This window comes from Centroberyx affinis, unplaced genomic scaffold (genome assembly GCF_046629955.1).
Source record: "Centroberyx affinis isolate AG114_WGS23_722 - 3 ecotype Tasmania unplaced genomic scaffold, CSIRO-AGI_Caff_v1 ptg002930l_1, whole genome shotgun sequence".
Classification (NCBI taxonomy): Eukaryota; Metazoa; Chordata; class Actinopteri; order Beryciformes; family Berycidae; genus Centroberyx; species Centroberyx affinis.
In genome coordinates this window covers 246,360-351,621 of record NW_027281049.1, presented here as the reverse complement: position 1 = coordinate 351,621, position 105,262 = coordinate 246,360, and the positions used below count along the sequence as shown (strand labels likewise).

The 105,262-nt window shown below is 41.1% G+C and overlaps 9 protein-coding genes and 1 pseudogene across 10 annotated transcripts; 8 read left to right on the top strand and 2 right to left on the bottom strand.

The window, feature by feature from the left end:
- The first annotated feature begins 751 nt into the window (after positions 1-751).
- LOC139658605 (choline O-acetyltransferase-like) lies at positions 752-11,110 on the top strand. Its single transcript, XM_071536737.1, has 14 exons — positions 752-799; positions 1,708-1,899; positions 2,743-2,861; positions 4,310-4,363; positions 4,585-4,765; positions 7,058-7,235; positions 7,319-7,488; positions 7,566-7,666; positions 7,796-7,924; positions 8,012-8,134; positions 8,689-8,830; positions 9,101-9,163; positions 9,347-9,484; positions 10,856-11,110. The coding sequence occupies exons 1-14, from the start codon at positions 752-754 to the stop codon at positions 11,108-11,110; spliced, it is 1,893 nt and encodes a 630-aa protein (XP_071392838.1).
- Positions 11,111-26,304: 15,194 nt separating this feature from the next.
- On the bottom strand, positions 26,305-51,427 carry LOC139658611 (poly(ADP-ribose) glycohydrolase-like). The gene is made up of 17 exons (XM_071536741.1): positions 50,904-51,427; positions 50,702-50,790; positions 49,840-50,570; positions 48,579-48,701; positions 48,317-48,403; positions 47,945-48,019; positions 43,451-43,543; positions 42,126-42,280; positions 39,153-39,232; positions 38,983-39,043; positions 38,728-38,803; positions 37,244-37,391; positions 32,714-32,792; positions 30,995-31,103; positions 29,084-29,189; positions 27,694-27,822; positions 26,305-27,488 (listed from the first exon to the last, which is right to left on the bottom strand). The coding sequence occupies exons 1-17, from the start codon at positions 51,017-51,019 to the stop codon at positions 27,313-27,315; spliced, it is 2,433 nt and encodes an 810-aa protein (XP_071392842.1). The 5' UTR covers positions 51,020-51,427; the 3' UTR covers positions 26,305-27,312.
- Positions 51,428-53,844: 2,417 nt separating this feature from the next.
- On the top strand, positions 53,845-62,837 carry adam9b (ADAM metallopeptidase domain 9b). Its single transcript, XM_071536713.1, has 22 exons — positions 53,845-54,067; positions 54,522-54,628; positions 54,721-54,797; positions 54,893-54,971; positions 55,080-55,156; positions 55,859-56,051; positions 56,156-56,218; positions 56,427-56,498; positions 56,636-56,805; positions 56,963-57,053; positions 57,980-58,110; positions 58,643-58,814; positions 59,137-59,226; positions 59,377-59,572; positions 60,022-60,130; positions 60,695-60,875; positions 61,066-61,152; positions 61,237-61,342; positions 61,490-61,631; positions 61,736-61,823; positions 62,086-62,123; positions 62,248-62,837. The coding sequence occupies exons 1-22, from the start codon at positions 54,001-54,003 to the stop codon at positions 62,369-62,371; spliced, it is 2,460 nt and encodes an 819-aa protein (XP_071392814.1). The 5' UTR covers positions 53,845-54,000; the 3' UTR covers positions 62,372-62,837.
- Positions 62,838-63,585: 748 nt separating this feature from the next.
- On the top strand, positions 63,586-71,846 carry LOC139658588 (L-seryl-tRNA(Sec) kinase). Its single transcript, XM_071536717.1, has 6 exons — positions 63,586-63,866; positions 69,788-70,028; positions 70,134-70,335; positions 70,455-70,530; positions 70,639-70,732; positions 70,868-71,846. The coding sequence occupies exons 1-6, from the start codon at positions 63,648-63,650 to the stop codon at positions 71,083-71,085; spliced, it is 1,050 nt and encodes a 349-aa protein (XP_071392818.1). The 5' UTR covers positions 63,586-63,647; the 3' UTR covers positions 71,086-71,846.
- Positions 64,552-66,774, top strand: LOC139658585 (poly(A) polymerase beta-like). The gene has a single exon (XM_071536714.1). The coding sequence runs from the start codon at positions 64,552-64,554 to the stop codon at positions 66,772-66,774; it is 2,223 nt and encodes a 740-aa protein (XP_071392815.1).
- Positions 71,847-74,155: 2,309 nt separating the features above from the next.
- Positions 74,156-75,829, top strand: LOC139658610 (poly(A) polymerase type 3-like; annotated as a pseudogene).
- A 6,220-nt stretch (positions 75,830-82,049) lies between these two features.
- LOC139658603 (zinc finger protein Pegasus-like) lies at positions 82,050-84,496 on the bottom strand. The gene is made up of 4 exons (XM_071536735.1): positions 84,399-84,496; positions 84,021-84,198; positions 83,745-83,933; positions 82,050-83,009 (listed from the first exon to the last, which is right to left on the bottom strand). Exons 1-4 carry the CDS (start codon positions 84,399-84,401, stop codon positions 82,078-82,080), a joined length of 1,302 nt encoding a protein of 433 aa, XP_071392836.1. The 5' UTR covers positions 84,402-84,496; the 3' UTR covers positions 82,050-82,077.
- A 618-nt stretch (positions 84,497-85,114) lies between these two features.
- acadsb (acyl-CoA dehydrogenase short/branched chain) lies at positions 85,115-90,096 on the top strand. Of its 2 annotated transcripts, none has more exons than XM_071536723.1 (11): positions 85,115-85,214; positions 85,679-85,844; positions 85,929-86,029; positions 86,139-86,345; positions 86,561-86,731; positions 87,159-87,284; positions 87,372-87,464; positions 87,604-87,693; positions 87,799-87,936; positions 88,598-88,697; positions 89,240-90,096. In XM_071536723.1, the coding sequence occupies exons 1-11, from the start codon at positions 85,182-85,184 to the stop codon at positions 89,314-89,316; spliced, it is 1,302 nt and encodes a 433-aa protein (XP_071392824.1). In that variant the 5' UTR covers positions 85,115-85,181; the 3' UTR covers positions 89,317-90,096. The 2 variants fall into 2 exon arrangements, with proteins under 2 accessions (XP_071392824.1, XP_071392825.1); XM_071536724.1 differs by having other exon boundaries at positions 85,178-85,221.
- A 3,756-nt stretch (positions 90,097-93,852) lies between these two features.
- On the top strand, positions 93,853-95,315 carry hmx3b (H6 family homeobox 3b). Its single transcript, XM_071536731.1, has 2 exons — positions 93,853-94,132; positions 94,729-95,315. Exons 1-2 carry the CDS (start codon positions 93,853-93,855, stop codon positions 95,313-95,315), a joined length of 867 nt encoding a protein of 288 aa, XP_071392832.1.
- Positions 95,316-98,108: 2,793 nt separating this feature from the next.
- On the top strand, positions 98,109-102,864 carry bub3 (BUB3 mitotic checkpoint protein). Its single transcript, XM_071536721.1, has 7 exons — positions 98,109-98,245; positions 99,328-99,522; positions 99,621-99,690; positions 99,799-99,950; positions 100,386-100,544; positions 100,726-100,903; positions 101,210-102,864. Exons 2-7 carry the CDS (start codon positions 99,328-99,330, stop codon positions 101,428-101,430), a joined length of 975 nt encoding a protein of 324 aa, XP_071392822.1. The 5' UTR covers positions 98,109-98,245; the 3' UTR covers positions 101,431-102,864.
- Positions 102,865-105,262: the final 2,398 nt, after the last annotated feature.

The window sequence follows — 105,262 nt, the reverse complement described above, 5'->3', positions numbered from 1 at the left end:
GTATTTTTTTTTCTCTCATATAAGAAATTAGAGAAATTCGGAGATTTGCTGGTTGTTAAAAACTTTCCTGTATGTTGCCCGTGCGCAAGTTTGGCGCACTGGAAGAAGAACATCAGTCTTGAAAAGTCATTTAGTTTCCCATTAACATATCGCCTTTTCCTTCAGAAAACAGATATTTAAAAGTGTGTTAATGGGATGAAATCATTTCACGTGTTTCCAATGGAAATCAACTTGTTTCAAGAAATTCCTTAAATCAAGTAACGTCTTGATACTAGGCTATTTCAGTGTCTTGTTCTTCCTTATTTCAAGATATTGACACTTGTTATGGACAATTTCTAAAACAAGTGAAACTGCACTGGAAACAAATTTAATATTCTCACCCCACTGGCAAAAATGTCACGTTTTAAGTAAAATAAGATTTTAAGAATGAATACGAGACTATGTGGCTTTACTTTTGCAGTGATGAGCGATGGGACGCCACTGCAAGACAGGCATATGCAGAAAATTACATTAGGCTGCAAGATAATGAAGAATGGAAGTCTGCTAGTTCAGTTTGATACACTACTACATAATTGGATTTCTCTGCAGGCCTATTTTTTTTTTTTTTTCCAGGCAGTTTTTATTTTCTTTATTCTATCTCAAATGTCTCTACATGCTTTGTGCAGGACAGGCTGAAGTCAAACCAACTCGAGAGGGTTTCCACATTATTTCCTCCTGACTGGACTGGACTGGACTGGACTGGGACGCAAGGATGCCCATCTTGGAGAAAGAGACACCCAAAGGCCGCGGGGACAGCAAAGTATGGAAAAAGTGACACCGTTTTCCCAGTGAACTTTTCTTTTTTTTTTTTTTTACATGAACATTTTCATTTTACATGTTAGATTTCCAGCCTACATTTTGTTTACTTTTTTTTTTAGAATGTTTTACTACCGTGCAGCGAATATTTCCTGAGTTTTGCCCACTGACCGCTAGGGGCAAAATGTATCTGTTTATCTGTTTATCATCCCTCAGGGGAAATGACATTGTAAACATTGTAATAACTTTGGTATTGACATAGCATAACTCACCTTTTGTGCATGAGATTTGTGGAATATATCAGAGTGGAGCCGGTTGTGGATGGCGTTATGTTGGAGGTTCATAATGTGGGTTGACTGGTTGGTATTGAGCTTCAACTCAGTTATTCTAACTGGGAATGTGGTTGGCCAATTAATTTAAACACCTTTTTTTCCTGTTGTATTTTTTTTTTTTTTTGTTACTGTTACTGTATTGATTAAATAACATTCCTGTAAAGTCCCCATAAAGTCTATGAACCCACAGCCAGACAACTTATTTTAACAATTCCAACATACTGGACAATATTAACAGCTTGGGTTGCAAACAGTACTTACTATGCAAATGATCCAATGTCAGACAGGGGAGATAATCAATTTGCATTTTCTTTCCTTAAAAGAAGAGCATTTGCAATTCCCACACGGCTGTGGAATTTATTCTCAAATGTATCTTGAAGCATTTCTAATGAATTATTAACTCTGGTTCTAATAATACAAGCATTAAAGAAAAGTTCTGGGGGGAAATTACCCCTTTAGCCCTCTAACTAATGAATAATCACTCTGAAACAGGGGGAAAATATTAAAATGCTGAATAGCTGCTGTCCTTTCCTGACTCCTCCTCAGTGTTTATAACAGTCTGTTGTTTTCATGACAGCAGGTCCTGCCGAAGGTCCCCGTGCCCCCGCTGAAGCAAACCCTGGACCTGTACCTGAAGTGTGTTCAACACCTGGTGAAGGAGGAGCAGTTTAAGAGGACAAAGGCCATCGTGGAGAAGTTTGGGGCTCCTGGAGGCGCGGGGGAGTTTCTCCAGAAGAAGCTGCAAGAGAGGAGGGACAAGACAACCAACTGGGTAAACACAAGACAAACAAAACTGCCACTACTTCACCTTACAACCAAGCTGCATGAACTAGGAAAAGGTAGAAAGGAAGAACATATCCAGCTGCTCTTGGAGGCCTTAAAAATGTCTTTATTGGTACAATCTGTATCAATAAAGGTGTGTTTTTTAGAACATCCATCCACCTCCAAGAGTAAAGTCTCAGAGCCAGTGAGTAAAGCTATTTGGGACTATATTTAAAGAGTTCATTTAGAAGACACTATACAGCCATTTAAAAAAAAAAAGGAAATCATTACCTAAAGTTCATCATTCAACATTTCTAAAATATCTAAAATATAGACAATCCAGTTTTTTAATGTGTCAGTTATGGACTTAAGCTACCTACTAACCTTGATAGACAACTGTAATTTGTTTTAATTTTGTGATAGTGATCATTGTGTAAGAATAGGTGTTTTATTTTTGGAATAAAACCCTTCATCTGCTCTATGAAGTACAAAAATGTGATGTTTCTAAAGTACTACATAACCCATTTCTAAAAGAGGTGATAAAAGTGAAACAAGTGGCGATACAGATTTATCTGAGCCTCCGCTTGTCATTTGTTGCTTCAGTCTCAATCTCTCAATCCCCAAGCACTTTGGTGATCGGTCTGTCCACAATTCATACAGTTCAGTGAAATCTATCACACTCCCACTCTCACATCGGCTCTCACCCACACTCCCTTTCATCTGGCAGTGATACACTGTAATGGTTTTTCACTCCGTTGCCCACAGGTCTCCACTCTGAAAGGGAGAATTTGAGTTCAAAAAGTTGTGGTAGCATCTCAACAATGTCATCCCTCTGTTTCCCTCTGTCTCCCAGGTCTACAACTACTGGCTTGAGGATATGTATTTGAACAACAGACTGGCTCTACCGGTCAACTCCAGTCCTGTCATGGTCTTTCCCAAACAGACATTCAGCGATCGTAAAGATGCCATCAGGTATGTGCTGTACATTTGGTTCTGCTTTAGTTCACACTGTAACTTTTGCATGTAAGAGTGTGCGAGCTTTATTCACACTCCTGGTGAGACTTGTAGGCTGTGACACAGCAGAAACACTGACGAGGGTTTGGTTCAATGCAATGAGGATGAAATCATTTCCAGAATCAGGAGCTATAAAACAACACAGTCCTGTATAGGTCAATGAGTAGAGCAAGGTATTAAATTAAAGTCCACCCTGAATCACTTTAACACTGTTTAAAAACAGCTATTGGGGATGTGTGTTGAATCACTGGTGCAATTTTGTTGTTTGGTGACATAGAAGACATTCAAAAATGATACAGGGAGAAATCTATCAGAGAGGAGACAGAGATAGTATTTCTCCATCAACAGCAGCCTCAATAGACCAGAATGCAATTCAGCCAGAATACATTTTTCAGTAAGGGGCGTGACACTTTATCAAAACATAACATAATAGCATTACAGATTGATGATAAATAACAGTTTAAGAGTATCCAAGGGTGGATTTTACCTTATACTCCCGGTTCAATTCTCCCTGCCACTGCTCTAATGCTAAAAATGTGCACAGTATCAGTTCTACAGGACACTTTCAATGAAAGCATCCACCAAATGGCAGCTGTTGCCACACCTAAATAATGCAAATTCTAGTTTTCAAACCACAACACTGCACCGCCATCACCAATCCAACGCAAAACGCACACTACAGCATTGTCCATCCTATAAATTCTGTAGCTGCTGAGAGGTTTATGCTCTTCTCAGCAGGCGAGGACTCAGATTAAGATCAGGATGACAGACATGGAGGAGAATCAGCGTCATCTCTGGGCTAAATCTCCGTCCGTTATTAAATGAGCTGTGGTTCCACCAGACATTACACCAGTCCGTGCAGCCCTGTAACTCACCATTAGCTTTTGTCAGCTCGCGGCGCACTAAGTGAATATTTCCAGAGCACCCCAAGCAGCTGGTAATCTACTGACAGGGCCACTTATTAGATTGGGAGTGACAGGTCCAAGCTCTCCATAGAGACTGCTAGTCAGGCCTTGTTTAGGGGTGTGGCGCGCTGAGGCCTCCGCCTCTCTATTGATCTGGGTTTGAACGTAATAACACCGAGACAAATGACATACAACATGAGACCTGACGGGGCTCTGTGTTTTGCCCACACCGCCCACTCACACACACACACACACACACACTCTGTCTCTCTCTCACATACACACAGACAGCTCGCCCACTGTATCCTCGTAATTTACCACAATGTGATTACCGCTGCTGCACTGAAAGATGAGAGTGCGTGTGATCATGATCCCTGACCAGTCCACTGTTTATATATGTTCATGTTCAAATTTATATTTAAGGAAAAAGGTTAAAAGAAAAGGTTTTACAGCAAATCCTGTGCCCCTCTTTTCTGAATTTGTCCTTTTTACTCTTTGAAGGTTTGCGGCTCACCTCATCACAGGAGTGCTGGAATATAAAGCTCTCATTGATGCGTAAGTTTAGTAGATGTAATGTCATTATCTACCACCCTGCTATCTGTATTTCTACGCCCCATCTCTTGATCATTTCACCTCCCTGGTCCTAAAAGTGTAAAGTCACTGAATTTGAGAAGACCGCTTTCTGAAACCCTATGAACTGCTGTCATAAAAAGGCACCGGATGAGAGTCCTCAGAGTTTCATTTGACATCTGTCACTGTATCTCCGCGGCTCTCAGGCGGGCGCTGCCGGTGGACTTCGCCCGGGGCCAGCTGGCTGGGACCCCTCTGTGCATGAAGCAGTACTACCGCCTCTTCACCTCCTACCGCTTGCCGGGACTGAAGAGAGACACGCTGAAGGTCCAGATGAATGCAGCGTCCTCGGAGCCGGAGCACATCATTGTGGCGTGCAAGAACCAGGTCAGCACGCTGGCCTCTGAGGAAGCTATTCATAGGCCGCCGCAGTTCTAACTCAAGAAAGGGTCCAGTGCATGTTGAGAGAAATTCCAAGTGAATGTAAAGGACATATTGATTAAAATACATCATTAGTTTAAACTGATAATATGTTTATAATAGTGTAGTTCAATTTTATAGGTGCAGTTTGAGTTTCTTATCCCAAGCAGTCAGTGCATCACATCTTTTCTAGGATTATGTCTTGTATTTGGGGTTTCTATGCAACCAGAAATCTGCCAGATACATCACTGGCTTCTAGTGCAGCTAAACTTCTCCTTCAGAAGAATGGATTTCAAAGCATAGGACTTTCTTCAGCATCTAAACTGGCTGCAAAAGGCAATTTCAGTATCTACTCTGACCTGAACTGCTATCTTTGAATATACTGTGTTACTAGTATTATCGTCATCACAGGGACATGGCCATTTGCATCCCAACTGGCATGACATGGTCTAATGATTGAAAAGGTTACCGGAACAAAGTGTCAGATATTCCATGCTCTTGAACCACATGGGTCCAGACTACAAAGCTGTTCCAAGTGACAGACAAAATCTAGTACATACATACAAAGGGGCCAGCTTTGTATACATACCATACATACAGACATACAGACATACAGACATACATACCATACATACATACATGAAGAAAGTATGACTTACTGTTAGTGGATGACGATTTGGATGACTTTAATATATAACTTACAAAATGACTGAAGGGATAAGAGCCAGGTCTGACTGTATTTCATGGTCTTGTTCGGAAAACGAAGTGTCTAGATGAAATTACAAAGCATAAAGCTATCTACAGCAGTTTAACGAAATGCTTATTTGAATATCTATGCCAAAAGCCTATTTGGTTATCTAAACTGACCGGAACATAATTTTTCACAGCTGAATTACTATTGTATTACACTGTACAGATAACAACGGGACCGTTTACGTAACAATTTGCATGACTTTTGGGGTGGATTGATACAAAAGTTATGTGAAGCTGTGGAGTGGTCATCTTTGTATTTCACAACATAAATACAAACCAGTTGTAGAGTACTAAAGCACCCTGCAGAACAGCATAATATAGGGTCCATGAAAATAGATTCCAGCATTAATGTTGGCTTTCCTTGAATGCACAGAATTACATGCCAACATCTTGACAAATACCTTCACTGGAACTAAATAATGCCTGGAAGTACTCTGACTTATTATTTAATAGAGGAAGATTTGTAAAGATAATCACCTTTCCAATTTTATAACTCGGTAGGGTCCCACCATGACACATGATAAGTTGGTTGTGCTGGTGTGCATAATGCTGGTGAATATGTCCCTTTAAAGATGAATTAAGATGTACTGCTTTATTATTATTTATGCAACATTACAACTGATTGCTCAGTAATCTTTTACAAATCTTTTGAAAAGAGAACTACAGACTCATTCTCTTTCACTCATCCAAGCAAGGTTTTGCTGAGTATCCATATGCCAGTGAGCAGCTCCACTAGAGCCTCTGAGGCTTAAGTGTCTCGCTCAAAGTCACCTCAGCAGCAGTGTCTGAGTCCTTCACAGTAGTCCTTCACTCTCCCCACCCAGACTTTCCCAGCTGCCCTGGGAATTTGAACTGGAATCATTCCTAACCATAATAGAAAACTTACACTCAAACACACTGGCAGATGAAAAGAATTAGATTGTCTAGTGTGACAAATCATCTGAACATAGTTGCTATTCTTTCTGACCAAATCAGAAAGAAAAATCTATCCATATATTAGTTATATGGCAAAACAAGGCAGAATAATCGGAATTCTGGCTGAAAAAAGGAACATTTTTGATCGTTGTTGTCGGACCTCTAAAATATGGACAAAGGCTGAAAGAGCATTGGAGGAGGGCTCACCTGGACGGGGTTCTGGGAACTATCAATCTGTGGCACGTAAGGGCCGGTCCCTATGGAGACACAGGCGGCTAACTAAATTACTGTTGATTGAATCTGCCACTTTGTCTGAGAGCCTCCTTGAGTCGCATGTTCAACTGATTGCAGCAGAGGAGCCATATTTAAGGTAGCCATTGGAATAAAGCCATGTTTAATCCCTGCCATTATTACTGGTGCTCTTGTTATCTCAGCTATATTGTACCTACATTGTGCCACAATTAGCAAGCAAGGACACAACTGAACATTTCCCTGTTGTTGTAGCATCATGTGCCTTTCAGGTCTTACATGATAGAACAGTTAAGAAATACATGACTACATGACTTTTCTAATCTATTTTTTTTTCACTAGTTTTTCGTGTTGGATGTTGTCGCAAAAAACAAGCAGCTCAACGAGATGGAGATCTTATCCCAGCTAGAGAAAATAGTGAAAATGGCAGAGAACGCTGAAGAGAGGCTCCCTCCTTTTGGCATCCTGACATCCGACGGGAGAACAGAATGGGCACAAGCCAGAGATGCACTAACAAAAGGTCTCATCTCAAACACCTTAATAATTAATTGATATCTCAACATATAACAGGGCTAAACTAGTCTCCCTCCCTCCCCTATCCAGATCCGACCAACAGGGCGTCTCTGGCTCTGATAGAGAGCTGTGTGTGTGTGTTGTGTCTGGATGAGCCCAGCGGGCTGGAGCCCAATGACACCAACCGGGCCCTGCTGATGCTGCACGGGGGCGGCCGTGAGAAGAACGGGGCAAACCGCTGGTATGACAAGCCAATGCAGGTAGGACCGAGCTACAGTCCTGCACTAATGGAACAAAATGGAGAGTTTGTTCCATTGGGTAATCCAGGCTCTCTCAGTTTGTTGTAGGAATGGATGGGGTGTGCGGAGTGGTGTGTGAGCATTCGCCGTTCGAGGGGATAGTTCTGGTGCAATGCTCGGAATACCTGATGAAATACATGTGAGTCAGCCCATTGCAACATCTCTGGAATGTAAAACTATACAGGACGCCCACACACCGATATCGTTTTGCAATCAATGCTGTTGAGACAAATAGTGAAGGTGACACAAGTGTTGTGTGTGTGAACAGAACAGGAAGCCCCTCCAGGTTGGTGAGGTCATCCAGCATCACAGAGCTTCCTCCACCCCGAAGACTGCTCTGGAAATGTAACCCGCACATCCAGGGACTCTTAGCAGCCTCCGCAGACAGGCTCCAGAGGCAAGACCAACACAACACCAAGTCATGTGCAGAGACATGTCACTAAATTTACAAAGTATCCTCATCCTCTGGCGCTTTCTCCCCCAGGCTGGTGCATAATCTCGACATGGATGCATACAAGTTCAAAGTCTATGGGAAAGAATTCATCAAAAAACAGAAGATGAGTCCAGATGCGTATATACAAGTTGCCTTACAACTTGCATTTTACAGGTACAGTGCATACATAAAGTCGTCTACACTACCAGTCAAACGTTTGGACACACCTGATTGAATGTACTATGTTTTTCATGATCTTAAAGCCATTTTGATCTACAGACTTATGCTTAAATGCTTGAAATGTGTTTCTTAGACAAAGTTGTTGAAGAAGAAGTTGATGCCTATGTATGAATTTCTTCCCAAAGCCTTTGCCTTTCCATCAAGGCAAAGGGCGGCTACTTTAAAAATATCCAAAATATAACATAGTTTTGATTTGTTTAAAACTTTTTAGTCACTGCGTAATTCCATTTGTGTTATTTCATAGTTTTGATGTCTTTACTATTATTCCAAAATGTGAAAAATAGTAAAAATAAAGAAAAATGTGTGTGTCCAAACTGTAGACTGGTAGTGTATATCTGTAAAAAGCTATAAAAAGCTCTTATCCATTAGTATGTCCTCTTTAAGTATTACACAATTTGTGAATAAAACACTGATTTCATGAAATTTGTATGTTATTCAGCCAAGCAGGTGAGTCCAAATGTGGTGGTCACTTTTTTCTGTATGCTCAGATGCACTGGAAGGCTCGTGTCCACTTACGAGAGCGCCTCCATTCGGCGTTTTGAAGAGGGTCGGGTAGACAACATCCGCTCAGCGACCCCCGAGGCCCTCGCCTTTGTGAAATCCATGACAGAGGAGAAGGCCGCTCTCACCGTGAGTCATTTTTCTCACTTTGGCCCCAATTTATTGAGCAACTCCCACATTACTGTTCATCACGCCTGCTCAAATGAAACAGGTGTCCGCCGGCCACCTCCTCACACCAAAACCCAGTCTCCCCTTTCCAATAAACAGATGATCTCCCAGCAGATTTAAAGCATCTCTAAAAAAAAAAAAAAAAAGGGGGGGGGGGGATTGGTGGCTGTGAAATGTTTAAAGCATAATGCAGTGTTTTCTCCTCTAAATTGTTCCTCACTTCTCTCACAGGATTCAGAAAAAATGAAAAGACTGTGGGATGCAATCAATGCCCAGACAAATTACACAATCGCAGTAAGTATCAGAATTTGAATGTGAACTAACAGAGATGTGATGGATCTGATGGGCAAACAGCCAGCTTGGCCATTGCTCAAAATCTGTAAATCCCATCCCTACTCATAGTCAGGCGCTTTGCTTAAAAGCAGAATTGGAGAGGCTTCATTAGCCCAGAGCAAAAAATAAAGATTTGTTTTTCAGGCTATTACAGGGATGGCGATAGACAATCATCTCCTCGGGCTTCGGGAGATCGCAAAGGAGCTCAACATGGACAAGCCAGAGATCTTCTGTGATGAGACGTATCTGGCCAGTAACCAGTTCATCCTTTCTACCAGTCAGGTAACCTACAATCCCATCATATTCATTATCATTTTATTCTAGAATATAAACATTTTATCTCTTCAATTTATTGTGTTAATGACATGTACCTACATCTCATTGCACCACTCAATAAGAAAGCTAGCGTCACCCCTGTAGGCAGAGTGATCGTCTCCTAAGATCCTGACCACCTGCTTCGTGTCAAGCAGAAAGTCCAGTATCCAATAGCATAAAGACTGGTTGACTCCCAGTGTGTGCAGCTAATCGAACAGCTTCAGAGGCAGGATTGTATTGAACGTTGAGCTGTAGTCAATAAAGAGAAGTGGCAGAGGACTCCTGGTGCTAAAGGATGGAAATAGAGCACCATCCTCTCCACACCTGTTAGATCTGTATGCAAACTGGATTGGGCCCTGCTGTACTTTTGACAGGTAACTGCTGACCAAGCTCTCAAAAAAAGCCGCTGGCCTCTAGTCATTGAAACAGTGGTTTTCTTAGGGACTGGGACAATAATGGTGCACTTAAAACACACTGGAGCTCAATAGAGAAATTCATAAATATCTGGAAACATTGCGGCGAGTTGGTAAGCACAATGCTTCAGAGTGGCTGAGGACAAATGATCTGGCCCTGCTGTCTTTCTGCTGTTCTGTTTGAGGACCAGGACTCTGACCTCATGGGTTTTTAAATCAAAAAGTGTGGATCTGTGGGCTCCAGCACCCTTGGCACACTCAGTGGATTGGCTGTCAGAATATCAAATCAGTTTATCAGGGAGTTTCATCGAGGGCTCTGTGCTTGGTCTTATAGTCTGTAATTAATTGGAGTCCCTGCCAGACTCTTCTGCTATCCGTAGCATTGAGTTTATTCTCCAGACCATCTCTGTATTTAGCTTTGGCTTTCCTGTCAGCCCTCTTAAATTCATATTTGGATGCCTAATACAGGTCTTTATCCCCAGAATTAAAAACAGCATTTTTATTTATACATAGGATTTTCACATCCTTGCAAAACTATGTCTTATTGTCTATGTCTTTTTGTTGCTAAAGAAAGTCACAGACTTAAATGGAGTATAAACATTCACAGACATGAATGCAGGATGTGACTGTAACAGTATAGGTTCTAGATTATGACAAGACTCTTTAAGGAGCAACTAAACCCCTAACCCAAATCTGTGTAAAGCCTGACATCTAATGGTAAAAAGCCTGCTACTGAAATTGCAATCTGCTATTGGCTGATCTTTGGTGCCAGGTGATGTCAGCACCTGTTGTACTCTATAGAAGGTGACATCATTCCCTAGGCAGAAAAACAAATGAATCTATTTCAAATACTAAGCCAAACACAACTCTTCTCATGCCCAGCTGAACCGATCTAACCCAGGCTGCGGCCCGCTCTCCTCTCCAGGTCCCGACCACAGTGGAGATGTTCTGCTGCTACGGCCCGGTGGTGCCCAACGGCTACGGCGCCTGCTACAACCCGCAGGCAGACCACATCCTCTTCTGCGTGTCCAGTTTCCGGGAGAGCACCGAGACGAGCTCGGCTGTGTTCGTCAAAGCCCTGGAGGAGGGCCTGCTGGAGATCAGGGACCTGTGCAATAGGAGCGGCGCTGCAGCTTCTAAACTGGCTGGGAGCGGCCAGCTTCATAAAGCAGGGAAGTAAGCCATACTGAGAGCGAGCGAGCGCCCACTCAGCTGCTCCTCTCAGCACTCTTAGACTTAGTTTTAGACTCACTAGCGGTGATGTCTCCATGTGTCTTTGTTGTCTGTGCAATAGCGAGTGGTCCTTTTAAAACACTTCAGTGAAAATACAAAGCCTTAAACTTCACATGTAACTATATGTATATATATATGTGTAAATTATGTATGGAAAATGGAAAACTGTGAAGGTTTTCAATTTCAGATCTATGTAGACATCAGAATGATCTGGGGTCCAACTCTGACCCTGCTCAACTCGGCAGACTGACATAACCGGTCTGCTGCCTTTAGGAAACTGAAGCCATGCCTGCTTTTCAGCACTGATGTGAAGGACAACTCCTCTGTCTGAGGACGATTGAACTGAATGATCTCAGTGTATATCTGACATACGTAGAGTAGCCTAGTGTATTAGACAGAAGAAGAATCAGCAAATAAAGTACCTATTATATTCAAGTGACTGATAAAAATCGTGGTATAAACCTCATCCTGCCAACCTGTCTCACTATGTGTGTGCCATTATAGTTGTATGGACTGGATCCATGGCACTACCAGATCCACTTTAGTTATTTTTACTGTTGTAGTGTTACAGTAGGTATATGTACAGTTTCCGACTCCATTGACACTAATCGGTCGCCAAAGACGTTGTAATATATGTGAAATCTGACTGATGAGGCACTTTAAAATATAAATATATGAAGAAATACGTGTAAAAGCTAAGGATAGGTTCATACAGTATTTATATGCACAGTAACACAATGTGTAATGGGAAAGTAGATATGTGATATGTGGTTGCATTGACATATGTGATGTTGTCGACCAGTATGTTTGTGTTCTGTGTGTAAAGCAATAGTTTATGTAATGAACAGTGCTACCTTATAAGCAAGATACAGTGGCAACTGTGTGAGGCAAACCACTGTGTTCATATGTTATACTAGTGCTTTTCATTAGCACTTAGAGGTAGAATAAGGGTAGTGTCGTACTGTAGGTACTTTGTGCAATAACAAAAAAGCTAGTACAGTAAGGGTATACGTGCAATCCATCTAAAATGAAATTAATTCATTAGATGCATGGAACTCATGTAAAATGAAATGAATTCATTATCATTGCTATTTTTGATATTCAGCAATATTGTAGTAACATTAGAATGTATTGTCCTCAGTACGGTTTCATAATATGGCAATCTGTGTCATGCATGCTGTTTGGGTCCAAAATGTCCATTCAAAATGTACTGTTACTTGGATTCCTCTGTACTGTGGGTCTTGTTTGAATCTGTGGTGGTTCATGTCACTGTAGTTTGGATCAATGTCAGCAGTGAAAACATGAGGATATTTGTTGTTTCGTGTTCAGACGACATTCCTGTTCATTATGTATGTTATGTATCAGTAGACAATGTGAATGTGAGCCATCAAGATGATTTCAAAAGCCATGCCAAGAAAAGATTATAAGCAAGTAGATTCTGTCCTAACAACAACCCCACACACACACGCATGCATATTCACACTAATTGTATTTTTATATGTAGACATGAAATCAGAAAATCAAAAGCATATATGCACATCATGTGTACACAAAATATAGCCAATCATGAGTTATTATTGAAATGCCGGGAATGGTTAAATAAAGAGTGATTAACATGTTGTTTAAGGGGTGCACATTAATAACTAAATTGCCTTAAACTCAAGTGATGCAAACTATTTTCCATAATTGCTGCCAGATATAATAATCTAGAATTGTTTGAAGCCATTTCATCTCCTATTGTAATGTGATGTGTTTCTACAGCAAGTTGTTGTTTGTTGTCTACTTTGTGTGTGTACATGCAAAAGCAAAAGAATGTATTAGTTTCCATGTGGTGTTGAGCTTTTCCTTCTCTCTCTTATAAATTATAGCCCAGTATTACAGTATCATAGTAGCCTAATGAGTTATGTTACACTCATCTCATGGTAACAGTCAGTGGCGATTAATGTTAAAGTCTTCATTGATAGGGAGAGTAGGTTGTGTTGTGTCAAGTCCATTTCATATCTGATGAATGTTAGTGGAAACTCTTAACTATGCTTGTCATGACGAAAAAGAAAAAAAGCGTATTTATTTTTATAGGCTATAACAGTATTTTGTTCATCAGAATCTATAAGACATTGCCAATTTGAAATGTTTTGTGTGTGAGAAATAATACATTGTAATGTAATTGTTCTGTAGAAAAAACTGATATAAATAATATCAAAGTCCACAAATAAAATGGACCCCAAACTATCTAAAAATGTCAGTGTTTTCTATTATTATCATTTTTGCAACCTTAAGTTGTAGGTTTAGGTTGTCGCCCAAAAAGGAATCAACTACAAACAAACTAAGTCCAAACCACTGACTTTTATTTTTTGTTTGTCATCCACAATTGCGTTTCATCAATCTGATTGCCACCAGGTTTCCTTTTTCAGCCCCATGGGCTTGAACCCCTAAACAACACAACTAAAAGGTTCCAGTCCTACGGGCTTGAACCCCTAATTGTGACCCATCCAATCAGCGATACACAACGCCAGCCTTCTCTGATGAACGGTAGTGTCAAGTACAACAGTAATTGCAGAAACAACTGGCCTGATTTGCATGAAGCTGTCTGTCTGCTGCAGGGCCACTCCACTAACCCACTCCCAACAGATGGCCTCGTTTCACTGGCATCTGATGAGGTCTTTGGGGAGAGACCCAAATTTAATTCTCCATTGGTTAAACCACTGAACCAGGTCGACCAAGTGCCCAGAAAACATTGAGCGTTTAGTCAAGCTTCCAAGAATTGGTCCAATTAAATTTGGAATACAAATTTGGATGAAAAAAAAAAAGATCAGTGCAGGCTCACATTGATTAAACAGGCAAAAGTGTTAAAAAGTGAAATCTACCTATCATGTAGTATAACTCAAAAGAGAAATATAATCAATCATTACAACTATTGCACTGAACAAAACCACTAATAAGGTAAAACGCTGTCTCAATTACATCCATTACACAAGTGCAATAGAGGATTTTATTAATTATATAGTGCTCAATGAAGAACAAAGTTGATTTGTACAAAATGTACTTTTCCCATAGCATGACAAGGTTTCATACACCCAGGTGTCTCACATCTGGGTCCCTGGCTGAATTTAGCTCTTGCAGACCATGGTGTGGGAAAAAAAAACCTCTCAAAGATGATCTGAAAACTACTGTGCAGTCACTTCACAGTTCCCGTGCCACTTGTCCGGCCACATGAGTCTATTGACAGAACATTAAGCGGGGCCGTCTAAGGCCGGTGCTGGCGGCGACCAGCGCTCTCGCTGCGTGAGGAGCAGCCGGTGACAAGCCCTGGCGTAGAGATCGATGGCGGAAGCCCACCTGGAGATGGATGATGCGAGAACATTAGCGCTAATAAGTGTCTGCCACGCTGCAGACGGAGACGGAGCCTCACCTGCTGGCTGCTATCGACTGGGAAGGGGAGCAGAGGGGAGCGGAGCTGTCCATCCCCATCGCCTCCTCCCTGCTTAGGGGACAGCCAGAATCCAAGAGAAATGACAGGCCATATGACTCGGTTTCTGCTTCAGCTGAGAATGACAAATTAAAAAGAAAGCAGGGACTGTATCTTTCTACTCAACACACCCCCAACTTTTCCCTCGATAGAAGCAACTACTGTGCCTGTGAGTGACAGAGATCCACTGCTGTACAATGGGACATTACCCTGAAGACAAGCTTAACCAGAACAGTAGATAGGATAGGAAATTAATACTAGCATTAATAAATACTAGAGGCAAATGGTGGGACATTCTGACTGTTTCTGGTAATTCTTTGTACTCTACTTGCTAGTTTGACAGATGTCCAACTATAATTCGGAGGTCCTATCATCCTAAATATCATGAAATAGGAAGAAAATAATAAAATAGTGAAAGTGGCTGTTAAACTTTAGAGTCCAGAGGCCACTGTGGTCAGATTCCTGTTCCAGCAGCACACCAGTGGACCATGAGCATGTGCAAATGATGACACCCTCAGCACTCCTTGTCATATGTACAGTCTCATACGTTGTAATCACTAATCACCTTGTGTTTCCAATCAGCCTCCGTAATTGAACATTAGCTCATGAATCAAAAATAACAGCGACAAGATTACCATCTGAATCCATTCAACAGCCAATTAGTCACACCGAACCTGTCATCCAAATGCGTTCACCACTTTATTAATATATTTATGTAATTCAGAAGCCACCAGTCATGACGCAGCCATCTTTGAAAATGAATTTGAGCGTGACATTTTCCCTCCAAAATGGAACAGGAAAAAACTGTTCCATCGTCTTGTGCTTCAGGTATTCAGTTGCTGACATTTAAAAAAAAATTCAAAGATAATACTGGCGCTTGCCATTGACTGCCATTCTTAAAATCTTTCAATTAAGGCAGAGTCTATGGCTGTCTGTTTTCCTTCACAAAGAGATTCTGATAATGGCCCTTCTGGCATTTATGAGAAAACTGCTCCCAGGGAAGAAGCTACACTTTACACACCATCTTGGAGCCTAATTGGGCAAGAAGTGAGGCCCCATTAACTAATAGCTCGCAATACAGTATATGCCAAGAGCTGAGACACAGTATTTCCACGGAACCAATCCCATTTAAAAGTTAGACTTATATTAAAGTAGTGATACTGACATGACAGTGTCTCTCTCAGTGTCCCTATATATTTCAATTCCATAAAGTGACTGACTGGCTTCACTGGGCCAACTGCTTCCATTATGGGTATGAATTTGAGCTGGGGGGCATTCCAAGAACTTGTTTCCATATCTTCAAAAACAAAATGCCAAGACACAGCATCAACTGTTTTTATATTCTAAAGGCCTGCAGTACATTATTAATAATCATTGGCACCGCAGTTAATCTCTGCACATGAATAAACATGTATTTGCACATCCTCTAATGAAAACAACATTGAAACTACAAAGATTGTTACAAAGACAGTCCTAAACCGCACATTGTTGCATATCACCACAGAAGAATGGCCAACTTAGAGCACTTCACTTCAATGACTGTCACCACACTGTCATCAGCTGCGTTGATGTGTTATAATGAGGCTGAGCTGGATGACAAGATGACACCTACTCATCTCGAGGCGGACTAATTCTAATTTCGTTTCCTATTACTCTCCATGCAGCCCAGGTGCCTCTTTTCTCACAGTTCCTAAACAATAATCCATCCCCAGGCTGCACATCAGCTGTAACACCAGCCGCGCTACTGTAGTAGGCTACCTAAACAGTGTTGGCAACGTATGATTCATTTTGTGATTGGAAGATCAATAACCAATTTGAAGATGACTTGGTGGAGGGGATCCAGATTGCGGGGCCCGCTCTTCGATGTGCAGTGTAAATCTCGGCCGGGTGGACGCGCCACGGCTCCTGCTCCGGGGGGGAATGATTTATGCCTCGGTCCGGAGACGTGTGCTGTAACGTTTAGGCTCTCATCGAACGGCCCGGGCTAATTTGAGTGGTCTCAGTGAAAGAGGCTGCCGGGCGAATAGTGGGGATGGTGAGGGAAGGGGTCAGGGTGCTACTGCTGGAGGAAGTGCGGCTAAGTAGTGATTGGTAAGGAGGGGAAAAAAAGGACTAATAAAGACATATCGCTCGTTAATCATCGGCTTTATCATCATAATCATCATCATGAGCGTGCTGAGCAGCTCACAGCAGTATAACATTCTTTTCATCGCCCTCTCTCTCTCTCCGTCTCTTTGCAAGATCCGGACAGAGATGACGAGAGAGAGAGACAAAGAGACCGAAAAGGAGAGATGAAGTTCATGACTAGATGCGAGTTGAGACTCTGGAAGGTAAATGGTTGTGCCAGGCCATCATCTTCAGACCAGAGTCAACCATCCACAAAAGCATTGCAAAGAGACAATCATTTAAATGTTCTCCTCGCATCAGAGTAGCAACGGCTCGGCCGCCTGCATGGTCTCCCAGTTCGGCGTGAGAGCTGGTTGCATAAGCGGCAAATATGAATGGATCCGAGGCGACAGGAGAGGGGAAAGTTAGATGGAGGGAACTCATTAGGAGCGCTGCACTCTCCTCACAAACCCCATCTCAGTAATGCAGAGAAATTTGTGAACTGGCCATGAGCTTTGAAGGATATCTCGTAATGCTTGACAAGCGAAAACCACCACCATGCAGCTAATAGCTATATTGTCACAGGGATAAATACAAAGGCATGAGTTCGCACGCATGTAGACTTTGTCACTCTGGTCATGTGAGACATACGCCGCGCGAAGGCAATTCCCCTCACTCCCCGAGTTCCCGCACAGATCTGTTCTGCTGCCAGGCCAGATGTGAGATGGAGGGATTGTGGGTGCGAGGCGAGGGGTTGAGTGAGGAGAAGAGGAGTGAAAAAGGTGTGCTTCATTAAGTGCTCAGCTCCCAGGTGGCCATTTGTCCCGGCAGTGTTGTCCCTGCGGAGCGGAGCAGCGCGGCGTGGCGAGGAGATCCAACACGGGCCCACGGCGAGCAGCGGTGGCAGCAGCGGCATCCTCGAGCCCGCAGCTGCCAGCGGCTCCATCAATCTCCAGACTCCAGTAACTAAACCGCACGCCATGGAGCAGCGCTCGCTTCCCGACTTGGCCAATTACAGTGATCCATTAAGAAGGAGGAGCGCAGCACCAACAGATGGGAGAACGGCGGTGTGTTCAATCGCTGGCCGTGTTTGTTGACAGAAGAGACAAAGCCTATTTTGCTGTTGATGTGCTTCTTGCCTCTGGTCTAAAGGAAAAAAATAGACCGATGAAGTCTAGGCTGGGCCTATTTATGTCAACTCTGCACCTTTTCAGTGTTTCCTTCTAGGATAATTCCTGTTTATATGGGACATTTCGGTGGTTATTTGGCCAGAGAGTGGTCTAAGACTCAGGTGAAAGTGGAATCCATGGTACGATACAACGATAATGAGAGGAGATTTGAAAATGTGAGACATGCTATTGCCCCTCTAACTCCCATTAAGCATTAGCAGTGTATAAATTTGCCTGATGTTTGACTTAACTAGAGAACCAAACCATACATTCCTGTTTCCCCTGGCTCCTACATTAGTCTTAGGCCAAAGAGCCACCTGGATATCACATGAAAAAACAGAATTACCCTCTTAATATTCAAAATCGACCCATACAGTCAAGTGCAATAGTGTTACGCAGTCTAGTCAATCAGAGAGCATTCAGATGGGCTTAAAAGCAACTCTCAGAGCATTTTTCATTTAAAAATGTGAACTGTCAGACAGATTTCTATTTCATTTCTATTTTATTTTCTGAACTTTTGTTCAATAAATTCACCCACTGTTACCCTGCCATGTCACCAACATCTACATGAAAACCAAAAACTTGCAGAAAGATTCAATCTGTTACAAAGCTCTTATTCAGGTGTTATGAATGTATTATAAGCCTTAGTTCATGTAAAATTGTAGACTGGAGCTCAGTGACGTACCCCCCCCCCCCCTACTGGTAAGGCAAACTACATGAGTGAAATACACACAACACCATGGGGAACTGCACACACGAGAGACTATGATCAAACGTGCACATTACGCAGCATAGTCCACTAGGGAGTTCCCTCTGAATTAAACTTAATCCTACCACACAGAGATATTATGAGAAATATGATCGGAGGCATTAGAAACTCAATGGACCGCACAGCGATGAAGCAACATGGGTGCTTTTCACAGCTTTAGCTCAAGTGCATTCTGTTCATTTTTTTAGCCCATTTGTGCTTATTTACTTCCAGGGGGCTATGAAGGTAGATGGAGGAGGAGCAGAGAGCAGCAAGACGGAGCTGTTAAAGTAATGGGTCCATCTTTAATGTGTGGCTGGGGACCGCAATGGCTGGTGACAGAGAGGGTCCCTCCGCTGAGTCTCCATCACAGTGGAGGGGTTCATCCTAAATCACGGTCTTATTGCTATGAGCAGCACACCAATATCCCTCCCCAGGGACACAACTTCAGCTTTTTATAGGGGCTTGGGTAATTGAACAGAAGGAGGTAAAAAGGTCTAATCCACCTATCTGTAAAGGAAGTGTAGACAAACTAAATGACTGGTGAATTGATATTGGTATTCTCTCTCTCTCCCTTTCCCTCGTAACAGTTTGTCACCGAGATATTTGTGCACCAATGGTGTTTGGCAGTGGAGCGATGGTATCATCTAGGGTACACGTGTCCTGGTGTAAATAAGCCTGTCACTTTAGCCACTAGTTCATATGGAATATGGGACAGGCTGAGGAACGGCCGCGGTGTCCCTTTATAGCCCCTCAAAGCAAACTTGTCAGGGAAACTAGCCCACGAGACAGCTCAGATTGGCACAACAAATAGGCGTTGTCTCCGTATTTTACAATTACCCAACACAGAGACAGACTATATAGCATTTTTAGTCTCCGAACTGACTAAGGAAATATCAATTGACACAAGCTCACTGTCGCTTTTGCCAGTGGGAAGGAACATATTACAGTGGGTCATAAAATAAAACAACCTCAAAAGCAGACTTCTACTTCCACAATCAAGATAAATGCTGACAAGGGTAAAGCAACAAAATAATATGAATTGTGAGAGAGCTCCTGATATGACTGCCATGATACTTGGGCCACAATGTGATACTACTGCCCATCTCACATTTTGCAAGGCACAAACTATTACAATTAGACACTGGATTTAGAATATATTACAATTTTCATTTGAATACAGTAAAACGCTAAATAATATCCCTCAGGGGTGACAAAATGTCAAAATCAAGTACTGCACACCTGTGAGTAAACAGCCATGAAGTCTAAAAGAAAATTATTTTGGACGTCAGAAATATTCATCTTTTGATAGTGTATCATTACTTGCTGATTCATTTATAGCTTTGGAACTTCTACACAAATATGTTCACTTTGGCATCATCTTATCAATACAGCATCCTACTGTAAAGCATTAAATACAGTCCCTAGCACTAAATCGGTGTTATTCTTCGAAGTCGCACCGCCATATATCTTCATAATCCCAAATTAAGTACTTGAACATGAATAAGATGTTAAGTAGAGTGCAAAGATAAAAGGATGTATCTGTGCATTTCTCATCTCAATTAGAAGTCATAAATCCCCCAGAGTTTAAGGGATACTTGCAATCATTTTAACATGTCTCATTTATGTTTTGATTAAAAGGGATGTCTCTGTTAGGACCGCAGGGCTTTTCACAGAAGAAATCCAATTAACATTCAGTAGGGAGGCCCAGCGGGGGACCACTTTTTAACCAGGAATCACTGAACCCACCGTGCAGCCTGGGTGGCAAATCAAGTCTGAAACTGCCTGCTTGAAAAACACTGCAATTATATACTTTGTCATACAGAAAAACTCAACCTGCTTAATTCTGAGGTGTTTATCTGCGATTTGGAGTCAAACATGCACATGTATGGAGGTCTTAACGGCATCCCTTCGCTTCGGCCATTCTCTTATACCCACCCAACCCCCCCCACACACACACGTACGCACACACACTTCCAGGACAAGAACTGCACAGGGGGACCGTTGCGTAGTGCGCTGCCACCCTAACAGTGACAGCTCCATAACAAGCTCTGTGCATGGGAGAGCCTAGAGGTCCATTCTGCCAATGCTACTCTGATAAGCACTCAAGGCACACACAGACAGCTCCCTCACACACACACACACACACACACACACACACACACACGCACGCACAGTCAACCTGCCACACGTGACAGGCCCTTGGCTCGGTCGCTCTGCTCCACTGCTATTCCCCACAGTCCAGTGTCACAGCCTCCTCACACAGATGTAACCCACAGCACAGCGAGCACTTTGAGACATTAGGAAATGCGCTAGTTGAGGTTCCCTTTCTCCAAATATGACCAGGAAACCGAGAGAAAGTCAAACACACTCAAACTTGTTCACTATACTTTGTTTTTCCCCAATCAACAACCCCTGCCATGTGTTGGAATCTAATCACATCCTAAAAATGATCAAGGCCAAAAGCCTGCAAAATGTCTCCTTTGAAATGTGTGGGAAACATCTGTCACTGGCAGCTTTGAAACCCAGAGAGAGACATCTGTCTGATGTGGTAACATGGCCAAAGTACCCCAAGATCCTCAAAACATAGCCAGGCGTCTGCACACCTCATCCTCCCACATGGCCCTTTGCAAGCCACGGCTCCAACATGTTACATTTTAAAACTGCAATACATCTCTTAAAGGAATAGTTCACCCAAAAATGAAAATCCTGTCATCATCTACTCACCCTCATGCCAGTTGAAACACAGGTGAAGTTTCAAGTTTCAAGTTTCAGTTTTCAAGTCAGTGGGGACCAGTTCTTCAGAGTTCCAAAAAGACCTACAGTATATTTACACCATAATTTAGTGCAAATCTTAACTACAGCTGATTGATTTGCAACAAATAATGGTGTATAGGTCTTTCTATTCACAGTGTGATTGTTTGGCTGTTTTTGTTTTTGAACTCTAAAGAACAGGTCCACATTGACTTCAGTTGTTTTGGAGAAGGCTGCTACCAAGTTGTGCTGGCAACCTCCCTGTGTGTTATATGGACTAACACATTTCACCTGTGTTTCATTTGGCATGAGGGTGAGTAGATGATGACAGAATTTTCATTTTTGGGTGAACTATTCCTTTAAAGCTAAAAATCACGTTTCATACTCCCCAATACGCTTCCTGTAAGCACTTTGAAATCTTTGCCAGGGAAGAGAATGTATTTTTCTCTTTTTGAAATTATGATTGGTCTTCTGCGGACATGGAACAGATGGTGTTATCTGCCTCATGGGTGGAAGGAGCAACAAGTGTGCAATTAAAGGCCTGAAGAGGTGTCGTCAGTTCAAAACAGATAAACTCAGGGAAGCAAACCAATTCAGTCATATACTGGAAAATTAATAGTTCCTAGTTGGTGCATTTGGCCAGTTAAATCTGACGTCTAGAATCCTGATATATGGTAAAATGTAATCAACGAGCAAACATAAACGCTAATGACCAATTTCCGCAATTTTAAGCGGTCAGCAATAGACATGTAGACTAACTTTGTGACAATTCAAAACTAACCATACTCACATACGCTACTGAAGCTAATTATGTACCCACACGACAACTATAAATTGCCTATCCAGCTGTTTTTACTAAACTATGCAGAAGTGTTGAGCATTATGTTGAAAAGGGTTTTTTTTTTAAATTCAGGATTTCAAATGAGTCTTGATGCAACGTAATCTAATTTCCACACAAAACCTGGAACCATGCAGCTCTAATAAATTCCCTGCAGTCCCTCCACAGACAGCAGAGCGCCTAACACTTACAGTAGCCTGCATAGGGTTGTGTGTTTGTGGTGATCAGGCCACTCCTCACTCTCTGGGGAATACATGTTGGGTGTGTTCAAGCAGCAAAGGCCTCCATGGTTAATATTGCCCCGCTCCATCTTTCATTCCAGCTGAGTCAGTATCAATCACATGACGCTCCAATGATAGATAGGCAATCTAATATCAACACTAGGAGGAAAAAATACTTCGCTCACTCAATCCTTGACCTTATGGAGCGAGCAGTCAGTTTGGTTAAAAGGTACGGCTATCACATAAAAATGGATTTTTCTTTTGGATCAATTGCGGGGGGGAAACATTTGAACTAAAAATGGCCATAGAAGGCTGTCACTAATAAAGAATTGCTGTTGTCTCGGATTTCCACACCTCCTCCGCCTCCTCTACAGCGGCCGGTATTTAAGAGGATTTTTAGACCAAAGTAAAAGACAATGCAAGCAGATTTTAGTGGCTGTGAAGGAACTGCCGTTGGACTAGGAACCGTCTCAGCATGTGTAGAGCCAGAGGAGAGACCAATTACCATCAAACGGCAGCGGCTATGCCACTGTTGAGGCGCCACACAGGACACAGAGGAAGTGGAGAAACATTTAGGTCACGCCGAGTTCAAACACGCTCACCGCTATAACTCCATGAGTTGAGGACATCGCAGCTGAGCCAAGATTCACGATGTAAGACGGCACAGAATCATATTAGGGTTTGAATGTCAAGAATATGAATGGTCTAAGAGATATTGTGGTCTAAACAACTACGCTACAATTCAGTGATTATTTATTAAACCTGTTAGCTGGAAAGTCTTGGGAGAAAATATTTTGCCATTGCTGAATAGAATATTGTCTTTTATCTCACTGGTTCTCTCAAGATAAGCTGTGGCACGCTGCAGGGAACGCAGGTGTGGTGGGAGATTTTGTGAAATGTAGGATAAATCAGTATCACTTCAGCATGTCGTCGCTGTCCGGTGAAAACCTTGTATCTCAAAAATGGCTACTTTTCATGAGCTAAGAAAAACTGTCTTGCTTTTAGCTTGATGACAAAGCATTTTGACCAACCCTAACCCTAACCCTAATCCAACAGGGTTTTGAAAGGGTTTCATACGCATTTTCTCAACCCATATAGGAGCATATAATCCTTCAATTGAAGATATAACATGAAAATCACCAAAATTAGAGTTACAAAGTTTTCACGGGATAACAGCAATATATCACTTCTAATGGGACTACATTTCAGCTAAATTAGCATAATTAGCATCACACTTGGGTCTTCAAACTTAATGCAGTTTGGACTTTGTCTTTGTTTTTCTTAACCCCACTTTTGCTTTAGCTATGTAACATTAACAATAAACTATTTGATGTGCTGTGGATTTGTCTGTACTTGCACCAAAAAGGTTGAAAACTACTATTTCTGCTTGTTGACTGTGACCCGCTCCAGTAAGCCAGCTACTGCAACAAGATGCACCTGTGCTGGGCAACTTGCCAAAGGACCATTTCTTAATAAATCCCTTGGAATACTGCATAGATTAATTAGAGTCGGCAAGGAACATGACCACCTGTACATTAGAGTGATCTCTTTGATGTCTAAAATTTCATTTTCAACAGGTGACTTCAGTATTTGCATGGTCATACATACTGTAAATGTACTGCGAAAAAAAATTCATTGAAGTTGGGCAAAAACGAGGATAAAAATATTAGAAGGGTACACACTCGTCCCCCACATATCAACTGTCTCTATTGGCAATAGACTGTAAAATGGTAGGAATTAATATCTGTAATTCATAATTAGTGTCTAGTAACAACTGCGAAATATCCTGATGTCCCATGTGTTGTCATACAATAAGATTTCTATTATGCGGAGGACAAAATATGAATAATTTCATGAGCAGAACAGGGCTCATGACAACAAATCCTATTTTTGTCTTATGTCTTCAGTCCAAACAAAGTAAGCCACAGCTCTCAGGGTTTCATCAAACATATCAAAATTCAGCCGATAACGCCTTTAATCTGCGGCCAAGAGAACCCTGCAGAACTCCTCTGAATACAACAGGGACTTGCCACTAAGGATCAAAAATAATATGCAAATATAAAGTAAATAGCTCATAATGAATTTAAATAGGCCTGCCCATTCATAATACAGTACCCTACAATATCAGAACTGACCTTTTGGAATAAGAGGATAGCAAAAGAGGAAGAATTATAAGGCTAAGTCCTTCCAACTTCAAAGAGAATCCAATGATAAAGTGCTTCATGATTTTTACTGTGTTCTCTGGGGGTCTATTGATGATTAATGCAATAGGCTAACTGCTAAGAAAAATTGGCATACATACAAGGCAGCATAAAACAGGATATGCTGTATTACTGTAGTACTTTGTGTGTCTGCTCACGTAAGTCCAAAATACTACTGTACCAATTTAGGATTTGCCGGATCCCCTTTCTCTGTGTCCTTTCCTTTCCCCCCGCTTCACACTCACCAGCGCAACGATGGAGAGCTGACTGTGGGACTTGTAAGATTCAACACAGTGTGAAGGGCTACAGATAAACTGAAAAAACAAAACAAATAAAACATAACTGTAAGCAAATTAGAGAAATATTGTTTGGGAAGGGCAAAAAGAATTTGCAAGCTCACAGTATTCATGATCTGTAGGAGCGAGTCACCATGCATGAAAATAGGATCCTTGGAGCACTTTTTGAAAAAAAGAAAGTAACGAGCTTTATCACTAGCTTTATCACTGCAAGTTTCCCAGTGTGACATAAATCATACAGCACAAAATAAAGAGTATTTCCTTAATTCATTATTGTTCCATCCCTCTCTTTGTGATTAGCTTAGAAATATGTTTTATGTACAAATTGCATCATTCAGTAATCTAACAAAAGGTAATTTCCCATCTCCAAACTGCAGTGCAGCCATGTGTCAACTTCTGATCCTGGATCTAAAAGAATGAACACTGTGTTCATTCACTGTGTGTGTTTTTATGCCAGATGGTAGCCGAAAGGTCAAACACACGTATGGGGCTCACTGCATAGGGATCAATCCAGTAGGATCCCCCTGTGTTTCTATGGTGGATCCCCTTGGGAGAGACGCCACCAAAGGATTTTTTGAAATCAGCAGGCTACAAAGAGGGACCCCCTACTTCAGGTCCTGATTCCATGAAGGCAGACAGTCCCAAGCTGAGTGGAGAGACAGCTACACCCCATTCATTCACTTCCAGGAGTCCATTCAATACTGCAAACTAATTGGATATTTAACTAAAAATATGTCATCAAACTCAAAAAAAAGTTATTTTTACACACTGCATTAGGCATGTAATTACATTATTACACAATACGAAAAAGTCACAAAGTATTTATATATATGATACCAAGCAAGATGTCGACCTTATTGCTTTAATTCCCCATTTTAGCCTATGTTAGTAGCTGAACATAAAATGTATTTTGTTATGGGGTAAATTAGTTTATATTTCAACTTCTTTTTAGATATTGTGAATCCAGTACCATATACCATACATGCCGAGCGTATTGTTACATGCTTAGGTATACCGCAAAACATGTACGTTGCCTAAGAAATTGTCAGCTGCATGTCATCAAACAAAGTGTCATGGCCCAACCTCTGAGACGAGCACCAAATAGCTTTCTCTTGACGCAAAGGAAGATGAGACTTGTCCAACAGGCAGAGGAATCACATAGGAGCCCCACCGCCTGACCCTCGCCTGTGACTGGATTCTCTCTGATCCACTCTTTACTTAATGAGGTGTCATGTACAGTTTATATAAAAGGTATGACCTTATTAAACCATGAGAGAAAGGGCGAAGCAATAGCTGGGGGAAGATAAATGGCGAGGCTGTGTAGGGACTCACTTTGACTTTAACATCCATGGGACAAGAAGCCTTCATTCAGACTGTTCAGAGAGGTATCCATGACATTTGGCTTCATTCATACTGTGCTTTCAAATAGAATGACTGAAGAAAAAAAGAAAAAATGACGCAAGATATTACAAATCAGATAATTATATTCATTGAAAACTGATACATTTTATTTATGTTGTTTGCAAAACATCTATAAGAAAAAATCTCAATTTTCACTCATGGAGAAGTATTCATCAATAACCAGCTTTTCAAACAAGTTTTTAAACTGAAATCATTTAAATTGCGGGTAAAAACAAAAGTGATCAAATTGGGAAAATGAAATCAACATTTTGAAGCGTGACTGGTTTAATGGCCAGATTGTGATACTTACAGCAAAGCAAAATATTGTGTGCTGCATGGGGCCATGATTTGAGCTGCAACATTACTGCCAATATACATTAAGTTTCAATACAATAGAGGGTAATGGACCATTTCCCTAAGAGCCGGAGTGCTCTTTAAATCAAACCCCCTTCCTGAGACTGCGCCAAGCTTTCTAAAGCTTATTCTTGTTATTCTTTTCCTTTAACTTGATTTCTGACAGCCAATTCAATTAGGCTGGATATGTGTGGGTGTAAAAAAGGCAGCATGACAAACTCAGAAGATGGATGGCAACCTTTGCTTCACCATTAAAATCACAATTGTGTCGTATCGGAGCTCAATCCATCGGAGTTTTACCAGAAGCAGGAAAATAAACACAAACTTCCACTGCAGCGGCAGACGGGGGCAAAGCTAATCACCTGCTGCACTGCAGTCGTTCTTGTAAAGCATCTGCATACTTTATAGGTTTTCATTTTGGGCCGCGAGTGGATGAGATGGCATTTCGTACATCCGCCACCGTTAATTAAAAGTTTGTCTGACAAAAAATCTTGAAATAAAAAAATAGAGCCAAAAGGCAGACTGAGAATGTTTTAGCTGGATAGCAGTTTGGTTTTCGGGAGGTAAGGCACGGTGACTCATGGGCCACCTGACCTTAATGGCGGTCCGCGGGGACGCTCTGTCTGGCCGAGCCGCCGTCCGAGTCATCGGGCGCCGAGGAGGAGCTGACCTGCTGGCGGATGAAGGAGTAGAGGCTGACGTCAGGGCGCCGCGCGAGGCAGCTCTTACACACCGAGCTGTAGTACTGCCCCAGGAGATCGTACACCTCCCCTGTGATGGAAACAACGAGTGTAAGCCGGCCATTCTGCACCCACACTGATGCCACAGACATGGAAAAAATCTCTCTGTTAAGTTATTAGAAAGCATAATTAATCACATCACCAAATCATGCAACGTGATCCTCTGAGAGAAAAAAAAAAATGCATACACAGTTTCAAGCGGGACTGGGAGCAGGCAGAGAGGCTGTTTCCCTTACCGACACTGATGTTCCTCCCGGTGAGGAGCGAGTGCATGTTGTGGACGTCTGTCATGAGCTGCCTGTCACCAAAGGTGAAATAGGCCACATCTCGGCCCGCCTCGGCAGCTGCCAGCATCTGGAGCAGAGCTGGAGGAACAGAAGCCCTGAGCGTGTTAAACCTCTCCGGAGAGTCACACAAAAGCCGTTTCCATACAGTACAGTGTCTTCACATTCATCCATACAGAAAATAAAAGTACAAATAACCTGATCATGGAGAATAAAACAAATAAAGGCTTTTAAGAGGGTTTTTATATAATTTGAAAATAAAAAGTAAGGAACAAACAAGACAACCAAATATATACAACTTGTTTGTCTCTTCTCCAGATCTGTTCACACATTGTCATTTTCTCACTTGTAAACATGCAACAAAAATTAAATAAAGACCACTTCAGGGAGATAAAAAGTCTCATCCAGTAGCCCATGCTAACATTCAATGTGAGTGGCACCAGTCTCGGTGGCTTGTAAAAGGTAAATAATCCAGGGGATAGGTCTCACCCCCGCTGACAACTCTGGATTAGTCACCGAGTTCCAAAGAGTGGCTAGGTCTGGCCCCGGAGAGTTGTGAATATTTAAAGAGGTTGGAAATAAGTCTGCTGATTAATGAAGGCTGGGACAGTGGCACGGTAACGAGCAGCCCTGAATAAACATCTGCACACGGGGGCTAAGCTGGGTAATTCTACAGTTCGGCAGTTTCTCTCTCCCCTGCTTTGTATCATCAGTTTTCTTTAAAAAAAAACATTCTCTGACAATTAAAAATAGGTGGCTATGTGAGGCCACAGAAGGTAAGCAGAGGGGAACAGCGTCTACATTAAGAGCCTCTTTCCCGGGAGGCATGTCATTAAGCAGACAGTGGGTGACTCTGCCAATGGAGGGCTGTAACTTGCTGCTGCTAATTAACAAATATGCACGGGTGTGTGTACGGTATGCAAGCGCTGCGGCTCCAGGTCAGGTGGAAAGTGACAATAATGTAGGGAAGGAAGCGGAGGAATATGAGCTTCTACTGGACGGGCTAGTGTAAACTCTCCTGAACCTCCCAGCTCACTGACAGTGATACAAGGCTCAGGCAGAGCGCTGTAACCGATTGATGGACCAGGGCAGGCGATCAATTTTGCTATTAATGAAAAATATTAACTTTGTCAGTTGATCAATAAGGGGAAGGCAGACGAATAGGCCTTAAGTAAATGAACGCATTCCCCCGGAAGACTAATGGATGGCCACACTGATCTGTTGGAGGCTTTCAGTCTGAAATGCATTCTGTGATATCCAGCAGCAGAGTCTACTGCACCAAGACTGTGTGAGTACATTCCTCCACAAAGCCCTATTCAGGATCTCTCTACCTGGAGCTTACCTTTAAGACGCGTGTCTCCGCCGAAAACCCCACAGCCCCAGTTCCCCGTGGCCACCGCCGAGAGATTTTGGCTTCTTTCCTCGGGGCGAGCGAAGCCACAGTAGGCCTAAATAAAGAGAGAGGAAAGACGAGATCGAAGTGTGCAAACTAAAAAGAAATGCAACTACAAAGAAAAACACATATGGGAGAAAAGAGCTCTGTAGCGGACACATCTCTGGAGATATCTATACTGTACAACATAGTCTGACAAAAATAAACTAAGCCGTCTGTCATCAAAAACCTGAATGAACCAGGGTTTCGTGAGGTGACGCCGCGTCAAGCCACATGTGGCAGGGCCGGTCACCGGTAAGTGGGGAGTGATATCTCATTTGGTATGTAAAGCCGGAAGCGGCTGCGATGTGCCTCGGGTCTTGGGATCACCGTACTGTTCCAGATCACTGGGACGTTTCATAATAACGAGGCCCACGTCCCCGCGCACTCGCACCCAAATGGAATATATAACGCAACAAAGTAATTCCATTTGCCTGCAGGCCAGCGCTTGCCACATTATTCAACGAATGCACACATAAAAGCTTTGAGAGATCCGGTTGGCCTGGCTAAACATACATTTTTAACGTCACACCATTTTGGGGCAACTTCACACCTAACGGCTCGATTTCATTGCCATTGGTGTTAAATCGGTGTCGGTTTTACATATTTATAATTGCCTATTACCTATTTAAAGCATGTCCATGAACAATAGCTTTTGACGCGAAAACAAGTCAGGTGGGTTGTATGTCACAGCAGAGATCAGTTACACAGGCAGGATAAATTAAATGAAGGATTTGAAGAGGCACTGGACATTAATTTTCGCCTAGGAAATGAAGTGAATAGTGAAAATGAATTGTAAGTACCCATCCTCCCTCTGACCAGTCATAAATTCTCCCTGTGAAAGGGCAGATGTGACAGTTAGCTGAACAATCTTCGAAACAGGATTGATCTCCATGTTGGTGCATTCTTCACACCCCTGTCAGAGCTGTCAAACTCCTCCATGCTTTCTGAAGGCAGACTTGACAACATCAACATCTTGATTTTCTGTTACGAATATCTATCTCTGCCTGGGAGGAATGACATAGATCTGGAAATAATACTGTTTAAAAGATTTGTGGTGTAATTTTCATAGTAATGATGAATGTAAAGTCCTGAAGTCACCAATAGTGCATTAAAATACAATTTGGACCTAATAGTACAGTGGAATGACTATAAAATTAAGATAATTCACTTCAAATATGATATTCCATCAATCTACATAACATGTTAACGATGCTTGCATAACTCAAATATTTACTCCCAGAACAGTAAACATGTTAATCAATTTCAGATCAGCATTTGCGTGTGATGGTGAGACTGCGTTTTCTAAGTCTAATATGAACTGAAATGCCAATTTAAGTGCAAATTGAAGGCATAACATTATTTGCAACATAAACCTTTTACTCTAATACTGAAGAGACACACAACTATGGAAGATCAAAGCGCTACATCAAAGAACAGTGGTAGACTGCCCCCCACACTTCCAATGGCATAAATAATACAAACTGTTCATATTTATGTCTACAATGGATTACAAATTACACTTACAGCAGTGCTGACCATACAGCTACTAAAATGTGTTTTGCAATGACCTGACATTAAGTTCTGTTTGTTTTCAATTTGTGTTTACATCCAAACCAACGCCAAACACAAGAGGAAAATGCGCAACACTTATTTTTCTCTAATGAAGGCAGACAGTGAAAATCAAAAAGGAGAAACAAAGTGAGGACAAAGAAAAGAGAAAGAAGAGAACGAAACACAGAAAGAGTAAAAGAAAGCAAGAAAGCAAACAAGAAAGCATGCAAGATATACAGAATGAAAAGAAAAGAAAAAAGGAGCAACCTTGTTGAGTTCTCGGTTGAGTCTGGCTGGGTGAAACTGTTCAAGGAAGCTCCTGAACTGCAGCGCATCAATGGCCACAATCTCTGTGCATTTCCTCTGCCAGCCGTCTCTGAAATTAATGAAAGGAAGACCGGTTTTGCACTGTTTCTTGAACAACAATATAACAAAATGTATTTATTTGGGAATTGTTGCCGGATTGCGAAAGCAAATAATATTTTTTTTTTTACAACAAAAAAAAATTATTTAAAAAACTGCTCACTTCTCAGACAGCACAACCAGCAATACTGCACATATTGTGGAGGTTTTTTGTGCCATCCTAATAATTATAGACTTGTTGACTAGTTTAGTGATTAATTAATAGCTAAAGCTAAACTGCTCTCATTGGTAAATTACCTCGGTGGGGAAATGCTTTGAGTGGATCACTCTACTTAAAGCAACAAAAAGTGGTTTATAAAGCTTTATAATGCACTACATGACCAAGCATCTCCCTTTACTTAAAGCAAAACCACATGAATAACTGTTCATGAAGCTCTATAATACACTAGACCAAGAAGTGTTACAAGACAAGTTTCTAGCAGGGGGCATTATGAAACATTACAAACATATTCTATAAGGGATTGTAACCAAATACTAAATATTATAAATGAGCTTTACAACCACTTATAAATCACTGTAGGTGCTTATAGTGTCATAAGACATATTAACATGCTTACAGTGTATTATAGCTGCACTTTAGTCCTATAACCACGTACTTCATAGTCTTACTCAAATGATCTAGGTGTACTGTATGTTTAAGATCTGTTGCAGCTCTTACTCCTCATAGAGATGCAATGAAAACCAAAGAGGCTAGAGAGAGAGAGAGAGAGAGAGAGAGAGAGAGAGAGAGAGAGAGAGAGAGAGAGAGAGAGAGAGAGAGAGAGAGAGAGAGAGAGAGAGAGAGAGAGAGAGAGAGAGAGAGAGAGAGAGAGAGAGAGAGAGAGAGAGAGAGAGAGCCTGGCACTGGTGCATGACTATCGTTTTAATCTTTCCAAATACTCTTGTCACCTGAGGGAACCAAAAGGGCTGCAGTTCGAAACTGTTTATATATCTGATATACCTGAAAATAACCTGAAATTAAAGGTCCCAATCTGAACTTCAGCCTCACACTTGTGTCTTTCATATCCACAATAATTAAATGTGGAGCCTAAATATCAAACTATGTGTTGCTATCATAAGTCCAAATACTTGCGTAGCTCACTCTACGATACAATATGCTGAACAATTTTGCGATGTTGTAATGTATACCAAATTACGGAAGGGTATAAAGAACTGCTTTGTTATTAGATTGTACAACTTAGAGGATGGCAGAGTGGCCCAGTGGTTAGAGCAAACATCCCATCACAGAAAAGCCACAGATTTGATCCCTACAGCAGCTATATCCTACCGAAGAGTCTTAGAGCAAGACACTGAACCCCTACCGGCTCACTCACTGTAGGCCGCATTGGATAAGAGCGTCTGACGAATGCCTTAAATGTAAATGCATAGGTTTCCCTTTGACAGAATATAATACTTTGCACTAAAAAGAAACAAAACATGGCAACAAGCAAAACCTCAGAGGGGTGAAGACTTTTTTTAAAGTCTGTATATTCGAAAGGAGATGCCAATAATTTATTACCTTTATCCATTTTTATTTAAATATTTAAATTGAACGTCACTAAAGCATCCACACAGAATAAATACCTGGGAGTTGTGTCCTGGTGGCTGCCACCCCATCTGTAGGTCTGTGCATAGCCTGTGTATTTACTGTACTGCTGCGTACCTGGTAATCACATGCAAGGACACAAATCATACACCAGTGCAAATATAAGTTAACATATTAACCCTTAATCTAAGACTTAGGGTGAAAAAAAACAAACATATGAGAATTAAAGGATATTTAAAGGATAATTCCTGTTCTATTTGTGGTAAATGACTTCATCTGGAAGGTAGGTGAAACAGAAATTCCTGGCTAGTTCTCATGGTAAAAGCCAAATAAACATCTACAGTTTCACCATCAGTAAGACTGAATGAATGAATGTCATATGGGCAGTTGCAAAGGGCAAAGGGGTCCAATTTTGGGTTAGATAATCCTCCTTCAGCACAAAGCAACATGTCTTTGATTTGACCAAAACTTATGAACCATGACGGTTACGCCTATGACTGCCATTGATTTACCATTAGTGGTGATAAATGATGCTAAATGATTGTGTGACAATTACCAGGAAACCAAAAACATGCATCCCAGTTTCATTTGGCTCTCAAGCAAAAGAACCATCTGAATATCATAATAAATAAATACATCAATAAAAAAAAACAATTTTAAAGCGATGACCACAGTCTCCTGAAATGTTCCAGTTTTTGATGAAAATTTTGCATAGAAATGCATTAATAGAAAAGGAAAGGTGACAAATTATGAAAACAACAGTAAAAAGTTTTCAGATGAGAGCTGACGACACGGAGCAGCTGTCTCCTGACAAGAGGAAGGTCAAGTTATTACCCCGCTTGAAAAGATGTGAGAGGCAGCGACCGACCGCCGGCCCACAGGGGAACGCTCAACACTCGTGAAAGGGTGGGGTGGGGGAGGGGGCGGAGGGTGGGGAGGCAACAGCACAGTCAAACAAATGAGGCCACAAATTAACTTCCCATTCATTAGCGCTCATTAGTACGTGGCTGTTGAGACCACTGGTTGAGGCTCTTGCCGCTGTGGGCTGAATAAACGAGCTGATTAGTAGCGGGGCCTTGGTCAGCGGGTATTAGGAGGTGCGCTCCTGTGAGAGGGAACCTCTAGAGCACGCTCCACTTGACAGACACGTCACTAATAATCAGCTCGCCTCTGATTTTTATTTTTCTAGTAACAAGCGCAATCACTGCCTCAGTAAGACATCGAAGTGCCTGTTCTAGTAGCCCTGTGTGCAGTTTCAACAATATAGCTGAGCAAAGAGCAGAATAGGCTATAAGTATTCTACAGTATATATACATTATATACACACACACCATGGAGACATACTGCATAAATCTAACATTTGAAAGAACCACTTAAGGAAAGAATCACTCAAGGAAACAGCCGATGTCAGCACTGCATTAGACGACGTCATGGCTATCAAGCGAAACACATATGACTGTGTTATCCATGTTTTATGATTTAAGATGTAGAAACACTTGAAATTATCATCTCTTTGCTTGACTTTGCACAAATCATTAAGAATTTCTTCAGTTTAACGTTGAGGAGCCAAATTCCCTTTCAAGTTAATGGATTTTAATGAGCAGACTTTACCCTGGATAAAACGTTTGCCATAAAGCTCGAGCTAGAGGCTATATATGGATTGTCAAGTCACTGAAAGATGGGCGGATGGCACTTGTAGCCTGACAGCATAAGACACCATAAGAGGAGTTGAAGGGCCTTATCCCATAATAGATTAGGCTTACTCCATTCATACTATTGGCAGCACATAGACGTCTCATAATGTGCACCCTCTTAGTACCTGCAGGTGCGTTTGCGTCTATACTAAACTCGAAGCCCTTACACTTCTATGCACGATTTATAGCGAAAGAAAAACATGTACACAGGTTTTTTAGTAGTGAGTCTATGCCAAGCTTCATACACTCCTGATCCATGAGACTCCTGGTCTAAATATGCGTACACCTAACCTTCACAAGTGGACCTTTTCCTCTTTCTTCAGTCACCGGTCCTCCACAAATATGAGACTCTATGATCAGACATATTTACACATGAAATGAACACCTTTCAGGAAGAATTATGGTTCTAAATTTTTATGCAACCCATTCGTTATTTAACAATGATTTCTAATGGGCAGACGGATCATTCGTTCCCGTGCAAAGATGTCTGCCCATCAGGAATTATTTCTGAATAACAAATAGGTTGCATAAAAATTTACAAACATAATTCAAGTTGCTCCTGGAGGCTTTTCCATTCATGTGTAAATATGTCAGATAGAGTCTCATATTTGTGGAGGACCAGCGACTGAAGAAAGAGGGAAAGGTCAGAAGCACATCTCATTGTCATCTCAAGGCAAAACTGGGCGAGTGGAAAAGATTTCCCACGAGATTCTATTGTCAAGGTCTGCATGTCAGTAAACCGCCAGAAACCTTGTTTCTCACCTTATAAAATAACATACACAGTTGTCTGCAATAAAGATACTATCACAAAAATAACAGAAAATAAAAAAGTGAAAAGATAAATCCACTGTGTAAGGCGAACATGTGTTTTTTGTAGGCTATTTGCAAGCTGCAAACATACAGAACCACCATCCAACCCCCTGAATCTATAGACGAAGCAGGATTTTGTGCAGAGTAGGGGGAACGTTCTCCAGGCCACTATCTCCTGCTCGCCTGCCTGCAGCTTGCGTCACATTTCCTGGTCAGGATTGCCATCGATGAATCATCTGCTTTCCCCTTGATCCTATTTATACATTTGACCGCCCCGATGGCAGCCAGAGATGTAGCAATCAGGGAAAATTCAATTAAGCCTGGGCACTTTTGCAAATTTCAATGCAGGGGTAAGATCCATTAGCCCCACTGCTGTGCGCCAAAACGTATCACAGAGGAATATGATTTACCACGTGGCCACAATGCAGCCAAGGCTCGGACTTTTAAAATGGGGGACAACAAATACGGGCGGGGTTTAATAAAGATGATGGAATGGAAGAGTCCATTAGCGGAGCAGGTCTTGGGCAGGTCCTCCCGCTATAATTAATTCTGGGCCGCGGTAATAAAGTTAAGTGGCGTAAGTGGAGGAGAGAGAGACGGCCGGCAAGAAGTCTGAAGGTGACTCCGCCAAAGTGAGGTGCTCTGACGCAGCCGTATGAATGCTGATTGGGAGGGCGGGGCTTCCTGGCAGATCCAACACTCTGCAGGCTTATGGATGCACTCTTATATAATCTTAGACAGTTCAACTATTTATGTGGGATGGGCATGTGCTCTATAACATAGTGAAGTCACTGAAGATGTTTCAGGGGCGGACAAAATAATATTTAATTTCAATATCATAATGGGAGAAACTATTTTTAGATCCTTGTTCAAATGTCTGTATATCTTGAAGTTGTCGTGGATGACATGGGAAATTCCCTAATCTACAAAGACTACACTACACCGTTTAAACTAATTCTTCTGAGACCTCAAAAGCAGTGGCAGCTAGGCTCACATTAGATAAAGAGGAGTCATTACTCTCACATTGGTGGAACTTACAGACTACAAACTGTTCCAAGACAGCCTACTGAGTGTGTGAGACACATAAATGAAGTGAGGCACTCAAGAGAAAAGTTTTTGAACATGGTGTGGTGTTTCACACACCGGCAAATTGATGGTCTAAAAAGTTGGATGATGTTACTAATATCAGCTATTCTGCATTTTTCCTGTTTTCGCTGTCAACAGACTGTATAATGGTACCAATTAATGCTTTTTGTAAATTCCAACAGATATACCTCTGCCGCCTTATACAGCAAACTACTGTCTGCGGGATAAATTTATATTTGCTACAGGGTGGTGTACATAGTTAAATTAATTACAGTTTTCCATTTCATGTTTCACACTATTCAATACTATTTTTTTTTCACCTCTCATTAGTGTGTGGACTCTCATTTGTTGCAAGTCCTGAGCCAGGTTTGTAACACTTGTTAAAACACTTGAGTCTAGACGGATAAATGAACGGTGTCTGTTTTGAAAGAGACAGGGCAGAAACAGGCAGGAGCTATCAGCCTCCTGCAGTGATTCTTTAAGTCTAGCTCCTGTTACTGGGTCTAGTGGGTCGCCACCACTTTGTTTGTCACAACCACTCTATACTTAAGTACAGTGATAAGTAATTACTTAACAGAAAGACCCAACAGAGCAATCAAGAAAGTCGAGTCTCCAACTCCCAAACAACTGATGGAGCTCTCCTGTGTAGCCAATCAAAGGGAAGACTGTGGCAGGGACAGATACAGTAAACAGGGCGATTGCCACAGCCATCCTGCCGCCTCTTGCTGTGCCAGGATGGGGTAAATTGAAGGGGTCTGCAATGTCTACTCCCTGCTGTGTGTGTGTGACTGGAGGTGCTCCTCTATGTTTGCTCTGTCAAATTATACTGTAGGTCACATGTCAGAAGAGTTGGTATTATTGATCTGACTTGGATCAGTGCACTAAAACATGAATTATTAGCGAGTAACATGATAAATAGGGTGTTTTTTTCCAATGGGCACTGTAGTGTAACAGGGCGGAGGAATTCTGATCGCTGACCTGTGATGATCAGACACTCGTTGTGGTCCAGGGCTTCGGTGAAGAGGCGAGAAACGATGAGCTCAGGGTTGATCAGAAAGCGGATTTCCTCTTGAACCAGACCGTAACTGGTGACGCCTCCTCCCACAAACTGATTGGCGAAATCCACCTGCAAATCAAAACGGATGACTGACAGCCAAGAGAACACTATCACAAAGTAGGGTGGAGGTTATGGATCCATTGGGGAACGTTGCCTTCAGTGGATCCACCCTTGCAGCACTTACTCTCTACTGTAACTGCACATCCATAATATCCATCTAGCAGGATAAAACGTTTACTCATATGTACTTGTTCTCAGCTTGGTAGACAACTCTTGGAAAACAAAACAGCAAGCAAGTTAATCTGAGTAAAAGTGACAGAATAGAATATTCTTCTTTGATTCCATGTAAGGTATATTGTCCTAAACTTGGACACCAGGAGGAAAACACGTCATAAAAGGGTCTAAGCCCTTTTTCTCCATTTTTGACAGAGCCCCTGACAGGCTGATTGGGATGACTGCCTGAGGTGCTAGTGTTACTCAGACATCTGTCCCCCGTGCCAAAATGAGCTCTCCCCAGGAGCAGCACTTAAGTGTGCTGCTGCTAGTGGCAAACATCAAAACAAGAGAACAGTCAGACGGTCCAAAGTAAACATCTCCCTCCAGTCGTGACAGGCTGTTAAACTGACTACCGACTGATGGTCCATGATATCCTTCACCACTTGTTTGTGTGCTTTCAGTTTTGTGCAGAGTTCTGTAGGTGACACTAATTTACCTGTTTATTTTCGTCTGTTTGCCAGTCGAAAGGAAAGAAGCATCTCATCATTTCAGCTCAGACACAGACATGAGAACCGCTAGTTTCGGTCTGATCGTATAATCCTCCATTTTGAGGACTGACAGTTGTGGCTCACTGGCCTACAGACAGCCCAGGCCAACCCCGGCAAGAGCTGGGAAGCGGCGAGCGGCAGTCTGATAGCAGATCTCCCTGAACTGGTCACTCAACTCTGGGACAGCCAGAGTCGGCCAGCCTCCCAAGTCCGCTTTGACAGGCTGTCAGCGCCCCCCGCCTCACCAGAGCGTCCATCAATCCTGGCTGCGGCGTGCCCCGGAGCTGGTCATGTGTGCACATCAGCTGTCAGCTTGTGGCAACTGGAGGCAAACAAAAGGTGAAAGGGAGAGGGGGCCGTCCTGACAGTGTATAGGAAGCACGGCCGACGCAGAGAGCAGAGGAGGCTCAGAGGCCTCGACCCCGGTCCCAGCACACACTCCCGCCGACATGTCACCCGCTCCCTCAAAGGCCTTTTCAGCAGTAGTAAGCATTCTGGGTGAAAGACTCCAGAATGTGGTGGCTCAGTGACTGACTACCGAAGGGGGAAAAGAGGCAGGGAAACCCAGTATAACACAGAGTAACCAGCATCTCTTAAACTAAGAGCTCCTTATGTATTTCTCCATGTCCACATCTTCTTACCTGAAGCATTCCATAGCCATCGTCCTCAATGGTGCCTTTACATGTAATGTGGAGCTTCGTGAGCTGAGACTGTGAGCTGAAAAACAAAGAATGCCCTTTCCAGTTAGCAACTACAACAATAAATATTTGGCTTGCTAGTGTTTGTGTTGCAACCAAACAATTCAACTATTAAATTTGTGGACTGCAGTGATTTTGCAGTGAAGTAAAATAACAAAAGCATAATACTTTCTTGATCACATTGTCAAAATGCTGCACCTTTTCCAATTCGGAGGTCTATCCAAACTTTTTCGTGTGAATGTTACAAGTCCAGTCGGCTCTGAAATGCAAAGGGGGAAAAAAACAATCTCAATATTGCATCTTATTTTGTAACAGAAAGTCTGCATTACTAAAGAGGCCAATGTTTCTAATATGATGTGAACACTTACTTTGCTCAGTGACACTTTCGAAATAGCACATCAGGGTTTTGAGCTTCTCAATCTTCTTTGGAGATGCCCCCTCAAACAGCCTAAAAGCAGAAGGGGACTAATACATTTAATTCAGTTCCTGTTGATATTACACTACATATGATGCTGCTCTTGCCAAAATGAAAAGCATTACTTTTTTAGCAAGCGGCTGGACATGACATCACAGCCAAGCACTGCATCTTTTATTCAAGAAACTATAGCCAAGACCCGGAAAAAAGACACTGTGTATAACCGGTACTGTAGAGACACAAGGCCTCCACTTTGGCCATGTGAGTTCAGTCATGCTTTAACTTTTGATCTGAATTAGTTCATCTCTCACTCAACTTCCCTTTCAGTCACTGCCCGATTATGTAGGAGCTTCTCCGCTGCTGCAACAATGGAGTTGCCCCAGGCCTGCCATCACAAAGTCACACTCATGTGCCACTTGACAGCACTCACACAAAAAGGAACAGAGAGGGAAACAGGGCTCCCTCCTCAGGGATACATTAAGAAGCCCTATGTCCCTTTTAAGGAGCACAGTCCTCAGGAGGCAAAATGTCAATCCCCCTGAAACACGCACACACACACACACACACACACACAAAAAAAAAGCTGCTAGCAGTGAGGTGCAGTGGGGGTGTTTGAATGCCCTCCCAGCATTAAGGCCACCACCGCCACCCTCTCCAGCCGACTCTAAAGAACTCCACTGCCCGCCCCACATGCCATAACAATGAGTGAGAAATTTCATGTGAGCAAAATGAAATAACGACAATGGCTTGATGCACTGAGAGCCCTTCAGGGGCAGGGAAACTCATTCATCTAAGTCGACTCCTGCTTTCATTTCTCTTTTCTGTCAGTGTGGCCGGTAGAAACAATCTTGCGTCATGTAGTCCTGAGGGCAACCTGTCTTTGACATGAGCTAGCCACTGGTGAGAGCAGGCTTTTAGTAATGGAGCACAATATGGTCTTTGGGGAACAGAGAATTAATACATGATTATATAATACCAATATATCCACCACAGGAGTGCAAAGAGTTATGATGTAACTTGAAAAGCTATAAGCAACTATGGTATGTATAGCAAATCTGGGTTTTCCATCATAAGAACAAGAAATCATTTCTCAAAAAAAATTTTGCAAATAAAATAAAACAAAATAAATAAATAAATAAACAACTTCTAGTATAGAACTTAGTTAACTACACTTAACAGTAAAAAATAAATCATAGCAAAAGAAAAACAGAACCAAACTTTGAAACTTTAAAGGAGGTTTCATCTGCTTATAAAAAAAAAGCTGTGATTTTATTTCCTCTGAGTATTCTTATGAAGTTCCAATCTAGAAAAGATAAAAGAGAGCTTGGATCCCACAGCTCTGTACCAAATCTAATAAGAAAATGGAAGCACAATATTCCAAAGGATTTAATACTTGACAGATGCCAATTTTGTGATTTAGGACAATTTTCAGGGATGTTGAAGCTACAGCATTGCTTTACTTTTCAAACACAGCAAAGCCCATATGTGAAATACTGATGGTAAAGACCATCGTCGCAGTCTTCCGCAAAACAGCCAATGGCCTTCTCCGTTATCGAAGCAGCCATCTGAGTCAATGTTAATCTAATTCCCTCCTCCATTTAGGTAATTACACTGTGATGCCGACAGAGATGGGGGACGCTACTGAGCAGTGATCTGTCAAAGCAAGACCGCTGATCCTGTTGCCTTTAAGGAATTACCAAGAGGCCTGCTGCATTACACCAACCCAATGATCTGTACAATGAAAGCTTTGCAGAAAAAAAAGTCTAACTGACCATCCCGTTTGCCATATTTGATGCTTTTGAAGGAAAAGGTTTGGCTGGGAATATCTTTCATGATGATATCAGAGGGACTGATCATTCTATCATGAGTAGAAATGATGAAAGGATAAAGAAAGATGATCTGGAGACACGTATAGGTAAATCTGACAGCTGCTAGAGTGAGACAGAATGACCAACGGTAGTTTCCCTGTCCATAAAGGTCAATGAATCAATGTGAAATATCGAGGAGAGTTATGAAATGTGAAGAGGCAGGGCTGCTAAACAGGCAGATCACAGTTAAAGCAACTGTTTTCCATTCCAAAGAAAATCAATTCAATTCATGATAAATGGACACAGTCAAGTACTGTGAATCCCTCTGCATCTGGAATCACAATGTACGCTGGCCTAGGGTTGAATCCCAAACCTTTTCTTCTGTGTCTCCTGTACTCTGTCTGATCCCTTCTTATCATTCCTATTATATCAGTAAACACTTTGGAAAGTGGAAAGTTCAGTCTCCTTTCAAAAACGGATACAAATTAAAAACAGTGAAATGTATCTGATCCCTTTGCCCTTTCCTCAATAAGCTGCGTACGTTACATAGGAGTACTCTCTGTGACAAGAGGCAGAATGCACAGCTCTGGTTAATAATTCAATCTGTAAATAATAATGCAGGGACTCAAAAAAATAAATTGAAACATCGTCACAGGCTGGTCCTGGTAGGCTTAAGGAAATGTCTGCACTGTGCTTGATAATGTGATTACACAATGAAAAACCCCACAGTGGCTCTTAAACATGCTCAATTGAATTGTAACTGATCTGCTCTATGTCTGTTTTTTGTGGAAGATAATATATTTTAGAGCACTGTGTAATTGAGGAAGTCAGACTGATCAATATCGTTACTCTCTATGCAACACAGTGATCGTTTATGGCCAGTCGTATAACTCTGTGTGTAGGCATTGCATCCGACTACATATAAATTGGCTGAATAAACGCCCAGCGAGCTGATTAGGGTAAAATGATTAGTGAGGAAAGCATATACAGTACTGCCCCCTCATGGAAATGAGACCAGTTGTCATAAAATGTCCCTTCAACGTGAGCAGTTTACAACAAGGTTATGGTATATAACTTAACAAAAGATAATGTGTCTAATTACCAAGTTCCTACAGTACCTGAAGAAGTTGATGTCTGGGTAGTTGGAGTACTCAGTCTTCCTGGAGTTGCGTCGGGGGAAGGTGCAGAAGAAGGCGTTGGCAAGCAGGCATGCCACCTGCTCCTGAGACATGGTGATAGAATGGTTCATCCCTCCCTTAAGGAGGGGTATCGGCTAGAGGGGGAACAGAGGTATAACTGAGGAAGGTCAAAATAATTTGTTTTGTCAATTTGCTAAACAAGACACTGAATTATGTTACATAAATGGACTAATTTAGCACCACTCTGGGCTTCTTGAATCAGCCATTATAATTACAATCAAGGTCCACCCATGCTCACAAGTGATCCATACTCACAATAAAAGGTACGAGTTTATAAATGAACGTTGCATTAGTATAAGCACTTCTGTGATGACAAAGTGGAGAGGTTGTTGCATAAAGGCAATAGAACAGCAGGAGAAATCTCTTATTTGCAGGGCTACAGGTTGCACTGCCATAACATTTCAAAAGTAAATTTAGGAAATTACCATTTGCAAACAACACAAAAATAATGACTGTACTCTATTGGTAACACTCACTTGAAGTTCTCCGCTGACCAATACAACACATAATTCAGTTAGCAAACTCGTTATCAATTTTGGAGACAGCAATAGACGAGCATGTGGGGAACCCATTCAATTTGATCTACTATTAATCTCTGCGTCTCCACCTCAAAGCAGGCATAGATTTCAATAGGCTCTGTGCAGCAGAAGTGGAATTTAAATCGATCTTAGACAAGCTGCTCAATTTTCTGTCTCATTATTGCCAAGTTACTTGAGACCTGGGGGCAGAAATCAACTCTTATGTGGCAACACAAAACATAACTTTCTGTTCCACTCTAGTGAAGACTGTTGTTTAACGTGATGGGCCACAACACTTAAATTGCCACATGCGTCAATCAACACCAATTTAAAAGCACAATTCTGCTGGCTTGAGTAAAGAAAGTACTTGTGTTTGAGTGCTAAAATTAATCAAACAAGGGATAAGTTTTAACACAGGAGTAAAATTAACAGACAGATGTTTTGCTGCTTGGCCGACTGATTACTCAAAACCTTCTTAATGAGCCTGTTCCTGCTGCAGACACACTGTCCTTCATCATCCACAGGTCAAAGCACCAGATGACCAATAGGGCTATAAAACATCTGATAAGTGACCGTCAATAGCTAGACGCCTTGACCTCACCAATTTTTCACTACCATTTCTTAAGATTATGTGTCATGTCGTGACCTTTGGGGTCAAGCTGCTGTGGTGATCTACTATGTCGCAGACCAGTGAGTCAGTGTCTATTGGCTAGTGATGGCTGTTACCTTGGTACACAGCTCGGATGCTCTCAGTGCTAATTGCACCATGTCTGGCAGCAGGGAACCAAACAGATGTTCAGTGGCATCAGGCTCCAGGACCTGAGAGAGGAAGAGATCATGTTTATGTTTGTTTTTCACCAGAAAACTCAGCTGTGACATTATTAGCCGTTTGGACTGATTAGTTGAGACAGATAACAGACTCAAACTAAACAGCTATGATCCATATCAAAATGTTTGGATGTGTACAATTTTGTCAAGGAACTTAAAGACACAAATCAAAGGGATATAAACTGTAGCCAAAATAAAACATAATAAGTCAATATACTCTATTGCCTTATTAATCATAGCTTATAAAAACTCACACTCCGAGGATGCAAACGAGCAAGCAATTTAAATTTAGCTTCCCAACATTATTTGCTATGCATGCAGGTATGAAACTGTTAGTGACAGATAACAGACTGTACAGTAGGCTGTTTCCTCATCTGGAACATTCAAAAAGGCATTTGGAAGATATGGCTATGTATTAATAAAAGACTTTTGGCCTTAGCTGGGCAGTTCATCTATAATAATATCACAAGATCCAAATGTTAGTGTAACATACCAACCATCCATGACTCCAAAATACTGCCTAAGTGCAGTAGTTTACAATAGACAATATATACCACCCTTATTTACAGCTGCATTGGCTACCAAATGTCAGAATGATCAATCACAGAGCAATTTCATCAAGGTTGCACGGCCATGCCAGCTGATTAAACAGGCTTCCTGGAAGAGATGCAAATGACCATGCGTGAGAGATAGATAGGACAGTGTGTTCCCTGGACAAGGAGCCTTGACTGGCGATTTAGCCTAGGACATTTATATTATGGCAAAGGAGGCCTGACTAAACACTGTCGTAAGTAATGACCTGGTCGACATCATAAACCGTTCCTATGGGTGTAATGAATGAAGGCGGCTGACAGGGCGAGATGGTGGATATAGCTGAGGTAGCATAGCCCCGGCTCTTTAAATCAGCAGAAGACAGTGCATCAAATCAACTGAACTAACACTCTGTATGACTTCAAACAGGTCTATACATCACACCAAACTGACAAAATAATCAAGCAAGATGTGGGGTGGGGGGAGCAACCAGAGCTCACATCCAGATTTACCACAACGCCTCATCCCCCTGTTCCTATTCCCCCCAGGTCTGAGCAATAAACCAATCCGCCTGCCTCTCTGGATATGTGACAGTGTCAAAATGAAACACTTGCGTGTTCATAACCATAAATACAGGGCTGGTCGGGCGAGAGAAAGAGAACCGAACAAATCTGATGCTGTCCGTCACCGGCTTTTCGACTATTCATAAGATGTGTCTGCTGAGATGAATATTCAGTGGAGGTGCTTGCCCTGTCATTCTATGCCATTCATGCCTACTTTTCTCTGACACTCAAAATCACCCTACTCTGACGTCTCCACTCCGCTCTGACGTCTCCAGGGAAATAAATAAATTAAAAAAACAGGGTGAAAAGTGGGTTACACTATGTTGCATTTTTTTTGTTAACATTGTATTTATGTGGGTTATTGACAGCTTTGTACCTAAGCGTCAAATTAATAACCCTAACATTTTTCCATCAATGCATAAATGAAGTCCCAAGTGTGTTTACTTGTGTTACACAGGGAATAAATTTAACATAACCCATGTAGGATTTTCTTTGATGCATTTTTGTCAAAATTAACTGCGATAACAACCATCAACGCTACATTCTGTGGGCCATATGAACTGCTTTCTATCAGTTTATTTCAGCTAAAATGAACTGTCACTGGCCCTTCAGCATATTAGGTTGTTAAACCACAGATCCATTACTCAGCCAAGCTTGAAATAAATCTAGGAGAGCCAGGAGCATTAAACCATCTTCCTAAAGGGGAAATGTGTGTGTCCACTCTACAATGATATAGAACATAAATAAAGCAAGTCTACCTTGTGTGAGCTACGGTGACATTTACAAGGCTTTAAAAAGTTCATTGCAGGTGTCCAAGATGAAGCCTAACATTTTTATTACGATTTTACTTCAGCTCTTTCAATGTCAATATATACACCCAAGGGTTTTACAATTTTTACTGAACAACCATTCATTGATGATACTGACTTATAGTTAAAATCAATACATTTATTGAGCCATCTGTTCTGATGATACAATAGTTCAGTACTGTCTGCACATTGCCTTACTTAACATTAATGAAATATAAAATTAAGTAAAAAATCTGTTTGGTTCTGATTCTGATATGTTTGATAGCATACTGAAAATTTTGCAGATTGCTAAAAGTAAAGTTTTGCCATTTTGGTAGAGTTCATGTAATCCAAATCCTACAGCGGCACCAAGAGCAACACAATTAAACTTCAGTCTGGGGCTAAAGCCTCTCAACACGTTATGGTTTTGTCCCACTAGAATTCCCACTCTAACATGATTTATGACATACATACTGCATGCAGTCGATTTGACGGCATAAGGGCGGAGTAATGCATTCTCTGGGATGTAATGTCAGACATTTTCATTTCTGACAAGCTACTAAACGTGACCTTTTGGCAGAAGATTAAATTACTTCTCTTGACTCCCACTTTCCCTCTGAAGGGCTGCAACAATCTCGAACATAAAATCCATTACCGTTCTTGTGCAAAATGACAGGAAAACATTTGACATACTGGCATCCAAGGAAAATGGGATACAAGTATCTTTTCCTGAGATGTGCGATATCAACAAAAAAACATGTAGTTGCTGTGCCCTAGATGATACCATGCAACACAGAGTGAGCCAATGAAACCTTGGAGAGCGCACTCCCTCACCAGAATGAGAATAAAGCCTGTTATTTATTTCCTCTGGAAGATTTTCTATATAAAACACTCATGTCACAACACGGCCCGTCTCTCAAAATGGAATATTCCCAGCGCTTCATGAGTCAGATAGTGGTACTGCACTCCCTGATTCTCTACACAGGACGACGCAGCGCCCATCAAGACTACACATGATGGATGGCCTCCAGACAAAGCAGGTGCAGAGACTGGCGACCGAGCCACGACCAATGAACCAACACTGCTCTGGCCATCATGACGCAACTCAGGTCAATTTTTCCCTTGGCTCGTAAATAAAAAGACTTACCAATAGCTGGGGACTGTAAATCATCCTGTGAACAGCACATGAACAACAGAACCCTGCTAATCTGAACCAAACTGGATGTCCAGACAGGGGGAGTAAATAAAATGACAAATGAACTGCATTCTATTGCAATCATTGCAGTTGTCTTTTATATGCAATCGAAATCTTTTAACACAAATTGCTATCCTTTTTACCGCCCAAGAGTTGTTAAAAGAGTTTGGTAGAAGGTTTAATATTTGTGTTTTACCAGTATACCTATCTAGGGTCATTCATCTACATCCCTAGCCTTAGGAGAGTTGGGAAGGCCAATTGTTTTTACTTTGCGGTAGAAGGACCGTTTTCCTTAGATTTTGGAGTTAGGAATTCAATGAAAGCATACGATATAATGCACTGACACTGAACTGTTGTCCAGTATTCGTCTTGGTCCTGTTTGTCACATCCACCGTTCCCTCTTGTTGTCAAGCTACTTTGTTAAATCACTACGGATTACTTAAGATTTCCATAGAGTTTAACTTCAGCCATTACTAAAAGTTTCAGTCCAAAAGAATCCAATCAAAACTGCCAGAGCTAGGATTGTCATTTTTAAGTACATTTTAAGTGAATTTGGTTGTTATTCTTGATCACTCTATACGATAGGCTCATATACTTACAATGAATTCATGCCTCTGTTTTCTTGTAGAAGTCACACAAACATCAGCAAAATTGAGCCACAATGAATGCTAAATAATAGGAAACATATGAGCTACCTCAGTATATTTCCCTTTCAATTTTTGAAAAGACAATCCTCATTTTGCATAAAACAAATGGTTGTTTAAGTTTAAGTTGAGTTAAGGTGTTTGACCTGGAATTATGAAACATGTTGCAGTTGCCCCTATGACTCCCATCCGTTTAGCAGTAATGTAAGTTCTGAATTTGGAGCTATCAAGAAGAGCTATCCAAAATGTAGGCCTACTATCTAGATTGATGCATATTTCAATTAAGACATATGCCAAGCTAAATCTAATTCAGGGTCAATGAGGAATCTGCATCACTGTGCCTGCCACAAGCTGCAGACAATATCATCACTGGCTAATGAGCCATCTGCGCTGTGCTTGAACCAAGTTCTGTGAGAAGCACCAACACTGGTTTATGATACCTTCTGTTGGGCAATCAAGTGTAGTGATTGGACACTTAATGTTTCATTAGTCTACAAGTAATCCTTAAACGTCATCAACATGTGTGTCCCTGTGTGTGTGCATGCCTGCATGTATGTGTTCATTCAATTCAGTCTTTCCTAGAGGGAAATTTTGACAAGTAAACAAAAGAGACTTAATTTTCCATTTCTGGGTCAATTAAAATAGTAATAGTAGATATGTATATTGTTTACCTTAGTGCAGTACAAATGTAATGCTGTGAAGTCCCATTTCTTGGCATGTGCAGCACTGTATTTCAATACTGTGTTCTGTAACAAAGCACATACATGATTATATTTCAATAACATGCAAAAGAAATCTGAATTATCCTTTTAAATCATAAATGCTATTTATATATAGTAAAAATCATTTTGGGAAAATATCAAGATTATGAATTATTCAGGGGGACTGTGTGCCTCTTGTAGTTTCTGGGATCATGACGCCATCTTATGGCATAGTCTTGTAACAACAAGCACAATGCACTGTGGTCTGCATTTTACTGAAACTAAATAGGTTTTAACAAGTTCTGAAACTTTAATTTACAAGGCAACAGATGTGAAACTCACCTTCAAATCATGTGAGCTTGTAAGTTTCTTGGTTAAAGTTTCTTTGATTAACTCCCACCGGCTCTCATTCTGCAGCTCCTCTGTTTCCTGTAAAAGCACCATGTTAGTCAGCCTTCTGCCCTAATCAATAACAAGGTTTACATGCACAACAAATATCTAAATCTTGCCATTATTTTGCAGGATATCTTCATAATTAGCTTGTGATTATAAGATTTATTTTATCCTAGTAGAAATTTGACTTTTGCTATGAACTGATCATTACCTCATTTACTACTGGAAACAAGTTCATCCCTGAACAGGGCATCTTGACATGGACATCGTCCCAGGCATCCATAAACTTGGTAGGATATGGAACAGGAACCTTACCATTCTGAAGAAGGTCTGTCTGTCAATGTGAGTAATCAGAGAAAACAAAATGCATTAGTAAATACAAAACCTGTGTGTGAAATACAAAGGCCTATTAACAAAAAAGTAGAATTGTGAGAAACTCAAAGAATAATCATATTAAAGGACCAAAGGACCCCCTGAATAAATAAAGGTGAAAAAAAAATAAAAAAATAAAAAAAAAAGATTCCTAAACACATGTGAAGACAGTTATGTGTTGGCATCTTTTACTACACAGACACTGGGGGCGTAGTTAGGGAGTTTGTGAGCATAGCAATCAGAATCTGTTACAAAGGCCTCGTTCTTTACAGTCAACACAGGGTGCGGTCAAAACAATTTATGACTCATCATGACTCCTATTTTTATCATTTGTTTGTGTTACTTCCACCCCTCATAGCCTTGTCTCATATCTGCTGATAATATAATACTGCCATTGAACCTGAAAGGATTTAGCCACATCCCCCTGATTCCATGGAAGTGATTCACCACTGTGACCAAGTTGCGTCACATTTTGCCTCTTGTGAAACCACGGCCTTGCCAGCCGCTCTTTAAATTGTGCTGCGTTTAGCAGAACAACTTTATCTTCACAGCGTTTGGTCAAGTATGGCTCAATCAAAAACAAAGCCAAACTCAAAGTCAAATTATTTCAATTCCAGATGATGGTCCAGATGATAAGAGAATTGTGATATGTCTTTTTTAACCATGCAGCAGTGTCTTTCTCATGGGAGACAATAAAAGTAAACCTGAACCTGAACCTGAACCTGAGCTGATATTTCATCACCAACAAAGTTTGTCTGGTTAAAAAACACTGCAAAACAACTATGAAGTAATTTAGTGGCTTTGTAATCTGCTATTGCCAAAACAATTCCGTGGCATATTTTTGGTCTACCCGTTCCTAATCTCTACTAATATAACTGTGGAAGATCACTTTCATCTCACAAAATATTTCTGTCCTGATGAAAAACCTATGGAGGTATTTATGCTTCAAGATTCTGAATTGGTGACCTAAGCATCATTTACCACTACCATCATGAAGATAGAGAGCCCAACACACTACCCACACAATTATAAACCCACAACAAGTAAGGCTTAATCAACTGAAGTACTGTCTAGATTTTAAAAAATAGAATTGCTCAAACCCTTATCAACACTGTGTGCTGGCCAGTAACATCTCTCAGCCGTGGAAGTGGTTGACCACAGTCAGGCATTCTCCTCAGCTCGCTGATCGGGGTTCCCAGCCACGTGACATCGGACTTGGCATCGGGTGGAGCGCTTCCCTTGTCCCCATCTTGTTTCTCTGGAGATTCTTCTGGACTGTCACATCTCAAAGGTAAGCCTGGCGACGAGGTTCCCGAAAAGAAGTCCGTTATTTTGGGGTTGGGTTTGGCAGAGCCCTTCGAGCCTCCTGAGCATCTCTCCGTTTCTTGTTTTTCTGATCCACCTGCAGAATCCTTGGAAGCTGGTGAGACTGGGTCGTCTTCCTCCTGGTCTTGTGGCTGGGTTTCTTCATCCAGGTCGATGACAGCAGGTTCTTCAGTGACGTGACAGGTGCGGCCCTGGCTCTCCGCGTCCAGAGACTGAACTGAGGTGCCTTGAAACCCACCCGCATCAGTCATTTCTACATCCTCTTGAGCTCGGCACACCTCAGCTGCGTTTACGTTTTTTTGGGGCTTCACCAGCCAGCGGTCAAGCGTACTTCTGAACTTCTGTTTCTGTCTGGGGCTGAGTCTGGGATGTGAAACTTTCATCTTGACGCCTCGCAATCTACCAGCTCCAGTCTTTGGCCGCATATCCATCTTCTTCTCTGTATTTTCTTTCTTTTCTTGATCCATTGTCACATTATCTATGCTCGGACTACATAAACTTGGGCCTGAAGGACAGAAATTAATTTGTGTTAAGAAGGGGAAGACACAAAGACAAAACAAAGCCAGTAACTTGTTTCTGTCATATCAACTAGACATAACATCACAGTCCAAAAAAAAAAATCTAACCACAGCTTACCTTTGAGAGAAGATGATGGGGATATCTGGGCACCAGTTTCAACCCTCAGTCTCTTTGCAATAGGCTCAAAGTCTGTCAGTGCAGCCATTCTACACAAGGAGAAGGCAACATGTGAGACCATTTATACCATGTTTACAGAGACAGAGAAACAATACTGCATCCTGGCAGCTTAAGCATGGTAAGTCCCTCAGTGCATACTCACAATACAACTTGAGTTAACACCACCGACGAGGCCTGGTTTTGAATTGTCCACAATTGTTTCTTTGGCAGTCCTTTCTTCAGCAGGCGAACGAATCTCAAAATACGGTCTGCAGCCATACATGACACAATCTACTTGAAGAAAGCACATATCAGTGCTTTAGTTAGGGGCATAACTACCTGGCTAGCTAGCTATATCATTAAATGGTGTAGGAAACTGCTATATAGTATAAAAGTAGTACTGACTTTTGCATGAAGTTGTCGTTTGCTGTCAAATTGCAGTAGTTCTTGACCTCATTCTATTGACTGGCAACAATGCTAGTCAGCCAACCATAGCTAGCCAGTACATGCTAGCTAGCTTTGAAATACATCGGGCTGTAAAAACTCAAGAAAGAGCGTAAAACACTTAAGCAAGTATTGTGCTGAGTGACAACTTTCTGATAGTATGAGCTCCAACCGACAGTATTTCAAAGGGTGGTGGTCTTTAGAATTTTCAAAGGGCGCGATGTTGACAGTGCCTATATACGATCTTTGATCCAACCAGGTACCAAACAAAAACACTTCCGTGCGTGACTGACGTCACGAGTATTAAAGTTACGCGATATTTCCGCATCTGCATGTCCCCTTGGTCCTCAGAGAAGCGAGATGTTCGTATGTCTATGGTTCTCCAGACATTACTGACGCTGCTCAAACAGGTTTTATATTAACGTGCTGCTATTTGTATTTGACTGTAGACTGTATAGGACTGAGGAATGACTGGATTAAAATCTTAAGTGTAGCCTTCCCGATACGTTCTGTTCTCTCTTACGTCACACCAAACTTCACAGAAAAATCTGGCAATTTAAAATGGTCTTGTTTATCGGCAAATGTCCACATCTACATGCCGTAAGATGAATTACGAATTGCTTGGGTCCACTTTTCAATTCGGCATACACCCAACAGACTAATGAGCACTTATTTCAATAAAATTCAAACTATATATACTATATACATCTATATATATACATATATATAGACGTAAAATACCGTTTGGTGGATCACTTAGATACCGAATGTACCAGATTTAACATGTCTTGAATCACAGTCTACAAGGTGCATATAGCCAGGCCTTATTTCTAGAGAGAAAGGAAAACAGTCCATACATCTTCTGCACATGATCCTATAGCCGTTTATCCTGTCCGAGCGCAGCATCAACCTTTATTTCTTTGTGTAGGCTATTTTACCCTACTGAAGCAATTTAAATAGGCCTATAATAAAACAACACAGCCAGTACAGTATAATATCACCGTAGTGCAGCTGAATAATTATTGGTATGATATTGGCCTACGTAATAAAATGTAATTGTGTGGTAGGAGCCTATACAACAAACTTTAAAAAAAAACGTCAAAACGATAACCAATGAATGATATAACGTAGCGCTAAATTATGACAATGGTTATTTTCATCAAATCACCACTGTTTTAATCAAATCGTCACTGGATTTAGCAAATTAGCCTACTTGACAATTTATCATTCAATTTTTCTGTTCACAAGCATTTTCATCATATTTGAATCATTTGTTTTTGTTACTTTCACCGCTCATAGCGTTTAGTCTGGTGATACCTGCTGATATCACTTCCATTGAACCTGAAAGGATTTAGCTACGTCCCCCTGATTCCATGGAAGTGTTGATTCACCACAATCCACTTGCACCACAGTCGCTTCACGCCTTGATTGCCTCTTGCCAGCCGCTCGTCATATTATGTCACGCTTAGCAGAACAACTTTATCTTCACAGCGTGTCATATGACTCACTCAAAAACAGAGCCAAACTCAAAGTCAAATTATTTAAGTTTCAGGTGATATTCCAGATGATAAGAGCTGATACGAAGTTTGTCTGGTTAAAAAAACACTGCAAAACAACTCTGATTTGCATATGTTATGTTTATGTTGGAAAACAGTGGAATAGCCCTTTAGGGATGATAGGCGTTCATGCATGTAAAAACCAAACCGGGGGAGGGATTTTAGCAGAAATTAAGTGGACGATAACCTCCTTGGTGGAAGGTGGGAGTAAAGAATATTCCTGTAAAGAGAAGCGTTGTGCATTTGTTTCACAAGTTAGTCATTAGTGGAAAAAATCCAATGTATTTTTGCTTGAATGTCTCAATCTGACACTATTAACCATAAAAAAATGAATAAAGACTTTTCCACCAAGTCTCAAACTAACTGCATTTTTTTTGAATGATTTGGTAAAAATTTCCAACTTTGATAAACTTTCATAAAAAATGTATTTTCAATAATAAGTTCAGAAATCAATCCTGGAGTTGATCCTTTTCAATACTCCTATTTCTGTGCCCAGGTGAGATCTGGAAACATGTTCCTGTCATTTTTAAGAAATTTGTAAGGCAATTGACAAAAATCACCCGAACCTATAAAATCACCCTAATGCTCAATATGCAAATTCACCATAGGCTATCCAAGAAGAGGACAGCCTGTCTTCCAATAATAATAAAAAATAGATAGTCCAGAAATTCAACAGATTCTTTTATACAGTTATGTGCACCTTAAACATTACTAAGTGATTTCACTGCAGTATTTTGGAGAATTTCACCAATGAAGTCCTGCCACCTGTGCACAGGACCCATAATTCCTAGCTACGCCGCCGTGCAAGTCTGATCCAATTGTCTTTTTAGTAAAAAATCATGGTTTGACTTTTCTGAACAGAGAATCTAAATCCCCACTGTGTTACAGTCTTCCACCCAACCCTGTAGACTATTTTCCTTGGCCAACTGTAAATGCCTCCCCCTTTCCAAATAGCCCCATTGTCAGCAAAAAAGAGACCTCCTGACATCCGGAGGTCATTAATCATAACGGGAAGTAGACTAAAGAACGTATCTTTGCGGTGAACCGTTTTTTACACGAGGTATAAGATACAATTGTTGCGTAAATAGACGCGCAGCACAGTGTATAAACCACGGTTCACGGTTCATATGAGCCGACATCACCTGCCTGACTGCAGTGACTCACCTGAGCGGCAGGAGGAAGCAATAGGCACGAGCTCCCATTCCCAATCCAGGAAATTAGTAGCAGCGGGCTGGATGGACTAATGTTTTAGCAAGGACCATGGTCAGAAAATACATCGTGTCTGCTGCACTTTTGCTCTGTTACATTTCTGCAATTGACAGCAAAGGTGAGGCGCTGAATTACTATTATCTCCAGAGGGGCGGTTATAGGCGGCGGACCTGTTTGTCTTGTGTAGTCCTTCAAAGGAAATGAGAATTGCGACTAGCTTCTTTTTCTTCTTTATACACACGCCGACTAGTCGCTGGTACATATGTAGACGCTATAAGGTGTGCTTGTGGCCTAAACGTGTTTGTTACTTTGTTTATTTTGTTATTTTAATGGGGGGGGGGGCAAAATTGGGAGAATGGAATCACCCCCAAAAGTGGTCGTTTTTGAGAACAGACAGAGTAAACATTACGTAAATGTATGTCTTTTCTCACTGTTTGTGTAGTCTAATTATTTGGTTGTGAGTCCTTTGTCTCATGAGAGGAATGGACATGTCAGACAACTACAACAACTGTCCAGCATTCACCTGTTCAGCATTCAGTTTCAGTGTGTACTCCCCACATTTTCTTTTCCAGGCATTTTCAATGGCTTTACATCAAAACTTTCCAAGTTCTCAGTAGTGAATCCTCAGGTTATTGACAGATGGAGCAGGAGTGTCAACAGACCACCAGAGTCAGAAAAGGTACCTACTCACCCTGATTACATGATCTTTTTTAATTGTTATTCTGAATTATGAATATCCTAATAATGCTTCCTTGGTTTTACTCATTTCAGAAATATGAAAAGGAGACAATTTCATATGCACTCAACATAAATAACAGAAAGCACTTCCTTCATCTAAAAAGGAACAGGTATGTTTCCAGTCAGCTATTTTTGTAATAGTAAACTCATGTCAATGCTTCTGACAAAGTAACACTTATTTTTTATGTTTATTTGTTTTTGTCAGAGACTTTTTAGCCCAAAACTTTGTTCAGTATTCTCATGACATCAATGGCAACCATGAGTCATCGTATCCAAAACCTGATGTAAGTAAAGTCAGTCAGTCATATCATTATTTAATGGCTTTTGATCATTCTGGGTGTTAGGCTGGTTTGAGCTGTAGACCTTTAACTCTATATATGTTCTTTTCTCAGGTGCATTGCTATTACCATGGAGAAGTGGAAGGATATGAAAACTCACTGGTAGCACTCAGCACATGCTCCGGCCTTAGGTTTGTCTTTCTCTCTTTCTTTCCCAGTTCCTCCTTTGAGTGGCTGAGCACAGCCTCACATCAGTTTGAGTTTCACATGACATATTTTCATCTCTTCGAACTGGAAAGCTATAATCTTTCCAGCTATAAGGAAGTGTAACAGGTGTCCTGGTTTAGAGGTTCCTGCTGAACAGGTTTGCTGCCCATTCCATCTGTAGTCCAGCTCAGTAAGTAGAGCATTTCAAATAGTGCTGAAACAATTCGTCGATCCATCGATTAGTCGATCGACAGAAATCAATTTCATGTGTCATGTTTCAAGTAAAAATACCAAACATTTGCTGGTTACAGCTTCACAAATGCCAAGATTTGCTTGGTTTTCTCCATTTCATATCATAAAATGAATTCTTTGGGTGTTTTTTGGCTGCTGTTCAGACTAAGTAATAATTTTAAGAATCACTTTAGGCTCTGGTAACTTCTGATGGGCATCTGTCATTATTTTTTGCTTTTATATAGACTAAACAATTAATTGATTATTCAAAAAAATAATCAATAGATTAATCTATAATGAAAATAATCGTCAGTTTCAGCCCTAACGTCAAACACTGCCCGGTTGGGGCATTCTAGTCCCACTAGTGCCACCCATACCCAAGATGCATCATCATAGAGCTGTAAGTTGTTTTGAGTGAAAGCGTTCATCTTCTGTTGTGCACTGCTTCTCCTCAGGGGCGTGATCCTCCTTGACAATGACACCTATGGACTTGAGCCAGTCCCAGAGTCTCCGGCCAATGAGCACCTTTTGTACCTGCTGAGAGACAGTCAGTCGGAGCCGTTCACCTGTGGGGTCACCAGTGAGACGGCATCAGCGGAAAGCCATTCACCCTTTGACCCTGACCATTCAGTGACATCACTGCTGCGGGTTAGGATGCTCTGAATTGATTTTTCCAGTGTGAATAGGTATTAAACTAGGAAACCAGGTTTAACTTATTCATTTCACTTATTTGCTGTTTGTCATTTCAACAGAGGAAGCGCAATTTACCTGAAACCAGTTATGTGGAGTTGGCGTTGGTTGTGGATAATCTCAGGGTGAGCGCATGTATCAGTTTCCATTTAAGAATTTGTTTTTGCCCACAAATATTGCAGTGCATATTTTGTCAGGTACCAGCAACACTTTGTTTTGCCCTTGCTGGGAACATTGTGCCCAACTACAGTGCCCAAAATTATTTACCAGTGTATCATAACCTTCAGGTTATCAACAAGTTTCTTTCTTGTGAATGTCTTCCTCCATTTACAGTACAGGTTTAAGGAACAAAATGAGACGGCAGTGCGGGTGGAGATGGTGGAAATGGCCAATCTACTTGATGGGGTGAGAGTTTCAATTACTCTGCAAACAAATTATGCCTGCTTCTAATAATGAGGAACTTATCAAGGTAAATTTGCTGTTGATAGTGTTATCTTTATTATGCTGCAGTTATCATTTTTGTTTGCCTTTGTTCATTGTAGTATTACAAGCAGCTGAATATCCGCGTGGTGCTAGTGGGCCTGGAGATCTTTACAGAGAGCAACCCCTTTGATGTGGAAGGCTCTGCAGGAGAGGTGCTGGGGAGGTTTGTCAAGTGGAGGAAGAGCACTCTGCTACCAAAGATCAGGCACGACATTGGCCAGCTCATTGTGTAAGTGCTGTGTCTAGTTATAGCTGTGGCCTTCATAATGTTTCATTCCGGTAATATGATGCCATCAGCTGATATAAAAACAAAGGAATAATCTGTTAGATGCATATCACATAGTCTGAAGTCCTCTCTGAAATGCAGTGTGACCTTTGTCTCTCAGTGGTCGGCCCAACCCATACGGGCAGGGAGTGCTGGGTATGGCCTTCGTGGGCACGGTCTGCTCCGTGGCGAGCTCCGGAGGAATCAACGTGGTTAGTTCAACTCCCTTTTAACTTCTAGCGCCAGCTGACACCGTGGTGCTTTGGCAGTGTGAGCTTTTGTTTAGAAACTGATACTCGTCTCTACATAATTCATGGCAAGTTCTGCTGTAAGTGCAGTTCATTTTCACAACCAGTGAATAAGGAGTCAAGCAGGTTAGACTTGAATACCAACTCATTAAGCTCCAAGGTAAAATTCTTATTTGGCTTGTAGGATTCCTTACATTCTTGTGTTGTATCAAGTCTCATGATGATCTTAAAATAGCCTTTAAAGTGGCCCTGGGTAGCACTTTACATTACTGTACACAAATGACTATAGCTGTATAATTACATAGAAACTATCAGAAAGTAACTGCTAATTTCTAGTAATAACAAGTAATTACTTGTAATTATAATGCATAATTTCTTGGTTACTTTCTACTTCGTATAAAGTATCTACAGAGTAAAATCTGTGTAATATTGAGGTATCAAGCCTGACTTTACTTGGTAGTACAGTACCCATGGTATTATCTGGTAATTTCATAATAGGTATGTATTGGTAACAATACTGTAAAAACCTCATCTATCTTGAACTAGAATATAGAAGTTCCATTTAAGAGAGAAGGAAAGGACCGGTAAGCCAATGTTTCCAAAGTGTTTCCATTAATGTACTGTTATCATGCTAATAATTACTCGTTATCACCAGAAATGTCCAGCATTTAACTGAGAAATTACACATTATAATTACAAATAGTTACTAATTATTAGTTACTTTCTGATCATGTCTATGTAATTACACAGTTATTTATTAATTTGTGTACTGTAATTTAAAGTGTTACCTCCAAAAACATATCAGTTATATGACAATGTTGCTTAATAACTTGAATTCTCAATTCAGGATTCCCAATTGAGCTCTGAATGTACTTGGATGTCTTTCACAGTTCCCGGATAACAATCTGGCCTATGTCTCCACTGTGGTGGCCCATGAGATGGGCCATAACCTGGGCATGAACCACGACAGTGACCAGTGCACATGTGATGGAGGAAGCTGCATCATGTCAGCTTCAGCTAGGTAAAACAACTTCCACAAAATGATGCCTTACTCTCTTCATATGAAATTGGAAAAGCTGCAGTTAAAGCCCACAGTGGGCATTTTCTTTTTATTTATTTTTTTTTGAGTAAAAAAAATGCATTGTCGTCAAACAAAAACAAGGCTGTTTTTCTTAGTAATTGAAAAGTCAAACTGGGTAATACACTACAGTAGAACATGATGAGATAACAAATAATTGTGTGTTGTTGAGATGTTTGTATGAAGGGTTTGATATATTTATAATTGATGATATAAATATTTACTACCTGAAGTTCATTTATATCATAAATATGAATGTATTGATCCTCTAAAGTGTTAGTATTCTATTGCCTAATGTCTTATGTTGGCTGATAACTTCAGTAATATTCCATAATGAGCTGAAATTGAATGCCACCGATCATTTTCTAAGACGCGGTGTCAGTTTTCAAAAGATGGATATCTCATTTTGGAATGGAAAAACGTATCACCTGAACACGTAGACGTTTCCATTAATGTTTGTCTTCTTACCCTGTAGCGGCTCCACCAAATTCAGCAGCTGCAGTGGAGACGACTTTGAGAGGCTGATCCGCCGTGGAGGAGGCGTGTGTCTGAAGAACCAGCCCTCCCTGTCCGACGTGGTGGGCATCGCTAAATGTGGCAATGGCTTGCTGGAGGAAGAAGAGCAGTGTGACTGTGGCACTCCAGAGGTAGAGTACTGCCCGTCAGACAAGACACACACACACAGGAGGTTACAGCACTGAACGGGTCATGTGTTTATTCATAAAAGTCACACTTTTTATGGTAATGCATGGTAGTTTTGAGGCTCTTATATGGGAATAAAAAAACTGCCAAAATAAGTTGTACTTGTATTGTAAGATGTGGATAAGGTTAACATGACTTGCAAACTTGTAATGCAAATATGTATTCCAATCCATAGAGTTCAAATGTGTGCGATTTACAGTTTGCAAATTTGTGATTGTAAACAGCTATTTGCAAACACAGTATTGTCTGTGTTTCCGTGTCATACAGGAATGCAAAGATCAATGCTGTGATGCGGCCACCTGCAAATTCACCCCCGGGTCTGCCTGTGCTCAAGGGAGCTGCTGCAACAACTGCCAGGTCAGTTTTCTGTTAGACTGGAGGCTGGCTTTATGTAGCTTACTACTGCGCTGAATGGAGTAAATACTTTGGGGGATAAATACTTCTTCACAGGTGTGTCATAAGCCACAGTAGCTCTGTTACCATTGTTGGTCATGTGTTGTGTTTCAGATCAGAGTGGCTGGAACCCCATGCAGAGAATCTGTCAATTCATGTGACCTCTCTGAATACTGCGATGGCAAGAGTGCGTTCTGTCCCAGTGACTTCTACATCATGGACGGACTGCCGTGTGAAAACAACGCAGCATACTGCTACGAGGGCCGCTGTCAGACTTATGATTTCCAGTGCAAACATCTCTTTGAGCCAGGTACATTCAATGGTGGATGCACAAATTTAGATTTCTGCAGCTAATTAAGCACCAAAATTGTTCTCCCAACCAAATGTACAAAGTTTGGAGAAGGCTCTTAGTCAAACTATTGCTGGATTTACATGGGGACAAGTTCGACATCATTTTCTGAAACTCACGAACGGCACTATAAACTTTTTTTTTTTTTTTTCTTTAAACATCAACTATAATCATTTCTAGGAGTCTAGTGTATGATATTTTCCCTGTGTAGATCTAAGTTACGATGTAGGATTTTGTAAATCTCTTAATTTTTTGTGCAACAGCCTAACAGCCTGGATTAACTATGGTTAATGCAGTCAAAAATGTGTCAGCCCATAGTATAACACGAAGCAGCATTCACTTGACAAGATTATCATTCTTTTTTCCTGTCATTCATATTTTACCTTGCATATTATTTTCTTCTCGGGCAGATGCAACAAAGGCAGCAGATGTTTGTTTCGTTCAAGCAAACACAAAGGGAACTTTGTTTGGAAACTGTGGAATCACCAGCACAGGAGTCCCTATCAAATGTAGTGTGGAGTAAGTATTCTGCTTGTCTGTTGTGTTTTGTTTTGGGGTTTTTTATCATGGAAAGATGATATGAATATCACACTGGATGGATTTAAAGAAAGATCTATATCTCTGGGAAAATCGGGATCAGTAGTCATATTGCGGTTAGGATAGATTTGCTAGGATCAAACCTCCTGAAGCTCCATTCACACACTTGTTAAAATTTTCAAGGGGTGATTGAGAAGTCTTTTGCGTGATTCTGATGATAAGCTGGCCAAATGCACTGGCAACAAATCATTTCATTTGTCCTTTCAGTAGCTGGGGGCTTGGCAATCTCGCATGGGTACAGTAGAATTACATATTTCTCAATGGCTAAGATCCTGGAAGATGGATCCGATCACAGTTAAATTCAATTTGCAGAGCACGCTCTATTTTTAGAAAGAATAATAAAGTGACACGTAATATAAACTCAGGCTGTGTGTCAGGCAAAGGATGGATTAACTGTACATTTCCTTCTGGCATTTTGCCTTGCTGTCACTATTGCACACTTGTTTCCAGTTGTGAAAAAACTGACTGTCCGCTCTTCCGCTGCAGTGACTCCATGTGTGGAAAGGTGCAGTGTACTAATGTGGACGTCAACAACCCCCCTACTGGTGCCCATGTCAGTATCCAAGTAATTGATGGGTCGAGTTGTGTTAACGCGGACTTCAACCTTGGTACCGATGTGCTGGACCCCGCTTATGTTAATCCAGGCAGCCTGTGTGCTGAGGGAAAGGTAAGCAGTGTTTTGAATAAACGGGTGTGTGCATGTGTACAGACTAGAACCTAGTTTGTACACACAAAGGAAATGGGAACAAATGTGATTTTGACATGCTCCAGGGCAGTACTGAAGAAAATGTCTCATCATGACTTGGCAGTGAAATCATTTCGGATTGCATTCATAGGAACTGAGTCTTCTCTTTCAGACCTGCCTGGACTTTAAGTGTGTGAACGCCTCCGCTCTGCTGCCCAACTTGGACTGTGATGCCCGGAGCACCTGCAATGGCCATGGGGTAGGATGACGTTTCCTTTACATGCATAGTATCAGCTAATGGCCTACAAGTCTTCTGACATTGCTGTTGTAATGTTTTCTTCAGGTATGTAATGACCAGGGACACTGCCACTGTGGCAATGGATGGGCTCCCCCCAACTGTGACCGCTCAGGGAGAGGAGGCAGCGTAGACAGCGGCCCTGCTCAGATAGGTGGGTTTTGATTGGTTGTTTCAAATTGGATTACTTCATGCACAGAAAGTCTGAATTATCGTAGGTATTCGGCGTACATGTTGACTGTGTGGTGTGACCAATGCAATTATATATTACATCTATTTACTTTCACCTGTCCCACCTCAGACTACTCCCTCAGGAATGGCCTGTTGATCTTCTTCCTGCTGGTGGTTCCTGTGCTGGTTCTGCTCATCCTGCTGCTGCTCTACATCTTCAGGAGAGACTCCCTGGACCCCTGCCTTAAAGGAAGCCTCGCCAGGCGTCACAGGTAAACTTCAACAGGCATTTTAGTAGTTTATAGTGTAATGTGACATCAATTACTAACTTCTTATCACAGAGATTGCATTTCATTATTTTGTTTAATATACACAGGTCACGTAATGCACAAAATGGCCAAACAAATGGCAATGTTCAGGCAAATACTACAACCCAGCCGCCAGTACATGTTCCTCCTGCTAAGGTAAACAATATGTATTTTTTTTTTTATTAGATTTTATTTTTTTCAAATCATCACTGTAGGGAAGGCAGTCAGATATTTATATTACAATAGGCAAGTCAGACATGCTTATTCACCTGTAAATATAAGCACAAAAGAGGAAACGGGTACTATAATCAAGACAATTTTGTTTGTTTTTTTCGCTGATTATAAATCACTGTTTGATCAAAATAGTAATCAGGGTGTTCTAACAGCAAAACTTGTTTCTTTTTCAAACCAATTCCAGCCTGGAAATCCACCAGCTACCTCAGCTCCACTTTCTGGGTAAGAATTTGAACCTTTTTTTTTTTTTTTTTTACTTCATTTGATCTATACTGTCCTCACACATACACAAAAACTTCTACTTGCAATGCACAAAGTCACCATTTTAATAGGCAGAATTTTTCAGTTTCAGGTATGGAGAACTGGATTATTGGAATACGGACACAAGCATTGCCACTACGCATGTACCAGTTCCCCAGCAGGGCCCTGGGGTCCCAAGACCAATTCCACCCAAGCAAATACCACAATGATGAGTTCTGTGTGGTTCCTATACTACTGTTACATATTTGCAATTTCATCCACTCTATAAAATGACATATTTGTAAAATCCTGTGATGATAATGGGTTCACTATAACTTGTTGCCAGCACCTTTTTTTTTAAGGTCGACTGTAGCAGCATGGTAGTGGATAAGGCTGGCAGGCCTATATTTATCTATTGGAATATATGTGTTTTATGAATTTCCTGTTCATATCACTCAAGGGAAATGAGACATTTGTTCACATGGTTACTTTCACATGGAATGGGGGAAAAAAGTCACAAAATATTTTGTATTATTTTATGCTGTTACATTGTTTAAAAAAACTATTTTATTAATCTTAATATTTTATATTAAGATTTTGATGTTGATGAATTCATGAATGGCTACTGATTGTAATAAAAAGTATCAAGCCTTTAGTTCTTTTATCTAATGGCTTTTTTAATGGAAAGATGGTGTCTTTTGGAACTGTAGTACTGTACTCATCACTGTAGGTGGCAGTAATAAACCATAATATATCAAAACGGCAGTAAAAAGGAAGTACAATATACAAAACCAGGCTAAAAGTGCAACTACAAGGTAGTTGCATGAAAAATGAGCTATAGATGTGACAGAAATGCAAAAATTGGGATATGAACATGTACATTTTTCGGCGTTTTCTGTCATGTATCATTCATTTTAGTATTTTAGACATATACAGCATTCATTCACAGATAGGTCTATTTCTTTTCCATTTACAAGTATGGGTGTGATATGTATCTAAGACGGATATGACATTAAGGTTAATGATGTCAGTGATGTTGACGTCCAATATAATGGATATACAAGATAATCAGTGTATGTGAGATGAGGTACATTACAGCATTTAGGAACAGTTATGCCACTGCTATGGTTAAGGTTAAAACTGACTTTCTAGATAATAGACATCCATCCAAGTTATCTGGTTTTGTGGGTGTTTGTGTAGCCCTTAATGCCGAATATAGGTATGGATATATGGCTGTGAATATATACTATGAAAAGGACATTGAAAAAAACAATCGAACAGTCGTATTTTCCCCTACTACAGATTCCTACTTGAGTCTTTATTTTTCCACTTTCGTGCTTTGTATCCGTGGCAACAAAACATGTTGTTGGGCTTTTATTTTGAAAGCTGCTAACCGGAAGTGCTGTTTGTTTATAGTTCGACGCTGGAAGATGCGGAAGTCCTCGCGAGCTGTCAAAGCTGCTACAACGTGGAAAGCTGGATTTGTAAACACCTCACTGGCAATAAATGGACGCAGACGATGCCGCTAGTCTTGGCCGTCCACCAGCCTGTCTGTGTGTCCTCTGTGGTTTACCTGCTGCAGGGAAGTCGACGCTGGCCCGGACGGTCAGCAAGCTCGCTGCTCAGCAGGGATGGAGATCCACTGTAGTGCCTTACGACGACCTGATCCCCGATCGTGCTTTTCAGCTCAAAGTGTTGGAGGATGATGGCGGGCTGCAGCAAACGGTAAAGAAAGTTAACTATTTTACGGCGACGTTATGATGAATGTGCATGTCTATGGTGAGTTTGCATGAATATTCCCCTTACGAAAAAGAACAGTGGGCTAATCCTATTTACTATAGGCTACAAATATCACAGCAAAACTAACTTTTTATAAGAATACAATAGGAATATTGCAGTGACAGCATGGGGATAAAAATGTAATTTGTGAGATGTGAGATCAGATTTTTTTTCTCAGCAGTGTGAACACAAAAATTTGACCTTTTCAAACCAGCTTCTGGCCACTTTCATATGTGGTGCTGAGACTGATCGGATCAGTGGCCATACAAGCGCAGTAAGAACTTTAATTATTTGTGTTTTTACGTTATACTCCATTGCGCAGGCGCAGATCTCTGTCAACAGCGGTTCACTTAAAAAAAAAAAAAAAAAAACTATGTTAAACAAACTTTAACATATTGGAAGTATGGAAGCCCTCTGTTGCGTCTCGCGCGTGACATCACAGAGGGCAATCGAACGCTGGCACAGGATAAAATACAAGCGGTTTCATTTAGTGGACATATGGGTACACACTTTGCTTGAGAGTGCAAGACTTAGCCTAAGCTACAATTTGAGAGAAAAGACGACAAGGATAGTTCGGAGAGGATAGACGACAAGGATAATACGTGGAGAACGGCGCGGTTGATTGGCCGCTATGCCATGTCAATTCACCAGCCAGCTTCCAGCAGCCCTGCAGATCCCCAAGCTGCATGGGGTCACATCTCCCATCAGCTTGGATCTGCCCAACGAGGCTGACCTGGGTTTGACCCAGAAGTTGGTTGAAACCCTGCAACAATATGGTGGGTTTGAAGAAGAGTTGGAGCTTAAGCACAGAACAATGGTGCTAGATAAATTAAAGTCACTGTTTAATAAGTGGATTAAAGAAATGGGTCAACAGAAAGATTTACCTACATCGTTAATAGAAGATGTTGGAGGCAAGATCTTACCATTTGGCTCCTATTGTATGGGTGTGCACACAAAAGGAGCTGATATTGATGCCCTCTGTTTAGCACCTCAACATGTAGAGAGAACTGACTTCTTCAGTTCTTTCTTTGAGAAGCTGAAAAACCAAGAGGAGGTTAAAGACCTGCGGTCTGTGGAAGAGGCATTCGTCCCGGTCATCAAACTACGCTTTGATGGAATTGACATCGACATGCTGTTTGCCCAGTTAGCACTGCCAATCGTTCCCAAAGATCTGGATCTTCAGGATGATGGGCTGCTGAAGGGCATGAATGTCCACTGCAGAAGGAGTATCAATGGCTACAGAGTTGCACAGGAGATTCTTAACCTGGTACCCAATGTAGAGCACTTCAGTCTCGCTTTGAGAACTATCAAGTTGTGGGCTAAACACCACAACATTTATTCTAACACCCTGGGCTTCCTGGGCGGGGTATCATGGGCCATACTGGTAGCAAGGATTTGCCAGCTCTACCCCAATGCTGTAGCATCCACTCTGGTACAGAAATTCTTTAAAGTTTTCTCCATGTGGGAATGGCCAATCCCAATACTGCTAAAGCAGGCTCAGGACTGCAAGCTAAACCTTCCAGTTTGGGACCCCAGGGTTAATCTAAGTGACCGTTCCCATCTGATGCCGATCATCACCCCGGCATACCCCCAGCAGAACTCCTCCTACAATGTGTCTGCCTCCACCCGAGCGGTCATGGCAGACGAGTTCAAACAGGGTCTTTCCATCACTACCAACATATCGGAGGACAAAGCAGAGTGGTCCAGTCTGTTTGAAGCACCAGACTTCTTTGAGAAATACAAGAACTACATTGTGTTGCTAGCAAGTGCACCAACAAAGCAGCAGCACCTCGAATGGGTTGGCCTGGTAGAGTCAAAGATCAGAATCCTGGTCGGACATCTAGAGAACAATGAGTACATTACTCTGGCCCATGTCAGCCCACAGTCCTTCCCTGGCCCCAAGGAAGTGAATGACAAAGAATTTAGCACAATGTGGTTCATTGGAATTGCCTTCAAGAAGTTGGAGAGGTCTGAAAACATGAACATAGACCTGAGTTTTGACTTGGGGTCTTTCGCTGACACTGTCTACAGCCAGGCAATCAGCAGTAATATGTTTGAGGAGGAGACGAAAATATCAGCCATGCACGTGAAGAGGAAACAGCTTCACCACCTGCTACCTGATCTCAAACACAAAATCTCACAGATCTCCTCCCCTACAACCATGCCCTCTTCCACCCCAAATAAGGGTGCCACACTGTATCCCACTTGCAGCTCTACTGGGGCCAGTTCTGGACCTGCCACTGTCCCTCACACAGAGGCCACAGGAGAAGCAGAGGGAGCAAAGCCCACAGTGAGCCGCCAGCGCTCCATCACTACCAGAGTACCACCTAGCCGGACCCCCCCTCCCACCATGGGCCCACCAGCTACAAAGAGACGAGGCTTTCTCCAGTCACCAGCCAAGAAGTTCAAAGCTGATAAAGAGTCAGCTTCAGAGATAAACGGCGCATGCACTGAAGGGTCCACCAGAGGTCTCCCACTCAGCAAGACCTCCCCTCCCAGCATGAGGACACCAGCCACCAAGAGGCCAGGCTCTCCCCAAACAGAGATGCCAGCCAAGACGTTCAAAGTTGATAAAATATCAGCTTCAGAGACAAACGGTAAATGCATTGACGGGTCCACCAAGGGTCTCGCACTCAGCAAGACCCCCCCTCCCAGCATGAACCCACCAGCCACAAAAAGGCCAGGCACTCCGCAGTCAGAGATGCCATCCAAGAGGTTCAAAGCTGGTAAGGATGATGACGCATCATCTAAGAGATTGCCCATTGCCGACCTGTCAGATGTGCCTGTCCTCCCTGTCAACCCCATTCCTGTGGTGAAGAACTCCATCAGGCTTCGCCTTAACAGGCAGAAGTAGACCATCACGTGAATAGAAATTAGTTTCACCTCCCCCTGCCTCCTTCCCTATTCTGCCCCCATTTTATGTTAAAAAAATAAAAATCTTAATGATTTTACAGACATACTTTTGTTGCTGTTGTGGGGTAACTTTACTGAAAGCGCTGTAACTGGAAGATAATGTTTTGCAATGATGTGGTGTTGCACAATGATGTTTTTTTGGATGAAGGGGACAGTAGTGAGTATAGCCAAGATTTTGGTGCACCGAAATGCACACAGTCTAACATCATTAGTGGAACTAGCTCATGTTTTAGTACACAGCTGACCAAAATGGTGCTCACATCTGTGGGGACAAAATAGCCCAGACTCTAGTGCCAGACAGCAAGGTGGACCTTGTGCATTAAAGTATCTGTACTGTCTAATTTTACATCATACAGTCCTCCAGATCTGTACCACAGTGTTGAATAGCATCATAAGAGGAAGGTAGATGACTATTTAGCAAGCAAGCAAGGTTGCTTTATATGTAGTTGTGAAATATCTTGCCAGCGTCAAGCATCTTCAAGCTATAGTTTGATATTTTCACTTGGTTTTGAGTAGATTTCTACCCTTATTATTGGCTTCATTACTTTTTTTTTTCGCCGAATACAACATTTTTGACACTCAGTAATCTAACGAACCAGTGAGCTAATCCCATCATGCACAGTAGTGAAAGGGCCGTCAGATTAGTAATATCAACCAGGCAGCAGCCATCTTTGATGCACCTGGCCTATTACAGGTTCCTCATCAACAGGAATTCTCATAAATGCTCTGATTCTGTCAAATGGTTGCTGAGTGCTGGCAGAAGAATGGGAATTAGATAGTAGAGTTGACCAATTAATGATCTTCCAAGTATACATCCATTGTACAGTAACTTCTTGTTTTAAGAATACTTTTGCATGGAATATAACATGAGAGCTTTTAGAAAATCAATTTTTGAATGGGGCATTAATGATGTGATTTGTATTACAAAACAAATGTGATATACAATTCTTTTTTTTTCTTTCATTCATTTGGTTGCTTGGTCACATGACATTTGGAACTGAAGGACTATTGAAGAGGTTAAGACTTTAGTTTTAGTTTTTTAGATTAGTTTTAGCAACACCAGCTTACTTTTGTTCACTGTATTGAAAGCGTAAAGGTGTATGAAATTGTCACTCAACATTTTTGACTTTGAATTGTTTGTGCTTAACCTGGAATATGTTACTCATCCTATGGTGCGTAAATCTACCTGTGTAGATCACTCTTTCTGTGAAGTACTCTCTTGTTCTTACAATGCTCCTTTTCTGATCAACTGTTTTTTAGGCTTATTTGTAAGCATGAGGTATTGTACTTTTTCACAAATAAAGGTCTATGGTATTGCAAAAAAGAAAGAAAACCTTTAAGGGCCTTTAAGAGGTCTGTTCACTAGTGTTGTAGTACTCGAGATCGGTCTTGGTCTCGAGACCGGTCTTAAGACCACATTGTGATGGTCTCGGTCTCGACTGCATTTTTACTCGGTCTTGACTCGGTCTCGGACAAAGAGGACTCGGAATTTTATTTCAAGACCAGTCGAGACCACAAGTGCAGTAACATCATTACCTGCCGGTGCATTGTCTTATTATTTATTTTTTACTGTGATTGGATATAAAACTTTCCCCTTCAAATTGCAACCGATAACTTGGCTTATTTTAAGTTTGAAAGTTTATTAACCATTAAACGCTGCCACCCTCACTCACCCCCCTCTGAGCTGAGGAGGAGAGAATGAGATAATACAATTTGCCTACAGAAAGAGTTTTACAAAACAGTTCTAAGAACAAGCACCGATTCTATACAGGCTCATGGCGCGTTCAATTCAACGCCTGCATTAAAGCATTGCGACACAGTTATTGGTTAAATTATAATTTCACTAATGTTAGGCTTAAATTCCACAAGGTAATAACGTTACCGTTAAAGTCTGTAGTGCAGCAGAAGACGTGTTATCAGGTTACTGTTTATACCGTTACTAACACAGGCGAGTAAATTGTGGAATTTTAAGTTTCACTTTCGTCTGCACAACGGCGCTCTGGCAGATTGAGTAGGGGAGAGCGGGGCAAGTTCTCACATTGGTCAAAGTCAAAACACTGTAACATAAAAACAATTTGTAGCCTATACATGACAGTAAGTTTATGTTTCTTCTCATTTCAGGAATCAAAATAATTATACATTGTGACATAAAAGCAAGGGTCAGCTATAACCTGATAATAATTTTGAATGTTTTAGTGAAGCTATCTGCTCAGGGTGTTTTAACACTTCTGTTTCATTCTGCCCACTGTCTTGAGCTTTTCCAAAGGTCAGTGAAATCGAATTGCAATGTTTCAAAGGATTGCCTTCTGTCACTGAGTACATACTGTACATCCATTTGTATTTTACTTAAATTCCTAAATAATGCTTTCTTTCTTTTTGAATTTTAGCAGAGAAATGGTGTAAATGTTGAGCCATCACTCTGATTACATGGTCTTGAAAATGGACTCGCATTGGTCTGGTCTCGGTCTTGACTCGGTCTCGCCCCCCTTCAGTCTTGGTCTTGACTCGGTCTCGCCCCCTCAAAGTCTTGGTCTTGACTTGGACTTGATACGCTCTGGTCTTGGTCTTGACTCGGTCTCGGTTTAGGTGGTCTCGACTACAACACTACTGTTCACACTGATGTCGGATCTGAGCAAAAAATAGGAATTGAGCAATATGGCCTGTAATGTGAAGGTTGATACCATAGGAGGTAAAAACATCAGAAACATCAGAACATCAGGTACAATAAGGTCACTAAACTTAATATTGTGGGCCACAAACACAAGTGTCACAATAGAAATAATAATTGAATATTCTAGTGATTTTTCTTTGTTAGAGTTCCCATGTTATGTACTAAATGTCCACAATAGTTTGGTGCCTAATCGACACAAATGTGCCTTCATATTGTCTACATGAGTTAAAGAGCCTCCCAAAAATAAGAATTCTTATTGACTAAAACATATTTTCCTTTCTAGCAAACTGAATGGAAGTTGCACAGACAAGCAGTGTTACAGTGCATCGAGCAGTTCTTGAGGAAACCTCAAGTGTTGGCAGAGCCACCGACCAGCTGCCACATCAACACTGCTGCCTGGGGACGATGCATCAGAGCTCTGCTGGAACCTAAGAGTCTGGACCGGTCACCACTTCTCATTCTACTGGATGACAACTTCTACTATCCAAGCATGAGATACGAAGTGTACCAACTTGCAAGAAAGTGTAAGCACTCTGCTCTGTCTGTGTGCAGGATAGGCTACTTATTGGAGTGCTCTCAGGTGGCGTTCCCTTGGTTGAATTGATTTGTTTGGTGACTGTTCACTGCAGGTTCGCTGGGGTTCTGCCAGGTGTATCTGCACTGTGCTGTGGAGTCGTGCATCAGCAGAAACCAGAACAGGTCCCAGTCCTTACCCACCGAGGTGATACTGGAGATGGCAAAGCGCTTGGAGTCTCCAAATCCACAGAAGAACTCGTGGGAGGAGAGCAGCATTGCACTTAACAGCACAGATAATTTGCAGAAAGGGGACATGTAAGGCAGTGCAATAATCAGTTATTAACATTTACTGGTGAAGTAGTCATGACTGCTTAAACCAGGTATTAATTTGTTGCCTCTGTGTCTATCTGTTTGCCTAAATGGCTTGCCTTCAGCCAGAGGTTGATGGAGTTGATCTCTTCTGCACTGAGCAACCCACTGAGTCCAGTCGATGACAACGTGGAACAAAAGGCATGTCAATGTTGCTTTCCTCAAACCTGTTCAAACATGCTAGTGGAATATAAATACGCAACTTTAGAAGTGGTATATTTATCTGTTCTGTTGTCCTGTACTCTGCAGGAGGCTGACCGCCTGAAATGTGCCACTAGTGTGGTTCACCAGGCTGACCAGGCCTGTCGCCGCTTGGTCTCTGAAGCCATGAAGAATGCCAGAGGTCAGTCGTGAGCTACGTTAATATTACAGATTTGACATTTTGCTAACACTATGTCATACGTGAGTGTCATTAAAATGATAAAATAAATGATTAAAAAAAAACAAATTGCATCCTTCTTTGTCACCCTGGGTTTAGAAAACAAAGTGCCCCCTGAACGGATGAGGTCTCTGGCAGCTGAGTTGAATGAATCCAAAACAAGATTTCTTCACAACCTGCGGAAGCAATTCCTTCAAGAAGTGCCCATCGCCAAAGAAGATGACACTGATGTGGAACATGTGGTGAAAACAGCTGTGGACGTTTTTGACCAAGAGAAAAAGAACATTTTAAGAATCTTCATAAATGACCATGCTTGAAGGAAGAAATATAATTACTTGTTCTTGTGTTTATTTAACAACAGCTGTGAATATTTTGTTGAATTTGCACAGATGTAGATTTTATATCACATTAAGAAGGCATGAATGAATGATAAACAATACATAGGTATTTAAATATAGTTTAAATGTACAAAAAACATAACTGTTTTCTAGTCATAGTTTTCGGTTGGATTTGCCCATTGTGGCACAGAGTAAAACGACGAAGACTTGAAAAAAATATATATATACATATATATATGTAAAACATTTCAAACCCAGCAGGGCCCTGGTATGCCAAGACCAATCCCACCCAAGCAAGCACCACAATGAGTTCTGTGTGGTTCCTATACTGCTGTTTTTTCACTACATATTTGCAGTTTCATCCACTGTATAAAATGACATATTTGTAAAATCCTGTGATAATAATGGGTTTACTATAACTTGTTGCCAGCACATTGTTTTTTGTTTTTTTCTGCCATAAGTAGCATGGAGGTGGAAAAGGCTGGTAGGCCTGTACTTATTTATTAGACTATACTTGTTTCATGAATTTCCTTTTTATATCACTGGAGGGAAATGAGACATTTGACCAGCATTAAACCTGTCAGCCCATTGCTTTGAATAGGTAATGTTAAAGCTACATTATAAAGTGTGTTTTTAAACTTGTAAACTAGCTCACGTTAGCCTAGATAGTGCTCGTTACATAACAACTGGGTGACAAGGCAGCAAGCCAAGCACAACAAGCTGGAATGGATCAGGAAGAAGACAACAATGGTTTTGTTTCACATCATTTTAAATCAACGCTGAATAAATTACACTGAAGCGCCATGATCAGTGATGTCTTCTTCATTTAGGACATTTAAGATTAATTCCATTGTTGATGATCTGTAAAACTAACATTTGTCTCATTTTCAGTTTTCTGGAGGATGACATGCAAGTAACTGAGTGGAAACCACAAGTCATGGTCAATAGGAGAAACCAGGGAGCACCTTGTTTATCTGTTAGCTACAAGATGTTATATACTGAGCCAATGACTTGGCTTTAGTAACAGGATTTGTAAACAGTAACTTGATAACTCGTCCTCTGCTATCCTAGAACCTTCAACGGTAGGTAACATTATTACCTTGTGGTATTTGAGTAACGTTAGTGGAATTAGCCACTTGAACCCAGGCCAAACATCTGGAAAAAATGCCTAAAATGACATACCCCAAATGAATCAGCTCCTCAACTATAATGCCTATGGTTCTGCGGGCCTCCATTGTCAATAAGCCTATAACTATTACTTAACTTTTAGCCATGTTATAAACAACAAAGAATGGAATGGAATGGAATTGAATAGATCCATCAATCCATTCAAATTCTGTGGGCAAGGCCTACAATAACATGTGACCCCTACTCTCAAAGCTCTCAGCCAATAGAATCGATTGGTGATTAGTACATTGATGTCAGTGCTCCGATGAAGCCAGCAGATGGGGACCTAGGCCCTGAATTCCGCATGTAGGATTTCTGTCTGGGTGTCTGGATGGGAATTGACGACAGGAGGGTCTTTTTTTTTTTCAGTTCATTTATCATACATTCATACCACATAACAATGTCATAGGAACACATCAGTCTGTCAACAATACATCAATGACTGCATAAAAAAGAGGAAAAAATAAAATACAAAATAAACTAGAAAAGCATTTCCTGAAGAAAATGCGTGTGATTGCTGTAAGCTGACGTGGTGACCATTTTGAAATTTGAATGGAGTTTCTACTGTATACAGTGGCTGAGTTATAAATATCATGGTAGCGGATGGAAGGTCATAGACACTTATGTATTTTATAACTCATAAACTATAAGTGCTATCATTATGACAGTATGCAGGTTTGATCAGTATGCCGTACTGAACATTTTGCAATTTGAATAGAGTTTCTACTGATTGATGAACTAAAGTGTACTAATAAAAGTAAAACATGCGAAATAAGACTAATAGAGGCTAGGCTAAATAGAGCAGAGTTTACAAAAAAATAAACTAAATATATTTAAGGCATTGTAAATAGCCAGAGTCTTAATGGCTTTCTGGTTTTTAACATCCTGTAGAGTTTCAAAGTAATGTTTTATTTCCATTTTAATTTGTAAACGACAGTTTGTTTTTTTCAGTTATAGCCAGTTACTGCCAGTTTGGTGTGCACAAACGCACAGAGGGTCGTGTACCATTTTTGTAAGAGCCTGGTGCTGGTTACACAATATTTAATCAAAATACCCACATTGGCTGAGGCGTACGTAATTGCGCAGCGCTTTGAATATGCGCAACACCTCCTTAATATTAGAGGCTGCAGGTGGAACACACATACCTGTCCTGCCGCCTTCAGGTGGCTGTAGGGACTTAATCAGCTGAAAGGGAAGGTCCTCATACATTCTACAAGTTGTGGATGATATTGGTAAGCCCTTAATTGAACCCAGTACAGACTCTCCGTACTGGTATTACCGTAACCACATTCAAATCGTATTGTTAATGTGCATGTAAACATGTCTACTGGCAAACACAGCTCATTGGCTGTGTTTGTCATTTGATTAGATTCACCTGTTAATTTATTACAATCACCTGTTATTTTCCTACCAAGATGGCCGTGTGGTGATACAACCGAATACTATGTATATGTTATGAAAGGCATAGCAGAAGTAAGTATTATTTTGCCAAATAAATCCAAGACTTTCATTAATTTAGTTTAGGCTATGGAAATCCTACTCCAAAATAAGTCGCCCCTGAAAAAAATAACTATTTTTCCCCCTTGCCGCTCAGGGCTTCCATAGAACTGGCATCTGGTTATCAGTCCATAATTTCAAATGAGAATTGGATCTCAATGGACTTGCTGGTTAAATCATAAAAAAAAGAAAGAAAAACAAACCCTTGAGGAATGGAAGCCCTCTGTGACAGAGTTGGCACTGTATGAAATACACACACTGTCTTTACTAGACACAAAGGTACAGACTTCGCTTGAGTGTGTATTACATGCTTAAGCTATATTTTGATAAGAGAAAAGATGACGAGGATGATACAGAGCAAACAGAGCGGTTGATTCTTGCCACAATGCCTTTTCGATTCACCAGCCAGGCTCCAGCAGCCCAGCAGATCCCCAAGCTGTATGGGATCACTTCTCCCATCAGCTTGGATCTGCCCGAGGAGGCTGACCTGATCCTGACCCAGAAGCTGACTGAAACCGTAATATATGGCATGTTTGAGGAAGAGATGGAGCTGTGGCACAGAGCAATGGTGTTGGGTAAATTAAATACACTGCTTAAGGAGTGGATTAAAGAGATCAGTGAACACAAGAATTTACCTGCATCATTAATAGAAGATCTTCACATTTGGCTCCTATCGTATAGTGGTACAGGCAAAAGGTGTTGATATTGATGCCCTCTGTGTAGAACCTCAATATGTAGAGAGACCTGATTTCGTCACTTCTATGAGGAGCTGAAACAGCAAGTGGAGGTTAAAGACCTGTTGGCTGTGGAAGATGCCGTCATCAAACTATCCTTTGATGGAATTGAGATTGACATACTGTTTGCCTGGTTAGCATTGCCAATCATTCCCAAAAATTTGGATCTTCAGGACGATGGACTGCTGAGGAACATGGACATCCACTCCATAAGGAGTCTCACTGAGTTACAGATGAGACTCTTCACCTCGTGCCCAATATAGAGAACAGGCGCACTTTAAGAACCATCAAGCTGTGGGATAAATGCCACAACATTTATTCTAACACCCTAGGCTTCCTGGGTGGGGTATCATGGCCATGCTGGTAGTAAGGATTTGCCAGGTCTACCTTAATGCTGTAGCCTCCACTCTGGTGCACAAATTCTTCAAAGTTTTCTCCATGTGGGAATGGCCAATCCCAATTCTGCTAAAGCATCCAGAGGACTGCAGCCTCAACCTTCCAGTTTGGGACACCAGGGTTACTTCAAGTGACCATTACCACCTGATGCCAATCATCACCCCAGCATAACTCTACCTACAACGTGTCTGCCTCCCCCCGAGCGGTCATGGCAGACTACCATCACTACCGAAATATTGCAGAACAAAGCAGAGTAGTCCAAACTATTTGAAGCACCAAACTTCTTTCAGAAACACAAGCATTATATTGTGTTGCTAGTAAACGCACCGACAAAGAAGCAGCATCTCATGTGGGTTGGCCTAGTAGAGTTGAATCCTGGTGGGAAATCTAGAGAACAATGAGTACATTACTCTGGCCCATGTCAATCCACAGTCCTTCTGGCCCCAAGGAAAGCAACAACAAAGAGGAGTTGAGTACAATGTGCATGATTGGGATTGCCTTTAAGAAGTTGGAGGGGTCTGAAAATGGGAACATAGACCTGACCTTTGGTCCAGTCTTTTGCTAAAAATGTCTGTGCTGTGGCACAGAGCAATGGTGGATTAAAGAGATCAGTGAACACAAGAATTTACCTGCATCATTAATAGAAGATCTTCACATTTGGCTCCTATCGTATGGGGGTAGACGCAGAAGGTGTTGATATTGATGCCCTCTGTGTAGCAGGTAGAGGTATCTTTACAGAAACGTGGCTTTCTGACAACATTCAAGGGTCCACCAGGGGTCTGCGGCTCATTAAGACCCCCTCTTCCAGCAAGAACCCACCAGCCACAAAGAGGCCAGGCTCTCGCCAGTCAGAGATGCCAGTCAAGAAGTTCAAAGCTGGTAAGGATCAGATTGATTCACTAAGCCAACACAGGAGGATGAGAGCATGACAATGGAGGCAGAGGTGACTGAGAAGATGCCTTCATCATCATTCTTCACTTCATAAAGTGAAGAACGGGGCACAAATTAAGAGATTGTCCACTGCTGTCCTGTCTGATGTGCCACTCTTCCCTATCAACCTCATTTCCGAGGTGAAGAATTCCATCAAGCTTCACCTTAGCAGACAGAAGCAGACAACCACATGAATAGAAACTTGTTTCACCTCCTCCTGCCTCACCCCTTCTCTTCCCTCATACTTTGTCGTAATTCTATGATTTTAAAAAAGGAAAACCTTATAAATAGATACTTTTGATGTCAGGTTTGAGTACACAGCTGACCAAAATGGTGCTCACATCTGTGGGGACAAAATTGCCCAGACACTAGTGCCAGACAGCAAGATGGACCTTGTGCATTAAAGTATGTGCACTGTCTAGTTTTACATCATACAGTCCTCCACCACAGTGTTTTGAATAGTATCATAAGAGGAAGGTAGATGACTATTTAGCAAGCAAGTGAGGTTGCTTTATATGACGTTGTGAAATATCTTGCCAACATCAAGCCTTGTCTGTTTGAAATACTCTGTTCTAACTTTTATTATCACTTTTGACACAGCATTTGTTTCAGAGTACACTGACTTTATAAGATCATATTTTTTTCAAATATAGCAAATATTTTGTCCTTGTTTTTGTCATGTACATGTTTCCTAATGACAGTGTGGAGGGTATACGTGTGGTCTGATGTTCTGTGTTTGGGTAGGACGCCAATTTGACATAGATTGAGTACATTGTATTGATTTAGGAAAGTTTGTATCCTGGTATTAATGAGGTTACAAAAAACTTTACCAGAATACTGTTCACACAAATTCCTCTGTAACTGATCATATTTATCCGCTCTTAAATATATGGGTGATTTGCTGCATGTCCTCCTCTCTCTCTCTCCCATACCTTCCTGTCTCCCTCTCACACTGTCCCTGTCAAATAAAGCATAAAATGCCTGAAAATAAATCTTTAAAAAAAAAAAAATATATATATATATATATATAGGGGTGATTAGACCTTTGTTCCAGTTCTCAGGGAATTTCCCTGAGAACTGACCAATTGTAATTTAGGACTGCCTCTTCAGATCTGATGCTGTTTGGTTTGAATTTAGGATTTTTGATTCTGGTTCTTCATACAACATTTCAAAATAGGATTTCCAAATGTTTCCACGGTTTATGACAAAACTGTCTTTTGTTCTTGTGGGGCTGGGTTTTTTTTTCCAGTGATCCCAGAATTTATTTTGATAAACATTTTCAATTTCAGTTAATTGCTTGGACATGTGGATAGCTTTTCTGTGTCGAAGCATTGCTGTATATGACTTGAGAGCATTGAGGTATTCAAGACAAACCTCCTGATTTGCTGGCTCTGAGCTTTTTATTGGACAACTACCTCAGCAGTTGTCTCTCTCTCATGTCTCTTTCTCCTGTTGTCTCTCTCTGTCTCTCTCCTGTTGTGTGGCTCTCTCTCTCTCTCCTGTTGTGTCTCTCTCTCCAGTTGTGTCTCTCTCTCCTGGTGTCTCTCTCTCCCATTGTGTATGTCTCTCTCCTGTTGCCTCTCTCTCCTGGTGTGTCTAAACAAAAGAACCAAACAGTCTTTCTACATTAACTTGCAGAAACCAGAAAAAAGCACTTTCAAAAAGTTCAGGGGACATGTCCAACACAGATGATTATTGTAATGTTATATTTGTTGGTAAGCCAAAAATCTATTATGTACATTATATCAGAGTTTATTTTAGACTAGAATTAGGTGTCATGTTCTTGAGAGCTGTGGTAATGGAATATGAATGCAATAGCATGCACTGAACCAAACACTGTAGGGAATCCCATAAAATCAGCACAATATGCAACAGTAAAGTACATTCATTGATAATATGGTCACTTTACAGAATGTCTGTCCTGTCCTCAAATTTATATCGGCTAAATAAACACAGTAGCGAAATGTGTTGTCATTTCATAACATTTACCATAGCTAAAATATTATTATTATTAACTGGAAAGACAGAACTAAATTATCTATCAATCATTGGCATGGGCACCTTACTTTGTGTAAATGTGTGGGGGCAAAATCTGAACAGGGCGTTTTTTGTTTGTTTTTTTAATACGCCATTTCCTCCAATTTTACATATATATTTTTATATATTTGTTTTGTATACTGTGATGCTTCATTCTCAATGCTACATTAAAGAAGCCCATTCATTTGAAGAGATGCTATAAACACGGGAGAGGTGTCTGCAAAGGCTTCATTTATTTTTTGGGAACAAACATAATTCATAGGTATACTGCACAAAATGACAAATAAGCCAGTTACATGAAAACATTATTAAATCATTTTGAATATCATAGTTCTTTTTTTTTTCTCTAAAGCCTGCCACACTGCTGTGTCTGTCCGTCTCCGTTCATTTCAATTCATTTTCAATGACAGCTGTCCGTTGTCCGGACACGTCCGTCTCGGTCAGATTTCCGTCCGTTTTGACGGACAGAAGGTTCAACCCAGTTGAACTTCTTCTGGACGGACGGATTCGTCAAATCAGAGGCGTTTTTTTTTAAATTGCTTTGACGTTCCAAAACAGCCCAACGGACAGAAATCTATCCGTTAGTAGGCTAATTATGTCTGTTTTCTGAGGGATCATTGCGGCCGCGGCCGAACTATCCTTTTGCTGTGGCATCCTACCTGTTGCTGTTGGTCTGCTGTGCTGACACTGCTAACAGTAGGCTATCAGCTTCAGTAATCTGTTGAAAACATCTCACTTTAGCTTTGCTAGATAGCTTGGCAAATGTTAAACAGTTTCAGAGAGACAGAGAGAAGTCTTCGGCACACAGCACGAAATGGAGCGTTGGAGCTAGCTAACGTTAGATACATGTAGGTCACATAACTTTTTGCCTTTCACCTCTGATGGTTACAGTCAAGGTAAAGAGAAACACACCTGTGTTGTTGTTTTTTTTTGTTTTTTTACTTTTCTTTGCCCATAAATTGTGCAATGTTAGCTGTTGTACGCTGCCGTTACTCCATTCACAATCACATCGTCCCATCGTCTGTGGTTTAGCGCAGGTTGGACTAATGGACTATACCACTTGGGTTGGAAAGGGGGTGTAGCAATTCAAATGCAACTATGCTATCTAAATGCAGACAGAGCAGATATTTTACATAGTCTTTAATTAAATATTAGATTTAAAAGATTGAGAGATAAATATTAGATATTTACGAAATTTTGACTTTTAAAAGGGGTAAAAACAGCAGGGGCAAAGGGAAAATGCTGCTGTGGGCCTCGCCTGGGCAAACCCACACTGGGCCCGTTTGAGATCGGTGTGGGTTGGCCCTAGCCCAGCCACAAAAAGCCCACACAGGATCCACAGGGGCAGGACCCACAGGGGCATGTTGCAGACAATCAATCTGGTATTTTATTGGTGATTTTGGTAAGCTATTTATAGGTAGCTTTGAGGTGTAAATGAGGCATTTAGCTTGAGTTGAAGTTGATGTTACTGTGGCATATAAGTATCTAGTAGCTATAGCCCTATAATTTCTCATTAGCTAGCTATAATATACTGTATCTATGTGTATTGACCACAGCGGTCATGAACATTTTCAAAAACACAGTCACGAGGATTTTGCTGTGAATCCACTCTGATACAGGAAATACATTTTCTGAGACCATTTCCCCCTATTTTTTCAGTTTTTCCCCCAAAATCAAACTTGTAGATTGTTTTCTAAATAAATGGTAAACACCATTGTCTTATTCTTGATGACAGTTTATATCAGTGTGAGTTCAGAATCATAAATAAAACCTTAATGTTATTATATGAGTTGGTATCCAAGTTTTGATTTGATTAGTCATACTATTCACTGATGCAGTGCAGAGAAACTCCAAAGAAATACATTTATCTTTGTGTTGTTTTAATGGAGTATATTAAGTCACAGGCGAGGCCGACCCTATGACTAGTGACAACACTAGCAAAGAAAAAATGAAAAAGTGCCTTCTCAGGAAGTGTCCCTACTACTGAAAGGCACTCTTGCTTAAAGTGTGTGTGTGTGTGTGTGTGTGTGTGTGTGTGTGTGTGTGTGCATGTGTGACCTAATTGAGCCTAAACTAATATTCACTCAAACTCACTTAACAGCACAGATAATATGCCGAAGGGGGACATGTAAAGCAGTGCAATAAGCATTAATTTGTTGCCTCTGTGTCTATCTCTTTGCCTACATGGCTCGCCTTCAGCCAGAGGTTGATGGAGTTGATCTCTTCTGCACTGTTGAAGTTGAATTAATTGAATGAATCCAAAACAAGATTTCTTCACAACCTGCATAAGCAAGAAGTCTTCAAGAAGTGCCCATCGCCAAAGAAGAGGATATTGATGTGGAACATGTGGTGAAAACAGCTGTGGACGTTTTTGACCAAAATAAAAAGAACATTTTAAGAGTCTTCATAAATGACCATGCTTGAAGGAAGAAATATAATTGCTTTTTCTAATGTTTATTTAACAACAGCTGTGAATATTTTGTTGAATTTGCACAAATGTAGATTTTACGAAGGCATGAATGAATGTACAATACTTCAGGTATTTATATTTAGTACAAAAAACAGCTTGATGTTTTCTAGTCATAGTTTTCAGTTGTGTTTGCCCATTGTGGCACTGAGTGAAAAGAAGACTTGAAATGTCTCGTCTGTATGTCTCATTTATCCATTTCATTTTTTTATGTTTAATTTGCATACCATTAATTTCTAAAGAAATAATAAAATAAATAAAACATTTCAAACGGTTAAAATTTTTCTCAAAGCTAATTTTAAACAATCATTGATATGGTTTATGTAATTAAGACTAATGTTGATCAGATAACATTTTAGTCTTTTGTCAGGATTCAAATAATTTACTGATTCATTAAAATAAAATTTCCCTTTTTTTTGTCCACAATACAGTCATCACATACAAACATGTGCAAACAATTAATTGATCAGGGCTTTACTTTAGACCAAGGGTAAAAAAAACCAAAAAAAAAACCCAGTGAGCTACTATTTGAAACAACCAGTCACATTACGTCACATCACTTCTTGCTATGCTAGGGTTCCCCTGGATCTTTTCAGTGCCTCAAAATATCAGCTACAATACAAATATGAATCACTACAAAAAAAATGTAATGCTTAGAGATGGGTATGCACCACAACAAATACACATCAGCTCTCCTAAAGAGACCAGTTATATTCTTTTTAAAGTTAATGGATTGGTACTACTTTGGCCAGAAATAAAATTGAGTTTTAATAATGAAATCTATTTGAAAAATTGCTGAATGATTTGGCTCATGCTCTTTGCAGTCACTGTACCATGAGGTGTGAATGAGTAATATCAAAACAGCAAGCAGGATTACAATAAGTCAGGCTGGACACAAACTGCAGTGTTTTGAACAGAAAAGGATCCAATCAGGTAGTCCCTGACTAAAAATGCCACATCAGTTTCTCTGAGGATTTCTCAGAACATGTGTGTCCTGACAGTTTAACTGAGATGGAAACTTTGGTGCTTAATTAGTTCAACAAACCACGCATTGTCTGTGTCCATCCAAAACCAAACTGAAAAGCTCAGAGTATTGGGCTACATAGAATAATAAGGCAACTTAACAGTCCAATTTGTAAGTGTAAAAAAAAAAACAGCATATGCATGAATTAAATACATATGAGAAACAATGTCACCAAGTTTATATAAATATATATATATATATATATATATACACTCACCGAGCACTTTATTAGGAACACCATACTAATACTGGGTAGGTATCAGCTTTCAGCTCAATGTCAACCAGCTACCAAAGTGACATCCGTCTCGAGGTTCACTGTGTTGCATTCTGAGATGCTTTTCTGCTCACCACAGTAGTAAAGAGGTTATCTGAGTTACTGAAGCCTTTCTGTCAGCTCCAACTGATGTGAACATTAACTGAAGCTGCTGACCTGTATCTGCATGATCTTATGCATTGCACTGCTACATGATTGTCTGATTGGATAATTGCATGAATAAGCATGTGTAGGTGTTCCTAATAAAGTGCTCCATGAGTGTGTGTGTGTGTGTGTGTGTGTGTGTGTGTGTGTGTGTGTGTATATGTATATATATAGATAGATAGAGGTATATACACACACACACACACACACACACACATATTATATACATATATATATATATATATATATATAGAAAAGTAAATACAAGGGGATCCAAAAGTCTCTCAATGTTGCAGGGAAATCACTTTTTATGTTGTCCACGGGCAAAATGGCATGCAAAATCATATTTGTCTATGCATATGCAACCACAGATGTTGCATTGGAATGGATGTTCATAGCCATGACAGCCCATGTGAATGGTGTAGAGGATATTATCTGAAAAGTGAATATCACAGTGGAGGCATTTGTGTAATAGCTGCAGGTCCTGTGTGGTCAGGGCAGGGGCAGGCGTACTGGGCTGGCTATTGCCGATGCTTGCAGAGAGTGTATGCACGCTGTGCTCGAAGCTGAGGCCCGGCACGGGACTGTAACTCCTGTGGCCTGAGCCGGGAGATTCCTTAGTAGGAGGTGATGTCTGCACCCCATTTGTAGACACGGCAACTGGTGCACCTGAGACCTGATGTATGAGGATGGGCTTCTCATCTTTAAAGGACTCCGTGTCTGGGGACGCGGGAGTCTGAGACTCGGGGGGTAGGTCGGCCAACTGGCCAGCAAGTGTAGAAAGCTGGTCCAGCGGGTTATCGAACGTCAAACCATTAGCACCCCTGTCGCTACCGTCCCCCTCGTGCACCTTGGTCAGGTTCTTATACTCGGTGCCATTCAAATGCTGCTGGAGCTCGCGAGACAAGTCATTCAGGTAATCTGACTTGGGCACCACCATCGAAGGAGGGCTGAAGTTGATGAGCAGCCGTCTGCCGAAGCCCAGGGAGCCCGTCCTCTTCTGCAGGACGCTCAGCATCCTCTTGTTGGCGAAGGGAGAGCGCACGCCCCTCGCGGGCAGCAGCTTGTGGCGGCGGCGGCGGTGGTGCGACAGGTTGCTGCGGTCGCTGCAGCGGAAGGCACAGAGGTCGCACTTGTACGGCTTCTCTCCTGTGTGGGAGCGCATGTGGGCTTCCAAGTGGCGCTCGTAAGCTGAGGCAAACGGGCACAGTTGGCAGCGGTGAGGCTTCTCTCCTAGGTGACAACCAGAGGGGGAATAAAACAAGGTTAGTGCAAAGAGCTGCAAGATGTAATATAGCGATAATACCTGAGAGGGTATACTGTGATTAAGGGAACAGCGGTGATGAAACAGATACAAACGCATGTGTACATGAGAATTTAAACAAAACCAAAAAAAACATAGCCATTCTTTATGGTAATTAACAAGTTGGGCCGTGTCTCAGAGTGCTTGGTTGAAACTACCTGTTTTTTATGACAGGGGTTCTCAATCATTGTAATGTCATGGACCCCTAAATAGACACACATTCGGGTAGGGACCCACATTTGATAAGAATCTGTCCCATGGATCTCCATATGGGAAGACTTCTGTCTAGTATTGAAATGTAGAACTGTCTACACTATGTGGGGAGATTGAAACCTATAATTAACAGTTATTATTATATAACCTCTAATTTGGATAACTTCTAGTGAATTACATTATAGTGAAATTAAACAATTTCTCATTTCATTTTGTCGGGGACCGCCTGGAACCTCCTCAAGTCAAGTTTATATAGCCCTTTATTACAAGCATGTATCAAGGGGCCTTACCTATCGTATCATAGCCTATAGCCATGTCATATTATAGCCTAATCCATACTACATTTCTATATACCATACTACATCCTATACATATACATACTAAATATACTATATCATAAGGACCCCTGGTGGTCCCTGGATCCCACTTAGTCCAAAGTGTGTTTGGATTACCTGTGTGGATACGGATGTGCTCTATTAGACGAGCCATGCCCTTGTTGGCATAACTGCAGTAGCTACACTTGTACTTCCCATCGCAAGTCCTCTCCAAGCCATCCATCTGTAACTCTGATCCATCCTCCAGCGACAGGCTTACCTCCACAGACGGAGGGTCCAGGCCATTCTGCTCACTCTTTCCGGCAACTGAAAACACACCAACACACCATGATTGTGAGATTGACTATAGGATAATCAAAGAGAAGGTGCTGGTTGAAATTGCTCCCTTCTCACCGGCTTGAAACGATTCCCCTGGTTCCTTTTCTCCACAGACAGAGCCTGAGATCATGTTGACATGCTGGGTTTGCTGTGTCAGGTATTCTTGGAATTCCTTCACAAAATCCACAGGTTCAGTCTTTATATCTTCCATTTTTCTATCTTCAGTGCTGAATCTTACTTTGTCAATCTGTACCTGTAAAAGACAGAGTGAGAAAGACGGTTAGCCAACCGGAGGCACGACAAATCTCTGCTTTCATGTTTTGCATCACTCTCTTGGCAGTTGATGGGAGGCTTAGCTAATGTTAGCTGCCTATGAAACTAGATTAACAAACATGCTACCGTTAGCCAGCTGCCAAATAAAATCCTCGCCCCTGTTCTATAGTCATATCTTACCATTCAGCCTCTGCGAAACATGATTCTTTTGCGGAGAGATGTGTAGAAATTGGCCCTGGTAGCTAAATGAGTAAGATTGGCTAGCCGGCTAATGCATTCCCAGCTGAAAGCCCAACTGCTTCCGTTTTGTTTTCCGGTTCACTCAAAACGCGTACTTGCTGCCTTCAGGTACTGTCGAAAAAATCGTAATTACGAATGGAGCACACAGGAACGACTGCCAAGAAGCCCCTCTAACTAGCATGAAAGTCCCAACTGATGATAAAAAATAATATATAGCGTTTGGCTAATAAATTAAAGGAGCATTAAGTACATTTTAGGACTATTACCGACCTCTATTGACTACCAAGGATGAAATACAAAAGTCATATATTTTCTGAGAGCAGAGATCCAATGGACGTGTTCAATGAAGAGGTATGTCGATGCAAAATAATACAGTTTTGTCGTTTGTTTTTTTGGCAAAATGTGTGTGATGTCAGTTGCTTGCTTTTAGCACAGTCGCCAATGGAAGTCCTATTTGAAAATGCAAGGGGGATATTTCCAAAACAGAGAGTACTGGCGGAAAGTGAGATTTGAAAGACAGAAATCTGAGCATGTAGCGAAATAATCATTGAGTCATTTGGTATTCAGCAACCCTATCAACCCCCGCAGATACATGATGGCCATTTCGTGCTATGCGACAGAAAAATAACTGAATGCACTTTCAATTAAAAACATAAATCATCGGCCACTCTTACGAGGGGCATTTGAAGGCAGCAACACTCACGCATGTAAACAGTAGGAAACATGGCTGCACCGTTGGTCAGGGTTTTCTCAAAGGTGAGAGGTAATTGTATGGGGGAAATCAAATCATGTACTGTTTGACAGACTTGCTACAATTGTCGATTTAAGTATACGGCTGGTTTTCCGCATTGTTTTGTTTCCTAAAATATACATGAAGCGTTTTCCATGCCATCAGTACTTTCATATAACTCTGTTACGCAACCCCGCCCGTGCTATCACGTAACGTTACTAGCTAATAGATGGCTAACGCTAGCATTAGCTTAGCAAAAATAATGCCTTGAGACCGGCTGCACACAAATTATTGTGTTTCTTCTAAAACCATACGAATGACACTCCGAAAAATAACGTTGAATATATGACATTTTCGCTGTGATATAGCTAACATGGTTGACTTGCACTCAAACTGACATTCAACCTGCCACTAGCTCTAACCAGCGTTATGTTAGCAAGGACCAACCGCTAGTTACACTGACTGACACTGTTGTCTGTCATCTTTTCAGGTTGGCAGACAGATCTCTCGGCCATGGGGTGCATGCCAGGTCGGGCTGCGGGGCAGGTCCACCAGATCTGCCCCAGAGGAGGCCTCAGAGCAGGCTGCTGGGATGGGGCTCTCCTTCCCTCCCCTACAGACCTATTCTGAGGAGGAGGGCATGATGAGGGACGCAGGTGAGCTGTGATAAATGTAACACTGTTAACAGTGTAAAAAAAAATCCTAAAACACTAAACTTCATCTGTCCTGTTTTTGAACAGTGAAAAAGTATGCACAAGAGCGCATCGCCCCATTTGTGTCAAAGATGGACGAGAATTCTGCCATGGATGAGGAAGTGATCAAATCCCTTTTTGAACAAGGCGTATGTTTTTTTTTAAATCTATAATATAGGATTAAACAGTCTAGATGCCTGTCAGTTTTTTCGTTTTTTTCCAACGACTCTGACATCACTTTCATTTGAACTGTCACAGCTTATGGGCATTGAGATTGACCCAGAATACGGCGGCACTGGCTCCACATTCTTCTCCTCCATTCTGGTCATTGAAGAGCTGGCAAAGGTGGACCCCTCTGTGGCGGTGCTATGTGACATCCAGAACACTCTGATCAACACACTGGTGGCCAACCTGGGCACCCCAGAACAGAAAGAACAGTACCTCAGCCGACTGGCCACTGACATGGTGAGTAATATTACCATCTGCCTCTCCCAGGCTTCAATGAGCATTCATCTATGGAATAAAAAGCTATATATGTTCATTGTGAATTAAAACGTTGCTTTCCTCATTTTAATCTGAAGATGGAGACAGCTATGACTTATGACTCATTTGTAATCTGTCTTGGAAAGTATTGGAATGTTTTCCCCATTGCCTTTACATACTGATCTCATGTCACACAGGTTGGTAGCTTCTGCCTGTCTGAGGCAGAGTCGGGGAGTGACGCATTTGCTTTGAAGACGCGTGCTGAGAAACAGAAGGACTACTACATTATCAACGGATCTAAGATGTGGATCAGTAATGCAGAGCATGCTGGGGTTTTCCTGGTGATGGCCAACGTCGACCCTTCTGCTGTGAGTAATAAGTTGTCTTTCCATTCTCTGCCTGTTTTCATCTACAAAAACATACAGCAGCAGCCATGGCTTCATCATTCATTTAATGTATTTTCCCTTTAAAGCTGCATTAGACAAGATTTAATGTAAAACACATCCATCTATTGAAGTTCCCCTTTTTCAAATGGTTATCTTTCGCTGCAATTTGTTTACGTTTCAATGAAAGTCAATGAAAAGTCAATGAAAAGTCAATGAAAAATAATTTTTATTTTCAGTAAGAGCCACCATTGTGCAATGTTGCTCAGTGCAGCTTTAGACAAAATACTCATGATCTTTTTTGCATGTTGTTTCAAACAGAGATCATTTGTCTTTTCAAGCTGACTGTGGAAAAGTGTAATGTGTGCCTCTGTCATTCCAAGTTAAAGGCTAACACACCTTTGATTGACAGGGATATAGGGGCATCACCTGCTTCATGGTGGACAGGGACACGGAGGGTCTTGAGATTTGCAAGAAGGAGAACAAGCTGGGCCTGCGAGCCTCCTCCACCTGCCCGCTGAACCTCGATAATGTCAAGGTGCAGTCAAATACCTTGTAATGTACTGCACCAATACAAAACTCATACATAATGTGACCCTTACTGACTTGATGCTCTCTGTTGTAGGTCCCAGAGAAGAACATTTTGGGAGAAGCTGGCCAAGGGTACAAGTATGCCATCGGGATGTTGAATGAGGGGAGGATTGGAATTGCTGCTCAGGTAAGCCAATGAGACATCGTATCCTAAAACTGTTCTCTGTTGCCTAAAGTATGCCCTTCAAGCAAGCTAAAGGGATTCTATTCAGGAACGAGTGTAGCAGTAATGTTCCAGGTACACTAACCTGTTCTCTGTGTCTCAGATGCTGGGGCTGGCACAGGGCTGTTTTGACCACACTGTTCCTTACACCAGACAGAGGGTGCAGTTTGGAAAACGCATCTTTGACTTCCAGGTAAAGGTTCATCTCCTTAAATAACTTTGTAGTAATGTTTCACGTCCTTTCAGTGACCAGCGTGTTAAGCAATTAGTTCTTATGTTTTTCTGGTATGTGTTTCAGGGCATGCAGCACCAAATAGCCCATGTAGCCACACAGATTGAAGCTGCCAGGCTGCTGACCTACAACGCCGCCCGTCTGAAGGAGGCCGGGAGACCTTTCATTAAGGAGGCCTGCATGGCCAAATACTTTGCTGCAGAGGTAAGTTTCCTGATCTGTTCTGACTGCAGTTCAACACAAGGATGTAGGGCTGCATGATCATGCCCAATATGATAATCCTGATTATTTTGCAAAATATTGTAATTATTTGTCTCGGTTTCAGGAAACAAAATTAGTTTATCGCACTTTTGCACCTTATATTTTCACTTTTTCCAGTGCAGTATATCTCAAAGCAGCATAGCTACATAGTCTTGTTTTCCCTCGTAATGTCTTACTCTTACTGTGATCCTTATTTACAGTGTTCAAATATTAAATAATTACTACTTAATTATTTTGGGGCATAGCTACAACCCTACGGCAACTTTGCACAGAATCTGTACTCGTTTGTCGTCATCTGGATTAAAATCGGAGTATCTTTCCCACTGGAACTGCCAGCTTTTCCATTCTAACTTTCGATTTGGTCACATGGATGCACCTTGCATATTCAAAGGTTGTGATCGGTCACATGTAATGGAAGTGCTTCATATACCACACCAGAACTTTTCAGGGCAAAATATAAGCAACACTTCAATATTGCCAAATTACATTGTGGAAACATATAATCACGATATACGATTACATTAATTGTGCAGCCCTAGAAAGATGGTTTTGCTCTGGACTTGTTGGTATATAAATATTTTGTGTTCTGTTCTGTCTTACTCAGGTTGCAACTCTAACCACGTCTAAATGCATAGAATGGATGGGAGGAGTAGGCTTCACCAAAGACTACCCCATAGAGAAATACTACAGAGACTGTAAAATTGGTGAGCATGGCTGAACAAATATTGACTTCTGCATGCATGCTGTTAGTTAGATTATGTATGGTTTAAATGACCACTACTAAAGCTATAGTGCTGTTCCTTGCAGCGTGAAAAGAGAACAACTCATGAGAGGTGTAGGAAGGTCAGCTGTAGTTGTTGGTGATTGGACCAAAGTGGGGAGGAGAGCAGGGCTGATAGTACTGGCTGTGCTGCCCAGGAGGCCAAGTAATCTGACTCTGCAGGAATTCCCCTGTCTGACCTTGGTGTGCTGAGTGTCATTAAACTAACACACGCCCAAGGAAGCTGTCAGGCCACAATGTCACTTTTCCTTTCATCACTTCCATTTTGGCGCTGCATTTTTTTGGGGGGGCTGGAGAGACGGCAGATTGAGTTGCATAATAAGATAGTTGTTCCCTCTTCTCCTGATAGTGAAAGCTGCATATTCATGTGCTGCCCAGTGGAATTTGAAGAAATTGTCCTTGTAATCTGTTGCTTTCTGCACCGGCGATGTATTCTTAATTTCTTATGCTTGTTTTTGTATGCAGGTACCATTTATGAGGGAACGACAAATGTCCAGCTGTCCACCATTGCAAAGTTCATCGATAAGGAGTACGACCACTGAACTGATCTAGCTGGAGCCTGATGGATTTACACTCCTTGGTTTTTATTTAATGACTTTAGTTGTTTCACTTTAGTTGTTTCTTTGTTTCTGATCTTGGTCCTGAGTGTCACCATGTTGTGTCCATTCTCCTGTAAAGTATGTTGTTCCTTCCCAATTCTTATTCTTATGGACTAGCGGTTACATTTGCCCACCATTGGGGTTTAATGTTATTCTGATGTGATGTTAGTGTTTGTCCAGTTTCTTTTCTCCCACGTTTTTCTAGGTCTGTGAATGACACACAAACAATGTATGTCTGATGTAGATTTATACCTGTTTTACCGTTCTGCCTTTCTGTCCCTAATGTCTCTTTCAGAATCTCTTCCTTCATCTGATTTAGCTTTGTGAGGAACTATGCCAGGAAAAACAAATCATAATGTTACTGTTTTGACCACATATTTCAGTGTAATAATGAAGTTTTGAAATATGTCGACAGAGATTTGAGTTGAACAAGTCAGTGCCTTCACAATGTGTTTTGTGTGAGTTAGGAGGATCCACAAGACTTCATGGTTGGTAAGCGTTTTGTGGACTAGCCCTGGTAGCATAGTTTGCTTAAATCAAAGTAGGCCAATATCTCATCTTAACAGAGCGCTCCTTAAGTGTGCACTATAAATAATGTACAGTATCTTGTTAGAAATGTATATGGAGAAACGATTTCACATCACTGCTAAAGAGATTGTAAAATTGAAATTGTGTTCAGAATGATCTATCAATAATTTTACAATATCAATAAATGTCAAGTATAAGTGCATACAGCAGTTTCTTTCCTCAGTGTGATTGAGGCATCATAAGCTTTGACCAAGTTTTCTCACTAGATGGCAGCATTTTCTTGACGGACATCAGCACTGAAAGTTGTGGCAGCCACTCGTAGAAAGAGCAGTCAATTACCACATCTTCTAATAGCCTGTCACCACTAATGTTATTTTATATCAATTTAATTATGCCGGCATTTCAGCTGGAAGGAACCTGCCTCAGATAATTGTCTCAGAGTGGTAATTTGTCTGTGAGATAAGATTGATTAGATTTCCATTGCCTACATGTGCTGCCTGTGTTAAACAAGGTCTATTGTTTTACTTAGACATAAGCTGTGGCCAAGTATAGAGATACCTAATAGCTATTACCACATTACCTCTTGTAAAAATTAATGTGTGCATGGCAAGGATACCTGTTCAACAGAGAGAAAGGCATTAATCACTGACATTACTTCACAACATCTGACAATGGGGATGGAAAAATGTTGGATTCTTAAGCGGAGCAGGTAGTGTGACTGGCCAAGAGACTGGCAGTGATGAACAAGCTGATAAATAATAGTGAAGATGTGGGATGCCAAGAGATGATCCAGTCAAACACCGAATAAGTATGTTATAAAAAACAATTTCAGATCAAGTCAATGCATAATATATGCAAACATAGTTTAACAATACATGATTATGCCTATTAGTTACAATCTCAATAGAGCATTGCTGCAAACAATAAAATAGCTCATCAACATATCAATACTATTTTTCATATTTGTGGTGAATGGTGGTTTAACTTCATCTGCGTATTGACCATGGCATCAATCTATTATAACAGTGCAATTGAAATAATTCCTCAACATATTGAACCTTCAATGTAGAACTCACAATAACAACAACAAACGGGTTCTCTCTCTGGACAACCCGCAACTGTGGTCAGAAACACATTGTTAAATTCCAAATGGCATATGGATGACACCTATGGCTGATGCCTTACACTTTGTACGATATATCTTTGGGGTAAAATGCCCATGTGACAGTTCATGGCACTGAGAACAAAATGTCAGTGTGTCAAATCTTATAGAACCAGAGTGAACACACAAGTTTTCCTCACAGGTTCCCTGTTGGCTGATTAAATACACCATTCACTTCACTCCAGACTTCTACAGTAAATGTCCATTACCCCTGACTTAAGACAGTGCAACTTACTGAGCCTCACTGATCAAAAATAAGGACTGATATACAATAATGATGAATGTGTAGTGCCGCAATCCTTCACTGTATGTATAAGATCTTCTCCACAAACATGTCTGAAATTAAAACCAGCTCAAATATCTCTTGTTATCATAAACAGTTTGTATGTCTAAATGTCTAAAGTAATTTATTTGTATGTGTTGACCTTGTATGACACAAAATAATTAACAATGACTTCTTAAAGCCCAATCAAAGGTTATATTCATTTCCCCACTATTGGTCATTTGTTGGAAAGTAGCTATAGCAACAAACCCCTTACTGTATTTTGGTGTTACTTTGTAGAGCTGTTGGAGGATAGATCTGTAATTTAGGCTTGTGTCTACATCAATGAGAATAAAAATCTGGAATGAGTAGAGAGTAGTCTAGTACTATCTAGTTCTGTAAGTGTGATGCCATTACATTTACACCTCTGACTCTACCTAAAATCCTGTCCTGGACCTGATTCAAGTTTTTACAACCAATGTTGGTGCATTAATGCACTTTGTGGTGAATATGATGGGTTTAAAAATCAAGCTGGTCTGTGTAAGCCCAGAGATTCCAGTTAAATAAAAAAACAAGCAAAAGGGGAAAAGTGGGCCTACATTTGCAACACAGGATGACTATGTTGCGTTTTCCCTTCTGAACTGCTGACTTGTCCCAGCCATTGTACCAGGCCTTGTCTAATGAGCGTAATTTCTGGTTGTGATGAAAACACAGATTACACTTTGCATTGGCAAACACAGCTCAACTGGCCCCCTGCTCCGCCCCCATCTTTAACACAGCAATGAGACCTCTAATTATGCAGGGATTCAAGTAGCTTTTCACAAAACACAGTGTTGTCCTTGAGAACTGGAGCGAGATCCATGAGCTCAGAGGACAGATTGCATATTTGTAGGTTGAGCAAATTCAGTTTATTTGATTAGTTCTGTGCATATGCCTGAATATCTAAGTGACAAATCTTGAACAAACTGAAGCCATTTGTGTCTTTTTGTACATACATATCTTACCATAGGCACCAATAAGGCCATCGTTTTCCTCATAAGTACATGCAAAACATCTATATCCCAGAGACAAACAAGATGTATAAAATAAGGTAAAATAAATAAATAAGGTAAACCAGTTGTTTTGATTCAAGAATCCAGAATATATTTATGAAATATAAATCTGTAACTCTTCCTTATGTCTGAACTAGAAGGCATCATGACTCATAACAGTGAACCACCTCCCTCCTGCTCATTTTGTGTAATTACTTGCTACTTATCATGTAATCTGATCACACTTTACCATGTGAATATCTCTTAACACAAAAAATATAATCTGTTGTGCTCGAACTCAATATTATTTTAATATTTGACAGCAACAGGACTCATTGCATCCTCATGAATCGGACCACCTGCTGCCCTTGTGCGTTTGGAGGCTTTTGTACAAAGCTGATGTGATAGGCCTTTATCACAAACTGTTGTTTGTGACAATGCTAAGCACTCAATTTGATGTCCGCCCGTGGCACTTCCTGACTAATCAAATTACATTCACGTGAATGAGCTCCAGTCCGAGTGCACGTACAGTCCGTATTACTCATCTGTTTTCCACGAACCAACCACACAGTTGGAACTGAGGAAAATTGAAACACTGTGAATGAATGATGAATGACAGGTTGATCCTCCGCAGCTCACAATATGTCACAGGCAATCACTGAAGTTAAACACAAAGAATCTGTCAAGAATAATCCTATGGGCTATCCTATAATAATATCAATCTTTATTGAGCTGGAAGAAATACTAATAATAATAGTGCTATTCATATAGGCTATAATACTGGTAGCAGAAAGAATTTGTCTTCATTCCCTTCATTTGTCAAGCCAACAAGTTCGCCCGTCTCTCTCTCTCTCTCTCTCTCTCTCTCTCTCTCTCTCTCTCTCTCTCTCTCTCCCCTTCACTCTTTGTGTGTGTGTTCGATGGCTTAATCGCCGTGCGTAAAATGTGTGCGTAATTTGCGTAATGTTGTGCCAAGGCCCGGCTATTTAGCTGTGTGTGGAGGTGTCGTTATCCTAAATATCTCTGGAGCATTTAGTCACTTTACCGGCAGGTGATTGCGGAGCGCGCACGCCCAAAAACCTTGAGACGTTTTCCTCTTTAATCTAATTGGATGATAAGTGGGTGCGCACTGTTGAGCCTGAAGCCAAAACGCGCATACGGCCTTTTCTTTGGGAGTCTATTCTCGTCACATCCCCTCCCTGTTTCATCTCAAATCCCATTTGCCATTGTACCTGCCCAATAGCAGAGACTGAGCGCATTTTAACTCGGATGGCATTTTTATTTCATCATTACAATCCAGCGCAGGTTTGACGCATTGATCACTGCGCTCTCGCTCCGATCATCCTCAAGAGCTGGATGCGGCTTCGGGAGAGTTTCTGTCCTTGTTCTCTCTCTCTCCCGCATCATTCCAACATATAAAACGAGAAACGCTTTTTTCAGGTGTCTTTTTTCCCCTTAAGTTTTTCATGGTGATTCACATTGGACAGTAAACGGTAATGGCAGACTCTGATGCGCAAGAGACTCGCCAACCCGCAAAAGACTCACCGTTCTCCATAAAGAACCTGCTGAACATCGACGACAAGCCCGCGAAGCCCAAAAGCTTCCTCGCCTCGTCCAAAGGAGTATTTGAAGGCAGCTTCTTCTCTCGGATCGGTGACTTATCTTTCCCTCGGTTTGAGTTGCCGAGCCAGAGAATTGGACTATCGGCGCAGTATTTGGAAAGAGCGTCTGCCTGGTGGTACCCATACACACTCGGGACCCATCTGAGGACTGGAGGTAGATACAAGCTGCTTTTACTTTATTCTGTAGATAAAGAAATAACTACAAACGTGTGGGAAAAAAAAAAACACAAGTCATTTGTCTATATATCATTTAAAAGGGTAATTTCGATAGTGCCTTGGTCTGGAAAAACGTTTAGCCTACTCTCTGAAGAAAGTTTACCTAAAGAAAAATAACTATATAGTAATCCTATATTAAATAGTAGAATTGCGCCTATATCAAAGTAAGACTAAGAACTATATATAACACACTATGGGAATATCATATGAGTATTATAGCCTAGTGAGAATTACAAAAAAATACCAAAATGCGAATGAGTTCCATAAACTCACTAGACACACTAAAAGCTCCTATATGAATATTATAGGGACACCAAGAGGAACATAATGCATTATCTGGTTGAAAATATACAGGCCTAACATTAATTATTCTATATAAATTATGAATAAATAACACTAGTAGGCTACACAATGGTATATAGAAGATTGATTACGAATTTCATGCTTGGCTATACTGCACTATAGGCGATTTTGTCTAAAGTCTAATGTGCTGAGAAGTGCATTTTATTTGAATCATCATTTTTATTCCTGCAGCATCGGAGAAGGCCAGCCTGAGAGACGCATCGCCGGTGCGGGAGAGACGCTCCCCGGAGCTGCAGAAGAGCGACCCAGATGCCAAAGAGGAGAGCGCCGACGACGACATAGCGCTGGAGGAGAGCGACGCGGACGAGCCAAAGAAAGAGGAGCAGGAGGACGACTGGAGGAGGAAATCGGACGAGGACTCGGACAAGAAGCCGTGTCGGAAGAAGAAGACGCGCACGGTGTTCTCCCGGAGCCAGGTGTTCCAGCTGGAGTCCACCTTCGACATCAAGCGCTACCTGAGCAGCTCGGAGCGCGCGGGCCTGGCGGCGTCGCTGCACCTGACCGAGACGCAGGTGAAGATCTGGTTCCAGAACCGGAGGAATAAGTGGAAAAGGCAGCTGGCCGCCGAGCTGGAGGCGGCCAACCTGAGCCATGCGGCGGCGCAGAGGATTGTGCGGGTTCCTATACTGTACCACGAGAGCGGAGCCCCGGAGACTGCCGGGGGCCCCGCGGGAGGCTCGCCGGGCGGCCAGTCCCTCCTGTCATTCCCGCACCCCATGTACTATTCCCACCCGGTTCCGCTGCTGAGGCCCGTTTAAGACTCTGCTTTGTGTTTGAATCCACCGTGTATATATATTTTTTTTAAATTCAGAGCGACTTGCATTGGAAAGTTCAATGTTTTGTATATTTTGTAGATTCAATGGACTCAATGTTAGGTCTATCTATCTTAGGTCACTATTATTATTATTATTATTATTATTATTATTATTATCCGCCTGCTGAAGTGTCCTTGAGCAAGACACTGAATCCTATACCAGCTGTAACGGCGCTGAAGGGGGGTCAATCGAATTGTACTATTATTATTATTATTATTATTATTATTAGGCCTATTATTATTATTTGTGATATGATTTTGTTAAATGCTCAAAACTGGGCCACTAAAATCTTATGTATCCAAATTTTAAAAAAAAGAAAAGAAAAGAAAACGAGCGTCTTGTTTTGAACAGGATTGACTGTCCATATGTATTTTACAGAGACGTGCGTCAGTGTTTGTATAGCTAAGAATGTGGGAATTTAATATTTTGATATTTTCCAATATTGTGCAATACTGTTGGCTTCACATTTGGCTACCAGCCTTTGTCGCTCATCGTCCACCTCACACACAAACCAGATCATTTCTCTGTAACAGTGAGGACAATCATGTGTTCCTTTAAAATATCTCCCCGCCAAGCTGCAGGTAATAGGCAACTCATTTTTTCGCCCGTAATGTTTTGCCAGTATAATTTTAAAGCCATGGAAAGGCTGAACAGCCTCTGTTTGTGTATGTTTTTATTCTGATATTGTTATTGAAATTCTGTATATCATGAAATATGGTCCTGCACTCAGTATGTAAAGATTTCACTCTAGAATGAGATTTACCCTGTCCTTAAAAAGATTGATGGAATGAAAGTAGACTAATTCCTTTGAGTCATAAGCTGAAGATCTTTGCTTTCTAAATAACATTTTTGAGGATGGAAAGATCTCTATTTTTAAATATTGATTGATAAAGTTGGGGGCAGCATTTTAGGGCCTGTGCCGTTTTGGAATGAAACCATTCATTGTAAACATGCAAACCGATATTTTATTTGTGCTACTCCTCAAAATAAAAACATTGAAATTAGGCTATGCGTAATTCTATTGTATAAAAAACGAGCCTATACAGCCGAATTCAACCAAATAGTTTTAACTCAGCTACAGTTTGTCCAATCTGATTATTCGTCATCCTCTCCTTCTGTATTTCCCCCGCAACTTTTTTTGTCCTATACTATTTTCACCAACACAGAATTTAAAACATCACATAGCCTAATATAAGCTATTGCCAGATATGGGGCCTATACTGTATTAAGTGCATTATATTTATAACCTTAAAGAATGCTCAGTTTTTTTTATGTCACAACTTTAAGGGCGCACAAGATATGGTTTCCCTGTTATTATTTGAGCTAAATTTCTTAAATAACTCTAATAATAATAAGAAACAAACATAATGATATATTACCCTAATTACACACAATAGCATAGGCCTACATGCACAGTAAAAACCGCCACAGCCGTAGCAGCTTGATGGCCTATTATACAAACTGGATTTTCATACGTGGAAATGAGAAGGCAAAGCAGAAGACAAAGTACGCGAGCTTTCTAGGAGCCGGTCATGAGCTCATTTTAATAAAGTTAAACATAATGATATTATGATGGTTTTTAGTAGACCGGCTAATTTTTCTTTTGGCGGAGGGGTTTCCTACATAGTGGCCGATAGTAGGCTACTGGCCTGTTGATAAGAGATTTTACTGTCTGTGAAGAAGAAAATGATCTACCAAGCTACAAAAAGAAGGATAAAACCTTCCAGGGCCAGTTATGATGATGATGATGATGATGATGATGATGATGATGATGAAAAATCACTATAATATTCCTACAGGTACATATAATGTGTCTGTGGCAGAGTGCTACAGTATAGTGAGCAGTGACCTTATTGTACTTTACGGTAGGCCTATTTTAATCTGATATTACTATGATTATGCTATAATATTACTACAGAGCCTTATAGTTTTGCTATGATACCTGCATAGTATCCTTCTAAAATGTAGCTATTATTGGATTACAATAATTCATTTTTCCTAACGGCACATAAGTAACTGTTCATACAAAATAACTGGCTGAGAAAAGGCATATCCTGTAATACTCAGGTGTATCGGACCTGCAACATTGTAGTCTATTATGAGGAGTAGAGCAGCGGTTCTCAACGTGGGGTCCGAGGACCACCAGGGGTCCTTGAGGGGGTTCCAGGGGGTCCCCATGATAAATTAACCTTCACCATTAATTCATTTACAAGAAGTTAACACAATGTAGAAGAATGACTGTTTTGATCATAGTTTCACTGTTATCTCTCTGCCTACAATACAGATATGGAATTCTGGACAAAATCATATCTAACAATAAAAATATTCTCAGATTTAGGTCTGAAAAAATTTCATTAAATGGGGGTCCTTGGCCCTAATGTGTATTAAATTAGGGTCTTTGATATGAAAAAGGCTGAGAACCACTGGAGTAGAGAGGAACAGTTGGGCTAAACGTCCAAATATGAATTGAAAACTATGATTTCATTATATTTGTATAGACCTTTGGACTGGACCAAGGTGTGTGTGTGTGTGTATGTGTATCAAAAGAGAGAGAGAGAGAGAGAGAGAGAGAGAGAGGGAGAGCGAGCGAGAGAAAGCACGCCTATGTCACGTGATCTGTAATGCGACAACGGAAGTCTTCTCATACTGTAAAATTCAACGAATCACAACGAAGGCGGGAAGTTGGAACATTCGTCTCAACCAATCAGGATCTTCTGAAACATCGTAGCAGTTGAAGGCAAGGAAAAGGCTATCAGCACGCAGCCTGTTAGCTTGCTAGTTATATCCCATTTTATATCAAACAAAGCCAAGGGACAACAATAATTCTTATTTAAGACACTAAAGAATTGCGTCTTTACAACACGAAACTAACGGTGAGTATTGAAGCAGCTAACAGCGGGGTTTTTAGCTTACGGTAGCTTCACAATACTAGCATGCTAACGTTAGCAAACACCGGCGGGAGTCAAAATGGACTCGGTCTATTTGCTGGAATAAAACGAGCAAATTGTCCTGCCGGTCTGAATTCAAGAAAAAATAACAAATGTAAAGGTAAAGTTACAAGCTAAGATAGTCGTTGCTCCACCCTTGTTTCTCGCAACACAAAGTGATGTTGTTTAAAAGTAAGCAAACTAACGGGGTGCTATAACGCTCATCACGTCTCAGCTTGTTCAACATGCAGGATAACACTGGCACTGATCCACCAGCTAATGGCTAATACAGGGTTCCCACTACTCATGGAGTTTCTGACACATCACTGTATTTTGAGAGGTGTATTCAGACATGGAAAGTCAGGGGATATCAGGGAATTTTACAAATGGATCACCAATGTATTTTACAAAGTGTTCCGGACATTCTGTGCATTTGATATGATGGTTTCAACCACTTCTCCACAGCAAGCTCAAATGTAATGGAAACCACACTGCTCACGTCTGTAGAACTTTTATGAGCTGAAAAACATTTACAAATCGACAAGGAATTGGCTACATTTTTTTGTAGTTCTTGTTAGTAACTCTTGTTAGTAAACTTTACATCAGGGCAATGGTTGGATCACTGCTAGGAAAGGGTGGGCGTTTAGCTAATGTTAGCTGTAAGGCAAGCAAATCACAAATCAATATTATGGTTTCATGCCCATGTAACAGTCTGACTGCCATCCTCATTCATTCATCCTTCATCTTTAGTAGTCCAGAACTTTGTAATTTGTCAACCAGTTCGTTCTGCAAATGGCAGCTATTGTTTGATTTCAATTTATCTAGCTTGAAAACATTGTATCAGTATGTATTTTTTTGTACCATGTGCTAAATTATGATTACACTCCTGTTTTAATATGTCATTCTTTGGGCCGGGTAAATAAGCATCAACTAGGTTTCATTAATTTAAAGTGTTTTTGGTGGGTCAGTCACTCTAATTACAAAGATAGCCCCAATCTCAAACTTTGTGGTGTTTTGCTTTTCTTCAGATGACGGGCGCAAACGAGTACAAGCTGAACCAGGGCCCAGAGGACAGCATCTCTGCTGTGAAGTTCAGCCCCAGCACAGCCCAGTTCCTGCTGGTGTCCTCCTGGGACTGCACCGTCCGCCTCTTTGACGTTGGAGGCAACTCCATGAGAATGAAGTACCAGCATTCAGCTCCAGTTCTTGACTGTGCTTTTTATGTATGTCGCAACGATGTCTATTCTTGTTTAGGTTCTTTATTATTATGGCATAGCTCACTAGCCTGCTACACATGGATAATATAACCTTTTACTTGCAGGATCCAACACATTCTTGGAGTGGAGGTTTAGATGCGCAGTTAAAAACTCATGATTTGAACACGGACCAAGGTAAGTCTGCCAGAACAGTATGTTGTGACAAGGTGTATGTCTGTCAAGTTCCCAAAACCGAGGGGTTGAATTCACTGGATGTGGTTGTTTTATATTCTCTCTAAACAGATACAATAGTTGGAACACATGACGCCCCCATTCGCTGCGTGGAATACTGCCCAGAGGTCAACGTCATGGTAACTGGTAGCTGGGACAGGTCGGTTCGGCTGTGGGACCCGAGGACACCCTGCAACGCTGGCACCTTTACTCAGCCTGAAAAGGTAGAGTAAATGTTAATAGAGATGCATCAATACTGTTACTGCTCATCAGCTATGAGTACTTAATTTTGAGTAACCACAAATGCCAAGTATTGTGAGTACATGTGTTGATGGGCACCATTTTGATCAAAATTAGATTTTTAAAGAAAGAAATGTTAAATTCATCAAGTGAAAATCACATTAATGACCAAGTACTGTATATGTGCAGGATTTTTTCATGTTGATATTGGTGCAGATATGTATTAACATTATTACATATTATAAACATATCGACAGCTTATAGGGTTTCCCAGTACATTTTTTCACAAGGCTTCCTTCCTAAACCTAAGGGCACATAGCATTAAATTCAGCCATTATATTTGTTTGTGGAGGTATCAAGTAAAGCTTTGGCATGGCCTATGTCTCATGCTTATCTCATATTTGTACTCTCTGTGAAAGGTGTACACCCTCTCTGTGGCTGGGGATCGGCTCATCGTAGGCACAGCTGGAAGGAGAGTACTGGTATGGGATCTGAGGAACATGGGCTATGTACAGCAGAGAAGAGAGTCCAGCCTCAAGTATCAGACTCGCTGCATCAGAGCCTTCCCCAACAAACAGGTACACTTTGAATCAGAATTGTCTATTAATGCACCTTCATGCACACAGATCTAATGAAAGATACAGACAACATTTAACACCAGACAGATAATTTACACCTAATAAGAGTATCATGCTATCAATACAAATTCCTCTGTTAATGTGAAGAACGGTAACATCATATTCTGTGTCTTTGCTCCAGGGCTACGTCTTGAGTTCAATCGAGGGCCGTGTGGCGGTGGAGTACCTGGACCCCAGCCAGGAGGTTCAGAAGAAGAAGTATGCCTTCAAGTGCCACAGGCTGAAGGAGAATGGAATTGAGCATGTTTACCCTGTCAATGCCATCTCATTTCACAGTGTTCATAACACCTTCGCTACAGGTACGACTATTGACTGGTAAATGCTTTTCAATGTAAGTCTCTGGAAAATTGACTAAATCAATAATTTATTTCTTCCTATATTTCTCTTTCTGTGTTTCAGTTATTGGTCAACTTGTTTTCCATAAAGTCCATTGCCTTTCTCCCTCAGTATTCAAGCTATGACCATATTTATGGTTTATTGTCCTGTGACCTATAGGATTAGATCTACCAGGGGTGCATGAGGAACACAGTTATTATAGATCCTAATCTCAGCAATAACACTGCCTAAATCTTTTGAAGTTGACCTTGAGCCTCTCCTTCTCCCAGGTGGCTCAGATGGCTTCGTGAACATCTGGGACCCGTTCAACAAGAAGCGCCTGTGTCAGTTCCACCGCTACCCGACCAGTATCGCCTCGCTGGCCTTCAGCAATGACGGCACCATGCTCGCCATCGCCTCCTCCTACATGCAGGAGCAGGGAGACATCAGCCACCCGGAGGACGCCATCTTCATCCGCCAAGTCACAGATGCCGAGACCAAGCCCAAGTGAGTCTTCCTCCGCCCTGCGGTCCCCCGAGCTGCGTAGCACCACGGTTTGCTGCCCGCTGCATTTACAAGGAGCACGCACAGCTGCGGCATATGCTGATCTGTATCTCTGTCTGTCCACTTTTTCAATATCCGACAGTTGACAGATAGACAGATGAGAAAATCTTCCCATCAGTTTGTATATCTATGCTGTTGTGGTAAATATAAAGCATAGTTTAACCTCTAAAGCCCTATATGAAACATTTTCGATTTTTAGGTTCAGTGTTGAGCAACGTGCTGGTATTTAAAGGTAAAATTCATCAATGATTCATTTGATTTTGTACAGATATATGCAGTTTTTATTTATTAAAGACCAGTGAGATTTGATTTTTTGTTTATGCCATTATAGACTTACCCCCACCAATGTCACACCAAACCCTGTTTGATGTAGTAATGCTTCTTCCAATAGTTGATCCAGGTGTAGTAATAAAGAGCCTCTTTTAGCAGGTGTTTTTTTCCCCTCATACTATTAAAGATGTTTAGTATGTAATCCAGGTAACTTGCTTGGTAACATTTGCTTGGTCAACTCTCTGGACCTGCATAAACTACACTTGGCGTTAACAAGGTTTTGGCCCTCGTTCATACATTAAACAATTGAAATGAGTTCATAAGCAAGGCTTTCTGTAGTGTGTTTTTCATAAATGGTAAACGGTCAGTTAAGGGTAATTTGCCCCATATTAGTCAATTTGACCCTACCTCATTGATTTTCGTCATGAGGATGGGTGGTTTTGCTCAGATTATTTGACCTCAGACAGGAATACCACTATGAAACTGTAGTCCATTAATGGGGTATCACTTGTCTCCACGGCATAGGTTCAGCTATTTCTCATGAGTTGATTGGGAAATCTATTCTCATGTTTTTGGTCCACAGGTCAACCTAAGTCCACCTTGGAATAGTTTCCTCTGCATATGTCCCCCTAAAATGTGGCCTATTGAAACCTTTATCACATTTGGAATATCTGCTGGCATCCAGTGTACCATTAACATATTGTCTCCTGTCATTTTCTTCCCTTCCAATACAACAGTACCTGTGTTTTCTTACTTGTAATTAATGTTTGTTAAAATTTCCTTTTCAGTGGTCTGTGTTGCATATTGCTTTGTGTCTTGTATGTGCTGACAACCAGCTTTTTTTTTCTTTCGCTAAGCTGTTCTTTATATATCTGTAACATTTTTTCCTCTTTCCATCATTTTGATTAAGAAAAGATTCCACAAACATGAATCGTTGCCGATTGTATGATTCAGCAAATGTTACGTGTAGTTTATGAATCTCTTTTTATAATTGTTGTTGACTTAAAAGATATTGTCATTACTTTTGAATGACCATGATGACACTGATTCTTTCCTCGCATTGATCTTTGCTTGGCACTGCTATTTGAATCTAATACTTTGAGAATAAAAAAAACCCTGAAAACTCAAATTTTGACCTGCATCAATTCAATTCATACATTTTGTGCATGTAAGCCCTCCAAAAGAAAACCTATGAAATGCTAGGAATTTGTCAGGGCAGGAGAGGTTGTTCTGTTGATGATGTGTTGAGGGAAAGCGATGATCCACCAGTCTTGCCGAGGGCTCCACTTGCCCCCAGACAGTGACCTGTGCTGATAGACATCAGAGGGCTATGGCCTAAAGCAGATCCTGCTTTATTACTGGGGGAAACTGGGAGAAAAGCACCAAACCGGATGACCCGACTGCATCTGGAAGACTGCTATACTCTCAAAGAAGAAAAATGGGTCACTAAAATAAAACAATCATGAGGCTTACTTAATTTCCAGATTTCTGGTTTTACTGGGGCGATATCGCATGGCACCATGGTCATCTGGAGGTAAATTCATGTCTGTCAGTCAGGGCAGAAGCACTTAACTCCTCTATACCTGGGAGCTATCTAACTGCACCATAGTTTACAGCACAAAATCCTTTTCTCCAAATCATGCCTGTTTTTGAGATAAATCAAATCAATGAAAGGAAGCAAAAACTCTTACATTCTCAAAATGTAATATTGAAAATTTCACATCTCCAACAATCCTCTTCATAAGAACTATATGTCATCGCCACCAATACACAAGGAGACCGTACAGAATCTGTACTTGTTAATTATTTTAGCAATGCAGAATATAAAGGACAGCAACGGGGATGTTGCAGCACTAATGGTCCTCCTCAGTGTGCAGACTGGCCTACTCAAACAATTGTTAAGCTTTAACCAGTATACACACTATTGGGGTGGACAATACTTTTTTCATCATTATCGCCAAATTTATCTGGCAGTGCTTTGTGAGTTGTTGTTACCTTGGTGACAGAGTCAGACAAAACGCAGACCCTTTTAGTGCAGTCTGCATTATATGAATGGAAGCAGCGAATACAGGACAGTGCCCTGCAAAAGTCTAAGTGGTGCCTTTTTTCTCAGTTCAGATTTTCAATGGCGACTAATGCAATTTCTGAGGCCCTTCAGCAAAAGTAGCAGAGAAGATAGAGATGTCAATTATTCTATTTAAGAGCTACAATTTTTGTAATGGGTCTATCTGCTTCTGCGGTATCCTGGAAATGATTTGTTCGTTTGGTTAAATGATGTAACTAATTCCCATGATTGTTGATAATGAGTCAGTCTTTGACGTTGGATTATGACTGCAGCTTAATATGAAATGGCATTCATTTTGGAAGGTAATTACTGCTCATAAAGCAGACAGACGAGGACTGGGGTTTGTTGTGGGGGGCTACAGTAAATTACCTTGTTTCCTGTCATCTTTGGCTTCCACTAAATTGGAAAATTGAGTTCCTTGAGTGTGCATTAGAACCGTTAAGGTTTTCTTCTCTGGCAGTGGATTGCTATTTTGGAGGAAAAAGTAATTTAGTAACCCATTTGTCAGATGCATTAAAACAATTAGGATGCTTTTCTTTTTAACCTAACCTAGAAGAATAGTAACAGATGATTGGAACACACAATTTCCACTATGTTTTAAGTTATTTATTGGAAATATGGAGTGACTATTGTAGACGCCATTCATTCAGCAGTATAAAGGATTTATTAGGAGCATAGGTCTGTAATTCAGTGGACTACAGCAGATGAATCCACTGCATCTATCAGCATCTTCCTTGAAGCACGTCTTCCCAGCTGTTCTTCAGCTTATGTTTTTTTCCCTTTTTCAAAGGCCAAGTTAACCACATCTGTGGTTGTGTGGCCAGGCTCTGGTTTCCAACCACTGAAGTGTTGCAGACAGTTTGGCTCTACATGAAACCATTACATGACAATTAAAATGGGTGATTGTGCTCCTACAGCCTGTCAGGTGCATTTAACCCAACCACAAAAGGCTCTTATGTTCACTCAAGAGGGCACAGATGACCTTCAACCAGACACCTTATCTCTCAAGACCGGTTTCTAATATTATATCAAGCCGATGATACTATCCTTCGTGAGCTGTGTAGAAATGGGGAAATCACATGATGCATCAGGAAAATATTGACAGCATTCTATATTATGATCTGTCTTTTGTTTCATTGCCATAAAAATCAAAGTTCTCACACTCAAACCATAGAAATAAAGTAAAGGAAGATGTTGTGATACAAAAAATAATATACAAAAAAAATTCTATCCAACCAAAAGAGAACAATACATAACCACATAATGATGGCTATAGAGATCCAATAGACTCCTAGCTCTAATGCAGTTTCATGTTCCTTTGATTAAGTTATTTACAAGTTTTGAGTAAACAACACACACTTCATCTTATCACAGAACATGTATTCAGTTTCCACATCTATAATATACTTTAAAAGTGAGTTTCATGTGAGACTTTGCAACTAAC

What these genes read in the sequence shown, in the direction of transcription:
- LOC139658605 (XM_071536737.1), top strand. Translation starts at nt 752, where the DNA reads ATGCCCATCTTGGAGAAAGAGACACCCAAAGGCCGCGGGGACAGCAAA. An exon ending in AGACAAATTACACAATCGCA is followed by an intron (nt 9,164 to 9,346) that starts GTAAGTATCAGA and finishes TTTGTTTTTCAG; the next exon opens with GCTATTACAGGGATGGCGAT. An exon ending in TCATCCTTTCTACCAGTCAG is followed by an intron (nt 9,485 to 10,855) that starts GTAACCTACAAT and finishes TCTCCTCTCCAG; the next exon opens with GTCCCGACCACAGTGGAGAT.
- LOC139658611 (XM_071536741.1), bottom strand. Translation starts at nt 51,019, where the DNA reads ATGGCTGCAGACCGTATTTTGAGATTCGTTCGCCTGCTGAAGAAAGGA. An exon ending in ATGGCTATGGAATGCTTCAG is followed by an intron (nt 37,392 to 38,727) that starts GTAAGAAGATGT and finishes TTTGATTTGCAG; the next exon opens with GTGGATTTCGCCAATCAGTT. An exon ending in TCAACCGAGAACTCAACAAG is followed by an intron (nt 29,190 to 30,994) that starts GTTGCTCCTTTT and finishes CTCTTTATTTAG; the next exon opens with GCCTACTGTGGCTTCGCTCG.
- adam9b (XM_071536713.1), top strand. Translation starts at nt 54,001, where the DNA reads ATGGTCAGAAAATACATCGTGTCTGCTGCACTTTTGCTCTGTTACATT. An exon ending in GCTCCGGAGGAATCAACGTG is followed by an intron (nt 57,054 to 57,979) that starts GTTAGTTCAACT and finishes TGTCTTTCACAG; the next exon opens with TTCCCGGATAACAATCTGGC. An exon ending in GCTGCTGCAACAACTGCCAG is followed by an intron (nt 59,227 to 59,376) that starts GTCAGTTTTCTG and finishes GTTGTGTTTCAG; the next exon opens with ATCAGAGTGGCTGGAACCCC.
- LOC139658588 (XM_071536717.1), top strand. Translation starts at nt 63,648, where the DNA reads ATGGACGCAGACGATGCCGCTAGTCTTGGCCGTCCACCAGCCTGTCTG. An exon ending in ATGACAACGTGGAACAAAAG is followed by an intron (nt 70,531 to 70,638) that starts GCATGTCAATGT and finishes TGTACTCTGCAG; the next exon opens with GAGGCTGACCGCCTGAAATG. An exon ending in AGCCATGAAGAATGCCAGAG is followed by an intron (nt 70,733 to 70,867) that starts GTCAGTCGTGAG and finishes CCCTGGGTTTAG; the next exon opens with AAAACAAAGTGCCCCCTGAA.
- LOC139658585 (XM_071536714.1), top strand. Translation starts at nt 64,552, where the DNA reads ATGCCATGTCAATTCACCAGCCAGCTTCCAGCAGCCCTGCAGATCCCC.
- LOC139658603 (XM_071536735.1), bottom strand. An exon ending in AGGGGAATCGTTTCAAGCCG is followed by an intron (nt 83,934 to 84,020) that starts GTGAGAAGGGAG and finishes GTGTGTTTTCAG; the next exon opens with TTGCCGGAAAGAGTGAGCAG. An exon ending in GCACATCCGTATCCACACAG is followed by an intron (nt 83,010 to 83,744) that starts GTAATCCAAACA and finishes GTTGTCACCTAG; the next exon opens with GAGAGAAGCCTCACCGCTGC.
- acadsb (XM_071536723.1), top strand. Translation starts at nt 85,182, where the DNA reads ATGGCTGCACCGTTGGTCAGGGTTTTCTCAAAG. An exon ending in CCAACGTCGACCCTTCTGCT is followed by an intron (nt 86,732 to 87,158) that starts GTGAGTAATAAG and finishes TTTGATTGACAG; the next exon opens with GGATATAGGGGCATCACCTG. An exon ending in GGATTGGAATTGCTGCTCAG is followed by an intron (nt 87,465 to 87,603) that starts GTAAGCCAATGA and finishes TCTGTGTCTCAG; the next exon opens with ATGCTGGGGCTGGCACAGGG.
- hmx3b (XM_071536731.1), top strand. Translation starts at nt 93,853, where the DNA reads ATGGCAGACTCTGATGCGCAAGAGACTCGCCAACCCGCAAAAGACTCA. An exon ending in GACCCATCTGAGGACTGGAG is followed by an intron (nt 94,133 to 94,728) that starts GTAGATACAAGC and finishes TTATTCCTGCAG; the next exon opens with CATCGGAGAAGGCCAGCCTG.
- bub3 (XM_071536721.1), top strand. Translation starts at nt 99,328, where the DNA reads ATGACGGGCGCAAACGAGTACAAGCTGAACCAGGGCCCAGAGGACAGC. An exon ending in TTCTTGACTGTGCTTTTTAT is followed by an intron (nt 99,523 to 99,620) that starts GTATGTCGCAAC and finishes TTTTACTTGCAG; the next exon opens with GATCCAACACATTCTTGGAG. An exon ending in TCATAACACCTTCGCTACAG is followed by an intron (nt 100,904 to 101,209) that starts GTACGACTATTG and finishes TCCTTCTCCCAG; the next exon opens with GTGGCTCAGATGGCTTCGTG.